Below are 121,766 nucleotides of genomic sequence, written 5' to 3' on the forward strand. Positions count from 1 at the left end.
TATGCAGATTAGGCCATTATCAGTGCTATTACTGTATGATTTTCATTTGCATAGTAACCTTCAGTGGGAGACCTCCAACACATTACAAATGCTGCCAAGAGAACCTTCTGGTATTTCTTGGAGAGCATTACCATGCATAACCCTCATGGGGGATTATATACAAGGACTCATGTCTAGTGTTTTTCCTGGAAGAAAATTCACAAGCCAGAGAAGAGGGCAGTTTTCACAGATTTGCTGACCCTTTCAAGGACTCTTGTCACACAAACTGGAGGGTGGTAGTCCTATTTGGTAGCCCAATACAAGCTAACTGAATTCTATTTTTATTAGTTTTTATATAACAGATAGACCATATTAAGACCAGCAGAAATTGTGTTGGAGACACCTCCCAAAGGTGTCAAATTTCTTTCAAAAGGGAAAACTGATTTCAAAAATTTTCTAGGGAAAACATTTTTCTGCATAATCTGCAGCAGATATGAACTGCTCTGAATCAAACCCAGTTTTAACTTTGACACTGATGCTACCTTCAGAATCTCCAAGTATTTCTCCTACTTTAATGGAAGACCTTGAAAGCTGGGGATACCACTTCAAGCCACTACAGGAAACATATCTCGGTTTCACAGCCAGGCTCTATAAGCCTTGCAAGTTGAAAGGCAATCAAAAGCAATATCTGTAAATTTAAGTATGTCCTTTAAGAGATATCTTCTGCTCTTTTCTTGCTTCTGAGATATCAGCCTAGAAAAATATGTAATTAAAACAGATTGAGACCATAGGAAAGTAAATGGTTTCACGAAGATGAGATGGGTTCCTTTTGTCTCAAGACAGAGCTGAGTCTCTGGAGCTACCAAGACCCCTTGCTGAGAGCATTCCAGTTACATACGGTGTTCTCCTGCCTCAATGTCCTTAGATGACCTGCATGAAACTCAGGGCTTAGAAACAGTGCTAGCAATTACACATCACAGTCAAGTAATCCATAGAAGGGATTTGATGCTCCTAATATTCTCACACCAAGCATGAAACCTCTAGTGAGCTGCTTGTCAAAGCAAGATGCTTCACAGTATCAACACACATCAATAGTCTGCACCAAAATAAATTACTACGTGCTCCTTTATCTCAGGAGATCTCATTGAAGTTTGCATCAAATTGAAAGCTATTTTGGCTAATGCTCATTTGGGCAGTAGCAGACTTAGAACTGTACTCGGAACTACAGCTCCCATGTCTAGGGCGTAACACGGAGCTAACACACAGCTGGAGAAATTTCCCTGGATGGCATGCTACTGAGATACACTTCACCTGTCAGGCAAGCTCTGCAACCCGGAATTATAAAATGAAAACTTCTGTACATGCAGTCAAAAATGCCATGGGCCTTGCTTGCACTACTACAAAGAGACTTTTTATCTATGAATTCCTTACAGGATAAAGTTCAGTTTGGCATTTCAAGCCTAATCTTGTGAGTTGCAGAGTTCTCCCTGGCAAGAGTTAAGCAATTTCCACTCTTATTCGTCTCAATAGCCAGTGAGCATACAAATCAGGGACTTTTTTCTCAGTTCTGCCCTCACACTGGATCTGCATCAAAGTGCACGAATGCTCTGCATGGGTGGAGTGATGGCCCTTCATAGCTGACTACTAATCACAAAATATCAACAATAGTGAGATGTTCTTAGATTAAGCAGAAAGCATGGAATGGGCAGAGAAGACTGAACAATCCCTTTGGATTCATGTCACCACCTATGGTGACCCAGAGATGGACTGAAATACAGCCTTGTGAAAGCTCCTACAGGTCCTTTTTCCTCATTTTATGACACTTCAGCAGCAGGCAGACATGGGAGCCCATCTTAGCCCGAGTGTACTGAGCCAAAAGCCATGTCACAAATACTTGTATGTGCTGCTTGAAAACGGCTGCTGCGGAGAGGTCACAGATAAAGCCAGCAGTCCACATGTTCTCTGGGATATGATTGATCTTCCCTTTGTATTGTACACCTGTAGCTCAAGTGAGTCACTTCTGGGCTTTTAGTGCCTCTTGGAAGTGGGAGTATATGTGTTTCCACCAATTCAATGTAGGCAGTGGCAGGGCTATTTGGGTACATAAACTGCCTACAGCTTTAGCTGCTGAAACTGAAAACAATATATTCCTGATGTTTTTAAATGAAAAGACTGAAGAAACGTTATACAGACTTATCTACATTTACTTTTGTTTCTCATTTGCCAGCATTCTACTACTTTCAGCTCAAACCAACTCAGAGAAGGTAACCTTGAGAGAAAATAATCTAACCTTAGAGAATAACGTAACCATTTTCAAACAAATTCCTTTCAAAATTTTTCTGAATTTTTCTGAAAATATTTTTCACTGGGAGGCATTCTTATGTTATATGTGCCTTGCAGAAGGTGTGTGTTGCTTTGATGTTAGGGAACAGAAGCGCTGTTTTGTATTAAACTTACAACCTTAACTGAGAATACACACACAGATGTGTGGTTCCCAGTTAGTAGCAGGGCAGTTACCGAAATACATTAGAACTGGGTTCAAACTCTTCTTTTGTCTCTGAGAGAGCTGCACTCTCGATGTTTTTAGAGGTGTTTTCCAACCTAAGTGATTCTGTGATTACGTGGCAACCTGCAGCAACTAGAACACCATTTATTCTTCACGTCCATGGTCTTCCTGATGTTCCTGCACTCGCTGATGACTGCCTGCCAGAGCATTTAGAGGCTGACACACTCACTCCGCAGTACTTTCGAAGGCGATGAAGGCCCGTGCATCACCGCGGACGCCACGTCCGTCCCCGCGCCCTCGCCAGCGCGGACCCCGCGGCCCGGCCAGCGCCGCCTCTCGGCCCCGCCGCGCCTGCGCTAGCCGCCGCGCATGCGCGCTGTGCGCGGCCGGTTGCGGGCGGCGGCGCGGCCGTGGCGGAGGCGCAGCGAACCCGGCCCAGCCCGGCCCGGCCGAGGTGAGGGGCCCCGGGGAGCGCGGGGCGGGCGGCGGGAGCGATCCGCGGCGTCAGGACGGCAGCGAAGTAAAGGCAGCTGCTGCTACTTCCTGTGAGAGGCAGTGTTGTTTGTATACGGTTTTGTTTAAAACTGGTCGCTCTGAGACGTTTGACTTTGTCGCACGCAAGCGGTGAGGGTGTGTGCAGGTGTTCTCACTCCTGGCTGGGTAGGAACACCAGTTTGAATCGAGAATCCTTAAAGAGGAGCCAAAGGCTCTCAGACCACTGGCGAGAAATGTGGTCTCAGTGCTCCCTGCAATCAGTTTCTTTTATGTAGCCTAATTTACAAAGTTTCTTTTGGAGAACTGTACCAGATCCGAAAGTGTAATGCAGTGACAGCCTCTCTGTGGTTCACTTGAATTAGCAATGCTTTTCCATCTTAGCATTAGAATGCTTTATTAGATTTGTGTTGCAAGGATATGGTAGCAGAAGGGTTACAGGGGTGGCCTCTGGGAGAAGCTGCCAAAACCTTTCCTCACATCTGACGCAGCCAATGCCAGAGGGCTCCAAATGGACCAGCCACTGGCCAAGGCCAAACCCATCAATTATCCTCAGGGATAACAAATTTAAGAAGGTGAAAAACTGCTACACAACAGCAGCCCAAGGAGAGAAATGAGAACATGAGAGAAACAGCCCTGCAGACACCAAGGTGCAGAAGGCAGGAGATGAGATGCTCCGTGTGCTGGAGCAGAGATTGCTCTCCAGCCCATGGTGAAGACCGTGGTAAAGTAGCCCGTGTGTGTTTTGCAGCCCATGGAAGTCTGTGGTGAAGCAGGTGTCCACCTGCAGCCAGTGGAGAACTCCATGCTAGACTGGTTGGATGCCCAAAGGAGGCTGTGACGCCATGGAGAGGAGGCCATGCTGGCTGCAGTGGGACCATGGAGACAGGAACCCATGCTGAAATAGGTTTTCTGGCGAGACTTAGGATCCACACTTGAGCAGTTTGTTCCTCATCAACTGTACATTCATAGAAGGGACCCACACTGGAGCAGTTAATGAAGAACTGCAGACTGTGGTTGGGATCCCATGCTGGAGCTGGGAAAAGTGTGACTGTGACCTCATTTTCTGACCCCCTACTCCAGTTAGGGGAAAGAGGTAGAGAAGTTGGTAGTGAGTGAAGTTCACCCCAGAAGGAAGGAAAGGTGGGGGGAATGTGTTTCTAAATCTTTTTGTATTTCTTACTATTCTACTCAGTTTTCTTTGGTAAAAATAAATTTCCTTGGCTTGAGTCAGTTTTCCCTATAACAGTAATTGCTGAGTGATCTTCCTGTCATTATGTCATAATCCCTTAATCATATTTTTGCCCCTTTTCCAGTTGAGAGGCAGTGATAGAACAAAATTGTGGCTATCTTGCAGTAAGTCAAGCTTAAGGCTACACGGATGCTTATCACTTACATTGACTAAGTTGGGTAAGCAAGCCAAGGTCCCTTTCCAATACCTTGTTTTTCTTTCTTTTAATCTTGCGTGTCCCTGTGGATGGTTTTGGGGTGGATGGTTTTTTATATGTGTGGTTAACGGTGTATCATAGAATGTCCTGAGGTGGAAGAGACCCACAATCATAGAATCGTGGAGGCTGGAAAAGACCTTCAAGATGATCAAGTCCAGCATTTAACTGAAAACCACAATTTCAGCTAAACAATAGCCCAAAGTGCCACATCCAATCATTTCTTGAATACTTCCAGGGGTGGTGACTCCACCACTTCCATCCTTGTGGGTTTTCAGGACTCCACTGGATTTGGTAGAGAAGAAGATTCAGACCAGTTTTGATAAGAGGATTGGACTAGATGAGCTCTGGAAATCTTTGTTCTAAAACTGTCTGATTCAATGATTCTTACTAGGAGTAACACACATGGGTATGGATTTACCAAGGAAAAATTATGCCTGACCCACGTGATTGCCTTTAATAAATAATAATTGGATTTGCAGTCGAGTGGAGGAGTAGGTGTCATTTACCTCCTCTTGAACAAGACTTTCAACACTATCTCCCACCCTGTTCCTGTATCAAAGATAGGATGTGTTTCTGCTGGTGGGGCTGCCCTCTGCATGGACTAGAGGAACAGGTGATGGAAACCTGAGGAATTTCAGCAATGACAAATGTCCTGTCTTGGCCTACCACTTGTGGATGGGCTGGGGAGCAGTTCTGTGGGGCAGCCATAGGCCCTGGCAGGCATTGCTCTAGGATGTGTGGCAGAACTCTGATAGGGTGAGATTTGTCTGCCCCCGCTCAGCACGCCTTAGATCTCATATTGACATATCTGGTTCTGGATCCTTGTGTAGGCAGAGATAGGGACTGAATTCAGCAGAGATCATGGAGATAATGGGGCTGAGCTCCTTTCCCTGTGAGGAGATGCTGAGGTTTCTAGGACTGTGCAGCTGGGAGGAGGGACAGCTGAACAGTGGTAGCCAGTAGCAGTCCTAGCACCAGTGGGAGGGGATGAAAAGGCATAGCCAGGCGCTTCACAGGAGTTCATGGAAAAAGAGCTAAAGCCTAGTAAGGGAGAGAACGCTTTTGTTGATTAGGAGAGCTCAGTAAAGTGGTGCCTTCCCCAGTCTTGGGAGGTTTTTAAAGCCAAACTGAAGCAAAGTCTTGAGCAACCTGGTCTGACTACATGTCTGAACTTCCTTTGAATGGGAGGTTGAACAAAAAGCATCTTTAGGTCTCTGCCAGCCTTGATTATCCATGTATCCTCTAAATTTTATGGACATTCTGTATGGATACACAGTTACCTTTGCTTAGGGTGAATGCTGAAGACTGAGGAACAGTTTAGGTAGTGTTTAATTTAATTTCATTGATATGGCTGTTGCATTGTAACTATCCTGTGGATATTTAGTTTAGATTGATAGGATTTGTGCCTGATGCAAGGGCAACAGATTTCTTGTCTACTCGGAATAGCTGATTTGTGCTTACATTGAAAGTATGTTCTGTGCTTGTAATGATTGTCTGTAGCAGTTTTTCCTTTTAATGTGGGTAAAAAGTTACCTGATGAGAGATACAATATAATTCTAGTGTGTTCATGTCAAAACTGTCCAGGAAGGAACCTTACCTCATTTTGCTGCTTATTGGGTAGAACTGAGGGGGCTTAGGTTTATATATACAGATGGCTGATACATCTAGATCCACTGGAGTTATTAGCCATGCTCAACAGATCTAGGTACATCTGGAATTGTTTGCTGTAGGAATATTTTTTTTTAAAGCAAGATATCAGCTCTAGTTTAATGAGTGTTCATTTATTATATGGACACCTATTGTCTCAAAGTGCCATAACATCTATTCTAAAACTGTACATACCATACCAGCATCAGTGTTGTTTTTTTCTCCTGCACTTTCAGACATGTAATCCACAAGTGTATGGAAGTACCTCACTGCTTAACTGTCAGGAATTTGTGTTCACTGATCTATTAATGTAGCTATTATTTTTGAGTTTTTCTGCCACAAATGGTGGTTTTTGGGGCACATGCAGCATTGCTTGTATCCAGGCTTTAATTCTGTCTTTTTTTTTAAGTGGCAAGATTCTGAATGTATGACACTGATAGCATGTCTTGAAATTTGAGTATTTTCCATGTATATGTTTCCTCAGTGCTTATTGCAAAGGATTACACTTAGGTTTTCAACAAGTACTAGCTTTTTTGGTTTTTTGAGGAAGCCATTCCAAGGGACTGGAGGTGAGTTTACAGTAAACTTAAATATTTGAGAATTTGCAGTGGCCATCAGTTTCATTGGTGTGCAGTAAACTGACTTCTGATTCCTCTTTAATGTAGGTTCATATGTGCTTGAGAGAACCTGCATATTCCAGCTTACAGGGAAGGTTTTCACTTCAAGTGTTCCAGCCCCTAACTACAATTACCATTTGTTGTCTCACAGGTTGGTCTTCTGTTTTACTTCTGCTTTTGCGTGAAATGATGGAAAGTTTGTGGATAATTTTGCATTTTAAATCATATTTGTGAGACTGTGAACATTCCTTTTGAGCTGCCTCATTTTCAATTCAATGAAATATACTTAAAATACTCCCAAGAATACATGCTCCTAGAGTACACATATGCTGTGCCATATGGAATGGTATATTTGTCGCAGCTTTAAGAAATGCCTGTAACCCATTCTTTGTGCAGGACCAATGACTATTCACCATTTCTTGAGTTCAAGCCCAAAAGACAAAGAAAATACTTTAATGCTTGCATCTGTTGTTAAATACAACATAAATATGGGGGGGATGGAGAGGGTGTAAAAAATAGTATGCTGTCCTTCCTAGTCCTAAGTATATTTTTTTAATCTCTCTTGCAGAGTGAAATTTAGTGTCATATGACAGAGCCAGAATGTTGGATGACATCAAGAAGCGATTTGAATTTCCTAATGCAGTTGTTCAGTCACAGGTAATTTTTGGAAAGCATTAAGACAAATCAAGTTGTTTGTGGAAATGTTTGTTCCAACAGCTGCTGCTTATCTGCCTATCTGGGTTTTTTTTTCAAAGTCAGAAAACCAGAGAAACAGACTATTCCTAAATCACAATAAAATCCTAATTGCCCTCTCTGTGTAATTGAAACACAGGCCATAATTGCTCATCACTTTAAAGTCTCTTCAGGAAAATCAGAAACTTTCCATGACTGGAAGGTTGGAGTGTGGCCAAGTGGTTTTTAGTGACCTTGTGATCTCAAGATGCCAGAAATTACCAGATGCTGTGTGTGGGGCTGAGATACTTTGTAATGTTTCATAGAACTGCTCTGTTTCTTCCTTGGTGGTGAGAACTGATGAATTACTGCAGTCTTGTCTGTCATCAAGGGATAAGTATATGCAGCTCAGCTCAGCCCCCTTTATTTTCTGATCCACGCATTTGTTCCTCGTCATTTTCACCTGAAATTATAATGTACAAAAAGTGTTTATCACAGTATGTTTAATGGACAGGAAAAAGTAATAGCAGTAATAGCCTCTGGTTCTTTACTTGGTAACATACATGTTCTTTACTTTGGTAATTTCTCATTTCAGTGTTAAAAACGTATCTCTTTGGCTGTAAGTTCATTACTAATTTCCCTGTTTTCTTCCTCTCCTGTTTTGTATTTAGGATTAAATATGTACCCATTTGTTTGGTGAAATAAGTTGATCAGAATGCGGTCTGTGCAACCTGGTGCCTCTCTTGCCTCTTCATTTCAGTCAGTTCACTTTGGTTTAACAGTAATTAGGTTTGAAAGAGACATCCAACTCTACTTGTCATCAGCTTGGCATTTGGGAGAGAAAGCCATGTTCCTGAAAGCTGGAGTTCATCTAAGGTCTAGCAAAGAGTCTTGCACTGCAGATGAGTTTATACCATTAGCCTTGATGCGTAGGACTCAGCATCTTCGAAGCAGTCAATTTTTCTTTAGTGCAGAATGTCCCTGTAGTACACTGTTGTATTGCTTAAATGTCTTGGCTCATTATTGCAGCTGCAAATCATTAAGGTCTGCTAATGTGCTTTGGTTGATTTTGTCCTGTTCTTTGGCTGTTTTGATAGTTTCCACTTCTGTGGAAACTATCAAAACAGGGTATTCTGACCCTGGAAAGCATTCTGTAGTCTTCAAAGTATAATCAGGTCAGGATTCAACTTCATGAGAGATGTCTTCTCTTTCTGGGATATCTGCTCTGCATCTACACTGATCAGAAAAGTGAGGAATTTGAACACAGATTTGTAGGTCATGAAGTTTTACTGTTTAATCAAGTTCTAGAAATGCAGGGAGCTAATCTGCATTTTGACTTTTCTGTATAGCTAGGTCACTGCAAAAGCCAAGTTTCTATTAATAAGCCCCTTTTTCTGTGTAACAGGAGTGTCTTAAGGATGTATGTGTGGATTAACTTCTGAAGGTCCTTTTAAGCAGGAAAAAGATGTTGTCTTCCCTTGTAAGCACACTGAAAGACATCTGATCTGCCTGGGGAGCACACTGTTGCTCTTGTGATGGGTTCATTGTAACCAGAGATAAATGGTTACTTTGACTTGGTCCCATTTTCTCCTTCTGTTTCCTCCAGAGTAAGATTTCCAAATAACCTGTGTTTTTAAGTCAAATGTGTTAGAGTACATTTCCTTACTTGTGAAAAGCATAGTCCTTGTAGTCTAGGAGTGCGTCAGGTGCTGTCTTTGCAAGAAATATAAGCTCTTATTTAGGTTTGTTATTACAGGTTAGCAACTAGTGCATGACTGAAGTGGAAATAAATCTTGAAAGGAGAAGGAACCTTGAAACACTGAAAATAGTCTGTTCCTTTCTTTTTGTATACTAACAAAAATGAAATGCTAATTTTTATTTTTATTCTTTGCTGGCCTAGTTTGCTTTTTCCAAAAGTAATGATCTGTTTGTCATTAGCAGAGAAGAGTAGATTCAGCAGCTGTTCTGGGCGCATTGATAGTCTGAAACATTTTTGTGCTGTTACTATGAAAACATGTCTTTCTGTCTTTCACAAAAATAGGTTTTCTGTGTAAGAGTATCAAAAATTATGAAACAAGACAGAGTAAGACATTACAAATGAGTCAGAAAACAAAAGCCTAGGTTGAAACACCTGATGCCTTTGAGGGTATTTCAGTTCACATTTAGATTTTGAAAGACAGTTTGAGGAAATCAGACTTCTACTAAAATAGAATGAGGAACTTAATCTTTACCTCAAAAGAATAAATCTGGGCTGTTTTGGGGAACTGAAACTTTTTGGTTTGAAGACCTTGACTGTTTAAAGCTTGTTAATGATTACTACCGTGGAATAGCTTAATGAGGAATAATGCTAATGTCAAATGCCCTGTTTAAAGTAAATGAAATATTTCTGGCTGGAGCTGTGATAAAGGGATATGCAAAGTGCTTAAGGCAAAACTTGTGGTGCAAAAATTTGGGCAAGTTGCTTAGGTGTGCAGTGTTCTGCTTCTTCTCTTGCTTCTGCTTCCCTATATAGTACAGGATTTATTAATTACTAGTGCTTTTAAGGACATGGAGATCTGTGCAGCAGTGGAGGTATAAAGTTTATTGAAGTTGCTGCATCAAAATATCTGGATTTCCTAAATACCTATGTACTTGTAAAAAGAGGGCTTTGGACCTCTTAGTGGAGCCCTGTGGAAGTTTGTTTTGTGCCTCAGCAAAACAGTAAACGTGAGTATATCAACATTATGGAAATTTTTGACCCTAAACCATATTTCATCTTCAATATCCATAAGGTTGGTATTTCAATCATAATGAAATGATCATATACAACAGCATTATAAAGACTTCTTAATGGAGAACTTAAAAATCTTGCATGTGCTTTTTATTTCTTTTAATTTTATTTCTTTTAATGCACCTTTGTGTGTTTTTTGTTTCTTTTTCTCTTTAGGCAGTGGGCCATCTGATTGCTGCAGTACTGAAAGAAAAAGTTTCTTCAAAGAAGATCAGACAGGCTTCTGACCAGGTCTGTGGCATTTTTTCATTTTCATCTCCTCTTTCATCATTATGTGATTATTCTACGTGTTTTTTCTAGGTTTTCCCATTTTTCACTGTGTAATTTTAATACAATTCTAGAAGTTAAATAAGGTTGTTATCAATATGTATCTGGGCATACAGAAACAGTTAAACTCTGACATCAGAAGAGCAGTTTTACTGCCATTACAAGACTTAATCGCAGAAGCCTTAATCCTATATCTAGCTATAAATACCTATATCTAGCTATGCCCAGTTTAAAAGAGTTTAATTTAGTTATGTTACTGAGATGAAGTACGGAGACTGAGACATTGTCTCTTGAGTTGAAAATTTGTTTACATTGCTATAAAAATTTCTAGTATGGCTTTTTATATATCTGCATTGGTGTTATATTTCATATCAGGTAACTAGACCTTGTATTTCTTCAGGAGGGAGCAGGATGTAAAGGCATACTTAGCGTTTGCATTTTAAATGAGTCAAGTTCACTTAAGTGCATGTCTTGTTAACAGAGAGGTATATGAAATGTTGGCAAATTCAAGTGTCACATTTCCCACAGCAAATGGGAAAGGTGTTAGCTCGAATTTTTTCCTCTGGTTTTTCTCCCAAAAAGCTGACATGTCTAGAAATGAACAGAAGTTGATCTGTGGATTTTTATTCCTTAGTCTGGGGACTTCACTCTAACATACCCAGACCTGGAAAGTGCTAAGTTTTGATGTGAGAGAATATTAGAGGTGTGTAGTTTATCTAACAGAAGCTCTTTCACAGTCATGATCATAATCAAGTTCCCAAATTATGTTCTAGTTTTGAGCTACAAGCTGATATTTTCCCCTTAATGCTTGCTTATGTGAAGGTATTAGACTGAAATACAGCAACACATTCTAATATGCTAGGAGGCAGAAGATTGTGCTGGTTAGACATTGCAGACTCTCTTTATACTCAAGAGCATTTTGCACTGTTGGTTGTTTTAAAACCTTTCTTGTTCTCCACTTGAAAGTCACGAAGTCAGCAAACTAATCTGTGAATACTAATTCACCATGGAAACCAGCATCAGTTTTGATGGTTACTGCCAAATCTTCATGCTTACTAGCAAATAGAACTTTATCTGTTTGGTAAAGGCGACTTACCTTTGGATAGCCCTCTGTAAGCCTGTCTTTAGCTGTCTGTGCTACACCTTGGTGTAGACACAGCTTGTCATGACAGTTTCGGAGTTGTCTCCAATTGCATCCTTATTTTTTAAATCAGGAAACTGATTATAACCTGCCTGTGGGTGTCCTATCCCTGGATGTGTTCAAGGTCAGGTTGGATGGGAACCTGGGCAACCTGACAGTGATGGCATCCATTTCCATGTCCCAGATTTGGAAATAGATAGTCTTTAGGGTCATTTCCAGCACAATCCATGCCATGATTCTATCTGCATAGGAACAGCTGAAAAATTCATCTGCATTACCTTTTTGACAGAGACAGTAAATGTTATGCCGTACCATGGGGAATAACATTTGCCTATCAGAGGGCAAGAAAGTGGGATCTGTCCCCACTTTTCCTGACTTTTCTTTGACTTTTTGTCCTGGCCTTCTCAGGAATAGAATCTGTACCCCAGCTGCCTCTTATGCTCTCTAAGGCTTCAGGAGAAGCGATTGAGCTGTTTTTTATTTCAAAGTGTGTTTGAGATGAACAAAGATAAATCAGTCTGATACTTGTCCCATGCTTTTGCCTTCAGACTCCTGCTCTGAACCTGCTTTGGGAGAAGTGCTGCAGTGAGAATGTTGCCTTGCGAACAGCCTGCTGTGAGGGCTTGGTGGCACTTGTGGTGGAGAAACATGCTGAACTTGACTACGTTCTTCATGGAGCTCTCAACCTAATTCCCTCAGCAAGGTAGTGTTTATTGCTTAATTTTTGTCAGCTGGTTATCAGTCATTGCTTTTCCCTTAAAAGTACAGAGGAAGAAGAAAAGTTCTGTGTCAATATCTTCAGACACATCATGGTATTAAGGACTGCTGCTGCCCTGCCACTCTGCTGAAGGATGTTGCTTTTACCTTTGCTATGTGACAGTGTGGGTCTGACATAAAAACTCTTAGAGTATTCTATGGATGTAAGCTGATATTGTTAGTAGTTCAGGCTAGTGCTCTAAACTTTGAACTGTGGAACCTCAGAAGTCAATGAATTGCTTAGTTTTGTTGCCCCTACCATAGAAAGGGGAAAGAAAATGACAGCAACTTCCATTATGAGGGAGTGTGTTGTGGTTTAACCTCAGGCAGCAGCAAGCCTCACACAGCTGCTCACTCACTTTCCCAGCAGTAGGATTAGGGAGAGGGTAAAAAGTGGAAAACTTGTGGGTTGAAATAAGGAAAATTTAAGAGGGAGAGTGAAAACTGTGCACACAAGCAAAGCAAAACAAGAAATTAATTCACTGCTTCCCATGGGCAAGCAGGTGTTCAGCCATCTCCAGGAGAGCAGGGCCCCATCACACATAATGGTGACTTGGGAAAATAAATGCCATCATTCCAAACACCCCCTCTTCTTTCCCTCAATTTTATATACTGAGCATGATGTCATATGGTCTGTAATGTCTCCTTGGTCAGTTGGGATCACCATCTTGGCTCTGTCTTCTCCCAGCCTGCCAAGCACCCCCAACTTCGTCCCCTGTGTGGCAGCATGAAAAGCAGAAAAGGCTGTGTCTAAGCCCTACTCAGCAATAACAAAAACATCTCTATATAATCAACCTGTGTTCAGCACAAATCTAAAACCATAGCCCCATACCAGCCCCTGTGAAGAGAATTAACCCTATCCCAGCCAAAATCAGCACAGAGGGAAATAACTTCATCAGTCTGTCAAAAAAACTGATTGCTCAAATAAAGTCACCTTAAGAATGTGTATTGAGATTAGGAGTGCTGCAGTCTGTTTCCTTGTTTGCTGAGGAGGAAATCACTTTACTTCGAAGCTATTTCCTCCTACACAATTCTGGAAATGGAATGCTTACATCTTGTAGTGGTCTTTTGACCTAGACTGCCTGTCCAACATACTGAGAAAATGTATTTGTGAGGCAAAGAGGCACTGTATATAACATTTAGGAATAGGAAGTCAAATTGATGACTGGGGAGAAATTTATCGACCTTATTAAGTGCCTTTTTGACTGGTAAGTGGATTTCTGCACCAGTTGTGTAATTCTCTTGCTAGAGACTGGTAGAGTTGTTTTTAGCCAAACTAGCTATTTAGAGCTATGTATATGTTATGCTGGTAGATTCAGCACAGAGGCTGCAAGAGCCATGCTATTCAAGACATGTTCTTCATCGCTTCTCACCTTCACATAATCAGTTTTATGCTAAGGTTTCTCATATTCAGTCTGAGCCAAATGTAAACTTTTTCTAACCTTGGGACTTGCTTGTTTACAGCTAGGGTCTTGCTGTGCTGATGCTAATTCTGTGCTGGGTTTGCTGTAAATAACCACAGTTTCCTAGAAGAAGGTTTGTAAATACATTTTTATAGTATGGGTAATCTCTGCAAACCACTGTCCTCCAAATGACGACGTTTTGGGGCATTTTAGGGTTAAGGGAGGATTCTACATAAGTATAACAAATAAGTAAAAGTACCTGTGATAAGACTGTGACAATCTGAGTCCTGTGGCATAAGGTGGAGTAAAAATTTTATTAGCTGTGATGCCATCATGATTTTTTGCCTTTTCTTTTTATGTAGCTTTTATGTATTCTCAGTATTCTTAGCATACATAGTTGAAATTCTTTGTTATGATATCTTAGCTTAAGTCCTGGTATTCTGCTAGGCCAGAAAACCAAACATGCTAAAGGCCTCACAGCTGGGGGCCAGAAAGTCTCTCGTTATCTTGAAAAAACAAGGCCCTTTCCAGAACATATTCTGTAAACTAGGCTCAAGCCCATCTTGGGGAGAATACTTTAGAATAGGGAGATGTCATACCATTCATTTCAGCTCCTCATTGGGGAACCTTTGTCAAATATGCTAATTTGCAAGGTCTACAAAATTGTACACATGATATACTCTGTGTGTGCATTTTGGTGTATTTCACCTTGATTAATTGTTGCACCTAAGGATACTTATTAAATACCAAGATAAAAACCCTTTTATGCCTTAATCTGGTTCATAATTCTAGGACCAGGGAAAGGGCAGCAGCTGTGACTTGCAGACTAAGAAATTTGAATTTGCTGTTCAGCTGAGGGTTTGCTACAGTATCAATGGTTTATAAGGTTATGAAATATTAATGCAGCTTTGTACTGCAGAAAATAAGAAGTGTAAAATGGGATATTTAGAATTAAGTTAACCTTATAAACAAATTCAGAGTTACATATTGCAGGGACTGCAATCTGCCCCACTTCTACACTGTTTGAAACTTCTTAATTTTTTTTCATGTGTGAAACCAACACACATGACTGATTGCTATACTAACTGCTGGCAAATTATGTAGTAACCTTTTATGTATTTTTGGCTTCTTTCCCACTGCCACCCCCTCCTCCCCAAGCTGCTACAAATGAAACCACATACACTATGGATTGCAAAGCAGCATTTATGTTGCCTAACCACAGAAGTCTGTGGTTTAAAATGTCTGTAGCCTCAGGAGCTCATTAAACTGACAATTTCAAATTGACTGTTTTCAGTGCTAGTACTTTCTTTTGCCTTGCTTTAGAATTCAAGTCTGCAGTCCATCATTCTGTCCCCTGCCAAATTTTCATCTGTGTGGCTTTGCAGTGCTTGGTACACAGTGTTGCTAAAACAAAAACTAGCAGCCAGTGGCAACTAACAGAGAGGCATTTGCAGCCACTGAGCACTATCAATGCTGAATGGAGTTAGGTGTATATTTTGTTGGTAAAGAATACTCACATTGTGTTATTGCTTCTCTTCTTTACAGTGAATTTTGCAGGGGCTAAGTACACCTGCTGGGTTATATTTTGTCAGGTCTATCAAATTATTCACATTAGAAAAGACATTTTGTGTTGACAGAGAGGAAGATGCCATGTTTATCTGAGTTAACTTGTGTGGTTCACAGTACCTTCTCATTGTATGTATCATTGTACTGTAACGGCTCTTAAGTGTTTCCTTTGATGCCCTAAGAGTTTAAGCTTCATGGAACATCATATTTACATGCATGTTTGTGTGTTTATGCATACATAGAAAATATGTTTACATACATCAATACATACATGTGTATTTTCATGTGTTTTTAGGATTGGTTTTCAGCATTCTGTTTAGATGATGGTGGGAAAGCACTGCCTGTGTTCAGTAATGAACAAGGATAAATAATCAATCTACTGAAAATCCTTTGGAACAATTAATTATTGTAATCTTAAAGACCCTGTCAGAAGGATTTCTGTGTAGCATGTTTTCAGAATGTTTTTATTACTGAGCATCCATGCCTGTAGGAGATGGGAAATGGGATGGAAATCCTTGCAATACGACATGCCTTTATGTTGCCTCTGTTCAGGAGATGAGTGCAAAGCCTAAAGCATCTCTTCTCTCCCCATTTCCTGCTTGGGAAATAGGACCAGGGGAGTACTGAAGTTTCAGAACGGGAAAGATGGTTTTCTTACCAAGTATTTTATGGTTCATTTTTTTTCTCCTTGCTGCAGTTACCCAATTGAAGCTGGGAAATGAATTGCAAACTCCCATTTCACTAGCTTTTTCTAGCAGTGAAGAATTTAAAAGGCTTTTCTCTCTCTCCCTCCCCTACACCCATCCAAAAATCTCCTTCCTCCTCTGTGTTTTAGGTTGACTATATTGGGATTTAGAAGACTGTGGCACATCTTCCTGTTAGTTGCTCTGCAGCAGAGTTTTGCCAAACCTCAATGTCTTATTGTATTGTCAGATTTCAGTATTTTGAGAGCCAGTTGTCACAACAGCCAGTCATTTTAAAGATTACAGGCACATCTTATAATTGCTCCACTTTTGAAAGAGAGAGAGAAATACAAGCATATTCTATCACTTTTGATCTGGGTCAATACTTTCCAGCACAGAAGAGAGAATATAGTACTTTGCCTTTATCTAAACTATAAAAGTAAGCATTTAATGGTGGGGAGATCCACTGTGGTACTCTCTAGATGTTCCCTGACATGCCATACTACCTTATAGAAAAGAGTCTGTCTGCAGGTGGTGACAAGTTTGGTAAAGGTTTTACGGTTAAAAGTGCTGTTTGCCTTGTATTCCCATTCTTGTAATATATGGTAGAAGCAACCCGTCAAAAGCTTTAATTGATGGGTGAATATTCTCTTTGCTGTTTTGCTCATTATGTGAACAGAAAATAAAGACACATAAATGCACAACTTGCCCAGAACAATGTGGGAATATGTTAAGAGGTGTCCTCAAGTAGAACTCAGGTCTCAAGCATCAATTTTGTTCCTTCTCTTATGTACTAATCAATTAATGTAGCTGGATACTTGATGGTAACTCACTTATTTTTGTCAACAGGAATGTGCACGGTTTAGTAAAAACTATTTGCAAGTTAATACAAATTCAAGCTGTTCAGCTGGGAAAAGATGGAGATGGGGATGAGTCTGTTTGGAGTCTGTATGGAATCAGGTTTGTTTTACATTCTTTATTTAGAAACAATAATAACTTTCTGTCTGATTTCCAGGAAAAAAAAAAAAAAGAAAATTATGTTAATACTGGATTTTGATCTTACTCTTTTTTGTGTATTTTGCTTTGTTCACACTGCACAGGTAATGAAGTGCTGGCACAGGTTGCCCACAGAGGTTGTGGAATCTGTCCTTAGAGATAACAGAACCTGATTGTATGTGATAATGGGTAGCCTTTACTAACTGACTGCTTGAGCATGTGGGTTGGACTGGATGATCTGAGTAGCTCCCTTTCAACCTAAGTGATGATCTGATTTTGTGGTTTTTGGTTGGTTTTTTTTTGGTTGAAAGTTTTAAGGAGTTTTAATATAACTGTAAGATTGCCACCATAAGCTCAAAAGGAACAGTGGCAGTGGGGCAATGGGCGGAGGAGGAGGGGGGAGAAAACAAGTACTAGTACTTGTTCAAATACTGGATAACTTCTAATATTTCTTTTAATAAGTATTTTATTTTAAAGCTATGAATCACTTCCTTCTCACTTGTTTTTTCTGCTTTGTTCTTATTACAAAAGTCAAGTTCCCAAATGTCTTTGCTGTTAAGGTGATTGACATGTAAAAATAAAATACTTAAAGATATAGAGATACTTACCTAAAACTTCTTGTCATGCAATATCAGACTTTTGAAGAGGACATCCTAGTGACTTCATCTATCTCTTGAGAAACCATGAGTCAGTACTGACATTAAAAGCCTCTGTTGTACCTTTTCTGGAGAACAGAAAAGCTTGGTAGATGTTATGAATGCTTTTCAAGTTACTTTTTATGCAATTAAGAGTTATCATTGTAGGAGGCTGTAGCTATAATGGCTTAAGGATATAAAATTCATTATTTGAGAGACAGGAATCATGTCTTCTCTTGAGCAAAATGAAATAGTGGAGAAAGTGAAACAAGCTTTTTGGTGTGCTGGATGTGTTTGCATTCCTGAAATCCTTCATGTCGCTATATCAGTTCTCTTTACAAAATCCTTACTAGTATAGAGCAGTTTTAAATGAAAGGTAGGTAGAGAAGACAGAATTCTTTTGGAACCTTTTTTAAAAGCTTCTGGTAGAAGAAGCTAAGTTAAAGGAACTTAATTCTGGCTTCGTATGAAAAAGAGGGTGGTAGGATGTGAGTAAAATAAGGAAATAGTCTCTGCCCAATAGAGCAAAGAAAAGTTATTACATTTTTTCACACTCACTGAAGGAGAAGTTACTGGTAACATACAGTGAAGGTGAAATTTGGTAATTCAGAATGATATAAAGTAAAGTAATAGAGAACTAAAAATAAGAAGCAGACTTTTTATTTAGCTGATAGGGTTTTTGTTTTCCCTTTTGGTTACAGTTAACTTTAATAAAGAGAAATGATTGTTTGACATAGGGTCAGAACCCTGAGATTTTGAAACCTGACTTCTGGTTTTTAGTGTATAGAACAACCTATCTTTTCATTGTAATGTAACAATTTTTGTAGTTGTGCTCCATGAAATGCCATTAAAACCTGATTTTTTTGTAAGGAATTGAAGAATGTATACAGTAGCTTACCAACAGTAATCTCCCATTACAATGTTCATATATTATGCTGTCAACTGTGCAAAAGTATTCCATATGGAAATCATCAATGAAAAATCAAAATGCAACAGTACATTCTCAAGTGGTTTGTTATTGTCACCAGTATTACAGGGTAATAAATAAAGGTGGTTTAGGCCAGTGTTGATTCTGGACAATAGAATTAATTTTTTAATACAGCTTCTTGGGATGACACAATATCATGATCAGTTCCTGAAAAGAAATGGAAGAAAATTAATGTATTGTGGATTTGTGCATTTTATTATATAGTGTTTCCCTGGGATGAAGTTAACTTTTTCCAGAGCAGCCATCTGCAACCAGAATAGTGTTGATAACATACCAGTTTTGGCCTCTGCTGAGCAGTGCTATCCCTCCAGCCCATTGCCATCCCTCAAAGGGCCAGTAAGTCCCTTTGGAGGGGGCATAGCCAGGATAGCTTACCCAATCTAACTAAAGGGATATTTCATATTGTATGACACTGTGCTCAGGAGTAAAAGCTAAGAGGAAGGAGCTGGGAGTGGATTTATTGTTAAGGTGTTTGTCTTCCAAATTGCTGTGCATACTGAAGCCCTACTGCACAGAAAGTGGCTACATATTGCCTGCTGATGGGAAGTAAAGACTATTTTTTAATTTTCCTTGCTTTCTTTTCTGGCCTTTGCTTTTCTTTAGTAAACTACCTTTTTTTAACCCAGCAAGGGCTCCTGTTAGCATTCTCAGTGCAGGTGATTTATGAAATATATGTACAAAAAATTGAATATTATTTTTTTCTGAAGGCTATTAGCCTTTTTTAATGAACTAGTATTTTATGATATTATTAATGATTCATCATGCATGATTTTACTCTTTTAAAGTTATAGAGAACTGCTACTTTTCTGAATTCCAGATTCAGAGCAGGTAGCAAAATGCTTTAAAAATATATATTTGATGGAGTGAAGTGCTGTTTCTGAGAGGACCAGCTTTCTGAAAGGGCCAGGGTCACATCTGCATACACAGAAAGGTGTGTTGACTGGACACATTATTTCCTCATACAGAAAAAAGAAGTCTGTCACTGAATTTGTCCTTTCAATCAGATTGGAGCTCACTTCTGTTCAGAGATGTAACAAAAAAGTTCAGATGACCTAAAAGTTAAAAATAATGTATGTTTTATTGTTACCCCTCACAATGATTTATCTTTATTTGCCTGGACATTTCCATATTATGAGTGGGTAACCACTCTGTTTGCTTGTGTGTTTTGTTTTATCCTCAACCCACTAGCAGTAATTTAGGGTAGTGGTGCTGTAATGTCATTTAAAGATGCACATTTTACAGTGCTGTTCTAGTAATTCTTAAGATAGTGTTGACAATAAATTGCATCTACACACCTCAGTTTTCTTTCTGCTAATAGCATTATCAAGTGGAACATTCTTGATTTGCACTTTTTAGTGCTTCATTATTAATCACTGTTTATTGTGGAGCTTAGCTGACTTACTTCATCATCCAGTTCAGTGCAGTTCTATTAGTTTCAGAACATACAAGATCTGTAATAAAAGATTTGCTTTTTTTCCAAAATAGTAAGCCATTTTAATTTGAAACTTGATGTTTCAGATGCTGACTTTAGGAAGGTTCCCCTGGCTTTGGTGTCATTGCAGTATTTAAATGATGAATGGAGACATATTCTCTTGATGAAGAAAGGTGGTTAATTTTTAAAATATGACAAAGTTATTGAAATAAGAAGCTGCTATAACCCTGTATGTCTTTACAAGGCCTGTGTGCTTTCAAGGTCCTGGCATTGCATGTGAACAGTATTTCTAGCTTACTGCCTGATAAGGATCTGGACTATGATGTCGCTGGATTCAGGTGCTAGACAAGCAACAACTTTTTTGCCTCTTGTATGCTGTTGTTTTTGGAAAACTGCAATGAAGCAGTAACCTTAGCTTTTCTAGTCTTTGTGCACAGATTGTAAAAGACTCTTAACTTCATTAAAATATTTACAGGATCTAGGAAGGTGGATGTATGAAGAACATTAAGTAAATTGACACATTTTTGAGAAATGAATGTGAGAAGTGACAGGCTTCTAGTTCCAAATATGAGGGCCAGACCTGTAATATGCATCGTTTGTGTTCTTAGTAGATGGCATCTGTTTTCTGAACATATTTCAGGTAGTCCATAGCATCAGCCTGTTTTCTGAAAGAACTTTTGTCTTCAGATTATTTATTTCCCTGAAAAGAAACACTTATCTTCAGAAGAAAAATTATTTGATGAGCAGAGGGGGAGCCAGTATTAAAAAAAAACCCTGTGTTTTTTGCTGTGTTGTAACCACATAGCAAAGAAAATGAGAGTCATAGGTATGTAAATACTCTTCAACCAGCTTTCATAGTTTGGTGGGCCTTTAATTCAGCTGATGGCTATGTAATTCTTTGATTATCATCACAACTAGTCAGTTGCCCACAACTCAAAAAATGTTAACATTGAGAATGTTAAAAAAACATAATGTGGAGCACCTCTTTTAGTTTAAGAATATTAATTTAAGAATATTAAGAATATGTCTGCTAGATGTTTTTTCATAAACAGTGTTTTGCTAGACATAGCATAACTCCAAAAATTCCTGATTATAGTAGATAAGTATTACCTCTTTAGTTTAGCTAAGGGAAGCCTTAATGTACCATCATATTGTGCATTTCAAATTTGCCAGATAATGGGAAAAATTAGATTTTTATTCTTTTATGGTGTTCTTTCAGATCTCACTCACTTCATTTGTAACTGAGCTGGTTCAGTGCTGCTAATGATGAAGCCCATGTTGTATTGCAGTGGTATTGGATATGAGTGTGCCTCAGTGAATGTTGTCTTCTCTAATAAAAAGACTGTTGAAAATTCTGGCTTTTTGATCCTCAGAAGTTTTTAAAGCAATGGTAGTAAGTGAAATAGCATTGTAAATTGTTCCTAAAAGGCATATCTGACTGTCACTCATGTAGTGTCTGAAACTGAAGCAGTGTCTCTTGAGAGACCACTTCAAGGGATAACTCTGAAATCACTGCTCTGTAGGCAAAACTTCTTTAAGGTCTTGCTGGTGTGTGTAGCACAGATTTGTTGGACCTGTGAGCTGGAAAGATGGTTAACTAAACTGAAAGTGGTGGTTTGCAGCAGATTTATGCTGCCTTTCTCTGTTTGCCTTTCAGCTTACAGCATAGAATGGTATGAGTTGGAAGGATCCCTAAAGATCACCTAGTTGCAGCACCCCAGTCCCAGACAGAGACACCTTCCACTAGACCATGTTGCTTAAAGGCTCATCCAGCCTGTCCTTGATGTGTAGGGATGGGGCATCTAGAACTCTGAGCAGTAAGTTACTCTAGTTAAATGACTTTGGTTTTGTTTCTGACAGAGCAGGTTATGTACTTCAGGCTTCCCACCTTCCCAGGTATTCCTCCACTTGGAGGAAATTTTAATCTCCTTTCTGAAATTTTGAGAAAATATTTTCTTTTGATAGTGTAGTGATCTTAGCAAAGCTCTTAAAGGGAGTTGGTAAAAGGAAGAGGTTGAATTGGCTATTTCAACAGCCATGCTTATAAGTTAGTTGTTTTGCATACTTCCTTCTGTGTTATAGATATAAATGTGATTTCTTTGTTTTTCAGGAGCACTCCTCATCCATTAATCACTGTCCTAGAAAACAGACCTGATTGCTGGCCAGTTCTACTACAGCAAATAACTGCATTTTTCCATCAGTGTCCGGAAAGGTAAATGAATGAAAAAATTTCAAAAGCCTAGCAAATGTAGACAGCTGAATCATATCACTGTAACTGTTTTGTTGAAGGCAAACAAGCTGTAAGAATTCTGTCTTTTGTGAAAGATACTTGTAAAATGTAATTATACATTTACAATGTATATATTTATAATTTAATGTATACAATGTGTACCTATTTATAATTTATAACTCACAATTTAAGATAGTATAAATAATAATTATTAATTAATTATTATTTATTAATAATTTATTAAAATTAATATCATAGCTTTTTATCAACTATGTTGATAAATTTTATATGGGTATGGAATAATTGGTGCAAAACTGATAGCATATTTGGATTTTTTTAAAAATCAGCAATTTGGCTTATCAACTTTGTAAAAATTTTGACTGCTTAGTCATAAAAAGTGAATACAAATGTAACTCATCTATACAAAATGATGGGATGATGAAGGAAAAGTAAAGACGATTAAATCACCAGAAAAGATGAGGTCTTGAAAAACAATGTATCCTTCTGATTAAAAAATATAGAAAAAAAATCAGTGGGACAACCTTATTATCAAGCATCATTAAAATGACCAAATACTTCACAGCCAGCAATCTCAGCCTTTTCTTCATGCTTACCACTAAGGAATTTGTCCAATAAAACTTCTATGTAAGGCAATGAATCTGTGGCATTCTCAAAGAGAACTGTTTTATAGGATTTTACACCTATATATATGCTTTTCAGATAAAAATATCCCTTATTTCCTGTTTTCTGAAAGACTAATAACAGAGTAATAGAGCAGAGAAATTGGCTTCTCTGTTCTCTTGCTTTTTGTCAAGAAACAAGTTAATTAATCTCTTAAATTTCTGGTGGGCTTAGACTACATGATCAATAGTAAGACTTTCAAGCAAAAGTATGTTTTGCTCAATTTAATTGATCACAGTCTTTTTCAAATGTTGTTCATTCTTTCAGCTGCTAAATCTGGGACTCACATAGAGTCCCCTCAGATCTATAAATGGAGTGAACTGTAGATTTTTTTGCTGAGTGGCTTCTTTTGAATTAAAATAGGAGTTTTTCTTAGTGAAAAGGAAAATATAGATGTTCTTTTTGGTGCTCTTTGTTCAAGATTTCTGTAGGTAAAGTGCTAGACTGAGAATGTGGAATCACAGAATAATTTAGGTTTGGAAATGCCCTTCAGAACATGGAGTCCAGCCATTAACCTAATGCTATCAAGTCCCCTACTAAACAGTGTCCCTAAGTGTGATGTAAACAAGCCATGGTAATGTGACCTATTACTGAATTCTTTCTAGAGTTTTGCATCAAAACTGAGTCTCGATGCAAAACTGTAGAAGCTTGTTTAAAACAGAGTTTTGATTTCCTGTTGATGTACTGGATAGTAGGAAGGTTCTGCAGAGGGATTTGGACAGACTGGATTTTTTGGGCTGAGGCCACTGGTGTGAGGTTCGACCCCAAATGCTGGGTCCTGCACTGTGGTCACAACAATTCCATGGAGGGAAGAGCTGAGGGAAGAGTGGCTGGAAAACTGCACAAAGGAAAAGGACCTGAGGGTGCTAGTTGGCAGCATCTGAACATGAGCCAGCATGTGGCTAAGAAGGCCAATGGCATCCTGGCTTGCGTCAGAAAGTGTGGCCAGCAAGTGCTGGACTAGGAAATGTACTTGGCACTGGTGAGGCTGCGCCTCAAACACTTTGTCCAGTTCTGGACCTCTCATGACAAGAAGAACATGGAGGTGCTGGAGCAAGTCCAGAGTAGGGCAGTGGAGCTGGTGAAGGGTCTGGAGCACAGATCTGATGAGGAGCAGCTGGGGGTGTTTAGCACAGAGGAAAGGAGACTGAGGGGTGATGTTATTGTTCTCTGCCTGAAAGGAGGAGCCAGATGGGGGTCATCCTGTTCTCCCAAGTAACAAGTGACAGGATGAGAGTAAATAGGCTCAAGTTGCATCAAGGGAGGTTTAGATTGGCTATTAGGAAAAATTTCATCATGGGCTTGTCATGTAGCAGTCTGCTCAGGGAAGTGGTAGAGTCACCATCACTGGAAGTATTCAAAAAGACCTGTAAATGTGGCACTTGACATGGTTTAGCAGTGGGCATGACACTGCTGATTGGACTTGAGTCTAAACAATTCTATGATTCTATATTTGTTACTGTATTGACCATCATCTTCATTTGATTGTTTTAGTTATGTCAAGGACAGCTTGTATTCCTAACAGGGTCAAGCCAAAATATTTGTTCTGTGATAATATTTTAGTGGGAAGCCATGTTGATCAAAACAGTTCCTGTTTCACTTAATTGTATTAAGACCATTCTGCAAAACTGATAAGTAAAGGATGACTCCTTTTTACTGAAATTATGTTTTATGTGTTTTAAAAAGATAGTACTCAGAATAGCACATTAGTCTGTTATGACATTCAGCAAGAAAAATCACTTTCTTGAATTGATGAGGAAAAAAAGAATAAAATTAGGAGTATTGTAACCTGCAGGTCCATATTGAGTCTTTTAAAAAATTGCACTTTGAGGTATGGTTACAGTATTGGGTGTCATGATAGTACTTAGTTATGGTAAGTCCAAGTTTTTTTTGTGAGATTTAGTAATGTCCTTCTCAGCACCATTCTGTTAAATGGGTCTTGTGAATTTTTGCAGGTAATGTCACATTCCTTAGGTTTCCTTGTAGTTTCAGTAGAAAGCATTCTTGACAAACTTATTTCTTGAACTGCAGGGCAGAGGGTTCATGTGTTGGCATAATGGCTTCATTTCTGAGATTCCTCTATTGTGAACCATCCCAGTTACGGGAATATGCTGAACTGCGAATAGGTTTACTTAAGATCTTACTGCAACCTCATGGGCCAAAGCACAAAGAAGCACCCTCCATGCTGGAATGTGAGATTCTTCGACTTCTGTGTGATTTGATTCCACACTTGCAGGTACAGCTGTTGCCTGACCCTACCTTTTACAAACAGATATTATCAAAAATAGCAATAGTATTATTATTATTATTATTATTGTTGTTGTCTTTCAAGTGTGCAAATATAGCATTCTTTTCCATTTTCTGTAGATGCAATTTGTTGATAATATATAAATCTAACAAACTCTCTCATTCTGGTAGAAGACTTTATTTGTTCAAATCTGATACACCTGCTAAGATAGGAATTGAAACATGTTTACTGTAATGACTTCTGTTTAGTTGCCTCAGTAAACATACAGTAAACTTAGAAAGGCAGTCATGAGAAAATTTTCTTAAATGGCAAGATATTTGTCAAAACGATACAGTTTTCACTTAAAGTGGATAATATTAAAATTAAATAAACTATATGAGAAGCATGATCTAAATACTTCTAGATATTCCTTTCTCACTCTTTATAACAGAGTGATTAGTGGGTCTGAACACAAAATTTAGTTGTTCTGAAATGTGCTGAAGGTTTTGAATGTTTTTTTAAGTTGCACAGTGATACATGGTAGGAGCTAGGGATTTAATCTTACTATCCCCTTTGGTTACAGGCCTATGATGTTGGTTAAACTTAAAAGCTCTGCTTTTCCTCATGCTTTACTGTAATACCAGTTAAGTTTTTTGCACCTATCTTTTCCTTCTTCTTTTGATATTAGGACAAAGCTTCAGATAGATGTAGTCAGCCAAACATGAGGTGCTTTGTCGTTATTGCTATGGAGAGAGGGTTCATTAATATGATAATGTAAAGCTAAGTAGGTTTCTTATAAGGATATTTAGTAGCATCTTTCTGCTATGGCATTTTCCTAGAAAAGTCTTCTTTGTACTCACAGCTACTTTCCACAATCTTTTGGAAGACATATAGCTTCCATTATACATGTTTGTCTTGGTTCAGGTCAGTTCCTTATGATGATGGGCACATGCTGACCTTTTCTAGTCACAGAGAGATTTCTGATTTTGTTTCAATTTTACTCAAGCTTCAGTATAACATTGTGTTTTAAATGTATGACCAAGCTTCAGGCTTGAAAACATTTAGCCATAAAAATGGCACTGAATAAAACTTACAAAATTAGTTATGAATCTTTCTTTCCTTCATACATGTTGGCATTTATTTTTTTAAAAGAAGAAATCAGTTCTTTTTTTAAAATAGAAATCATATTTTCAAACTTCTATTAATACTTAACCTTTTTGTCTTGCCTGAGATACAACTTCCACAATGGAAGGTACTTCCTTCAAGAATCCTGTTTGATAGACTGTTTTGTAATCTGTCAATTCCTTTCTCTTCTTTCTCTGAACCTCAGGTTGTTCTTATACTTTCATTTTAGCATGGCTTAATTTAATTCTCTGTGTAATATAAATGCTGGAATGTTTCCCTGTCATTTTGTCTGACAGTGTCAACCAAGCTGTCAGAAGTACAGCTCTTCACTTGTAGACTTTTCTGCTGATCAGTTCAGTGAGATTTCTGCTTAGAGCAGATTATTTATAGAAAAAAAGGGAATAAAAATCAGGGTGTGATGCTTAATGCTGGCTCCAGAGTTTGGATTGGAACAGTGCATTTTTCTGGAAGTAGAGTTTTCAAGAACAGAAAACACTGTCATCCAATACATGGGGACTTTCTGGAAACAATCTGCTTCTTGAAACCTCTTTAGCAAGCATTTAGATATGGAGATACTGCTTTTGGGTATCACACTTCAGCTTTTAGTTTTTGTGGTAGTTAGATTGCATGGTGTTCTAGAATCAAGTAACACCACTGCCTTTCTCTTTTGAGACAAATGGTAAAATCCTGGTTATTTTGTAAAGGAAGTATTGTAGAGCCAGATGTTTCCGTTATAAGAATGTTTACTTGCTTAATGAAATCCCCACTCACTTTTTTGTGCTGTTGTGGAAGCCCGAATAGCTGAGTTAATTGCTGTTGCTTTTGAGTAAAAAGGGATTTTTCTCATCAGCTACCAAGAAATATTTTAATTCTTTCACATGTTTCTCATTTTACTTCAAAATATCAAACAGCAGTTCATAAGTTGGTTTTTTCAGGGAAGTTGAATAAGGGATTCCTGGCATTAGTTTGTACAGGTGTTGCTTCAAAGATTTGGTACTATGCAATAGAAACATAGCAGAACTAATAGAACTAATTCTAAGTTCTGCGTAGACAGGGAAGGGCACCTAAATCATCATGTGTTTTGCCTTTGTTTTGTTTTAACCACTTTCTGCAGCTTAAAGACTTACTGCAAGTTACAGAAGCCTTGTTTTTCCTGCAAGAGCTGTTCCTCAGCCTACTACGCTACCCTTTGTTTTGGGAAGTTCAATTATCACAACTTAGTCTGCAGCTGTTATGCTTCTGTGAAGTGTGTTTAAATGTGACAGGAGAATGCTCATCTTTGATCTCCCTAATAGAGGACAACTTAGAGCTCCTAAAAGAGGTAAGAGTATATGGTAAAAATGTAAAATAGTTTTGTTAAATTTAAAGATTGTCATGTTTAAGGCAGTAGAGACATTTATCCATGACATTCAGCTGACGGTGACCAGTGTTGATTTCCAAAGTTTCTAATTTTTTTCCCCTTTTTCAGAAGGTAAAAACTGGTTCTGTATATATCAATTCTGTATATATTGATCTTTTAGTACAAAAATTTTTTTAAAGTGAGTTAGAACAGTTTGGACAAAGTAGCTAAATGTTCTAATTACTTAGTTAAAATGCTATTTCTGCACAGCTATATTCTTCATTGCTCTGTCACTGCATGTGCACTTACTATGATTCATGAAGATAATCTTGCAAAGTTTTGGTGGTTTCCTGTTTGTTCTGTTTACTATCACTGAGAAACAGAAGAGACTTGGAACTTTTTTCTTTTTTCCTCATAGGTATTTCCAGTGGACCAGTATATAGTTGGGCTAGCACTTCTACTTCTGCAAACTCCAGAAAGTCAGCAAAAGTCTGTCTTGAGTCTAGGTAAAGCTCATATTGTGAAAGAGGAATCCACAGACACAAAAACTGTGTCTTTGCTTCTTCATATTTATGAAATAAGCACAGCATTCCCCTGGAATTGGATTGGGTGGTAAAATGGGCTTTCTTTATAAACAGAATTTTTCCGGAATTTAAAAAGTAATGGCAGTAAAAATAATTTTTCCTACTACACTGACTTATTCCATTGGTGTTAGTGTATTTTAAGCTCCCTTCTGTCTTGGAGCTTATTGCGTTCATTTTTGAGCCAACAGGATATTCTTAGCTGATGCTCATGCATCCTGAGTGGTTTCTTATTACAGGTATTGAGAGCAGGCGTGACGATCATGGCAATGTTTAGCCAGGCTTTTGACTTAGCAGTTTTGATTAGTGTAGTTATTCCAGTAAAAACAGTTCTGTGCTACATTTAATTTTTGTATTTTTTGCTGCCATCAGGTACTTTGCTATAAACAACAGAAATGTTTGTGTCTCTAAATGAAAAATGGCAAAAAAACTTTTACTCTTTATATACACATACACTAAATCTGGGGACCATTACTTTGCTCAAATGGAGTGTTTCCTAGAAATGCCTATGTCATGCCTAAAGGTACCAATGTTCTTTCCTTTTTTTCCTCCTTGACCTTTGTTTTTCCTCATTTTCTCTTAAATAGCTTACAAGCTCCTTACATGTTCAGAAACCCAGGACATCTCAATCACAGCCCTTACTTTGGTGATGCCTGTGCTACAGATCTTATCTTCTACAACAGTTGGAGATTGCCTATCAGGGGATGTTTCTGGAACTACCAGGCAGCAGCTGGCTGTAAATCTTTTGGGAATACTAAAGGAGAAAGGTGTGAAGGATAAACAGGAATTGGTAAATTGATAAAGTTTCTTTCCTTTTTGGGGGGCAGGTAGGGGAGGCATTAAAATTTTTTTCTGCACAAAGCCTAGCTGCTTGGGAAAGACTCTGCATGTGTGAATTTCTTTGCGTGATACATTCTATGGGAATGCTTGAAAATATGTATAGTCCATAAAACCAGAGCAGTGGCGAAATGAAAGTTTGTTTCTTTGCTGGATATTGGTTTTATTTAGCAAATGAGATTTTTTTACTTTAAGAGACCATATAGATTTAAGAATTCACCTGTAGTACTAAGCAAGTAACAGGATTTAGCAGAAACCAAGGTTACTTATATTTACTCTGTTTCTTTCAGACTTGTTTATTCTCTGCATCTCTTTTTCCTTACTGCTGTGCTGTGACTATTATGTACTATACTTTCTACCTTGGCTGAAGAGAGTTACATAGCACCTAAGTGTCAATTAACAAATTTTGTCTCATTAACCTGAATCTTTTTCTATGTTCTCTTGGGGTTTTTTGGGTTTTAGTTATTTACTTATGTCCCACTTCTCTGCCATCTATTTGTTTATCTGCAGTGTTCCAAGAACAGGTGACAGCAAATCTCTTTGATCAAGATGGTGTCTAGCAGTGAGGTAGCTAAGCTCCCTTACTGCTTTACACCCCTGTTTTGTGTAGAGAGGGTGTGATGTGACAAGTTGGAGCCAGATATAATGCCAGTTCTGAGTCCCACTACTTCTTGAATCCTCCACATACTTCATCTTCTATTTCTTCAAATCTGAAAAGGCCCATTTGTGCTCCTAATAGAAAAAACACTTTTTTAAAGTTCACAAAACCTTACACTTCATAGTCTACTCTTAAAGAATAGACAGTGGGATGACAGTGGTTACAGCTCATTTCCTTCTAATGCGACTTTCTGGGTGCCAGCCTGTACAGATGCCAGTGGAGGTTTGTATCGGTGAAATATCTTTGTTGCATGTCAGTCCTCTATGCTCTGCGTCACTCACACACGTTTTGTTTTCTGTTGTGTTTTAGAAACTATTTTAGTGATTTGTCATAAGACTGCTGTGTTATTGTACAAGATTACAGTGCATTGTGTTATACTGGCTTCCTGTAAGAGGACTTGGTTGTACTAATTCTGGTATTTTCTTTGCTTCAGAAAAGCATGTGAAAATTTTTCTGTTAAAGGCTGAAATAATTTTTGATCACTAACTTTTTCTGTTAGCCATGTTACAAGGGAAAACAGTTGTCTTTGCTGAAAATTCCCTAACAGTTTCTTCACCTGTGTCTCACTAATTCTTGCCAAGTTCATAAGAAGTAGCTTGGCAGATCTTTGGTAATTAATGGTTCTCAATGCAAATGGGGAGAGAATAATTTTGCCTGATTACTGTTTGAAATAATTATGCCAATAACCTTTGGTTCTCAACTAAAAGATTAAAAAATGTAGACTCTCTTTAATGGTCCCATGATAACAGTCAATTTGTGTTGTAGGATCAGATCAGTGCTAAGAGAATAAAATCTTGATTGAATTATCCTTAGACTTGCTTCATATTGAAAATAGACAAGAAAAAAGGTACTAAAAAGAAAGCAAATGCTATGTCCCCAGTGAAGAAGCTTTGAGCAATTGTATATAAGAGCAAACAAACATGGTTAAGTTATGGTATATTTTAATAGAATCACAGAACAGCCCAGGCTGCAAGATCATCTAGTCTAGCCTTTCATAGGAAATGGAGCCTAGATGAGGTTATCTTGTATCCTATCCAATTACATGTTGAAAACATCCAGTGATGGGGACTATACCATGTCCCTGGGGAGGTTGTTTGAGTGAATGATTGTTTTCACTATCAAAAATGTCTTACTTGTAATGTTCTCCCTCACCTTCTCCCAGGCATCTTGTATCCATTGCCCTTTGTATTCTCCAAGTGGCTCTTTGTGAAGGGAGAGCTTCTGTCCTCTTAGTAACTGCCCTTCAAGTACTGGAAAATAATCACATCCCTCCTTGAGCCTTCACTTCTGCAGGGTGAAAAGACCTGACTCATGGCATTCCTTTGACTCATCTTCAGTCCATCCACATCTGTTTTGGAACTGTGGGGGGGCCAGAACTGGGCACACTACTCCATGTGCAGTCTGACAAGCGCTGGTGAAGTGGGATGGTCACATCCCTCTCTGTTAGCAGTGCCCCCATGGATGCATCTCAGGATCCACTTTGCCTCAGTAGCTGCAGCAGTCACTGCTGACCTGGTGTCTGTGTGTTGTCCGCTGGGACCCCCGGTCTCCTCTTGGCAAGGCTGTCCCACAGCTCATGGGACCTGGCCTGGCCAGGCTCTTTGGTTTTGTGCTCCCAGGTGCAGGACTCTGCACTTCCTTGGTTGAACTTTACACAGTTCTTGTGGCCCAATCTTCCAGCCTGTTCATATCTCTGTAAGGTGACTCTCCCTGCTGATGAGTCCCCCTCAGCACCTAGTTTAGTGACACAGCAAACGTGGTGAGGGTGCTTTTGCTCCCACCATCCAGATCATTCATGGAGATGTTACAACTTGGAGCCTGGTACTGATCCTTAGGGGCCCCACTTGGGACAGGCTGCCAACCTCAGAAAAGCGCATTGATCGGGAGAGGAGGTATTGAGAACCAGCATTATCAGTAACTTCTTTCCTGTCCTGTCTAGTAATTGGCCCATTCTCCTTAACTGCTTTTTTATCTGATCAGGCATTTCTTCTTTTTGATATCTCTGATTTATTCCAGTTCCAGCTGAATCCTGACCTTCATGTGTGCCACCATGAAAATCCTAGGAAGGATCTTGTCCCCAGTGGGTATTTGGCCACCTTTCCATTGGGGTTGTGCTTCTTTTTTTGCTTTTAACAGCACTCAGAATTTAAATGTCCTTTTAATGGCTTTTTTTTTCCTTCTGCATTGATGGTAGTGAGGAATATTTCTACCTTTTATGACATGATTTTGAAAGTTAGGATGGGGCTAGGCCTTCATGTATGCTTTGCCATTGAGGGATTTTATTTATGTATATATGTGTGTGTATGTATATACACACAGAACCCCCTACATATATATATTTGTATTGATAGACTGAAATTTTGTGCTTAACTCACTTGACTAGAGTGCAGCAATAAAATAAAATTGTGATCATAACCTCCCAATAAAGGGAGAAGGGAGTGAGTACAATTACATAGCAAAACCTTTTGGGAATGTAATGTGGAGTGGCAAATATCAATATAATATTTCAGGCTCTACCAGTTTTAGCAGTTTTTCTCAGGCACTTAAAAAAATATAAAAAAAAAAAAAAAAAGAGAACATCACTAGCATGAACACAAAAAAATCCCACAAACAAGCAACACCCTCTCAAAGAGAACTCCAAGCAGCAGAAAACCTTTCATAGGGTTCTGCTTTTGATTTCAGGACCTATTATCTTCTACAAGCAGGCAACTAAACAGTGCATGTTATGGATCCCGGAACTCTTACTAGACCTCCATATGTCCTTGGATAAAGTTTAAATACCTTTTTAAATAAATGGAAGTATCACAGCTGTACCCAGAAGACATTTTTGTCTCCAAGTGATCTTTCCAGCCAGAGGAGATAGCACTTAAGACTGCTGATTTTTCACATACAATAGTTGTAATGTGTAAGTAATGGAATAAGCTAATTTTAATGTAATTTTTAAAAAGTAATCTAAAATACAAGGGCATTCTCCCTTCCATTTATCTACATTCTACTTTCCTATTAGCCAAAATAAATTTACATTGAATCAAACAGTGCAATTAAAATGAAACTCTGCAGTTTTAATTAGAACAGCTTTTACCACTCAGAGTCTTTTTTTTCCCCCCTGGTTATTTAAAGCTGAGTGGATACATGCCTTTTGTATGCTGAATTCTGCTTTCAATGTTCATTTGGGGAATCTCTTCTCCAATACTTTCTTCACCTCATCTTTATGTAAATGTTCTTCACCTGATTACTGCCTGCTAACTACTTTCTTGATAATGTAAAGATATTTTTCTAAGGAAGCAAATAATTAGTGGGAAAGAGATGTCATGTCTTGTATTAAGCTTTCCTGTTTAATGAAAAATTTTGAACTTTTATTTTACAGGAGCTTTAAAATATATATACCCTTATATAAAGATTCAACTTAAAATAATTCCTCCTTTGCATTTTACAACTTTCCTGCTGCTAAAGGGTATCTACCATGACTGCAACTGTTACTGAAAAGGCTATATTTCTGTTAGAAGAAATCTATGGAGGAGTGGGGGAAAATGTTGGAAAATTCTTTTGACTTCAGCACAATAGTATATTATCCTTATATTCCTGGTTAATGCCTGGTTTTGTACCCTACACTGCTTAGTACAAATGCCAGAAGTTAGTGTGGCCTTGTCTTAACTTCCTATGAGTGTGATTAATAAGTCATGTTCCGCTAATACTTCCTTCTTTATTTGTGTTAGTGATTAATATTTACTAGTTGATATATTAGCTTTGAGAACAAGGGTCGTGCATCAGACCAAAGAATGATGAGAGAAATACATAATGACTTGATGACATATTTGACGTGTTCTCAAGGAGAGAAGATTCACCAGAAGATCAGGAACCATGTCCAAACAAGTCCATGGAAATAGTTAACATATAGATGTATTCAAATATGGAATGTATATGTATTTGTTTCAGAAATATAACCCAGTCTGTTAGGTTACTGAGCATGAATGCTTTGAGGAGAATTCCCTATGCCTCCAGGAATAAGCTGACATTAAAGTAATATCAGCTTTCTAACCTAACTAATTGGATTGAGAGTTTACTTCCCTGTTTTCAGTGACACGACTGTAGAGTGTTTTGTTCTGAGAAGCAAAGCACTTCTTAAACAAAAAATGTAGAGTCAGGTTAACTTAAACCTGTGGTATTAAGTACTATTAAGAGTTAAGACAGTTTTTAAAAATAATATAGATGATAGTTAAAATTCTGGGATTATCCTGTCATTGTTAGAAATGTAAGTTTTTAACATACTCGAGAATGACAATGCCCATTTTAGTGGGCAAGTAGCACTGCAGAACATCAGTGAACAGAACATCTCATCAAGAACAGGAGTGATGGATGTCAGATAAAATGGGGACTTCTGAACAGGGAGTTATTAACCCATCAAAACATCTATAATGAAAGAATTCCTAGAAAAGATTTTGAAAAAATGTATCACAGTGTATTATTTATATTTATTGCATTGGGACCATAATAAATGTTTTGGATGTTATGATTGTTTTTTCATGGTATCTTATTTGTTTGAGACATTGATTTGTTTCACTTGTTCTCAGGTGCCCTGCAAACTCCTGTGCCCCATAACCAGCTCTTACAGTTCATTGTATACAACCTGGAAGATCATGGAGCTCATGAAAGAGAAGTCTGCAGTTACTAAGTGGCTATCTTCAGTGAAGTCACTACTACCTTTTAGCAATCAAATACCTGCCCATGTTTTTCTTTTGTTGGCTTATCTATTGATCCAAGAAAATGGAGACAGTCTTCACGGTGTACTCCAGGCTACAACAGAAATAGCCAAGGCTGATTGTTCTCAGGTAAAGATTTATTTTTACTGGTTTGGGATTTTTTTCAGGAGTTGGGTTGGATTTTGCAGACTGAGAGGAGCAAGTCTGCCATAGCTTCATGATGCTAGGTCCAGCAAGTGGCAAGGCTGCATCCCCAGTAGGTACAGTATCGATCTCTCCAGCAACAGTGCATAGATGGCCAGTGTGTTGAGAACATGCCCTCTGGATCCCAGTCTCACCAGCTGTTGGCATCTCAACGCTGCAGTTTCTGATGGAGACTGCCCCTCATCCTGCAGAGATGTGCGCACGCCTTGCTCTCCTTTGTGTGTCACTTAGAGCATAATATGTATTATGTCTCTCTTTTGGAGTATTTTGTGGTTGTTTAGACTTAGGAAGGAGGCTGGCTTATTTGTTGATATTATCCAGGAAGCATGAAAATACAACACAAGGAAGCTGAAAAGGGGCTACCAATAATTTCTAACTTCTGGTGACCTTATGAATTATTCTCTATGTTCTTTTATGGTTACTGGAAGACTGCTAAGTTCCTTGTGACACCTTTATTCTTGCTTTTTTGAAATATGTGCGTAGTCTTTGTCTGCTTCAGTACTGAATTCAAGCTAGAATTATACAGGATGCTTAAATTTACCTCCATAATCTGGAAAGATGAAGGGGGTTATATGGAAACAGTAATGTAATGCAAAGGGCATTGTACAGAAACAACCATACCTTATCTGTAAAATAGGCAAGAGAGAAGTGTTGATTCATCTTTAATTTATGCCATAAAGACAGGCTTGATTTTCTTTAGGATTTTAAAAATTGCTTTCTTCAAAGGGTTTGCATGTTCTACAGCACAAAAATTTTAAAAAGTTACAATTTTGACTGTATTATTTAAGTACATGTTGGAAATCTGGTAGCATAAAAATTTTATCTCCAGGAAAAACAAAATCCTTTAAGGAGCAGACAGGTTAGAAGTAGAATGATTTTGCCAGAAAATAACACTTTTTACCTTCTACAAGACATTTAGACCTCTTGTTGAGAGGAAGGGTGCAGAGCTAATCAATGAAAAGGGAAAGAATGTAAAATTTAGAGGTAATGAAAAGTGTGATCTGACTATGACAGTGTGATCCTAAGCCAGGACTCAGAAATGAGTCTTCCAGATACATTTCCTTATGTAACTGAGACAGGTTTTTGAGGGAAGACACTGACACTAAGCTCAAGGAAACTTATAGATGCTTTGTTGGCCTACTTTATTTTTTTCAAAGTAGTTATTAAAACTTCAGTTTCTCACTTAGAAAAAACCTAACTGTGCTCAAAAGTCAGGAGTAAGCAAAATGAGTTGCACTTCTATGTAAAAGCAAAGCTGAACTGATGTAGAACCACCTGGGTATCTCTTCTTTAACTTAGTTTTTTCTTGAAAATGTTTCTGTAAGGTTTCAAAATTATTAGAAGTGGTACACCTCAACTCAACTACAAATAGTTTGACATGTCCACTAAATAGTTTTAACCAGGGATCCAGGTCCCAGTCCTTGTAAATTAATTATTCTCTAGGAAAAAGGTAGGTAAGATGTACATCTGCCCTGTTGTGGGAACCTTTCTTTGTCTTCTGATCCAAGCTGCTGCCAGTAAGACACGTTTCTTCTTGTGCCTAGCTAGATGTGTATAAATTATCTCCAGATGCTCTGGCAGTGGCTTTCGGTTCTTGTGGACTATCTCTAACTTGTTTTGTTGCATTGGGTCTTTGAGTGGGATGATGAATCAGTGGCATATTACAGGAAAGGGAGGAATAATGCTTTGTTTATTAACTATTTTATATAGTTGCTCAAAATGCAGTTTAACAGTCATACAAGAAAACCAATAACTTGCTGAAAAAATACCACTGAAGTAATATGGGACCTGAGCAGAATGGCCTGAAGCCTGACTGTAGGGAATGACTGTTGTGAATTTCATTGGATTGATCTAAAATAGCTCCATTGACTTTAAATGAACAGGTTTAGAGACAAAGCAAAGAACTAGTCAGCAGAATTACAGAAGCTTTAAACAGATACAGGGAGAGTGATTTAACCTGAAGCTATTAATGTTTAGCATTATGTGCGTGGGGTTTTCTGCATTGTTTATTCTTATTTTAAGCCAAAGGTTTTGTTCACTAATACAGCAAGTAAGATTAATGGACAAATTCTGTTGAGCTAACTATTGTGGTCAGACTACCTTAGAATTAAGAAACCTTCCTTAGAATTAAGGACCTTCATGAAAAAGTCCTCCCTGGCACTGGGAAGTATGGCTTGTGCCCAAAGGCAATGAGAAGATGAAGTTCAGACTTCATAATATGTTTTGTTTCCCTAGCAATCAGCAGAAGTCCTTGGGAATGAGAAACTATAGCAAAAATGCAGAACTCAACCTGATTTGTTGATACTTTCTTACTGGCTCACATTTTGTCAGCTGATAAGGCATGTAGATGGAGAGCTTTTAGTTTTTAAAATTACTTACTTTTCTGCAAAATATGTAATGTACTTGCGTATCTTTGTAGTAGTATCACATAAAGCAATCAGTATAACTGGTAATATAGCAGATGTTCTGCTGAATAGTATTTGAAAATTTGGTATGGGAAAAGTAGTGTGCTTCTTTGGGGTGATGTTTCTGTTCCTAGTCCTCAGTTAAGTGCAATCAAGGACACCATATTCTCCAGTTAGCAATATTTAATGCATTTCTAGCTTTTAAATGATGTGTTTTACTCCAAAAGATTTTAATGCTTTGAAACTTGAACTTGCTGTCTGGCTCATTTGAACTTGGCATCACCTGGCATCTGTCTTGCCTCTGACAAGTTATTTTAGTTCTGAGTCTGCTTAATGGCTCCATAGAGATTATTACAGTGTAGCACTGCACTGAAAGATTATCACATTGTTTCTTGTGGGTTCATTGCTCTCTCTAAGGCAGAAGAATTACTGTAGACATATCTCATCTTTCTCTTGCAATAACAGTACAGCTAGAGAGAGCGCTGCATGGAGCATATAACTGATTGCTTTAATAAACTCAGTCAGCGGTGTGATGGCAACTAACATTAACATACTGATGGCAAAGTTATTCTTCAGAAATTGCTATATTTGGTTCTGTGTTTTATTCAGTTCCACAGAAATAAATGGTGCTTTATAAAATATGGTGGAAGTAAGTGGTTGGAATGTAAGTCAAGAAAGTGAAAAACTCATCATAACAAACTTATTAGACATTTTGCATCTTCAGTTCCTTCCTAAGGGTACTTTCTGAAGGATGCTGTGGGAGGTGGTGTGCAGCATAGTAGTTAGAAGGCTGTTCTGAAGAAGTCAGAGGACAGGAATGGAAAGAAGAAAACAAAAAGTGGTTGTTAAGCCCAATCTTATTTTTAGACGGTCACATCTATATTAACTTGAATCTGTTCCTTTGGTGTTAGGGGCACTTCAACACTCAGTTTAAAGCCAGATATTTGTAACAGGTATATTCTGAATACTTTGAATCATGTCCAAATCAAAGTAAACGTGGGCTAGACATTTACTAGCTACTACTTCAGCACTTAATGTTGCAGAAGTTAAACAAATAAAGGGTAAAATTAAGAAGTGTCTACTTTGGAGCCACTGAATCACCTGTACTCCAGCAGAGTATATAAAAATGCTGAGATGTCATGGTGAAAGTCATAGCATAAAAAGAATTGTGTGATGGGGTTTTTTGTTGTTGGTTGTTTGTTTTTTTAGTGATCTAGACAGTCACAGAGTTCTGCTGCTAGTGAAATTCCATTACTTTGTTGTTCACAAAGGGACACAATTGTTGTGGCTGTGGATATTGAATTGAAAAGCCACAGGTGATTCCCTTGCAAAATCCAGTTGAAGAATTGTGTTTCAAAACAAAACAGAGTCAGAAAGAGAGATTGCTTTCATGTTTATTCCAATTTTTCAGAGTTCACAACAGTAGCTCCCATTTTCACACCAAATTGTTGTTTTTATAAGGAGTCTATTATCTAAACTGATGGAGCAGTTAAAATACACCACTGGGTTTAATTATTATACCATAATTACTCTTGCAGACATTGTTCTGGTTCTGCTTTATTTTTGTTTCAGTTCTTTTTTTCCATTATCCTCTCCATGAATGGAGGCTACAGAATGTTTCTCTACATGTATCTCTTCTTTCCCCACTGAGTAAAAGCCTTTTCATGATGCAAGGTAATGGTTTTAGCGGAAACATTTTGGAGTAGTAGTTCTGGACTTTCACTATAGAAGAAAGCCCAGAAGAATTTTCTAAAGGCTGAGGAATGAGGAGTAGTACGTGGGCTGTTAGGCGTTCTGAAGTAAAATTCTCTGCACAGGCTGCAGAGACACATGAAGGACTTAATTGGTCTTTCTAATTGGATGAATTGTCTTGTGCAGAAATTGTTATTACAGTCTATGAAACCCTTGCTGTGCTGCAAGGAGAAGAAATTAAATCATCTGACTGAGGTCACTGGTGGATATAGCACAAGAATTATTACTGTTATTTGAGGATTATGAGTCTATAGAGGACATGCATTCTTTATGGTCTTTCAACTGCTCAAATGAACTATTTTAGTGGTAAATGGCACCTTCTGGGAAGTTCATCTGAAGATGCATTATTTTCTGTTCTTTGGGGTTTGGGAGTGCATTAATATGCAAAAATGTAAAATACATTTTTATTCATGTAGAAAACATGTTTAAGGATATATTAAACAAAATTGGTCTTGTTCAGGTGGTGCCTCATGCTTTTTTTTTTGTTAGATTCATTATGCAAACTTTAGCAAGTAGCAGTAGGGAAAGAATCATGTCATAGTCTGAGCTTGTGGGCAGACTCTTCATGATTGTAACTTATTGATTAGGATCCTGCTAGAGTACATGAAACTTTGAAAACCTAGCTTGTGTTTTCTAAAAAGTGCTTCTCATTTTTGAGATAAATTTATTTTATAGATTTATAAAAAAAACTTAGCTACATTTATGCAGTTATCTGAAAAACTTGTTTCTTCATTTGTCTGAATTGCCCTGTAGTTTTGTCTTGTTCATTGAAGCAAGAAATGCCAAAATACAGTACACTTTCAGAAATCTTCTCATTTCCCCATCTTGCCTACTGGACAGCTAGGTTGATGGTTATCTGACCAAATTCAGCCCAGAAATGGAACCTGCTATTCTCCCTTAGCTTGTGCTTTTTGAAAAAGAGCAGTTGTCCTGTAGCTCAGGAAAGAGAAGTCAAGCCACCAAACGGCAGAGAATGCTTCTAAGGTGTATTTATTATATAATATCCTTTTGTCTCACATGTTTAGTTTTATTTTAAAAGGGAAAATTGTTGAGAAATATCAGCATCATTTTTGTGATGCAAATCAGTTTTAAAACCAAAAAAAGTGATGTCAAAACCCATCTTCAGATTCCTAATGGCAGTTTTGACCTAACTTTTGCATCCTCTGGTACCAGTGTTGAAAGGCAGCATGGCTCCCGTTCTGAAGCTGGTTCCTGCCTACTGGGAGCTAGTGAATTATTATATCAACTTTATGGACCTTGATGCCTTTGATGAAGATGTAGCATAAATTTAATATTGAAATTAATCTCTGCATTGTTTTGTCCATTATATGAGGGAGATGGAGAGAGGAGCAGCTTTGCTGTACCAGAACATTTTGGTGTTTTCCTGATCTTGCTATTGAAATATACAGGACAAAACAAACAGACTGTAAAGGATAATACTTTTCAAGAGGTTTCTGACTGTCTTTACAGTAGCACATGTGTAACATTTCCTGAGAATTTTGTAAATCCAACTTACTATCTGTTTACTAGGTGGTAGTGTAAAAGCAATTGTAGAACTTTGATTTAATATATGTTTACTGCAGAGTAAACTTCACAGCAAGGTAATTAATGTAGACCTGAAATGAGATTTCCCAGCCAGCTGCTTAAGGCTGGGCTTAAGCAGAATGACTTTAGAGGGTCTGAATGCTATTATAACTAAGGATTATGAATGTCATTTCTTTAATATCATTTGGTTTCACTGCTGATGTGTAGTCCAGTGTAGCTACAACTGAAAAAAATTTAGGAAGTAGTCTATTGACTAGAGAACTAGCTTAAGATGAAACTGAGTTGCCCAAGAACCTGCCTCTGCCAAGAAGGAGTAACATGGCAAGAGACGGGAAATAAGCAACTTAGGTAAGGATGTTGATCATTGTAATGTCATCTTTACTGCTGTCTTATATAGCCTATTTGCCCAGCACAGCATTTTAGGGTATGATTTAAAGAATTGACAAAATCCTCTTATACTCTGAGTTGAGAGCCTTCCAGTTAGTCTGCTGCATATGAAACTTTTTGGATAATTTTATTAGAAGACATTTATTCCTATTAAACATGTTAACAGTTGTATGAAAAGCTTATGTATCAGTGAATCGGTGGAGGAGCATGTGTGACCTCCCTGAGAATTTTGAAACTTAACATGGTGATGATGCAGGTTTAATGTTTACCTCTACCCCAAAGATAGCCAATGCCCACTGCTTACTTATCACCCTGAAGTTTACCTTGTATCATTCAAAGATTTAGGTAACAGTAAATCACGTGATAGGTTTTTTTCTTGACACTCAAGGTACAACAGATGCCCAGAAATAAAACTGCTTTCCTCTATCAGGTCTCCTATATTCAAGGAAACTTTTTGTCTACCTGTATTATTTGATTTCTGTGCAACCTTCCCATTACCCTAAGGCTTGATTTAACCAAAACAGGTTCTTGCTGGAAGAATGGTGAGCCTTTGGCACTTAAGTCTTATTTTGAGCTCTCTTTAATCAGGAACTATTTAGTTTTCTTCCTGTATACTTATAGACATAATTTTCTCTCAGGCAGTGCTGTTGTCTCTTTAGCATGAATAAAGCAGGGAAATAAAACAGCAGAGACTAGCTTAAGCAAATCATTACAGTTAGAGAGTGCGAAGAAAAGGTTGGGTAGCAAATTAAATATCATATTTTGAGTGCAGGTTTCACTTCTCTGTGTTTCAATATTAATGCAGACATTAACATTTAATCTTATTGCTGAATTTTACCTGGGACCAGAATTTACAATAATCAATTCTGCCATGTGCTGGAGAAGTGGTATAACTTACTTCCCTCATGCCCTTTTCTGTTTTAAAGAATATAACGCCATCAGTGTTTTCAACACTATTTTGTTGACAAATCATTGCTGACAAGGTACTGTGAAGAAATTTAGTTCTAGCCTAGCCAAAATCAGGACACAACAGAAGCTGCAAAACTGCTCAACTTTTCTTAAATCCAAAAGTTTGAAAGGAAAGGAAAGGAGGTTGCCAGTGGGAAGATGCATTCAGTTTGGGTGTGAAAATCTGTTCAAATGAATACCACCCTAAATTCTCAGCCTCATTTAATTGATTGTGCTTTGAAATATTTTTTTAAAGCCAGTCCTTTTTCTAGGCTGGTGATGATTGATTCTATAGAAGGTAGACAACAATTTTGAGAAATAGAAAAAGAGGAAGACTAGTCAATTCCACAAAAATCCGTTTGGTTGGGTTTTTTTGTTTTGTTGGGGTTTTTTTTTGTTTGGTTTTGGTTTTGTTTGTTTGTTTGTTTATAAAGGGATTTATTCTATTTAAGGATATCAAATCCTATTTGGAAAATGGAAAAAAGTAATGCATTATAGTTTAATCATTAGGTGGTAAATGCAGATTCCAGAACATAGTTTAAGTCTGTGGAAGCACCAGTTCACCATTGCTGAACTGTAAAGATAATGATGACTTGTAGAACAAACATTATTTTTTTGGTCTCTGACTTGGAACCAGAATAGAGCCAAGTATGCAAAATCCCGGAGCAGTTGAATTATTAATTATTATTCTTCCTGTGGATTGAGACATATCTTTTTACAGTGAAAAATGTTATCATCTGCTCATGTAAAAATGCATGTTGAAACAAATGTAGCAGAATTTTCCATTGCTTTTTAACCAGTATCTGTATAAACCACTCATATATATATATTTTTATATATATATATATATAAAATATATAAATAGCATATATATTTGTGTATTTCTGCATGTTTGTGTTTTAAGTAGTAATAAAAAATGGCATCATGAGTAGATTTAATTTAAGATTAAGTTTAATCACACAGTGATAAGAAGATGCACAAGAAAACAACTATAGCACCTGCTTGTGTGAAAATACAGAAAATCTGATTTAAAAGGGAATGGAGATATGTGAGTCTCCTTTATTGTAACTTCAGCAGCAGCTCTCTGGAAGTTTTGTACCATATAGTAAGAATACAATAAATTATATTGTATTATGTGACAGGTTTCTCATATATGCAGGCAGAAAAAAATACATAAAAGTTGTGATTTTCTAATATATAGGGACAAGTTCATTGTCTTTTCTAAGGTGTCATGTTGGCAAATTTGGCAAATTTCAATTTATTTCCTGTATTTGTTCTATTTTAGGTCCCAAATCTGATCCCTGTTCTGATATTTAAATTGGGAAGACCTTTGGAGCCTGCACTTTACAGGGAGATATTGTATACTTTGCCTACACTTGGTGTACATAAGGTCAGAATGAAAGATTTTTAGTAAAATGAAAACTGTATCAATAAAATGTCATTAATTTATAAAAACTATTTAGACTGAGCAGTGTATATCTTGCTTAACTGATTTTTAAGCTTTTGTATGACTTTGTAGTATTTTGGATGGGATATGATATTTGTTTTAAAGTTAAACATACATTACACTTTACTGTCTACACCATATGATCATTATATATGTCATGAGAGTATGCTCTTGGACTTGTTATTTGCTAAAGTTTTTTGGAAAATGGCTTTCAGTTTATTTCTGATATTGCATTTAGATGTTTTTTCCTGATTGTACTTGACTGTAAAATAATGATTTGTACATTACTCTTTGTTCTTGGACATATAAATAACAAAAACACTTGGTTAAAAATTTCTTTCAGATTTGTGTAGCTCAGATTCTACGTGCCATATACATGCTGGGGAGCACAGCTAAGCTCAGAGCAATTGCCTCACGGCTGATGACATCATTATGGGAAAGACAGGTTAGAAACTTCTTGTAGTGTCACTATAATAAGTTCAGTTGAAAAACTTTATTACCATTAACCAAGGAAGAAAATAATTGTGGAACATTGCTTCTACTAGTATGTTGCTATCAGCACTATGAAGTAAATGGTGTTAATGGTGTCTGCAGTGATCCTCTAGTAGAATATTTAAATAGTATGTCTTTCATGAAACTTTATTTTCATTTCATGACATCTCAAACTGCGATTAGAAAAAAAAAATTGTTTGAAGGATGACTTTCTGCTTTTCATTATATGCAGTAAGAATAAGGTCTTAGTATTGTGGTTTAACCCCAGCCAGCAACTGAGTACCACACAGCCACTCACTCACACCCCTACCCACCAGTAAGACTGGGGAGAAATATCAGAAGCGTGAAAGAAAGAAAACTGTTCGTTGAGATAGACAGTTTAATAGGGAAAACAAAAGCTGTGCAAACAAGCAAAACAAAACAAGGAATTCACTTTGCATGGGGAGACAGGTGTTCAGCCATCTCCAGGAGAGAGATCATGTGTAGTGGTGGCTAGGGAAGACAAATGTCATCAATCCAAATATCTCCCCCTTCCTCCTTCTTCTCTCCACTTTATATCCTGAGCATGATGTCATATGGTCTGGAATATCCCTTTGGATCAGTTTGGGTCACCCATTCTGTCTGTGTCTCCTCCCAGCCTCGCTAGCATCCAACTTCTTTCTCAGCATGAAAAGCAGAAAAGGCCTTGGCTGTGTGTAAGCCCTGCTCAACAACAGCAAAAACATCTCTGTATTATCACCGCTGTGTTCAGCACAAATCCAAAACACAGCCCTATACCAGCCATTGCAAAGAGAATTAACTCTATCTCAGACAAAATCAGCACAATAATTTGCTTCTGATTTTTTTAAAGATGCAATAGAGACTTGGTCTACAAAAGCCAGTTCGATCTCAATGAAGCATTAGAGATGAATAGTGAAAAAAATCAAAATATGGTATGCAATAATAAAAATGAAAGTGGTATGCAGAAGTCCTTTAGAAGTGCTACCAATTGAAAATCCGGTCGTGCTTTTAAAGGTGTGATGATCATTTGAAATGAAATCTTTTCTAGGATCGAATTTATCCAGAACTGCAGAAGTTCTTGGCAATGTCTGATATGTCCTCTGTGTCTGTTGACAAAGATGCTCAATGGGAAAAGCTGATTGCTAAAGCTGCTTGTATAAGAGATATATGTAGGCTGAGGTAAGTGCAAGTATTACCTATCTTATATCTTTGTAAGGGAAAAGAGTTGTTTTCAGAAAAGCTGCATCATTATTTTTCTTACTCTGTTACATTAATTGTGAGTAATATTTCTCAAGTTGAGGCACTGACTCAGGCATTGCTGATCTGAGCAGCTACTAAGTTTGGGGTTTTGTATTATGACTAATAGAACACACATAAAATACTGTTAAAATTAAGTGATCTTTATCCTGGAACAGAAGATGCATCTTATACTGGTCCTAGATAGAGACTTCAGGCATAACACTTCCAGATTAGAAAAAGGGATAGATGACAAATAGAAGAAAGAACTAATTGTCTCTCTTTTGATCTATTCAAAGAAAGATAGAATTTTTTTTCTGAAAACTGTATTTTGTCTCATGTACATTTTTGGTCTTTATTCGGGTATAGTACCACAGAGCACTGTTGTGCAGGTCTAACTGGATAATATATTGAACCTTTCCAGCTCTAACAATCCATGAATATCAGTACTTGATAATAATTTAGAGTTCCTGTAAAGAGTATTTTTAAATGCATTAGTATTTACTACCTGGTTTTATGTGCACCATATCATCTTTTCTGTTTGTCACCTATCTTGAGTTCCAGTTTTTGCTTTCTTTCTTGAAAGTCAGCTACTAACAGCTGAGCAGATTCAAATCACTTTTAAGTATCAACTAAAAACAAGTTCCTAAAGAAAATACCTTTTCTTTTACCTGTTCAACCTTCTTCCATTATGCCAGACAATGTTTTTCAATAAGTTTTTTTAAAGTGAAAAGAGAGAAATTTCTTTTTTTAAAGTGAAAAGAGAGAAATCTCAATGCACCCATAGAATTCTTTTTGCGAGTTAAGTGGTATAGCTGGAGTTCACGTGTATGCACATTTTTTATGCATTTAGAAATTATTTTGAAGAAAGTGTGAACAAATAGATAAGTCACAGTTTACCATGCATATAAATCACCTACCTGATACCATTTACCAGAATCTCTTACAGAGGTAGTATGAGGAACTGTTGAGCACCTTGCCACCCACAACCCAATAAAACTGAATGGATAGTTAAAAGACTGGAAAGCTAAAGCAGCCCATACAGTCACCGAGGGAGAGACAATTGGCATTGCAGCAGAAAAAAAAAAAAAAAAAAAAGAAAAGGGAAAACATAGCTATCTGATGTAAAAAGGACAGAAAATATTTGGTGCCAGAATCTCCACCAATACACAGTAGGGACTACTTGCAGGAGACTGCAACAAAGAATCATAAAATAATGCATTTGGACTTTCATTCTCTGTCCCTTCTTGAATGATGTAATCTTTTACTGAACACAACCTACTTAGACAAAACCTTCTACAACTTAACCACTCAATGATCTTTTATTTGGAACTTGATGGCTGCTGATTTAATTCCCGATGTCACTCAGCCTTTAGAGCACTCTGTCATATCCTCCTTGTATGGTTTTTTTGTGTGTGTGAACTCCCAGTTCTAGGCAGTTTTAGTTGTTGCTTAAATAAAACCAGCAATTAATAAATTTTTGTGTATAAATTATTACGTGTATGTATGTGTGAATATTGCCTTCTATTTTTTTTTTTTTTTTTACTTTAGACCATACCAGCATGGAGCAGACATGTTGGCTGCAATTTCCCAGGTATTAAATGAATGCACAAAACCTGATCAAGCTTCACCCGCTGCCATAGTATTACAGGGTCTACGGGCGCTTTGTGAGGCTGAGGTAAGATTAAATTGGCTTGTCCATGTGTTTTGAGTTTTCCTTATGGTCCATGAACATTTTTCCCGGTTGGTTCTTTTTTTAAGAGTGCATTGAGTTGCTGCAGAATTTCTTTTTCTTCTGACAAATTTAATTCCTCTCTTCCAACATAAGTTAATAGTTCCTGGGAAATTGTACCATGACTTCCTACAACAGCAGATCAGCCCTTCAGTGCATGAGCTGAAATTTTAAATCAGCTTTGTAGTTTACTGCAAAGACATCATTCTGTGCATCTTTCCTTGAGATTTGAAAAGGAAGTCTGTTTGGTACATAATTTTGATTGGCTGAAAGACAATTAAATAATGTAATTTTTGTATCTTCTTACTGGTCTGTCCTGCTGTGTCTTGTTCATAGATTGTACCAGATAGACAGTAAAATCACTAGCAGCTGGGAGATTTACCATAATGTGTTCATTGCTTACTGATGAAGAGGGCAAATAAGCTTTGGGACAAGCTGCCCAGAGAGATTGTGCTGTGTCCTTCCCTGGAGATTTTCCCATTCCTTTTGGACACAACCCTAAGCAACTGGATCTGATCTCATTGTAACCCTGCTTTGAGCAGGAGGCTGGGCTGGAAATATCCTGAGGTCCCTTTGAACCGAAATAGTGATGCTACAATATCTCTAAGCTAGGAGACAAGGCTCTTTGTTTCCACATCACAGACGGTGATATCCTGGTATTGTGATGCAGGCACAGACATGCTGTGAATTTGCTACTGACAAACTGTACTATACAGGCCATCAGAGTAGTGAACTAATTATATCCTGCAGGAATATTTGATTACCCATTCTCTGCCAAACAGCAATTTTATGTTTGTCCGCTGCTACACTTCCACTGCAGTGTTTACTGCAGTAACGCCAGCTATTGCCACATTATTTGAAATCACTGAGCAGTTAAAGAACAATATAGCGAATCATCCATAGATATTTGTATTCAGTATAATTAAAACCCGTCATACAATGGCTGCTAAGAAACAATTTATTTAGGGTAGTTTTTTGTTTGCCTTTGGTGTGAAGTTTGGCACTTCTTAAGGTCACATAGATTCTTTGAATGCTGGCCTTGGTATTGAATGTATTTTCCCAGGCTGGATTATATTTAGACTTTGTCTTACAAAGAGGTAGGGTTAGATATATGATAAATTTCACATCCTACTATAATAGCCTCATTTGAGAACAGATGTATACTGTACCACTGTTGAAGACTGGAAGACTAAGACTGCTCAAGATGGAAGAAAGAAAGGAAGGAGGGATGGATAGACTTAGTGGATGTTACCAATTTTTCCTGTCCAAATTCGATTCGCCTTATTTCCCCAACTACAGTGTAATGTTCTGGGAGACCTAATCTACCACCTAGCTATTCTGAAATTTTAACAGGGAATTCTCTTGTGGTTTGGCAAGCTGGGTAACCATTTGGGTTAAGTAATTTAATCTGTCTCTTATTTATTGTTTAGACTGTAGTGCGCAATGCAGAAAGGACGTAATCGTAGACATTGGTTTTGTTTTGGTGTTTTCTCTCTCTGCGACTGACTTAAGGGAAAGAGATATAGTCTCCAAGCTTTTCCACTCGCAGCTGCTTAGATGTAGGATTTTAGACAGCACCAAACTTTCACTCAGCTTCTCAGCTTCTGAACCAGAATAATAAATTATGTTTTCATATGTATAGTGTTGATTCGGTTGATGATGGAACCCTATACACCATGTGGCTTTGCCAGGGTTGAGTTCTGAGAGTCTCAGAAAGGTTCCTTTGTTAAAGTAATGTGATAACAAAATGTGCTATAACATTGATTTCTTTTTTGGTTGACTCTTGTGTAAGAATAGTTATCCATTCTGCTGACTGCAGTAATTATTTTGTGTAAAGACAGTGACCATTCAAAGGGCATCCTACATGAATAGTGTTAAGAGTATAACAGCTTTTGCAGGACTTGCAAGAAGGGCTAGCTGCTTCCTACCCCCTCTTTTTTTTGGCAGGTGTAATATAAGGTCATTAATGAATAATGCACAATGACTTGCACATCAAAAATGGAAAAAAATCACACAGTTCTTGCCAGATCACATTTCCTCTTTTTCAGCATGTAATTTTTTTTCCCCACAGTGATTTCATCAGAAGCTAGTATACTTCATTTGAAGATATCCTGGCATCTAATCGATTTCATGTATTAAGTACAGTATTCAAGCCAAGAAACATTCAAGAATAAAATTTCTAACATAGTGTTTAAATCCCCTTTCCATTGAAATGTTGTTGTTCTCTATTTTTCTCCTAAGATTTCTCACCCTTTTAGGGCCGTAGGATACTTGAAGCAGATGTTCTTTGTCTCTCCTCAGCATCCGTAAAATTTAGCTTTTAGTTTTTTCCCATCTAGCATTCAGTGTTTTGTGGAATGGCAAGCTTGCTATTTTAAAATCAGTTTTTTGAAAATACAAGAAAACATAAACATAAATCAAAATGTATTGTATGAAAAGCACTGTGTGATTGTTGATATCTCCAGATGACAATGATATGTTAATTTGAACAAACCAGAATGAAAAAACCCCACACAACAAAAAATGAAAAAAGACTTAAGAACTTGTACCAAAGTATGACACTAGCATGTCTAGATCTCTAAACACACATTTTCTGCATAGCACATATGCTTTTTTTTCAGACAGTAATTGGCATACCAGTGTTGTAAAGTTATCTTATCTTGCTAGTTTTCTAGAGTATTTTGCATTTTTAGAGGACAGCTTTGTGGAGCTGAACAGTGTCTATGGAATCACAGGACTTTTCCTTGGGGATTCATAACTAGCAGATAAATTTCATCACAAGATATTTATCACAGTTGCCCGTTCCTCCAGGAAGACACCATGTCAAGGTTATTACTGCTTTTATAACCTTTCTTTATTTACTGTGGTTTTTATGGGGGTAAAGTACCAGTTTCCCACTGTTCCCATCCCCCTGTTCCATCATTTTACAGTACATCATTTGGTAGGAGTTTTCTGTAGGACAGCTGTTAAGTTGCAAGTCTAGAAAATACCATCTGAGAAGTAATTGTACAGTCTTAGGCTAAATCTGAAACTTCTGATAGGATGCTGGCTATTTTTAAGGTCTCTTTTCACCTCTTAGATGAAGAGTATGGAGAGTATGTGTGTTATTATGGAAAAGAATGAAATTAAACATGCTTGGCTAGCTAATGATTTGTTAGTCTTCCTAAATTGCAGTATCAAATCCCACAAATGCACAACTTCTTTTCTCTACATATTAATACATGTTGTTTCCAGACAACTAACTCATTACAAATTTAACATTTCTAGATAGTTAAGGAGGAACTTCCAGTGTTAATAGACATGTCTGTCTTTCTGAACACTGGAAGACCTTTTTTCTTATTCTTAAAAACAGTCTGTTTTGAAAGAATGGAAAGAGAGGTATCATTTTCCTTTGGAATGTTACCAGATGAGGTCTTTCTAGCCATCAGTGGTTGTTACCATAGAAACACATTCATGGGTTTGCTGTTCCTGAAATGAGTTCAACTTGAAATGCATCTTTGGTTTTTTAAACTGCACCCTGAAATGTGTTTTGGACTTACTGTAGTGATTGCTTAATTTGGCAATTACCTGCATTCAGAGATACAAAACAGTCTGTTTTGAGCAGAATAATACTATAACTACCTTTCTCAATGCCTTTATGGAATATCTTCATAAACATACCTTTATTTGATTTCATTGTGTAGATCAGTTTGTATTTCTCAATGTCTTTGTCTTCTGTTGCTTTGTTGTAATTTTCCATGCTGGAAAGACATTTTCATGGTATTTGCTCAGACTTTTAAGTCTTGATTTGCAATTTTTCACTTTGGAAGGCTGAAAATTATACTTTGCTTTGCCATTGCTATTTTAAAATTTTTGTCTAGACTTTGGTTCTAAGCATACATGGTTTGGGGTTTTTCTTTGTGTTGTGGTTCTGTGGAGTGGGTGGGGTAGAGTGAACAGAATTACAGTTTCTTGGGGTTTTTGGTTCTATTTGTTGATTTTTTTTTTTTTTTTTGTTATTTATTTGGTGGTATTTTTTCCCATTTTATACTCTTTTTGTTGCAGTGGAGCCTGAAATCTGAAAGACAAGTAGTAACAATAGATAAATTACAGAATTAATTTTAGATACAGTGGCAAAATTCTGTAATGTTAAGTTCTCCGCGGGTAACAACATTAAGGTTTGATGAAACAGTCCATGAAAATTACTTAAGTTTTCAGGAAAATACACAGCTTGTTACCAAGAGAAAGCCTGGGTGACTGAAAACATCTCACAAGGAAAAAGGAGGAACTTTCAGTATCAATATTGCTGTCTAGCCAATATTGCTGAGAAACTTGACTACTACTTTTTATGACTTATGCATAGTTCTTCAGCTAGAACTGTACCATTGACTGAGCATCTTACTGACTTTTTTAGTGCCTGAAATGCAAAATGTTGTTCTGACTGCTTGTTGAGCTGTCATGCAGATCTTTGAAGGTAAAAAGAAGCTTGGTGAGATGTTTGTTGTTTCCAGGAAGGAAATTATGTATCCCAGAAGACCAATTATGTATCCTGTTGTGTTCTAGTTACAGCATAAATGGGTTCAGTATTAGGTACTAATGTTTAGTATTTATTGTAGTTTGACAGTTTCCAACAGTTTCTGGATTCATGAACTTTTGTGTTTTGCATTTGTTCTGCAAATTTTGTTGCTTTTATTGTTTTTAAAGATTAAAGGCATTTTGTTTTGGAGGGCTCCCAGCAAAAAGAGATTCCTTGGTGGCTTTCTATTGTCCCAGAGACAGTTTGCTTTTCAGCTAATTTGACCAAGTTAAGTAGACCACTAATGTGGTATGAAGATACATGTAGAGCTCTGTGTATTGCTTACAGTGTGTTATTTATTCCAACAGGTAGTTGCTTTCCCTGGTGAAGTACTGTGCAATATTACTATGTTATGTCAGTTGATCTACAAGTGAATTTTTAACATGCTTGCTTTTTTACTTTTTATGAATCATATATTAATTCCTGTTCTCAAGAAGGAAGAGCAAAGACAAGGACTGGGAAGAAATGTTATTTAAGTGAAGTTGGGATAGCTGTTAGTAATGGTGCCTCCCTCTTTGCTTGCAGGTTGTTTGCATCCGTTCTACATGGAATGCTCTGTCACCAAAGCTGAGTTGTGATACAAGACCACTCATTTTAAAAGCACTGAATGAATTGTTTTCCCTGGTTCCCTCATTAACAGTGAATACAAATGAATTTGAGGTATGTACTTATGGACTAAGATGAGTCTTTCTTTTAGTAAATCTATGTATGTAACTTTTACATAAGCCTGCTTGATCTTGATAAAATTGCGCCCACTGCCCAGTTCAGATTAATCAAATTCATGCTTCATACAATTTCACAGTTTTCACTTGCATTGGTGAGCCCTGAGAGATAGATGGGAAATTCCAGGGCGAGGTTAATCCATGGTTTCCCTCTCACAGAATGTGAGGACATGTGAATATGTCTGGAGTTCAGAGCTGCACTCCTTTCACTTTCCTAGCTCAATCTATGTTGATGTGGCAGTAATTTGTTTCAGGTAACTGTCTCTATTTCAGCTATTTATTTGGTCCAAGAAAAACACATATTTCCTTTGCTTTTGTAGAAATTCAAAGCTCAAGTTCTCAGCTTCCTTTGGAACAATACACAGAACGAGGTAAGTGATATAATTGAAAACATTAATTTCTGATATCAGCAGCAAGTACTTTTCTGTCAAGACAGTGTCAGTAATCTCATTTTCTAATAGGGTTTTGTTCCTGTTGCTTAACACTGTTTCTGAAGCAATGTACTACATGTAAAAGGTGGTAACTGAAGGTTCTAACTTCTGCCATTTCCAAGGAGCATTACAAACTAACTCTGCACTACTATGTCCTCACCTCGAGTGCTGGGGGCAGTTTTGGGCACCACAATATAAGAAATACAATAAATTATCAAAGAGCACCCAAAGAATGTCCACAAAGATGATAAAGGGCCTTGAAGAGAAGCCGTATGAGGAATGGCTGAGGTCACTTCATCTGTTGAGCCTGGAGGTGACTAAGGACAGACCTCATTGTAGTCTGCAACTTCTTCACAAGGGGAAGAGGAGGGGCAGACGCTAATCTCTACTTTCTGGTGACCAGTGACAGGACCTTAGGGAATGGCCTGAAGCAGTGTCAAGGGAGGTTTAGGATGGATATTAGGAAAAGGTTCTTCCACCAGAGCCTGACACAGTTCAAGTCTTTGAATAATGTTCTCAGGCACAAGGTGTGACTTTTGGGGATGTTCTGTACAGGGCCAGGAGTTGGATGCAATGATCCTTGTGGGTGCCTTCCAACTCAGCATTGGATTCTGTGATTCTGTGAAACTAGTTTGACTTTTGGAAAATTTCAGCCTTAACATGGTGAAGCATTCTTGACAAAGGTGTTGCTATGACAGCTAACTCAATTCACTTGTGGAGTATTGTAATGTGGGAATGTTGCACTATCATCACCATGGTGCTGGTGGAAGTAGTGTATTTAAATTTAAGACTAAAACTTTTGTCAGCCTATTTCAGTGAATTTTTCAGCCCCATGGTTAATCCCAGATGACAACTAAGTACCATACAGCCGCTTGTTCACTCCCCTTCCTTGCAGTGGGATGGGGAGAACTGGAAAAAGGTAAACCCCATGGAATGAGACAAGAACAGGTTCCTAAGTGAAATAAAGTAGCTGTGTAATAATAACAACAAAATAACAGTAACAATAATAATAGAAAGGGGATATAAAAGGTGATATAAAAGAAAGAGGATATAAAAAAAGACAAAGAGGAATAAAACTCAATTACAACCAAGTGTTGCACAATACAATTGCTCACCACCCACTGAGGGATGCCCAGTCCATCCCTGAACAGTAATGGGTACTCTCTGGCCAACTTCCCTGAGTTTATATACTAGGCATAAAGTTCTCTCATATGGAATATCCGTTTGGTCAGTTCAGGTCATCTGTCTTGGCCTTGCTCCCTCTGAGCATCTTGTGCACCTGCACACTGGCACAGGAAGCTGAAAAGTCTTTGATTTAGAGTAAGCACTTCTTAGCAACAGCTAAAACATCAATATGCTATCAACATTATTCTCATAGCTTTTTTTTCAGATATTTCTATCTGAAGTAGAATGCTCAGACTGGATGTTATCAAGACTAGATAATTGGTCTTGCTACTTTGCATTGTGTATATCAAAAGTAAGCAATTGAGAGTGTGCCTCGGGAAAATATTATTGAACTCTTTTTCAGCATTCAGTGGTTACTTGATAAACTCTTTGCATGTGGAGTTTCCAGTAGGTAGCAATACTATTTGCTGTGTTTGTCATTTTCTTTCTCTTTCTGTTAATTTTATAGGATGCCCTTGTAGCCATTTCAGCCTATAAATCACTCTCATCATTTGACTCTGAAGAGCATACAATTCTTCATCTTCCTGGACAGGTAACCATTGTTATATGTTTGATAATAAGCACATCTGACACTTCCATCTGACATGGATTCTATCCTCTTGAAAGGGAAACCAGTCCTTGTGCCTTCTCTGCCAGAAATTCAGGAGAGCCTCCTGAAGAAATACAAGCTCCTGCTGGTAACATGAGATGATGTCATGTATGACTGGAATAGCTAAGTCTTATAAGCAGGGAAAAGCAGGAATGAAACTTAAGGCTAAGCAGTCAGAAGTTAGTTTTTCTTATTTTGTTATTAAATTAGTGGCTTTTTTTTGGGCAGCTGATTTGCATTTTATGCTCCTCCGTTTGTGCTTGCATTTGAGTCTTGGCACTAAGCAACTCTTGTGATTGCTGTTTCTTCCATTGCAGTCACAGTCATGCATGAATAGGACTTTTGTTCACAAGACACAAGTCAGTTTGAAAAGTAGGTGCAATTTTTGGAGCTAAGCTGAAAAGTTTTCCCGTTTTTGTTGTGAACATTTTCAGCATAACATTTTACTTTTTTGTCAGTAAAGGCAGTCAGAAAAGAGTTGAGGTACTTTCTAAAAGGCTTTTTAAGTGTGCAGAGGGCTATTAAACTCTGAAACTTCTGATTAGGTGATTCAGTAACCTAACAGAATGAAAGAGTATAAGGAGATGAGCATTAGGTCATCTCCTAGATGAGCATTAGTCATTAGGTGACTCTTTTTTACATTGTATGAGGCAGTACTCAGTAGTCATTGGTACTTCATGGAATAGTGAATCCTATGGCTTTATAGTAAAGGTTTTATTTACTGCTTCATTATATGATAGGTTCCAAACTTTAAAAAACATACTTTATATAAATCAGAGAGAAGAGTTCAGCATAAACCTTACAAATGAAAAATGTGTTTTACATAGAAGACTGCAGGATGGAAAAAGGGAAATATATAAACTCTGCTGCAAGACTAAATCTTTCACAGTAGTATATAGTTCTGTATTACTAGTGCAGTTACTTTACAATTGTATTACTGGTGCAGTACTTTACAGAAAGTGAGTGAATATGTTTTAATTGAAAGAAATGTAAATATGTTGCAGTTTTTCAAATTCCAAAAACTGACATGAAAAGTAGTGTCTAACAAAAATATTTTGTTTATATTAAAGTGCCAATATAAAACATTGTTAAACTGAAGAAGAATCAGGGTGAAAGTAAAGTTTTTTTGAATATTAGTTCAGCTGTAAGTGTCAAGATTAATTTTGAAGAAGATTAAAGATACGTATTTACACACCCTGTGATTTTTACCAACCAGTGTTGCCTTTCAGTCCGGTAGAAGAAAAGCTTTTATTCATTAGGCTTCATATTTATGAAATGGAGTGAAAATAATGAAATGGGGAACTTTTCATATTTGGTTGGTATTTTTGACACTTGGAATCATGAATGGTAATGAGGACTTGGGATTTTTTTATGGACATTTAATTTTTTTTTTTTTTAATCTTCCAGGCACGACCAGAAGTTGACTCACTGGAAGAGATAGACATGAATGAAGATGAAGAGGATCAGGAGGCAAATCTGTTTGTTCCGGGTTCTTCATATATCAAGCTGTTGTCTCTAACACCAGCTGCTGTTTTAGGAGGTATAATATATCCAGTGTTTGAGGTCACTTTGCAGGGAATCACAGTGACTGTACAGACCTGCAGCTCTTTTAGAATGGAGTGTCACATTAAAGTACAGCCTTTCTTTTTTTTGTTAACAAATGACGCGAAAAAACGTAAAGTAAAAAATAAAGCCCACAACCCACTTCTAGGAAGATCATGTGACAGAGGTCCTGATGGTGGGGAAAAATTATTTATAATTAAAATTCTTTACCTGTCCTAAAGGGAAAGCCAGTTCCTTATTATATACTTGAAGCACTCATTCTTTCATGAGAGTGACCTCATTAGGGAGGACTAAACAGATCTTTCTAAGGGCAAATTTGTATTTCAGCCTGGAACAGATGGAAGTAAAATGAATTTTATATGTATTGTTTTGTAAACAAAGTATTAATAGTATGAAAACAATGCTGTACACAAAGTCTGCTTAATTGATTAAGATATCAGTGCTATGCTTAATGCATAATTGTAGTGATGCATATTGATACTGAAGTATGCTTCAACAGATGGTCTCTGACACTTGTTCTGAAACCTGTGCAGTTGAATTACCAGAAATGGCCATTGTTTTACATATTTTTGTAAGATTTGAGATACTGTGCCAGGACATAGACATTGTTATTTCATTCTATGTAGAATACATGGGATCTTCATGTGTGATTGCAGGCTTTAAACATTGCCATGAGATACAGGTGGTGTTTTGTAATATTTTCCCCCCATGGAGGTTTCTAAAAGAATCCATTTGTCAAACTCTGAATGCATTGGCCTCTGGAGTGTGGGCAGCCTAACCTAGAGAGTCCTAACTACTAAATCCTGGAAGCTTTGTGGGGGAGAATGACATAACCTAGTTCAATGAAAGAGAGTGATGTATCTTGACAGAAAACTCAATCTGTAATGAATGCTGAAATAGCCAATTTTCTAGGAAGACGGGAAACCAAAATGGAATTTAAAGTGAATAGGTTGGATTCAGAGTTGCAGCAACCACAGACTGGTATCAAAAGGGTTGAATCGAAACATTCACTAAGCGGTTTCTCCCTCAGAGGTGTTTTCTAACATTGTTAGTTAATACAGAGTCCAGAACACTTCAGCAAAAGCTTTAGTGACTGGCTGGAGTGGCTGTTGAGAGTGAATTGTTTCACCAAAAGAGTATGAAACTGGATTAATGAGGCAATGTCCAAGACAGGCCAAAAGCCTGTTCTATGGGAGCTGAATCTCTGTCATCTCATTTGCTGGAACTCTAGTGGTGCATATAATTGGGATTAATAACATGAAACTACTTATATGAAGCATTGGAAAGTGGAGCTTTAGGTAGTATTTTGTCTCAAACTCCTTTAAAACTGGTTTCTCAAATCAGTTTTCATATTGTTTCTACATACTAGAGTCCCAGGATATCAGGAGGGGACAGCTGTATTTTTTTTATTTTGATAATTTTCATTCTGGGTGCCTAAGACTTTTCTCAAATCTGGTAGTCAGAGAATTAAAAATAATTCATAGAAAGAGCTATAAGCTTGATATCGATGTTGTTATTAGTAACAGGAGTAGTATCCTTACTGCAAAAGAGATGATGCTAATGATAATAACAATAGTAACAACACCACCAATAATAATAATAATAATAAAAATATTATTCGTGTGATGCTAGTTATCTTTGTTTACTGTCAGATTGTTTTCAATCATTGAAATACTGTATTTCTAGTAATTGCTGCACATCTAGTTGTTTCACTAAATTTATCCAGATTTTGGTTTTAGTTTGAGTTATATTTGTCAGTCTAGAGCCTTGGCATGTCCCCTGCCTGAAGAATTGCTTCTGAATGGCTTATATTTATGTCCTTTGGCATAACCAGTGAATGCAGTAATATGGCAGCAGTGATAAGGAGTCTCTATCAATGTGAATGGTTTCCAGAAGTGAAATAGCTCCCTCTCTTAGCAAATTTCTTCTCTATTGTTGTAGCCATCTTAAACAAATAAGTCTAGGGCAGGTAGGTGGATAGTGTTTTCATGTCAACAAATATCTCTTCCTCCAACAAAACTGAAGGCTGGGGGTTGAAGAGAAAGACTTAACAGTTTCTGTCTATATCACTGCAGAGAAAATTGTTGACTGCATTCTGTGGGGTTTGTTTGAAGGATATTGGCATTACAGGCAGAGGAAAAAAATCCCAAGATGCAGGTGCCCTTCCTGACATGCTACAAAAACACTATTTAGACTCTGCTATGTGTCCTTCTGTCAACCATGTGCTGTCGTTACTGTTACTTTTGTAGCAATCAAAGAAGGCAGTCAACAGCTCAGAGAATAGTTAAGGTATTTCCTTCCGACCTTCAATATACCTGTGTCAGTTTTGAATAAAGGAGCTTTGTTCTGGAACTTCCTCACATTTCTTGTTTTTACCGAGTTCTCATGATTTTCAGCAATGCTTTTTCCAATGCTTCATAGACACTACGGCTCAAGGAAAAAAAATCTCCAGATGTAGATGTCCCTCCTTCCCATGCTACAACATCAGATTTAGACTGATGCTCCACTATGAAATGGAAAACAAGTACTAGTGTCATTCTGAGCTTTCCAGGGTTAGTTTGGTCTCTCAATTGTCAACCTCTCACATTCCTTTCCTCTCATGTCATTGCATTCCACTTCATCCAGCATTTGAAGAGTTTGCAACATCACTTGTGAAACAGGAGATGACCAACATGCCACGTGCTGTGTATCATTCTGCATTAAGAGGAGGGACAACACGCTCAGACCAGGGGAAGACAGTGGCAGGTGTTCCAAATTTCTTGCTGAAAATGTATGAGAGGAACAAGCAACCAGGCATGACACCAGGCCTTGCAGGTAAGCTGTCACTTTCTTGAAGTAGACAAGTATGCATATTTTGAACCAAAGATTTCTATTAATCTGAGGGTGCATCAATTTAAGAAACTATGTTTTATAACCCTTAAATATGCTTGCATATTCTTTTGAATTGAATCTTTATTAAGTTAACCTTATTTTGCTTTGGGTTTCTGCCTTGACTCTGAATCAACCTTTCTGTTCCCCTTCCCTCCCTCTTTCAGCTGGCATGTTGCTGTGTTTCGACCTCCCAGTCCACATGGGCAAGGATGGCAAGCCTATTAATCGATTTCTGGCCAGCAGGGGCCGCAATTTCCAGCAAATGTTGGTTGCCCTCATTCATGAGGTAAGTTGTTGCTGGTTCCGCTTTGCTTTTTTGGAACTATTACACCTCCTTCCCTACTTCGCTATCTCTTTTGTTTATGTGCATTGGGTGTTGGTATCAGCTAGTGATGGCATGTATGAATGTATCATAATTAACTGAAGTTATTGTGAGGGACAGCTAGAATCATAGAATCATCAAGTCTGATCCTCAGCCTACTGATGTGGTCACCCACCATCACTAACTTGAACTTAACATGTAAATACTTTTTTTTTTAAGTGTTCACTGCTGAAATGCCTCTTCTGAAAATCAGAACAACAAACAGGAGCTTTGCCTTTTTCTGCCTCGTGGACTGCTATACATATATGCCTGATACCTGTCACATGTAACCAGTTGTAGATGAATAGCAGTCCTGAACAATGATGGGGCTCCTTGGGGAAACAATATCTACACCTTGCTAAGACTTGGCATTTTTTCCTCTCTCTTAAACGTTTCAGCTCCCTGACCTATTAGGCTTGTGGCACCAAAACCATGCAGTTACCTTTGGTGTGGTTTTAGAAAAATGGCATGAAATAAGCCCTCAATTATTACGGAAAATAAAGTGTGTGTAATGAAGTCTGACAGAGCATTTTGAATTATGGTACTTTTGAATATCAAAGTTCATCCTTGAAAATTTTGGACAACAGTAAAAAAAACCCAAACAGTCCAGCTGGATCTAGGGAAATTAGTGTTCATTTCCCAACTTTATGCCAATGGGAGCAGCTTTTAACACAAGTGGAAGTGTGTTAAACTCTTAAGAGTTTGTAAAATAATTCTGTTAATATAGTCATTTTATATTTCTGTAGGAGCTTCTTGCATGCATCTAGGGGGTGATCTGGGTCCTGATTTTGTTTTGTGACTGTCACCCAGATGTGAGGCATATCTGTTGGGAAGTTTTTCTATGATAGTACTAAGATCACTGATATCAAACACTCAGTTTTGAAATAAGTATGGCACAAGGTTTGAGTGGGAAGGTTGTCTGTGCAGAGAGAGTTTTCTGTGTATAAGCTGAAAGTCTGACAGTAGAACACAGGCATGTGCCATGTGTAATTCATGTGGACTACATTCTGATCCTGTGGCACACCCACATGGCTCCCTCTGGGCTTTGCTCTCAGGTCCTGCTTCAGCATGTTCACATTGGTTTGTCCTGGGTAACTCTCTCAGTCTTTCTGGAGCAAGCAAGCCGGTTCTGACAAAGCTGTCTGCAGCCTAGTTTGCCTGAAGTTCCCAGTCAAATGTGTGCCATGGTGAAGTTGTCTGCTTCTGGCTAGTACAGTCTTCTGGCTCTGTACCATCTCTCAAACTCTTCTGCTTTGCTAGCATATGCATATATGTTATCCATATAACATCTTAACAATTTTGGTCCTTCACAACTGAAAAGACACGAAAAATAATAATCATGTTTTATGGCCACAGTAACACCAGTGTTGGATCCCAGTGGAATTTAGGCCAAGTGTACAAGGAAAAAAGCCAGTCTGCACCAGTTGGACTGCAGTATAGAAATCCATCCCTTGCTCTGTATCGTGAAGTCAGTGCCAATAGGATTATGAAGTACTTCAGATGTAAAGTTCTTGTTTCAAACTAGAAAAATTTAGAAAACCCAGCCTTGATTACTTATCTCAAGATATCTAACCATGTATGCAAATTTAATAGATGTTTTCCTTCTTGACATCTTTGCTGCTAAAGAATGAAAGTAGAAACTGGAAATAATGCTCCTCATTATCACAGGAGTGTAAATTAGTGAATGTTTTCTAACTATTTGGAAGCTCCAGTGGAGAGCACCAGGGAAAGTCCACAGGGATGTTTCATATGTCAGAGGAACAGATTCAGATTAATGAATTATCAATGAAGCATCAGCTTCCATAGTATCCAGAAAGAAAAGCTCCTCACTGCATGTAATTACTTCATTCAGAGAGACTTAAGTTCTGTGACAGTGGTTCTGAAGAAAAACATATTTAATTACATTTTCATAGAAGGCGTGTATGAAAGTTTTATATAAGTCATATTACAGTGGGATGCAGATCAGTTCTGAAATTTGTTTTAAACACTTGCCTGTTGCCCCAAAGCATCAAATAAAATCCTGGTAAAAAAAAATTGTGTGTAATAGCAGTGATTATAAAATCCAGCAGCATATCCAAAATTTACTTTCTTGTGTGATCAAGTTATCTTCATAGAAACAGAACCTTAAAATGGTTTGCTGGACAAAACATGGCAGTTTTGTTGTGGAGAATGTGGTGAACTGGATCAAGTTAATGAATACATTGAATGACTGGAGACAGAAATATTTTACCTAGTTTCTCAGTACTTTACCAAGTTGATTGATTCAAGATGTAGTAAAAGTAAAAATAAATCCAAATATGTTTATATTTTAAACCTAAACACAAAATATCTTCAGACAATGCTAACTGCACCATCTTAGTGAAAATCTGCAGTAACTATAAAATTTTGATTAAAAAATCAGTATTTCTATTTTCAGTTTACACTGCTTTAAGAATCAAAGTTTTTTCTTGCTCTTTCCCTTTATACATAGAGACAGGGTGGTCAGAAAAGAGTTCTTCGGGCCTTTGGCTAGATGAGAAGCAAGTCCCTGGGTTCATCAAACTAAATTCCATGCTTTAATATTTGTTTGGTCCTCAATGTTGTTCTGAGGAACAGAGAGAGTTTAACAGTAAAGACAGGCAGTCTAAGCTATAAAACTGCCAAATGGGCCCAAAAAAATTGCATTAGCAGGACCTAGGCCCTTCTTATACTTCCAGTCCTACAGGAATCAATGTGTTTTTGCAAAGTCATCACAGTTCAACACATCACACTAAGCCCTGTGTTTTAGGGGTTTAAATTACCAGAATGACATTTTTTTTGCTACCACTTTGACTCATTATTTTGGGAGAGGGAAGAAGTTGTAGGGGTTAATACTTATAGTGACATTTTAAGTAAGGAGTGTTCTATTAATAAGAAGTCTTAAAGTTGCCTTTGAAGCATTGAGGTCTGTGTAAAGCTCTGAATAAATTCTGAGGTTGATGTAAACGTTAAGAAAATGCAATTAATTTGAGATAGTAGGCATCTACTTATTTTACCTCAAAAAATCTCCAGCAGTTTGCATTTTCTTAGTTAGTCAGCCAGCACCATACTGGAATGATAATGTTTTTATGTCTTCAGTGGTTTGATTTGTGTTCACAGCTATAAAATAGGAACCTACAGGTTGTGTATCTGTCTGTATCTGTGTATGCATAGTTGCCATTATTGCACTTGGATTTTGGCAACTGGAGCAAGGTGAGGGGCTCAAAAATACCTGTTTGATTTTGATGAGATTATTTATGTGTAAAACTGTGATGCCTGGTATTCTGCTGCCAAAAAAAAGTTATATGATGTTTGTGTGCAGAGGAAAGATTTTCTTCTTGTATGTTGTAAAGTCTTTTAAGACATAAAAATAACAAATACCTGGGTTTAGCTGCCATTCAATCGAACAAAGTAGCAGCAGCAAAAAGATAATTTACTATTCAACCTTAATGGGCCATGCTTATTCTATCACCTAGGTGCTATTCTAGCTGAGGAATTGGATGCATCTGTGATGTCTGTCAGCAGGACAGATTAAGATGCAGAAGGGTTTTTTTGATGCTACTTGAACAAGGGTTTTTTTGATGATACTTTTGATGCTATTTCACAGGAAGAAGAAAATAGGATCAGTAAACTGTGGTATGTCTCAAATGCTGGCTCTATGGGTCTTTAGTGGCCACTGGTGAGTTGAAAGAGGAAGATCATCATTCCCCTAGAAATGGGGATCTGCTTTTTGATTATTAAACAGAGCTTATCAACCTCTCTCTGAGAGGTTACTGTAGTGACAGTGGTCAGAAGTATAGACCATGGGTTTTCTTTATTCCTATGGCTGTCCTGGAGCACACTGTACAAGAAGTCTCCAAATATTGCCTGTGATTGTTTCAGGTTTTGCAAGTAATGCTTCATAGAAATTCTTATTTCTTATCAGATTCACTTAATCTGTTGTGAAAACAATTGGTAATAAATAGTCACATATGTTCACATCATGTACCATATATTTTGATGGTTCTGTTCATGAGTGTTTTGGTTTGGAGTTACTAGGCTTTCAGCTAGCTGTCCGTCTTCTTGTTCTTTAGTGGAGTTGAAGAGGACAGTCCATCCTGCATGAAAAAGCACAGAGGCAGACTGCTATTGGCAAATCAGTGTGGTAGATAGAGGCTTTGGCACTCTGACTTGGTTTAGGGTTTTTTTAAAAGGAAAATGGTCTTGCCTTTGCATGTTTCTCTATCTAAGTGCTTTCAATCTGTTGGAAATAGCACAAGTTACTTTTTCCTATTTATGAGTCATATTTGCAGGCACAATTGCAATGATAATTTGCAGAGGTGAGTTATGAAGGATTGGCTACTTCCCTACAAGTAATAACCATATTAGGCACTCTGTATACTCGTAGAAGACCCATTCCCTGCATATTTTTAAATTGTGTTCAATTAGACGTGCTGTGATCATACGCATCTTTGAAAAGTGAAAAGCTCCTTCTGTGCTTTTCTTTCCTGGTTTGGTTTTGATGTAATCAAGATACTGAAGAGTTTATTCAAACCTCATATGTGAAGTACCTTAAGATGACAATTGGATTTTCTGGAGTAGAATTCATTGTACTGTATTGTTCTGTGCCTAGATGGATGTAGTTATGAATATGAACTAGTTTGTGCTGGTTTCTACTACTGAATTTACTTAGCATATTTCATTCAGTGATAAAACAATATTCAGAAATCAAGTTTCTGACAGATTTTTGTGTTTCTTTTCTTCAGTCTACTGTGCTTTAGAGAAAGACAGGTTTTTTTCTCACAAAGAAATGTTGGGGGTGCATTTGGAAGTATATGCATTCAAGTACGTTAAAAAGAGCCTCAAAGCAAAATTCAAAATTAAAAGAAAGGCTGTTTCACTATTTCTTTGATACAGATACATAATGCTAGCCTTGTTTATGAAATCACTGAGGTGGCACTTTATTTATCTCATATGCAAGCAGGGATATATGTCCAAATACATGTCTAAACATTTCAGTGGCATAAAGGTGTTATCCCAAACACATACAGGAGAAGTATCTCCTGTGGTTTGTCGGCATTACCTGTCTTGCATTTTAACAACCCAGTCTATGATTTTGTGCCTTTTCAGGCAGACATGTTCTTCTGAAGCATCATTTGACAGGCGCAGGTTACTAGCTCCAAGTTTGTGCCATTTCTTACTGCCTCAGATATCATGTTGGAGCTCTTCCTTAAAAACTGCTTGGCTGCTTGGTCTGGCCAAGTGATGTTCCTAAGAAAAACCCCACATCAATGTGGCAGTGTTCCACAAGCACTTGTCCTTAGTTCTCAGTTCCCTTGAGCCTCACTCCCCACCCAGCCAATTTTTTCTTAGACATAAATTGTGCAGTTAAAAAAACAATCTGAACTTCACTTGTCACCTTTGCCTGTGGTTGCTAGTATTAATTACTCAACACTTAGTCTAGTTGTTGTTGCCCTTCATATCCAGCAATAGATGACAAATAAAGGCTACTGGTTTCCTATACTGACATAGCAGGTTGCAGCACTGCTTATATGAAAATCTTCAGCACTATGTCCTGTCATTTTCAGTTGTAGATGAATTTTGAATGTTCTTTGTTATATGAAGGTGTTCAGTTCTCTCTTTCCTTCCTCATATTCCACATACATGCAAAATGCTTACTGCCATGAAGAGAGTTAATTAATGAAAAGCACCTCAGCAGTTCTATTGTCATCAAACACATACACAAATTTTAGGTGTTCCTGGTAGACCATATTGTTTTAGATGTTTGAAATGCCACAAAATGCCTAAAGCTTTGTAATTAATTCCTGCATGAATATTGTATATTCATACAGTATTTTGCAGGCCTGCTTTTGTTGGCTTTCACAAGTGTGGATTACATGGGTAACTTCACAAATCACTACAAGACCAGTTAAACCTGATACACAGACTCATTTAGGTTGGAGAAGACCTCATTGGGACCAATCTTTGACCAGTCACCACCTTCTCATCTAGACTATAGCACTATGTGCCACATTCAGACATTTGTTGAACACCTTCAGGGACGGTGAATACTCCTCCTCCCTGGACAGTCCATTCCAATGCTTAACAGATCTTTACATTAAGAAATTCCTCCTGATATCCAGCCTGAGTCTTCCCTGTATTTTCAGGGAAGTTTCAGCTATGTACTCTTGTCTTATCCATTATTGTCTGAGAGAAAAGACCAATCCCCACCTGGCTACACCCTCCTTTTAGGTGATTGTAGAGAGCAGTAAGGTCCCAATGATCCTCTTTTCTCCAGGCTACATAACCCCAGCTCCCTCAGGCAGTCCCAACAAACAGGACTTGTGCTCCAGATGATTCACTGTCTGCTGTCTTTCTCTGGACATGCTCCAGCACCTCGGCATTCTTCCTGAAGTGAGGGGCTCAGAAATTAAGACAGGATTCAAGCTGTGGTCTCCCCAGTTCCAAGGACACAGATATAATCACTGCCCTGGCCCTGCTGGTCACACAATTGTTGATCCAGCCCTTCTTGGCCACCTGGGCACAATGCTGACTCATGTTTAGATGTCTGTTGACTTGCAGAATTAGACTATATAGTCTAATGCACAAGTCTAAAATAGTTTCAGAGTAGAGGCCAAGGGGAAGACTGGACTTGCTGCAGGTTCCTCAGGAACCCAAGGAAAGCAATTCTAATTGGAACCTTGACTGCTCATAAACTTTTGGAGGAATTGATGAGCAGACATGAGCAGGAGGTGTGAATATAATTTTAACTAAAAGGAAGGACTAGTGTTCATTAGTCATTATTAGGATGAGATTTCCTGTTTTTTTACTACAGATCATATTTGTATTGTCTACAAGATGGAGTATGTTATCTTTTTTGATTGACTTTTAAAATGTTTTTATTTTTATAGATGTATTAGTACTTATTCACAAGTCTTTCAGGTTCACTGAAAGCAGTGAGCAAAGAGCTTTAGGATGGTCTTTTGTTTTTTGTTAAAAAGTCCAAGTGAAGAAAGAAAACTGACTACTTTACGTAGATAATTAGGGTCATAAAATAGAGATGAATAAGCAGGAAGACTCCAGAAAATAATGATACAGGGGGAGGTCAGTTAGTTATCTTGGTTAACAATTCTGCTTTTAGAAACTTCTAAGATCTTCACAAACCGTGAAGAAACATTTGCCAGTGCTGCTAAGTGTTGTGCTTATTGCCTCATACAGTTTCACTGTCTCTCTGGGATCAATTACTTGTGGCACTGCCTCAAGCAACCACTTTTAACTGGGCTGGGTAATGAAGTTGAAAGTAACTTGGTGTGGGTAAAATCAGAAAGGAGAATAAAGTACATGATCATTTTAATTTCCTACAGCCTTGTGTAATGGGCCGTGGAAATGAGTGACTGTTTGTCTGCAAATCATAGACTGGAGAACATAGATTCTGCATATATTGGACTTAATGTAACTGCTTCTAACCTTTCTGGTGTGTTGCACAGGTTAATATTCAGCCTTCTGAATGGCACCACTCCATACTGCTGCCACAGACCTGGTTAGGATTTATGAGTCGAACCTACAGTGCAGTCCTGCAGGTAATTTTGAGGTATATATTATTGTGGACATTCATGCTTATTCAAGTGGTATGGGTTTTAATTTGACCAGCAAGAGCTGGTAACTCATACAAGTTACAAAAAAAAATAAAGCTTGAGGTGATTGATTATAACATTTATAAAAAAGAAATAAAAATGACTCTTCAGCTACTGACAGCACAATCTGGGATGCTTTATAGAAGTGCAGTTTCTATTTACAGTTCAGGTTCATGCAGGTTTGTTCATGTGTCAGCTTACAGAAAGTGTCAATTTTTAGAATTTTTAGAAGATGAAATGTTAGCTAGAGCTCTAACCTATTGCTTGCTTATAAATTTTGAAATAGTAATACCATAAAGGAGACAGAAGCTATCGAGAGATGATTCATTAAAAAGAACTTCCCCTTAATCAGCATGTCATTCTGCTGCATTGTAAGAGACTCCTCTTTGAATTTTTTCAACATTATCTAATGATTAAGAAATGTCTTAAATTCTCTCATTAGGTTAGCTGACCTGGTATCTAGACCAATGTAGTATAATTTGATTTTCAACAGGAAAATTATCTAAAAAAAGTTTAGCAAATAGCTTCCTTCCAGAATGCTCTCTTTGTGCTACTAGAAGGGTTTATTTGTCTGTATTTCCAGGCCACATCAGCTGTTTTCAGCACGAGCAGCTCAGGTTGCCGAACAAATTCTAGAAGCTTTGCTCCTTGTTTTGCTGTGCAACAAAACATATGCTTCCCTCACATTTTCAAAACAATTTTTATCTTGACCATCAACAAAATGCAAGATCCTCTAGCAAGCCAACCCCATTACAAAATAAGCAGCAACTATTCAAATTGCAGGTTTAGGTCTTGGGGGACATTGTCTCTTGCATTTAATTACTTTCCTATTTTTCTTCCCTTCTAAGGCAAGATTTCACAGAGAGCTTAGCATGTACCAGATTTTTTCTAAAGGATCAGTAGGATTTCTTGCCATTTTACAGGACAGTAGAGCCTGTGTTTGTTGCTTCTTACTTAATCCTCACACTTTTTTAGTACATTTCCTCAGAGGTGGCCAAAAGAGACTGCAGTATAAGATGAGTAGTCTGGATAGTACATAATTCAGTGTTTCTGAGCTGCTATACTGCCTTCTTTTTAGTCAGTGTGTTGATGTACTCCTTTAATCTCTGTGAAGGGTCACTTTTTGAGTGAGACCTGGATTGTCAAGATTCACTGTGTTGTATTTTCAGGTTGGTATGTACATCCAAACTACAAGCATTCGATACCAAAAAATACAGCATATGTGCCTGTATTTTTTCATTTAAGGCTTAATAATCTGCTAAGGAGCAGTAATTCACAACCTAAACAAGTGAAGTTATAGTTCTCTTGATTTGAGACAGAATGTTAAAACAAAGCTGCTTTAGATATTTTTAGATAACATATGTTACAACATGTTAGAGGGCAGAATCTATATCACCTCTTTAAATGTACAGAAAAAATGGTGTAGGAAATCACAGGGAGGTCAGAGTTATGTAAAGTAAAAGAATGAGGAATTCTGCCTTAAGTAGAGCATCAAGAAAACAGTATTTTACTTTTAGAATCCATTTTAGCTATCAGGCTTCTAAAGCTCAGTCCCTGCTTGTTGTAGCCTTTCCCAAGGGCACTTGGCTCTGCATGTACTATATAGATGCCTCAGTATTTGTGGTTGTTTATGCCATCTGCAGTTTGTTTTTCTTACTCAGAACAAAAAATTATGGATTCTTCTCCTTAATATATTGTATATTACAGTGGGATCCCCTATGCAAAGCAGTCAAGGTCACTTATGAACTAGCCCTTAGGTTAGGCTACCTGTGTTACCTGAGTGTTCTCTGAAGAAATATTATGTCAGTAAAGCTTATAAGATCCATTTTTTACTTTTTTTTTGCAATTCTGCAGGGGAGGCAGGCAGAGCTGGAGATGCAGTTAAAACGTGGAAAAGAGGATCCTGAAGAGGTGCAGTACAAACAATTTACAGCCTGGCTATGGTAAGGAAGTGCCTGTGTGCTCCTGACCACTTGTAATGGCAAGTAAGGGGATAGAGGAGGACAAGGTTTTAAAGCCTTCAATTTTGCAAGTTTAAAGACTGTATGAGCACTAATGAAAAAGAAAACCTGAAACTCAGCAACAACCAACCACCAGATACAGTGACCATAGTGGGAGAAGCGAGTGGAAAGGAGGAATATTGGGTAATTGTAAGGGTTTCCGTATGCATGAGTTCCCCTCTGCAGAGCCTGAAAACTTTGTAGGGTGAGCAGTTGGAAAGAGTGAAGTAATGCTGTGGTTTTATAGGATGCTAAAAGAGAAAGGTTATGCAAAGATAAAAATTTCTTTCTTGAGAGTGTAATGAGCTATTTCACTGAAAATACCTTGATGAAAGAAATGCAAGTCACAATCTGACATATGTCATGGTGTACTGATGCTAAGTTACCATTACTGAGTGTGAGAATATTGTTTAAAGCAAACACATGATGCACACCCTGATCCATATTCTGCACTAATTCTGTTATTGTCAGGTGAGAAGTGTCTCTCAGTCAGGATTTAGCCATGTACGTGCATGGCCAGGAGAAGAAGGTGCGAAGTGGGAGGATTTACAAGAGAAAAAACTATCTATCCATGGACAGTATAAATATCTGGGTTTGTGCTTGTTCATAAGTGTATTGGAATCAAAATATGTACAAAGCCAAAATGCTTTTTGTGTGTTTCAATCTAAAAGGTGTGTTATTGAATCCCACTCAAGAGGAATTCAGAATTTGTTATGAATTCTAGCTAATTCTGGAATAGAGGCTTGCTTTGTAAGATCCAGAATGCTACAGTGTTGTAGAAAAGTACTTTATTGGTGACTGATCCTTCTCTTGATAGGGTATAAAAAGGCCGGTAGCAATGCTGCTTTCATAGATTTCTCCTGAAAGAATTTCTGTTCTTTATTTCCTAAATGGTAATAATGTAAGCTATGTCAAAAGTGAACAGAATTCCCTTTATCAGGAAAAAAATCAAAGCAGGAAATTAACTGGAGCCCAGTAGTAGCTTTAGTTTCTTTTCCAGTTCACAATTATTTGCTTGGTTCCTCGGGGCCCTAACTTCAGCAGCTGTTAAGCATTTTTGTTGCTCACTAGGGTTAACCTAATTGTGGACAATGTGGTATAAACTTTAGTGTTAATCCTTTATTATGTAAATTTTGCAAATTTTTTTGGTGCAATTTTGCATTGGTATTTACCAAGTTGTAAATGCTTCTGGTGTGGTGGCTTTGAACTGTGCAAAAGCAGTGTGATTGTGAAGAAAGATCTGGGTAGATTTCGTTGAAAGCTTGAGTGTAACTCAGTCTTATAACATACAGCTCTGTTTTAGGGGACATGCATTTTCAGTCTAAAGTTGTTTTTTTATGTAGAATGACATTCATGGCGATGACAGAATTGTATGTTTTAGAATAGAGGATCTCTCTCCTCATCCACACCTTTCAGTGTAGGAGATTGATTGTGTCTCTGCTTCAGTCTTGATATGAATGCAAAATGAAACAATTGAAAACAAGTAGCCTGTTATAACTCAACTATAATAATGTGTAAGAAATTGTAACCCCTCCCATGGCTTTAATTTAAATTGATTCAAGTTTATATACCATGTTATAGCATAACTGCCTGTAGTGGTTTCCAGAAATAAAGTGTAGAATAAATTGTAATGGTTGTCCTTTATAAAGCACTCAGATTTCATTATGCTAGAACATAGCACAATGATCTGGAAACTTATGCGTTTGATGTGCTCCAAAAGCATATTTATGGCTATTGCATGAACCAGCAATTTACAAAGAGTGGTATTAAGTCAAATAAGAGCCCTTTATAAAACACTGGGAGTGCGCATGAGCCTGAAGAAACTTGGGGTGGTGCAAAAATTTCTTACCGATTAAATGCTTGTAATTATTTTGCACTGTCTTCTCATCAGCTGATACAGTTGTTAACCTGTAGATCACAGACCTCATGTAAGACAGAAGAGGAATTTAGCTGAGTTCACGCTATACAGTAATGAACATGGTGTAAATTCTTTCTGTTCTCTTGCAGGGTCAGAGATATGTTGACTGATGTCATCAAAGGTGCCTCCAAGTAAGGACTGCTAAATTACTACAGATGATGTTTTTTCCCGTATTTTGAATAAAGAGTGGGACACTGCTCCTTTTCTTCCTAGATCTTTTTAAAATGATTTTTTCCTGATGATTTAAGATTAAATTTAAAGCATCCAGATTTCATGAGTGTGTGGATTTAGAAGTTTCTCTCTGAGGTACATAATAAAATGTTGCCTTTTAGAAGCTTAGGAAATTGTTTAAGGCAAAAGATACTGAGAGACTTCAAAGAACTTAACTAAGTACCTTGTAATTATTTGCAAGTACCTCTTATCTGAGAGGAGGTAATTTTCACTGTTCCAAATGATGACATTCCACTAAGACTCATGTTTCTTGTTTTAAAAAGCAAAATAGAACTTCAGAAAATACTTTTACTGTGATAATGACATCTTTGGATCTGGAATAAACACCAGGTTGGCAGTGTAAATATATTTTCACAGCAGCAGTCAAGGAAGTTTTTAGAAATTGAAGACTGGTGCAAAAAGTCTACTGGCCTGTAAGTGGTCTTATACAGTCATGTTGTTCAGGTGCTTTTGTAAAATGATGTAAGAGAGTTCCATCAGGATTATATTGCAGTTTGTTTTTCTGGGAATGACTAGAATATCAACATACTTCCTTATACAAAACTGAACACAGTTATGTTTTCTCTGGTTTTTGTCAGATTTTCTTACTTGATTTCCTTAAAGGTTTGCACTGTCATAGAAGTGATGAATCCTATCATTTTCTATGATGGTAGTGTTTTTGTAGTGTAAGGACATAATCAAAAACTTTTTTTTAAGTTGAGAAGAATGGCGGTTCTGCTAAAACTTCTCATGCTGTGAAGCGGCATCTTGCAATGAAGTGGCATCTGCCTCTCCAGCATTCTCCATTTGAAGATGTTTTTGTTTTGTCCTCTATGGAAATTGTACTAGCTAAGGCCAACTGCTGCATTTCTGTGAGTGCTACTTGGTAGCATTCCTTATTATAGTGGAAAAAAGCTTCCGTTTTTATACAACTTTGTGTGTAGTAGCCTTTATATAAAAGACAGACAAGAAAAAAAAAAGACTGAAACACTTCTTCCCTCCATTCTTTCTCTAATTCCTGAAGATGAAATATAACAGATTGCTGCTGAGCTAGAAGAGAGCCTGATGAAGTTGCCAGGGGCAAAGACCTTCCCTCCGGGATCATCTGTAGCATAACTTTTCTGCTTTGATAAATATGTTCTGTTGCCAGCATCTCTACCATGTTTCTTAACTGTTTTCTTTTTTCTGTTCAGAGACAGCCCAGTGGTGAAAGGAAACTCTATTTTTGCTTTAACTGGCCTTGCAGTTGCTGTAGCCAAATACGAAAGCAGCCTTTCTTCAGACACTGAAGGGGTGCCTGAGGTGAGTGAATCTGGGAGAGGGTCCCTTCTCTTTGTGGAATACAGAGAAGTAATATGACCAGGTGTTTGGGGGGGCTGGTAAGTGCATGTGAAGTACTTTACATTTCCAAGTTCAAATTTCATCATACTCAGTGAATGCCATCTGTCAGATTCTGTGGTATTGAAGCAGGTAGAGTATGCATGTTCCTTGTCACAAGAAGCATAATGTCTAAATGGTCATTTATTTGGCCATTTTGACAGATGAGACAGAGGTCACTCTATGGAACTGAGCCAGCCAAACTCTTTTTCATAATTTCATAATTTTTGGCTCTATTGAATAGTACTTGTTCAAAAGTAGTGTCTGGAGAGCCAGCACTGACAAATAAATGATGCTACTTACACTACATAGGAATGACAAAATAATCTCATTCATGATGGATCACAGCTGGAACATCATCAGCTGAGCTTCTATTTAGGCAGAACTTGCTTTAAGAAAAAATAATGATGACTATTTGGGTTTGATTTTTATAGACGGAACCTGATTTTATTCCTGTGAAACAATGGATTTCCATGGTCACAGAGACCCTCTTGAGTATTGTGAATAGCCGCTACCAGCCTAAAGGTCAGGTCTTCCCATGGTTCTACCAGGTATGTGCTGTGGTACTAAAGGCAAGGCAATATATCTGTATTTCATACCTGGAGTTCTAATAATGAAGTTTCCTGGTTCTGTTTGAGCTATAGTAGTTGGAATAGGGGAAAATCAAGACTCTTCTTGCTCTTGTTAATTTTCTTTCATTTTACTTTCTGTTTATATTTGTGTTTGCTTTAAGTTTTTGTCTTTATTATCAAAACAGTAAAAGCCACATGCAGGGAATGTTGGATTGCAATGTATCTGTGCTGCTGTTTGCTCTGTAGGTGTTTATTTTAAATTCCTCAAATGCTGAGTGTTGTTGCCGTGAAAAGAGAAAAGAGAAAAGAGAAAAAAAATGCTCTCTTTTGTGTTTTTTTGTGTTTTTCTAGAAATCTTACTCAGGTGAAAATACTGCTAGTATTATAGCTCGAACCTGTGCAGCCACAGCTTTGTCTCTCCTGGTGCCAATTTTCATTGTATCATGCAAGGAAAAGATTGAGGAGGTCCTGAGTATGCTGACTGACAGGTTACCTGGGAAACCAAATGCTGACGAGTCTCAAGCTGTTCAAATCCACATGGGTCTCGGTTTGGGGATGTTCATCTCACGTTTATATGAAGAAAAAGTCAGGTGAGAATTGCCATATTTAATGTAGTTGCATAGGTAACTTCCTTTTTCTTCATGTGGCCTTAAGATCTGAGGAATTAAAGTATTTACAAGTCATAGGCAAATGATTCTTGAAGGGCTTTGTGAAGTTTCTTAAATGGTGCCTCTTATTATCAGTCTTCCCCCACCCTCCCCCCACAATTTAGCCCCCTTCAGAGCTATCCTAGGTATTTTGTCATTCCTTCAGGATAAGTGACTAATTTTCATAATATCCTAAGGTACAAAGTACAAAGCAGTCAACTAGAAGAAAAACAGACATTCTTTTAAATGGGACTAGTTACTCTGGAAGACATAGTTGTAAAATAACTCACAGCCCTCATTGGTTCCTTTGTAAGTGGTGCTCTGGACATGTGATAGTGTTCACTTACATCATGTGAGTTACAAATGCAAGGATGGAAGTAGTGTAATGAGCTGTCTTTAAAGCATGCTGTTACAGCTGTGTTGGCAGCACACAGGTATTCTGAAGTTGTTAGAAAATGCTTCCTTTCAGAAAGGTTGGCCTCAGTTACAAATTTCTGGTGATTCCTGAGAAATTAAAAAGTAGGTTTGACTTTATAGTCCTCCAGAGTTTTGACTACTAGGGATTTTTTTCTTCTTGTATACCCATTAAATTTTTTTTAATTAGTATACAAGCACAGGTACCAAACAGATTTGATTGTCGTTGTTAATTTGCTCAGTGAAACTAATGTTTCTAAGGCATCTGATTTTGTTAAAACTGAAGCATTGCTGAATTCTAATCTTCATGTTTTGGTGTCTTGATGCCTTGCTGCCACTGACCCAGTCACATAATTTGGGAATGGACTACCTTTGGATGTTTAGTCAGTGGGACAACTGAGGTACATACAAGCATTAAAGGACTCTTAAAGAGAATGAAGTACATCAGCCCAGTATTTTGGAGTATGTGAATCAATATTTTGGGGGTTTGTGTTTGTTTCATTTCTGGGTATTAAGTGAATACATTTTTCTAACCATTTCTTGCAGACTAGTTTTATTCTTTCACTGCACTGCATGGTTTGAAAGCTTACTCTTACACATTCTTCAAAGCATTGTATTGCAACAAATCAAAACTCATAGGAATGTAGCTATAGCTTATATCAGATTATAGGTCTAGTTTCCATTAAAGATGTCCAGTTCATTATGAAAATTGAGTATATGTTTTATAAGAGGGGTATACGTATGACATCTTTGGAGTGAGATATAAATGCGTCTTTTTTATCAGTAAGTTAGGCAATGAGGTGGAGAGAGATTGAGAGAGCTAATAGTGTGAAATGTCATGAATTTTCAGCTTATGAATAGTTACACATCTAGCTGAGGTGATGTTTATCAAGTTCCTCCTCCTACTGTCAGGCATTGGATCTTTTTTTTTGTTCCTGTTTTGGTTTGGTTTCGTAGTGATTTACCTGGTCAACAGATGAACTTCGTTCTGATGAAATCCCTGGATGTGTTGGAGAACTGTTGCTTTGACACCAGTCTGGAGTACAAGTGAGTTTCCTTTATTACTGGTGATACTTTATTTTGAACTATACTTTTTAAATTCACACTTTCTTCCTTAATTCTACACAGAAAAGTATAAGGATAGGACAAGGAGACAGCAAGTTCTGAGTACTTGCATATAATCACCAGCTCAGGCAGGCTGGAAAGGCCCTTTGGAGATATGCTCCCTAAAACAGAGTCAGTCACACATTGCTTAAGTTTTTACAGTTAGAACTTGAATCTCCTTAGACAATAAAACACATGTCAGTTGCCATGAGACAGCTAACTTAGCATGGCAGGATGTTTCTTCCACAGTAATCATTTCTCTTTCAAATCAGGGAAGGAACTGCAGTATCTTGAGTGGCTCAGTGTGGGTGCATAAGGTTTTCTTTCAGTTTGAGCATTTCTCTGCCCAGCTCTTCACTGTTCAAAAGAAATAGCAATAATTCCCATTTTCCTTTGCCCTCCTTTCTCCAGTGCACTTTCTGAAAAGCTCTGAGGAGTCATAGCTGTGCACCATTGGGCTGTGAACCTGCACAGCTTAGTGAGGATTTCTGTTGCCTTTTGAGTGGCACAGGGTGAGGCACACAGTACACAGAGACTCTACCAGCTGCACCCCTTTGTCATGCCTATTGCTGCTGGTTTGTGCAGCCTGTTAGCTGGAGATCAAAGCCTCAGAGAAGAGCCAAGCCAGACTTTTCCAGCTGCAAGAGGTTGCCAGAAGAATATGAAACAATGGCAAGCAGGAGAGGGAAGATTGAAGAGAGAGTTTTTTGAGCTGTCTGTGGGTTTTAAAGGTTTTTAAAGGTGTCTAGTACAAGTTCTCTCTGTGAGCGAAGAAGTAATGTAGAGCTGTAAATGTTGCAGAGTTGTCCAGGTTTTGCATTTCTACTTGTAAACTGCTGTTCCAAAGGAAGGTCCTTTCCAGCCTTTTCATCCAGTGTGACAAAGGCATGATCAGCTGTGAGGCATGAGCATTTTCACCAGTGTTTCACTCCTGCTAAATCAGTGATTTTCTTTTACACAAAAAACAAGCTGACATTTTGAGCATAGGTCTGCTGAGCAGTGCAGGTGTGGTAATCAGTGCTGTCCAGTCTCAGGCTGCACCCAGTGGAAGGCAGGACTCCCTGCAACCTGATGCTTTGGCAGTAAAACACTTAAAATGTACTAGGAAATCTGAGATATCATGTAGATGAAATGTACCTAATACTCATTTTATGTAGCTCACAAATAAGGTAGCCAAATGAGAGCAATTGTTAGTTACAAAAAGTGGAGCAGAGAAGGTGAAGTTTCATTCTTGTTTTAGTGTCAAATTATGTTTTAAGTCTTTATTAACAGTGAATAACATAAAATACTATAGCTCTAATGAGAAACTCTATTTTCTTTCTATGTAGTTTTGTCAACAAGCAGTAGTCTAAACTTGAATTTAGAACTCTTGTATATAAGCCATGCCCTTGTTTTATTGGCTAGTCATTAATTCAGATATACCAGTTGCTTAAAAAGGTTTGTTTGGTCTTTGCTGAAAAAAATATCACTCCCAAGACACCCCTCTGTGTCTTCTAGCCATGCTCAATCGTCTTTAATCCCTTACTGCAAAACATTATCTTAAAAATATGACTGAAGTTATTCTCAGATGTCTGTTTTTTACCTACCTGAGTAAAAGCAGCAACTTTTTTTTTCCTTGCCATTTTTAAGTTGGGTAGGAGAATGCCTAAGATCCTAGCCATGTTCATTTGACTGCTTGATGCTTGCTACAAGCAGTGTCAGGGAGATGTGCACAGGGGAAAAAAAATCATCTGCAAATAAGAGCAACTGGGGATGTGTGCCAGTGAGAGATCGTGTTGAGAATGAAAACTGATGAAGTAAGTGTCTGCTATGTTTTAGTATCTCATGATGGAAGCCAGAATTGTTTGGAAGTTTTCTGACAAACCTGATGGCTTAGAACTTGTTATGGGAGTACATATGCAGAATTTAGTAAAAGATCTTTGGTCCAGAATGGAATTTCTGAACAAAAATCTGAAAGAGAGGTGGAGACTGTAGAGATGTATGTGCCAGCTGCCCTATTAAATTATGTCCTTTGAAACTATGTTCTTGTTGCAATTTTAAGTATCCTCAACATCAAACAGTTAGTTGTGCTGGATATGTCTGCCCTGATGAAGCTGCTCCATGCAAATTTTAGTACAAGTTAGAATGCACACCTGACCGTTCCTGTTAAGAAATGCAGGTGAATACCTTAATTTCTTACCTGACTAAGAAAGCCATCTTAGCAGTTCTCTGGCTTAATGACTAATTTTATTACTTTTGCAAGTGAAACAGCTCTTGAAGGAGTCTGACAGCAGCAGATGCTAATACACTCATTGAACCTGCAATTAGTATGTTTAATTGGGATTTCCTAGTTTATACTATCAGGACACACAAAATTTGGATCAATACTTCCTTTATACTAGTTTATGGCATTTGTTGTTGGGGCTACTGGTTCTTCAGAGACAGAAGGAATAGTGAGGCTGTATGTGTAGGGCTTACTTATTATTTAAATAAACACTTTCTTCTTATGCGCTTCTTTTGTCTGGTGTTTCTTGAAAATGATGTGTGAAATAAAAACCATTTGCAAAATTGACTGTGGTAATAAATTATCTACAGGGCTAGTTATCAGGCAAGGCCAAGAGGTCTTCTTACCCACAAACTTTATTAGGGTCTAAAGGGAGTTTAGAGCAGCCAAAGCATACTTAATCTTTTCTCTTTTGTTTTCTCTTAAAGCACTGGATGTATTTTAGGAGTAGGACTTGTTCTTTCATTTATGAGTCACAGTAGCCAAACAGAATCACGAGTGCATGTTTCTGCTTCATTGCGAAAACTCTACAAATACCTGGAGAGCAGTGAGGACCAAAGCAGAGGAGTCCAAGAGGTATGACCTATTTTATCACAAATTTTAAGTCTTCCTTTTATTTTGTTTCTTCTCTTTAATAATTACAGTCTTTTTGCTGAAACTTTTTTTATCTGTGATACTGGAAGGCTTAATTTCTGCTTTTTCTTTCACAATATATGGGTTTATGTCTGCTGGGAAAAAAAGTGATAATAACAGCAATAATAAGAATAGAATAATGTGTAATCTTGAAAAGACATTAAGAAACTGCCTGAAAAGATAACAGACATGATCCTTTAAAGGTCTTCTTTAATTTCTTAACCCCAAATAAAACTGTTGAAAGTTGGATCATGAGTAACTATGAATATGGGTCTCTTACATACAGTTGTTTACTGCCCATCTGATCTACTAAAAGCAGACAACAAGTTACTCTCAGAGAGAACTTAAATGCTAATACTTCGTCCTTCAATATGCCTTCTGTATATTTCTTTGAAATTTTGTGTCACTAGCTAATGTGAATTCTGTACTTGTGCATGCTGCTATGGTCCCATTTATGTTTTCTTTATGTTTTGAACTCTTAAACTGAGCCCTGCATTTCAGGGAGTTTTTTCCCAGGATACGTCCTGTAAGTTTTGACATGGTCCATGTACTTAGCCTATAACTCTGCTGAGGTAAAACTCGAGAATGAAAACTGATGAAATTCAAATAGTTTGCCACAGAAAACAAAAATCAGAACAAGCAGATGTTTTGCACGAGAAAAGCAACGCTGTCTGTACATGATATATGTAAGACTGGAGCAGCTGAGCAGTTGAGTTGCATAATCCTCTGTTTTTCCTACAGGAGTCAATAGAGATTGATAGGATTATACTTTTCCCCCTGTTGGTAGTGTTCTGAAAGCTCTTTATTAAACATCTTCATAGATGGAGTTTTATTTTTTTGGCAGTACATGTGTGTTGAGGATTAGCCATTTGAAACTTACAGTTCATGCATTAAAATTACTTACAGCTATGAAATAATTTATGTGTCCCCAGAGATCTTCAAGTGCATTATTGAAATTAAACTGAGTTCAATACAGCAACTTCTGAGATGAAAGGCAGCAACTGTTTAACATCATGAGACAGTTTGGGAAGAAAAAGAAAACCTACCCTTAACAATTAAAACCTCTGTAAGGATTTGTAGAGATGAGTAAAATTTGGGCAGCACTCTAGGATGAATGCTACTATATGAAATGCACAGGAGGCTCTTTCAGAACTGTAGGTGATTTGCATATAACCCATTGACCTGCAGCAGCAAAAGGTACAGTCTGCACATTACTTGCTAGAGGTCAAATTGATGTAAATCCTGCACAGTAGGTAGGTGCTCTCTGCTTCCCTCAGAGTCATGTGCTGTTCTGCTGCTTAACTTTGGTACAGAGGAGGTTGCAACAAAGCACACTTGCTTTGTTGGTAGTTCAGACTTCACTTATTATTCCATGGCAGAAGAACAGAAAAGCAATGTTGCTGGTGATTCCTTCTGCAAGGATAGGAGGCTGGTGTTGTGGGATGTGTGTGAGAGACAGTTCTACGTGCTCATTTTCTGGCCTGGCGGACCTGCGTGATGGGAGCACAGCATGCTGAGTATGCTTACATAAATAGTGATCAGATACTTGTATTTAGAGAATAGCTACATTTGTGTGGAAGGTCAGGAGTTTGACCTCTGTAAAACCAGAGGTACTTCAAAGCTTTAGTTGTGTTTGTTTAACATTATTAGCGTCAATGAAGAGTGTTTCAGAGAGGGAATAAATATCTGAAAGTATAAACTGAAAATGTTACATCTTTTCTGTCATGCTGGCACATTATTCAGTGTGACCATTGTTACAGTGAGCTTGATTAGAGACTAGTTAATGGAAAAAAAATTTTTTCAGGTACTTGCCTATTCTGTGGCCTGTTCCTGTGTCTCTGCTTTCAGTGTTGGAATCATAGAAGCAGCTGAGGCTGAAAAGGCTATGAGCAAGCTACGGACCTTAGCAGAAAATAATCAGCAGGTAATAATTCTGTATTTGGGGTTTGCTTTAGTTTTCTTTCTCTCTTTATCTATTTAATATTGGATGCTGCTTTTCCCGAACTGTAATTCAAGACAATTATGTTGCTCCACTTTCATCATTAACTAATACTGATGAATGTATTTTGCATACCACACAATTACTAAGATTACCACTTGATTCATTAATGCATATAGCAATTACCAGACAGTGAAATAAAAGCAAGTTGCATGTGTTTGCATTTAGAAGAGAAATTGTTACATTTCATGTCTTTAGTACCTGTATCTTGCCATTTTTTGTCTCTTTTATAGCATATTTCTATAATTTCTTTTTCTTGGTGGGAAAATACATCAACTGTGTGTTCTGAATTTTTGCTGTGCCTGAACCACTGACAGTGCATAACCATAAACATAGCCACAGCTTCCTACAGGTGTGTGTTTCATCCCTAGTGTCCTAGGGTACCCCTCAAATTGCCAAAAATAATATCAATATTTTAGTGCAAGTTCTTTTCTGGTTAATGTTTGCCAGGAAATAAAGGAGCTAGGGGAGGCAACCATTTTGAATCAAAGCCTGCTGTTATGTTAATCAATTGTTCAGAATGTTTATCTGAAAAATAGGAAGTCAGTGCTAGAGCACTAGTCTGTGCTAGAGCTTTTTATCTTCATGTCAGAAAATCTGCTCTAAAACCAAAGCTCTATGTGTCAAAGATTTAATCTTAGAAAATCCCATGTCACTTGAAATAAAGTATCTGGTATTCTAGGCAAAGATTGTTGGGAAATAATAAATATGTGAGTAATGTTTCAATAATAAATGTATAAAAATACAGATTCCTTTGTAAAATCTGTTTTAATGAGTTCTTTTTCACCTTACAGACCTACAGTTTTGCTTTAGCTTTAGGTGCAATAGTACATGGATTGTCAGCTTGTGGTCATGGGAAAGCTGAAGACCTGAGTAACAGACTAATGCCAGCCTGGATAAAAATTGTGCTTGCAGAGGTAAAGGAGTTTCTATGCATATCCTGCTTTTTGTACTTGTTTTGTTGGTTTAGGGTTTTTTTGCATAGGTGAGGGTAGAGGAGGTGGGGAAGGGATGGTGTACAGTTTAAAATTAACAGTAAAAACATAATTTTCTTTGCTTCTTGCAAGGAGTGATGTTAGGAAAAGTTAGGACTATCTGAATATGCTGTTTGATATTTGGAAGCAAGAGGATAATTTTGGGCTGTTTGCTAAAGAGAAAAAATCCCTGTTTCTCTTCAATTTGGAAAATTTATGAGAAATGCTTATCTCAATGAGGTCTTAATTTGGACATGTTCACTAATTTGGAACAATGCCCAAGGATAAAGTCTAGGTTATTAAGTGAAAATGTCTTGTGAAATCAGGTGCTGCTTGTCAAAAAAGAAAGAAAGAAAAAGAAGTGTGATTATAGTGCCTTAGTCATTAAAATTATTTCAATTTATCTGGAAAAGTTAGGTGTTCCAAATCAAACTCTAATATTACATATTAAGATTGCAGCTAAAGGTAATTATCAGTAAAGAAACTGGTTTTGAGTTGAATTGCACTGGTATATTTTGTGGAATACAGATTGTGCTAGGAAAAGAAATGATTTGTCAATCCATGATGATTTCAGATTTGGAGGAGTGAGGAGGAAGCTCATTCCTTAATTGATAAAGCTTTCATTCATCAAGAGAGGGATTAGTATTATCTACCATGCTGGAATCTGATCTGAAAAGGCTATTGGGATTAGAGGTGTGCTAGTGATAGTAGTCATTTTTTTTAAGTTGGAAGAACAAGCATTTAGTCCTAAAGTAGTGTTGTGTCATCACATTGGCTCACTGGTCCTGAATTATGCTTCCAGGGTTCTCCAACAATGGAGCGTCTGGCTGCTGTCAGTGGGCTGGTTGCACTGGTGGGCTCTGAAGGAGCCATGATACAGGTCAGAATATGCAAGCAAATGGTACCTTAATCTCATGGAGAAATAGAAGGCAAGATGGGATGCATGCTTCCCATTCCTACAGCAATGGCTGTAAACCAGGACATCACATTTTTGCAATAATTCGTGTTTGGTACAAACCAAGCAACATTGAATTGCAGTGCGTAAAATGGGACTTGTTCCTTTGCCTTCATATGGCCCATGTGCAATGCCACTGGGGAAAAGTTTTCAGCCCATGTAAGCTTTCTCCTTTTCTCTCTCCCACTCCCAGAGAAAGGCATGAGTGCAAATGTAATCTGTTTTCAGAAATTTTTCTATTTGTTGCTTCTTTTTTGTCTCTTACAAAATTAACCTCTTTTTCTCTTGCAGCTGAAATCTGAGAGCATTCAGTCCTCACAGTTTCAAAGTAAGCTGAATGAAGTGATCAGAACCCTTACACAGGTAAGAAGGTAGCCTCTATTTCCTCCTTTGGATAATGCACTAGCATACCTTCACACCTTGCACAAGCAAGACAAGTCTGTTTGAAAGGAGCTATGTAATGTTTGTGTCCAGCTTGAATGAGGCAGTGTAGGGAAATTTGTCTAACTAGTGCTTTATTGTCTCAACAGATAATTAGTTTCTCTGAGCAGATTGGTCTTCAGACAAATGCAGCAAGACTTCTGGGACGTCTTCACATGTCCTGTTTGTCTTCTACCCAGAACAGAGCATCTGGTAAGATGCTTTATTACTGCTTCTTAAAGAACATGTAGAAATAGTGCATCACTAAAAAGACAGTGAGGAACACATGAGATAATGCTAACATTTTAGAAGTATTTTCCTAGAACAGATCTTCTCTGGTTAGCTGTGCCCTTTCCGGGTGGCCGATACATTGCTAACTTTAAGTGTTGTTTCAATATCCATTGGTAAAGGCTGGATAATTAATAATTAATGAAATACCAGTAACAATCAAAAGCTAATGAAGTTGAAGCTGTTTGCTTTGGTGTAAACTAATCTGGGAACCAAAAATACAAAATGTAGATGAACATCACAGAGAAAAGTCTTTCAAAGTTTCTGCTCTTATGTATGCCTGCATGCACACATTCCTGCCTAAGGTTAGATAGATATGAAATGTCTCTGCTCCATTAGACTTCTTAAAATTTTGAAGCACTCCCTTTCAAAGCCCAGCTTGCAGTGCCCAATGTATTTTTAAGGAAGTTCGTATCCCTGGCTTTTCAGTTGATCTGTGAATTTGTTTTTTCAGATCTGGCACCTCTCACCACCAGAAATGTTTAGCTTGCCTTAAAGGTAAAAAGGCCAATATGTCCATCAGTCTTGTGGTCTAAATACTCTGAGTCACCTACAGAATCAGTTAGCTCAAACACAGCTCAGTTTGGCCTTTAAATTTACCTGGGAGCAGAAGGTTATAATTTTGCTGATGATGTTTTAGAATATAAGCAGTCTTTTTATCTTCACAGTTCCTCCAGATTTTGGCTACTTACCTGTAAACAGCTTTATCAGGGCAGCCATTGACTTTGCTATTGAAGGCGGAAAGAAAGGTAAGGATCAAACTACAGTATTACTCTGGGAAAATTGTTTTGGCTATAAAAGATGACCTTAAACACTTGTTTTTATTTGCTAAGAGAACTTTTCTAAGTACAAATTTGAACTTCGCTAATGTGAGGTATTTAAAAAAGAAATTTAATTACAATCATAAAGATAAGTTAATATTGTGTAGTTAGGACTTTAGTTTTCTCCACCTGATTTTTGACTTTTAAAACCCTTTTCTCTCTATTGGTGAGATGATGTTTCTTCCCTATGAGAAGGAAAGTCTAATAATTTTTAAGTGTTAGCCTGTATGCTCAGTTAATACTCCATCATCAGACCAACTTTATGCTGCCCCTTGTTTAAATCATGCTGGATTAAGATTCTCTGTAACAGAATGGTATTAAACAGATTACTGCTGGGATAGATGCAAAGAGGCCTGAAGAAAGTATGGTCTTACATGAGGAAGCCTGGTAAAAGCGATGTCTCAGAGTAGTCTTAAGTAGGATAGAGAGGATTGCTTCTATGTGGAGTTAAGTGAGCTCACTGCTGTCCTATGAAGCAAGCTTTGCTTTAAATGGTGGTTAAAATGCCTATGTTTTGATTCCAGGAGGACTGCGTTAACTTATGTTGACATAAGTTAACATGATATGTAGCAAAGGTTAGCACTTATCTGACTGTTCTTTTGGCCTGCATCTACAAGATGAGAAACGAAAGCATTATCAGAAAACTGCTGTTCTTCCATTAAGAAATGCAAAAATACTACCTTACTAGATGAGGAATATCTATAATTAACTTGTAAATTTACTCAAGAACAAGGGACCAGAAAGTTTCTGTTTTTTACTAACAAAAAACAGTTTGACAGGACATTAAAAATGTATCTGTTCATTATAAATGAAATGACTAATTCTCAGATGCAAAAGGAAGTAACAGTGATTTTGTAACACTTTTCAGTTCTTTACTAGAGCTTGAACTTCAGTGTAGTGTTCACATTCTTTGCTAAGCTGTTCAGGCAAATATGTATGTATACAATTCAGACTCTGAATCTTCTGTTCTAGGCCCTGAATCTGTCCCAGCTGAACTGGTGAAAGTAGCACTGGCACCCATTGCATTAGTTGGAGAAAGCCATCAATATCCCCCTGTAAACTGGGCATCCATTCTTTCTCCTTTGATGAGGCTGGACTTTGGTGAGAGTAGTAGTTTTCTATTAAGACTTTTGTATTTGTCACAAGAGTTCTTTACTAATGCTTTTACAAACTTTGGAGCCCTCTTCAGGTCTTGAAGTTAGTGCAGTGGCTAGTTTTATTATGCTTTCAAGACTGACTTTTTAGTGTTTGCAAGTATATATTTGTCATCACCATGTGGATACTGTTTAACTGAAGAACAACTAAAGATCAGAGCTGAGAAGTCCCCTAAAATGTTGGTGAAAGTGGCCTGAACTTTTCATTTGAACTATTTATATAAGAGTGCATCATAAAACTCAACTACTTGTATCCTGTTATCAGTAACTGGTAAATGCTTGGTCCAATGCCCGTGTTAGAGCCTGCATGCCACTTTTTCACATATTTGAACTGTTTGGTAGTTCATCTAGCTGTCACTAATTTGAAATGCACTTTCTCCTAAATTACACAGGGTAATAATTTTCAAAATAGTCAAAAAAGATTCCTATAGTGAGGTCTGCCATTCTTATGAAGAGCTGAAACTTGTTAAATGTCTGGAGAGTTTTTTTTATTCCTGCTTTTCACTTAGGAGTCTTACTTTTGTAAATCAAGGAATTTTCAGAGGAAACAGTACATCTGTTTTGTGGCTGTTTTATATTTCAGACAGCATCATAGTCCAGGAATATTGACTCATTTTCCCTTCTGTGGATTAAATATCGACTTTATTTGGAAAGGAGGAGTTTTTGGTTTTTTTTTAATTTTTACTTTTCTTAGCATTCCCATATTTTTGTTCCTGAGTGAATTGAAATAACTTGAACAAATGCTGATACTTCTTGCTGAAAGTACATGAATGTAAAGAAGAGTATTCTATTATGTATGTGTTAAAAAATGTATGTGTTATGTGTATGATAAAATCCTTTAAGTAGGATTTTTAGAAAAATAAGTTGTAATGCTCTAGTAGAAAAATAGCTCTCCTTTATTTTATGAGTTGAGAACAAATTTAAAGGGAAAATATTTCTTTATAACTTAGTTTGTTTTCTTCTGTTTTAGGTGATGAGGTAAAACATCTCTGCCTTGAACTGGCAGTGACACAGGCCCAGTCATCTCAAAATGCAGCTATGCTTTTAGGGATGTGGGTGGCACCTCCCCTTATCTACAGTCTCAGTGTACGTATGTCAGAAAACTTGTGGGAGCTCAGCACCTCTTTCATATAAAATTCCTCAGTGACAATGTTTAGGTGTCTCACCAGAAAAGGATTACTGGGTTCATAATTCTTCAGAAATACCATTTAGTGAGTATTTATAGTGAGAGAGAGGTTATTATGGGGCTTTGAAATTCAAGGCAGACTTAAGACCTGCTACACTCGTTTTACTTTACTGCTTAAGACTTATAGTGCTGATAAACGGGAGACATAAAGCATGGCATGTAGGGAGAAAAAGTATCTTTATTTTTACCAGCTAAATGTCTTTAAAAAAAGGTCCGCCCTAATCTGTCCAAAAGCTTACCTACTTTTTCTAGCAAGGTCTCTTGATCTAGCTAACTAGTAAAAAAAGCTATGTCTTGAGAACCTTGCCTTAATTTTGTAGATACCCAACAGACTAACCTACAGTATAATCAGATTTGGTCTTATCCTTCATTGCTTTTCTGTTCTTCTGGAATTGAAAGGTGGATTCCATGGTGCAGTATGTTAAACTCCCTGAATCCCACAGAATACTTGACTGCACATTTCTGTTACTTTATCCAAGTTCAGGAGCAGATTCATGACAATTCTCAGAAAATTAGTTGCTTGTTTCTGTGATCTCTTCAAGGAATGTTTTTTGTTTTAATTCATTAGTCTTAGATATGCAAATATTTGCTGGTAGTTTTAAGGTACATAATTGGTAAAGTACCAAAAAAAGAGATTTTATTTCTGACTACCACTTTTCCAGCTGCAGTGGGAATTTGAGGTCACAAAATAAGATGAGCCACGGAGAACTAAGCTCTGCATTTCGTACAGGTTATTAATTCTTCTTCACTAGCTAGCAATATTCATGTTTCTATGGCTATCATACTTCTGTCACTGACTGTCTAGACAGTCTGTGTGCTTTATGTAGGAATGCAGTGGGTGCCATGTAAAAATATTGCCCTGTCCATATGGGGATGTGATGTCTAAGGTTCATTGAAAGTAAGTTCTTCAGTTTTTAATGAAAACAGAATATTGACATGTTTGAACTCTTTTTAATTCAAAAAATTCATGACAAAAAGGGAAGAAGAAAAGACCTGAGAAATATCTATGACTTTAAGTGCTTTTATAAGTCGTGTTTGAGCCACTCTTTTTATAATTTTATCCAACAATAGTTCAAGGTCAATGAAGAGCTAGATTTTGAAATGGAGCAAAAATTTTTCCTTTTCAGATGAAAACTCAGAAATATCTTTTCATGTCCCTGTCCCTGTGGATGCAACATGTTGCAGAAGACAAACTGCAGTCTTTTACAGAAGTGCTTCTGATACAACAATTTGAAGTGAAGAACCGCACAAAAAACCCAGAAATTTGCCAGTGTGTTCTACAGGGGCTCATCCAGGCAATGAAACTTCCCAACCCTGCCCAGTTCTGCTGGAGCTTTTTGTGTCAGGCTGTGGAGAAGATATATGAGCTTCTTCCAAATGAGGTTCAGGTGAGGAGTATGAATGAGGTGTGTGAACACTGCACTAGGTATTTTTTTAATGGTGGTAAGGCCCATCTTTTTGCACTGATGCATCAGATTCAAAACATTAATTAGATGTACAATTTTTAATTATATTAGTTAAAATAACAGCATAATTTCAGTTTAACTTATTTTTGGTTATTTTAGAATATGATGTTGTGAAACCAATCTAACGTGCACTCCTCCCTCATAAACGATTCAGTAATGGAAAATTACAGTATTAGTACCGAAATAAATTTTAATGAAAGAGAAGTGAACAATGAGAAGGCTTTCTTTTTCCCCACAGAGGATTCAGTTTCTCACAGTGATTTAAAGAAGCTATTTAGCTACAGAAAATACTTCCAAGGAATGGCACTTTGCCATTAAAAATAAAATAAATTCTTTAAAAGTATTCAAATACCATTGTTTTTGTATATTGATGTACATCAAATTCCTCAGCAAGTACAGAATTTCTAAAATAGATTAGGTGAGGCTAGAAGATAGATTAATTATTCATCATTATCATTAACAAGTTCCTAAACTCACCAATTTTTATAATGAAGAAAGCCAGAAATAGACATGCATTTAATTTTCTGTTTGCAGAGAGGTGAACTGGAGATGTATATCGACGTAGCCAGATGTATTTCAGAAATGGGTGATTCAGAGATCAATCGCATTGTCCAGATCTCCAAGGTAATTATGTTTAATTATGCTCTTTTATCACCAGATCATGTGAAACAAGCAACCTTGTAATTTCTATTGTCACCAGACTATTTTAGCTCACTGGGAGCATTTAATTGTTTTACTTGACATGTTGGTAAGAGTGTTTTGGATTTAATCTGCAGGCAGTAGAGAGTAGCAGAAGTGATAAGAATCCATATCCCAAACTTTCTCAAAGAGACTGAAATACTCATGATTTCACCTGGCACATTTGAACCAGAGAGTCTTAACTAATTTGGTGAGGTGGGGGGTGGGGGTTGGCCCCTTCTCTCAGGCAACCAGTCCCAGACAGGATGAGAAGATGCAAAGCTGCACTCCTGTCTCTCCTAAGCTGCACCAGGAGAGGTTTAGGCTGGACATAAGGAACAACTTCTTCACAGATAGTGTGATTAGACCTTAGAATGGGAGTGCCACACTAGAGAGATGGTGGAGACAGTGTCCCTAGAGGTGTTCAAGGAAAGACTGAATGTGACACTCAGTGCTGAAGTCTTGTTGACATAGTATTGTTGAATCATATGTTGGACTTAATAATCTCATAGGTCTTTTCCAATCTAACTGATTCTCTGATTCTGGGAATTACTTCTCAGAACAGGAACAGGAATGGTGTGAACCAGAGTGGTGTTATATCTTCTAAATCTCAGACCAATGATGCAAACAGCAGACCACTTGGTTAATATTAGCAGTCCTCTTTGGTTAATATACCCACCTGCTTGAAACTGGACTGTAAATGGATCCTGGTGACTAGCTGTCCTGGAACTGGTGTATCTGTGCTTCTGTTAAAAATGTGAAATAATTGACTGAAAAACCTTTCATTCTTGACTTTATGTTCTGTATTTACATTCACATGCAGAATGTTTCCTGGTGGACAAGATGACTGAGGATGATAATGGAATAAAAAAAGTTTTTGTCTTGTAGCTCACCAGTGGAATCAATTAGCAGTGGAATTCTTAGCAGCTGAAATGCTAAGGAAGTGACCTGTGTGGAAGAACTTGATGTTTTCAGATCAAGCTTTTAAAAACAAACATCTTTGACTGAAGCCTTCTGTTCTGTTTGCTATGAAATTCACTAGAGCATCAAGCATTCAAATAGGTTGTGGAAGCTGAACTGTCATTTCCTTGTATTTTTCACTTCTTATTTCACACTGGAAGACATAATTTAAGAAAACCTCTTTTTGTCACTACAGTGTATCTGTCTTGCAAGAAGACTTGAGTGTCCAGAACTGTTAAGCTGGCTCATTCCATTTCAAAGGGGAATGTAAAATTTAAAGCATACGAAAACAAGCTGTACTGAGTTACTTTGCTGGCCTATTTTGAACAGTGTAAAGTTCAAGTAGCATGTACAGTCTTCTGTGTAATAATATGTCTTGAGGAAAATGAAGCCTCCTAGTTATTCAGAGTTTCTTAATTTTTTTACAAAGAAGAATGCAGAATTTACTGTTCCCACAAGAAATGTACCTTTAAATTTAACTTTTCTTTTTATTGCATTTGCAGAACAATATGGAGAAGGCCACGTTTGTGAAAGTGTATTTAGTTTCTCAAGGCAGATTGCCTCTGACGAACTTGAGTGCCGTGATTCATATTGTGGCAGGATATCACCAGAAGAAAAATATTTTATGGATGTTCTTGCATAGTTTCTATCATGCTCGCATTGTGAGACATGAAAATACAGGTAAAATTAGACTTAAAGAAGAATCAACAATGCAATCAACAGATATTTATGAATCTACATTGGTTCCTTTAAAATAATTTTAAGATAATTTTACCAAAGTGTTTCCAAATTTTTCCATATTAGAAACTACTGTCTTCAGAATTCTTTTATTATTCAAGTACTTGTATCAAACTTTGCATTTATGTTTTACTCCAGTTACTTCTTTTTCTGTGGTCCAACTACAAGTCATTTGTCTCATCAATGTGGTTTACAGACCAGAATTTTAACTAGATCTGTATCTCCCACTCTTTTTAGGATAGTGTTACAGATGTACATAGTACATCTGTACATCTCAATACTGCAACTCTGCTAATCTTCTGACCTAAAATCTGACTTACCAGTATGTGACACAGAAGGTGGGGGATGTTCCCATGAGACTGGTTGAACTAGGGACATAACTTTCTTTCCTGAACTCCTTGCACTGATTTAACACAGGAAATAAATTTCCTTTTTTTTCCTCCTCATAACTATACCAGATAGTCATCTGGTGGGTTAATGATTTGGGCTGGCTCAGCTATGGGTCTGACAAAGTATAGGGGCTGATGCAAGAGAAGTAGGAGAAACACACAGGAAGATATGGAAGAAACAAGAACAGAAAGATACAAGAATGAGGTCTCATTTTCATGACAGAAAGGTTTTTGTCTGCCTGTGTTCACTGAACAACTTCAAAGCATTATATTGCCAGGTGCTTTAGCTGCCAACTGTGTTTGAAGAACTTCAAGCAGTAGTAAGTTTTACTTGAGTGAAGTGAGGATTCTTTGGGTAAAAGAGGAGACAGCATGAAAGGAGGCACTTGTATGTGGTCTTGGTGGTGAGCTTCTAGGTGGTAGAACAGATTATGGATAGCAGAATCTGAATCAATGAAATGTCTTCCATCCTTGAGATGAATTAAGGGCTGATTTTATTTTCATGCTTTGACCACAGTTTACTGACTCTCTCAACACTGTAGGACCATTTTCACAGTAATTTGCACATTGAGGGAGGCTTTAGGATTCTGTAGCAGTCATATGTGCATACTTGGTCCTACAGGCTGTCATTATGTGAAATAATTCTCATTCAGTCTTTTGTTTGTGGTTTTGTGTTTTGGTTTTTTTTTTTCTCGCTTCTTTTTTGTGTGTGTGTGTGTGCATGTGTTCAATGTGTTGCCTGCATTATAAGCAGCATTTCTGTACTATTTAAGGGCTTGTATGTTTTCTGTCAGTGGCAGAATTAATCAGATGTGGTAGTGGTGTTGATGATCTTTGTTCTTCTACAGTTGGTACTTTTCTGCTATAGTGATTTTCTGTGCTTGCTTTTTAATGAAAAGCAATGTGTTCTAGTATTTGACATGAGTCAGTCTTCTTTTTCTTTTTCTAGGAGTTCTGAAAAGAATGGACTGGCTGTTAGACCTGATGGGCTACATCAGAAATGTAGCATGCAAGTCAATACCCTTACAAAATGGTGATCTGAAAGAGGTTGATCTGAAAGAGGTAATGGCTGTGAAAATTATTTGGTGCAAGGACAGAAGGAGGTTCTGATATATTTCACATTTTTCTGCAGTAATAAGCATCATTCCCCATGCTTTTGTATTTTAGAAGACTGTGATCTCACCACCACAGAGAAGATCTTCACAATTTTTGTGAATGAATGTGTATTTAAAACTCTTACTTTAAAATAACTTTTATGTTTAAGTTATGATGGAAACTTAAGGCAACTAAAGGAAATAATTCCTTAAAATTTACTGTATTTAGAACAATTGAAGGAAAATTTTGAATTCACTAATAGAACTGTCTAGGCAGGTCAGAACTGTGTAGTTTCTGGTTCTGAGAGGGCTTGGACAGTTTTAAAGAAATCATGTTGTTCACCAATTTTAGAGCTTCTGTTTGGGGACATAAAATAAGCTGCTGCTTAGATCAGGAGGGCATTAATTATATTGCTGCAATATTTCCCAACCATTTATAGCAAGGATCACAAAGGTGGCCATCTCTGATTTCCCTCAACAGTCAGGTTGCTGTGAAAAAGTTATTTCCCCATTTTAAGTGAGTTGTAGATCAGCTTTAATCTAAAAGATGATTTTAGAAGAGTGTGATTTTACTTTTCTTTATGTGGACATTTTAGTTTGAATTTATAAAGAGGTTTATGCTCTTGAAAGCATAGAAGGATATTAAAAACTTTTTAGTTCTTGCATTTTGAATTTTGCCTGATTTTTTAGATGATTGTTTTTAAGAGCAAGTCATCATCTGGATTTTGGTCTTGGGTTTCTTTAGTTGGTTTCTTTTTTGGATGAGTTTTTTGTGGTTTTTTGTTGGTGGGTTTTTTTGGGTTTGGTTTGGTTTTTTTTTTTTGGTGAGGTTTTAAATTTTTTTTCTCCTTCTGTATTATTCATTTAATGAAGTGCATTTTTGTCTTTTCCCTGTTTAGTGCATAGATTTCCTCATGTGGTTGTTTGCAGCTTCTGTTTTGGCCTGGGCTGACCATGGTGCACCATTACTGCTTGGCCTCAGTGCTGACTGGTCACTGTGGAAACACCACATGGTATCACCAGAATTATATGAGGAGCACATTGGCAAGCACCCCACTGACAAGTTTGCTGTGCAAGAGACTCTCACTCTCCTTCCAAGTAGTCTTTCCCTTTTGCTGGCTAAAGAACCATGGAAAGAACAAACACAGAAGGTAAAATTGCATGTAGTGCAATTTGAGTAGCATCTCACTTTACATGAGAAAGCACCCCATTTTTGGTAGTCACCTTGGATCGTAGATAGAGCAGTTATTTCCTCTATATTTTATTGCATCTCAGTTGTGATCTCACTTTATTGTTAATCAGATATGAAAGTAGTTTCTTAAGTAAAATTTGAGAGTTGCAAAAAAATATAAAATTCCAAAGCTGGGAGTCAAACTCTTAAGAAAATACAGCCAGGAGAAGAGAATTGGGAGCTGCTGGTAGCAAGTCTGTGTTTTAAACACTGAAAGGATCCTCTGCAGCTGGACACACCAAACTGTAAATTCAGAGCAATCAAAGATCTTCTTCACAGTTTGCAGTATGTGTCATTTATTTTGAAGTATGAGTTGAAAATAAATGTGGAAAATTGGGCCTAATTTGGCAAACCTTCTGTGCAATTCATGTAGTTGCTATATGTGGAAGTACTGTTATTGATCTATAGATTAGTAGTTAGCTGTCTTGTGCAAACTGGAATCTCTTGAGAACTCTCTGAGCATGCTTCTGTGCTCAGAGTTACCCCTGAAGTCAGAATTCAGAATGTCAAAGGAATGCAGGGGTGAGCTGTTAGTATGCAAGTGCCTAATTAGGTTTTAAGGAAGAATGTGAGGCCTTGCCCTGAAAATCATCCTTATGAGTTTAAATACCATATTGTCATCCAGGCACCCTGCACTGCCAGAAAAAAATAACAAAAAATGAGAGAGGTCAAAAGAGGTCAAAAGAGGAACAAAGGCAATAAGAGTTCTGAAGTAAAACATTTGGACAAGAGACTGATAAGAAAGAATTATATTAATAGGTTAAAGGTATGAACAGGCAAGATGGAGGGAAGCTGTTTAATGTGCCTTCTTCTTACAAAGAATTATTGCTGACATAATGAGAAGGAACAAAGGGAGTTTCAGATCCAGCTATGGGAAGAATTGCGTTGACAGGGAGATGTACTCAAGGGTGTTTTGTTTACTTTGGGCAGAAGCTTCATTGGCCACTGTCTCTGATTAGATAACTGAATTTAGCAGAAATCAAATGTTGTCTGTCAAACTGAAAATAATTCATCATGTTCTGATACAGAAGCTTTTTTAATTCAGATTTTTTTTTTGTATTTCTATCTTCAGTTTATTGAATGGCTGATCAATATGATGGAATGTCCTAAGGAAGCATTATCAAAATCTACCATGGACCTGCTGAAAGGTAATATATTTTTAATTGGGCCTCATTTTTCTATAACAGACAGAATAGATCAAAATTCAGTTGTTATAAGGAGTGAGATTTTGCCTTTGAGGTAATTATCACAGGTAAGTTGACATTATTGTCTGTAACACTTTACATTTGCTGTTTCATCTTCCGATGCTTATGATGTAGCACTTAGGGTCCAAAGGACTTAGAGGTACATCTAGTACACAAGCTTATTTCATTGATAGATCTGTCTGTTGTTTTTGAAGTTACCCTTAAAAAAAAGATGCAGGATACTATTGGGAAGTCCTCTAGTGCTAGAATACAAATCACATAACTTAGGTGCAAGTAAGGACTGCGCTGTGTGGAAGGGGTAGGAGGTGAACTAGGACAGCCTAGTAAAGGGGTCTGAGAAAAAAGGAAAGAGAAATAAGGATTGCTGAAAAGATGCATGAAAAGAAAGATGGAAAGTAGACAATATGTTGAATTATGGTAGGACTTGCAGCCCTAGCATGCATCCTATTGCTTATTTACATGTGTAGGATCTGTGCAAGTAATTTTAAGAGGACACCACAAATATTTGCAAGTGAGGTAAGTGCATTTGTGCTTCTCTCCATGAACACAATGCACTTCCTTTGTACCAGCTGATTTGTTAGACCTAAACAAGGCTTCTTGAAATCCGGTTATTGAGTTATTTGCATTAATAGGGTAATTACCCTTGTTTTGATGTCTGCAGTTTTAGTCACTCTGATAAATTCCCCTGTAATGTCTGCTAATCTCCAGCAGAAGCAATGCTAAGGGCTGTTGGAGAACCTCTTCTGTACATCAGAGAGTTCTGATACTCACCATATATTGTCAGTATGCCCAGACTTATCTCTATAAGTCACTGTTCCCTCTGAGCTTCCCATTTTTTTCCTTTTGCATACTAGAACATGAAACTTCCTTCTGAATAACTAGACTGTGACTAGGTTGGTTACTGGATTTTGTCTAAACACATGATTCTTTCAAATTGAATTAAGAAATCAGTGAGTTGCATTTCCAATCAGTGAATTGAGCAGAGGACTTAAGATTTTGTGCTTCTATTGTTCCCAGTGCCTCCTATGTCCTGGCTTGCATTATTGCTCATTGAATTTGAGCTTTCTGCAGTGTTGGTTGATCTGTGTGCCTAAGTGATAGACTAATTAGAAGATGATGTGATATGATTTCAGTAGGAGATGTGCTACAAAGCAGAGGAAGGGCTAGTATATCACCACAAGTGAAGGAATTATTAAAAGAGTCAGTAAAAGGAGAACTAAACCTATACCTGTGCTAGTAAAATTACTAGGAAGAATACTGTCACATCTTTTCATTTGGACTGCACAATTTAATGCAATTTGTCCCTGTCTTCACAGTTACACTTCTGGCCTTGAGGTCTCTTGCAGAGTTCAAGAAGAAAGCAGTATGGACTAAAGCTTATGGGTGGTAGCTGCACACCATACCTTATCCAAGGAAGAAAACTGTCTGTACTTGAAAACATATTATTATTACTCAGGCATCAAGAAGCTGTATTTCCAAGACAATTCCTATCACAAGATTTTTAATTGGGTTTGGATTTTTTTTACCCTTTTGCTTCATCACAAAAATTCCTATGAAAAACAATATTTTGTCTTTAAGTGATGTGTTACTGTTTTGCAAATGTGCTGAATCTAAATGAAAAGTACGCATTCAGTTTCAATTGAATTGTTTCAGTGACATCTGGGAACCTCAAGAGCTGGAACGAATATTCCTTTAATTCGTGGGAGCTTTGAAGGAATGGCTGAGAATAAAACAAACTAGTAAAATTTGATGGATATAGCGTATTTATTAAAGTATGCTTTAGTGTAACAGACTTGGAATGAGCATTATTTTTGAACTGATAATCCTTCCTTTAGTAATAACACAATGTTCTTGTGCAGTAATGACAATGCATTATGACTATATAGTGTGAGCAGGGTTTCTGAAGAGGGGTGGTATGCATGTCTAGGTTGCAATGGCTTTATAAAGATTGCTGAAATGAGTCAATAATCCTGATGGCTGTTGTATTTGCAGCTCCAGGACAGTTGCCATTTTCTTTCCACTTGTAACTGTTCTTGTCTCCTTGACACTTCTCTGCACATAATGAGAATTTTTCCTCTGCCTCCAGGGAAAAGGGACAATATAGTGACTCTTTTCCACATTTATCATCTTAAACAGATTAGCCCCTGCTATTTTCCTTATTTATTACCTTTTTTTCTGAAGGAATAGAGACTTTTTCAGTTTGCAATCTTGCCAAGACAAGTATTACAAGAGATTTTATATTTAGCAATCCTCCTTGCTGAAGTAGACAAAAATTAACTGAATATAATTGGGCACTGGTCCCTAGTGTCTTTCAAAACAGTACTGGTAAGAGCATTGTTGATTTTTGATCAGGAAATTATATTTCCATACATCTAGAAGACACACCCCCCCCGGAGGAGTTATCATATTTTCAGGACTGATAACATTTCCTCTGTTAAAGAAATTCTCCTCTGACTTCTTGGTCACTTGGTCTGTTCAGCCTGGAGAAGAGGAGGCAGAGGAGAGCCCTCACTGCCATTACAATTTCCTTGTGAGGGGAAGAGGAGGGGCAGGCACTGAGCTCTTCTCTGTGGTGACAGTGACAGCACCTGAGGGAATGGCCTGAAGCTGTGTCAGGGGAGGTTTAGGTTGGATATTCAGAAAAAGTTCTTCACCCTGAGGGTGGCTGGGCACAGGAACAGCTCCCCAGGGAACTCACAGCACCAGCCTGACAGAGTTCAAGAAGCATTAGGACAGTGCTCTCAGGCGCACAGTGTGACTCTTGGGGTTGTCCAGATCCAGGAGCTGGACTTTGATGATCCTTATAGCCCCCTTTCTAAATCTATGATTCCATGACTCTTTCTAGGATTTTCTCATCCAAAGGGGTACTGTGTGAAGGCTGAGCATTTCTTCACTGATTGGGTGTGTAAAGGATTAATGCAGTACTTGTTTGCCTTTCCAAAATAGTGTATAATTAGTGGTAGTTTTCTGCTGCATACGCAACTCTATACTGAGAAAACTGTCTGAAAGGTGAATGTGCAGAAGGACTTACTGAAAGTCCTTGTCAGTGAGTGTGCGTCTCAGTTCACGACTTTCCATTTGTGTGCACTTCTTAGTAATCTGTAACAATGCCAAATATGTCACATTGTAATGGTTCCATCTCTAATGTACTGTTTCAAACTAACTTACACCTTTAATCATCTCAGTTTGCATGTCAACTAGCAGTTTAATTCAGATGAAATTTTGTCTTTTTTAAAGGAAATTGCTGTGTGATGCTTACTTGCTGTATTTCAGTTTGCATAGAGGAGCAATATGTAAACATCTGAATTAACTAAATTCCTACTGATGTGTAGTAGAACATGGAAGCCAAGGGATGGCATAGCATGGCCTGAGGGTGGCAATGTTAACAGAACTGTATAGAGCACTGAGAGCTTAAGAGAGTATTTGAAATGTTTGAACCCCAATGCACATGATACAAGAAACAAACAGGATTAACTGGAAGCATTTGACAGCTCCCAAAACTATGAGATTGGGATAAGTGAGACTTGGTAGAATGAGTTCCATGACTGGAATGCTGGCATGCAGAGCTACAGGCTGCAGGGCTGTAGGAGGGATAGGCAAGGCAAAAGAGTTGCCATTGGAAGGCACAGTTTTCACTATCATTCCTTGCAGTTAGGAATAATGTGGTTGAAAGCCCCCGAGTGAGAATTAGAGAGATGGAAAACAAAGCAGGTGTCACTGTAGGTGTCTACTGCTGTTCAGTCAGTCACAATGCTAGCAGTGATTATTTAATCTATGGGCAATGAGGAGAAATCTCTGGACCAGTAGCCCTTGTTCTTACGGAAAATTTCAGTTTCCTGGACATCAACTGGAAATGCCAGACAACTGTGACAAGGAAGTCTCAGAAATTCCAGAAGTATATTGAAAATAATTTCTTGCCACAAGTATTCATTGAGACAACTAGCAAAGATGTCCCCCTCAACTTTCCCCCTGCCCTCACCCATCCCTAACTTGCTGTTTGTGAATAGTGAAGGAGAAGATGGGATTTTTAGATGGCTGTTTTGGCCACAGTAATCATGAGTTTAAATGATGAGTTTAAATTTTTTGGTGTAAAGGAGAAACAAGTCATCAGAGTTGCTATCCTAGATTTCAGAATAGCAAACCTTAAACTGCTCAGGAAGCTAGTTAGCAGTGTCCTCTGGGAATCTGATTTTCAGGGCTTAGAGATCCATGAGTGCTGGTCCATTTTTAAGAGCAACCTTTTAGAAGCACAGGAGCAAGCAAATCACACTATGCCGAAAGTCAGGCGAGAAGGGCAGAAGAGCAGCTTGGCTAAACAGGGAACTCCTCTTGGAACTCATAAAGAAAAGAATGATGGCTGTAAGAAAGGTCAGGCCTCACAGGATGATTATAGAGCTGTGGTTCCCGTGTGTAGGGAGAAAACACAAAAGTCCAAAGCTCAGAGTTGAAACTGGCCAGTGTTGGGTCAGATTAAAAAAAAAAGAAATTCTGAGTATGTTTAGAGCAAGAGGAAATCTAAGGAAAATATTCAACCAGTTCTTGATGAAGGTAGTCAACCCGAAAAAAGGATGAGGAAAAGGCAGAGGTATTACAATGCTTTTGTATCAGTCATTAATAACATTGATACACACTGGTCTGGCCTGTTCTCTCAGTTAGAGAACATACAGCAGCAGTGACTTTCCATTTCTGGACACTGAAACTGTAAATGAGCAGTTATATCACTCTCATCTTTGTTAAGTCTGTGAGGCCTGATGGGATTCATCCCAGAGAACTGGAGGAGCTACCTCTTGGGAGTCTGGGGAAATCCCTGCTGACCAGAAGCTGGCCAACATTAATACAGTTTACCAGAAGGGCTTGAGGAAAGACACAGACAACTGCAGGTCTGTTAACTTCATTACCAGGGAAAATTTACCAAGATCATACTGGATACTATTGAAACGCATTTAAAGAACAATACGCAAGCGCAGTCAACATGAGTTCACGACAGGAAAGTAACTCATCTGAGTAACTCATCTGATACCCTTCTATGATATAGCCACCCACCTAGTGGGGCTTTTGATACTGTCCCTTACAAGATCTGTCTGAACAAGCTGTCCAACGGTGAAATGAGTGGGTTCATGGTGCATGGTTCTGGTTAAAGAACTGGCAGAAGGGTGGAGTTCAAAGAGTTGTAGTGCAGGGAGCTGACAAACAGTCATCTGCAGTGTTCCTCAGGTTTCAAATCTAGGGCCAGTTCAGTTCAATGTATTTATCCATGATTAGGAGACAGGAGTTGAATACACAATTATGTATGCAGATAATACTAAACTTGAAAGTTGCTGTTGACTCTTGAGGGACAAGAGACCTTGCAGAAAGATGTGGATAGTCGAGGATTTGGCTATGATTAATGGCATGAAATTTAACAAGTTAAAATGGTGGATTCTGCATCTGGTACAGAGGCACCAGTTATCAGGTTCCTGATACAAGTCTAAATGGGTAGAAAAGTCACTGGAGAGCACCCCTGTATAAAGAGATCTGGGCATGCTGTTACCTTAATGATTCTACCACAAAGATTTAAGTTCAGAGAATCACAGAATTACTGGAGTGGGAAGGGTCCTCTGGAGAGCAACACACCTCTCCTCATTGGCTCCTCCACCACTTGCATTAATAAGTTATCTTCCTGTATCTACAGGAACTTCCTGGACTGTGTGCCGAGCCATGCTGTGCCTCCCAACAATTATCAGGATTGTTGAATTCTCAGAGGAGAGAGTTCAAGGACCAGGGCCCATGATCTCAAGGCTACTTCCAGTTGCCCACATAGAAAGCCTCATCAACTTCCTTGTTTGAGTCAGGTGGCCTGTAGTAAACACCCACAACACTGTCACCCATTTTAGGCTGTCCCTTAATTTTTACCCAGAAGCTCTCAACTCCTTGTCTGTCCCTGGGCAGAGCTTGCTGCTCTTTCACGTGAAGACCAGCTCCACCACCTCACCTCACTCACCTGTCCTTTCTTAAAAGTACACAGGAATCCATGACAACATACCAGTGGTGACCTATCCCATGTCTCTGAAATTGCAGTGAGAACATGACTCATTGCCAGTTTTTCTTGTTTATTTTCTGTGCTATGTGCATTTGTGTACAGGCACTTCAGGGAGGCATTGAGCATCCAGGTTCCCTGGGAGGAGTGTAAGAGGATTCCCCATTGCTATACACACCCTTGATGTGGTTAGCTCTAAGACTCTCGTCTTGAGGCAGGCAAGCTTGCCCTTGTTGGCATGGCCCACTCCCCAGAAGGAATCAATGGCATGAGAATTGCCACTTTGGACCTCAGCCAAGTCATTCAGTTTAAAGCCCATCTCACCAAATTGGCCAGTCTGCTGCCAGAACTTCTCATGCCCTTTTTAGACAGGTGGATCCCATCCCTCCCTAACAGGCTACAATCATTGAAGTACAACTCACTGTCATAAAAGCCATTATTTCAAACATATTTTTGCCTGCTCAGTTCTGAGTTTTTCCAGGAACTTAGGTGAGGCATTGGAGGTGAAGTAAGAGTGGTCTTTTGTGGTCGCACATGGAAGGCTGACTGCCTCAATCTCCCAACTGCCTGCTCCAAGTTACCTCTGTACCAGAAGAAGGTGAAGCCTTCTCCCATGAGCTCCATACCTTTTTCATGCAGATTACACTTGGGGAACCTCTCCATAGTGAATTTTAAAGAATCCTTTTCCTATTCCAGCCTTTTACCCAGCTATAAGACTCAAGATGTAACATTTTTAACATATAACAATAAACATGGCTTTATCTGTGATAGGTTTGACCTCAGCTGCCTTCCAGATGTCCATTCAGCCCCATCTCCTCAACAGGGAGGGACATTCAATCTCCCTTCTCCTCCTCAACAGGACAGGGAGAAAATAGGATGAGAAAGTTCATGGGTCAAGATAAAGACAGATTGACCATTTACTATTCACTGTCACAAAAACAACTTCAACTTGTGGAAGAAAAATTTATTGCCAATTAAAAATAGAGTAGGATGGAAAGAAAAAAGGCAAAACTAGAACTACCTCCCGCCTATGCCTCCCCTCTTCCTAGGTTCACTTTACTCCTTCAGTCCTGCATTTTCTACCTCCTCCCTCCCCAGGCAGTATAAGGTGGGTGTGGGGATTGCACTTAGGTAATAAACCTTAATCTCTGCTGCTTGTTTGTTTTCTCATTGTTGCTCTGATCCAGCATGGGGATCCCTCCCATGAGGCACAGTCCTTCATGGTTTCTTCTCACAAGCTGCAGCTCTTCAAGCACTGCTCTAGCATAATGGGTTACAGTCCATTAGGAAAAAGCTACCTCAATAGGGGTCCCAAATGGGCCACAGTTCCTGTTTTGCTTGTGTGGGCTCTCCATGGCCTGCAGCTTCCCTCAGGGCACAGCCACCTGCTCCTGCCTGGCATCCTCCACAGGCTGCCATGTGATAATCCTGTCTGGTCTGTTTCTCCTTGGGTTGCAGAGGGACAACCTGTTCCACCATGGTCTTCTTCATGGCCTGCAGAGGAATCTGCCGCAGTGCCTAGAATAGCTCTTCCTCTCCTTTTCCATTGACCTTGGTGTCAATGTACCTTGGTGTCAAGAGCTGTTTCTCTTACATTTTTCTTACTCTTCTTTCTTGCAACTGTGTAACATGTAACATTTCCTACCTTTTCCTAAGTTTTCAGAGAAACGCCAGAGCATCATCTTTGCTGTTTGGCACAGCAGTGTCCTGCAGTGGCTCCATTTTGGAACTGGCTGGAACCAGCTGTTTCTGGCATGTTGGGTTGAATTTCCAAGGAAAAAATGTTCATGTTTCAACTTTAGCAAGCTATATAGTAGTTTAATGTGGACTTACTCTGGCTGTCTTCAAAACTGTCACCTTATTCAGCTGCTCTATGTTTCTTAACACTGTTCACACTTGAATCAGTTTGGGTCAGACAGGAGCCCAAAGTGAAAGCACTCCTGTTGCTCTACAAAGTTCCAAATTCTGTTTGCAGTGGTTTGAAAAAAACAAATCCAGGGTTGACACTATACTATTCTAAGCTAATCTTCTTCCTTGTGGTCTGTAAATATTCAGTGGTCAAAACAGTCTGCAGGCATTGTCTGCCACATGTATTAAATAAATAGAAATTATAGTAGGTGACCTTTCATAACAAATTAATTTAGCTTCACTGTTTCCTTATATAACCTCTTAGGCTGCATGGTTTGAAAAGTCACACAGGCAAAAGCCTCTTCATATTTTAACAGTATTTAGTTTCCCTTTAAATATTACCGTCTCTCCTACTCCTACTATCTAGGCTCCCTTCTCACAGTTTTCAGTCAGCTAAAAAAAAAATAGCCTCACTTTTCTCCCCCATATGCTTGAATTGAAACATAGGTGATAATCAATACAGATGAAACATCAGAAAAGCTCCTGCCAGCCTCTAAGGAATTATTTGGCTATTTTTGCCTGTTTAATCCATTGGGTTGCTGTGTATATTCTTCATTGCCAACCTTTGAAAAGCCTATGTTCTACTTGCATTCTCACAGTTTATCCTAGAGAAGCATGAGGAGCAATACAATTGAGTCAAATGCCAAGAATTTTGCACATGGCTTTTGACAGTCATTCAGTTCCCTTTTAGGAACAACATATTATTTGACCTGACTACATCACACTTCTTTTGCACATATCCATCTGCTGTTCAGCATGGAAGGAAATTACTGTAGGGTAAGAGAGTGACAAGCCAAACACATGATAACAAGTGTTTATTTCTGACCCTTAAACATCCCCTTGAATATATAGTAGATGAGTACCATAACACTTGCCTTTCTGATTTAGCTGCATTTTCTGGAACCGTCTTTTGATAACTGAAGGATGAGACCCGAACATGAAGGATCCCTAGTGAACACCTGGGTTAATCAGCATGTTAATCAGCACGTTAGTCTCTGGGCTGCAAAGGTTCCGACTTCTGCTGCTTGAGAGATTCCAGTTCCAGACAACTGAGCATTTATATGTGAGGTACATATACGTTGGCCTAGTATAAAGTAATCTTACAGACTAAATGCTATTGTCATTATAGATTATCTGTAGCTATAGATAAGAACTAACACTGAAATAAGGGTGGCTGTGAGTTGTGGCATGCTTCAATTTTTTCGGAATTCTGTAACATTTATTAGAAAAAAACCCTTAATTTAAAAAACGCTGGTCATTTGAAGTCAAAACATTTAAAATTTTTCAAAAGCTGCTGTATTTTTGAGGTGAATTCAAGAGATCTGCCTTTTCTGAAAATTCTACATAGCCAGATAATGTTCATGCAAAGAGGAGTTTTGCATTGAGAAACCTTTCCAGTTTGTTTTTAACTACTATGTGCAGCAATCCCCTAGGAATGTATTTTGTCCTTCCAAACAAAATATGAACTTAGCTTCTTTTATTTTTGATGCTGCCTGTCCCTAAGTGTGCCATTCTCTCAGAGAAGAGGTTCCGGATGATAAAGCACATACCTGAATCAAAACACAAAACAGTGTAAGAACAAAGGAGTAGAATTCAAACTATCTACAATTAATTTAGAAGGAACTGTAAGAGCCTTCATCTGGCAACCTTGCACAGTTCCTTCCATGTACTTAGGAGCAGAACACTCCATCATAAAGATGAGATCCTTCAAATCCTAAAGCCAATGACAGACCAAAGACTTCTGTATGATGCAGCTAGATTTGGTAGAAATTTTTCCAAAGTGTTTTGATGAGAAGGAGAAGGTATCTGTTTACATGCAAGTTTTGGAGTGGCCTTGTTTTTTCATCCCTTTCAATAATCATGCTGTTAAAGTCTTAATTTAGATATAATTTTTCATCCCAGCTAGGAGTTATGAGTGAGGAACAGTTACACAGAACCAGCGTATGATCAAATGGGAATTGATTAAAAAAAAACACAAACAAAAAAGCAAGTTTCACTAAATAGCTGTAAGGCAAGCATCACTGAAACAACTTCTATAGGTGTTTTTTTATGCACCATAGGCATGGTGTATCTTGCATATTTAACTATTTGTATTTGAAAGATACTAGAAATCAAAACAGGTAGTGATGCACTTTCCTGCAGTGGTCTGCAGGAGATGTAGCAGAGAGGGTTAGAGTTTGTGAAAGGCCCAGTAAAGATTTGATTTTTTGTTGCAAGGGCATCCCAGTTGTGTTGAGACCCAGCTCTCTGGAAGGTGAGATACTTACCTGCAAAGAGCACTATCAGGTACATTTTCAGAACATAGGGGAAGTAGATTGAGAAGCTAAATGGAAATGGTAGCTTGATGGAGTATGTGCCAAAGGATTCAAAATAAGGCAGTGATACACAAATTGCAAATCCTGTAAAAACATGGTAAATTCTTAGTCGAAAGGAAGCAGGAGATCGTCAAAAGCTTAATGAGCAAGTCAGTTACCTTTCATATTTTATATACCTATACATATATATATATATGCATTTATATACATATGCATGTTTTCTCCTTGAGTTCAGTTTTGTAGGTTAGAGGTGCTAATTGCTCTAAATACTAGAATTAATAAATATATCCTATTCACTAACAAGTTCTGTCAGAAACTTTCAGTGTGTTCTCAGTGGGCAGATGTAAGTATGATAACCTGCTAAGTATGGCCTGAGCCAGTAAGGTCAGCCTCAGGGGGGGAGAAGCTTTTGAACTTGCTGTCTAGTACACTCAGTCTGGAAGGGAGGAATCCATATGTCTTTTATGAGGGTATCTTTCTGCTTTACTTAGACAAAAAGAACATTCTCCCAGATTTTTAAAAACTTAACACCAAGCAAACAAAAAACCCCTAAAACGTACCAGACACACAACCCCAAGCCCCAGATAGTCCCTATTAAAGAAAAAATAACAGAAAAGAGAGACAGAGGTGACATAGAGGTTAATATGAAGGTACACGAACATTTATGACAGCTTTGGCAGCACATGAGGAGCTATGTTAAACAGAAATGGCAATTGAAGTGATCACATTTTACTGAAGAATATTAAGGAAGCAAGTGGTTGGTACCCTCCCCAACTCCTTACCTTTAGCCAGAACTGAAAGGGGATAAAGTGGGATGCAGAGTGAGAAGTTGAGCCATGTTAGTGGTAGGTAGTATATGTCCATCCTTGCCAACATATTGTAAGTGTACCTGCAATAAGAGGAAAGCAGATGGTCTCAGAGGAAATGATGATGTCTTTAGAAGAAAGATACACTAGTGGAAAATTCAAAGGACTTGCAGAAGAGCTTGGAGCTGTCTAAGTAAATTTCAGAGCCAGCAACAGTTTTTGTTCAGACTCCAATGCCTGAAAGTAGATGGCTCAATTTTTCAGAAGAGTTACCTGTGGTGCTACCCTGGAGCAGGCAGACAGCAATAAAACCCTCCAGACAAAAAGCTCTACCAGAAACCAGCATGATTTCATACTGCTCCATCAGAAAATGGATTTCAGATGGGGGTGTTGCAACTGAGAGGAGCAGGCAGAATATCACTGTTGCTTGGGACTGAGACAAACCTGATTTATGACTGCTGAGCTAGCTGAATCACTGCTGGAGAAGTTAAAGAAGAAGACAATTGCAGGTACATAACTGGTAGTACATCTGTCCCCCTCCTGGACCTCAGCAGGGGTAGTAGGTCCAAAAAAAGCAGTTGCTCACAGTGTACTGCAGCATTTTATTTTTACTGTGGCTGCTACTGTTGCTTATAGGGAGAACAGAATGCGTAGTACTTCAGTCTCCAAAGGTGACCTGATCTTGGTTTGATCTTAAAGTGGTACAGTAGCTCTCCAAACACTGGAGAAACAGGTCTGATTACATTTTTGGTCAGCTGAAAGACTTTATGCACTGTGAGCTTGCTAGACTTTCTGACAGATAAAACTAGTGTTAAACACACCTGTATTCCCTTTTTATTGATTAATTTGATTAATTTTGCATCATACCTGGACTCTAGAAGAGTGGACCATTGAAAATGGACCATTGTCTCTCAAGGCTGCCCTCTGCAACTTCAGGATTGTCTCTATTTTTCTATTATTGTTGCTTCTTAAGACTGAATCTCAACACAATACAAAAGAAACAGCTACTCCCTCTCTATACAATGCCTTGGGCTGTTATGGTGTAAGCAGGAAAAATCAGACCTTGCTGTCAGTATATCACTTGCCATGATGCCTAATAAATAGTCCTTCAGAGAAATTTATGTCCCTGAAACTTTATGTGGTAAAACTTGTAATACTTCAAGAGTAGTTGGCTAAGGGACGGGAAAGATGCCTATGCACTTTTAGACATGAATACTTCTTTGAGATACTAGGACATCGTCATGGATGCTGTAAGATAAATCAGGTAAGAATTCTAAATTTGTATGAGTTATATTATGGTTTATTTGAATTGGTAATTTGCTGCTATAGACCACAGGAGCTTTCCTGTTAAACAACTGCTGTTACTGCTGTGGTGTTTAACTCTGTTCTTTAGCAAGGGCAGAAAATAATGATGCATCAATGGTGCTATTATGCACTTATGAAACTTCACAGCCAACATTGTTTATACTGTTGGCATTTCTCCAGCTGCACTGAACCCCTTCTTTTCAGATTAGGTTCTACTGTTTTAGTTTTACAAACTTCAAGAAGAAATGGGAGGGAAGTATAATCAATTCATACAAGCAGCAGCCTATTAGAATGTATTTTGAAATACTCTGAAGCTGACTTAAAATCTTTATTAATTCTTTCTGACACTTTCCTGTTTCTTATCTCTTTTATAACATAAGTTTCCTTTGCTGCCTAAAACTATATTCTTCAGTCAGTGCCCTAAGCAATATATTTAAATTAGCAGAAAGGCATTTTATCAAGAAAAAAAAGTTTTGCTGCAATACATGAGTTGCTGTGAGAGCTGTCTTCTTAAAATTTTGTATTTACATGTTACAAGCCTACAAACTGAGGTGCATAGAGGCTTACATTACATATGAGAAGTATGTGTTGTTCTTGTGGTGTGATATATGCCCTACTACACCAAAACTCAGTCTCCTCCATCAGGAGTAGGAGCTCTTGGCTTTTTGGAAAGCACAGTGCAATCAACCAGAATAGTCTTCCTGCTTTTGCAAGAAGTTCTGCTGGTGCTGCCTTATGGTGCCATCAATCTTGGATCAAAAAATAAATAAAAAAATAAAATATAAATATATATTAAAAATAAATAAAAAATAAAAAATAAAATAATGTATAATAAATAATATATAATAAATAATATAAATATGATATGAATATGATATAAATATAATATAAATAATGTAAATATATAATAAATAATATATAATAAAGCAACAGGGTTGTAATGGCAACCAGGATGGTTTCAGGAATTGCTGTTCTCCAGAAGGTAGTTGTGATTTCCTTCTAAATTTTTCTTTAAAATGTCAAAGCCTTTGAACTACAAATATTAATGCAGTCTGCTAATGCATTATTCTATCTTACATCTGTATATTACTCTGCATCTTAACCATGTGGATTTTTGTAAAAATCATTAGGTAACTTAAAATGTTCAAGCTTTTATTTAAAAATGGATAATATGCTTTGCCAATTCTGAAACAATTAAATGAGCCTGCTGCACAATGGGGGTAGAGTTCAGCTGGCAAGAATAACCCATTTTTTCCGTGTGGTTTTGATGTTGACCCCTTACCTGACCACATCTAATAAATTCCAAAGGAAAAATAAAACACAGACGACATATTTCCCTTGAACTTCTTCCTGACTGTTGATCACGACAAATAAAATAATTATTCTCTCAGTGATCTGAAAAGAAAAGAAAACTATGAATTCAGTTAGCACCTTCTCTGTTATTTCTGTGGCATTTTGGCAAAATAGGAAGCCGCAAATGGATAGTTTTCTTTACACAAAATTAGCAGTGAATATTTTGTTCCATGGCCTGCTTTTGTTCAAGGTCCTTCAGCAAAGAGAAGTGGACATGGCTGGCTCTAGCATCAAAGACCTGTTATGGTACATGTGGAAGTTGGCTTGCCAGAGGGGATGACTGCGTTTGTAGCCAAGGAAACCTGTGGGTGAGCCCAGGGAGGCTGTGGAAGCAAGAACTACTCCTGCTGCACCTGCCTACCTGGAGGGCTGGCAGGGATAAGCTCCCTTTCTTGCAGGCTGTGTGGGAGGCAGTAGGATACAGGGGGCCCTTCTTGAGGGGTGTCATATGCCAGAAAGTACTGATCTTACACTCCCAGACCTGCTCCTCATATCTTGGAAATCTGTGTCCCAAGGAATCTCTTTCAAGTAAGATTTACAGAAAAAGGAGGAAAAGTAGAATTACTTATCTTGCTTTCCATCTTATTCTTGGTTATGGGAAGTGGGTTTAAGCTTGTCACTTACGTGAATGATTGCCATAGTATTTATGTCCTAGCATTTTTCTAGTGGCTGAACTTTATCCAACCCACAAACGAAAAGATAAAGTGGATTAAACAGGCAGTGTCTCCAGCTTAAAATAAATACTTTGGTAATATTAAAACTCAAGCAATTTTTTAAAAGTGTGTCTTTTTTGCAGCTTTCCTGACAATTTTCTAATAGTATCCATGCCCTGCCCTTCATCAGTACTCCAAGAGTTGTCAAGCTGTCCTAGAACAGTAACAATTCACTCTGATTTACAAATAGAGTATTTGAAAGTGTTGAAGGAGAAAACAGGCAGTTGGCATGAATTGATGTAGTTTTATTAGGCTGGATTTTTTTACCCAATGCCATGTCTTCCATAAGGTACATTAGTTGTAATGATTTCACAAGTTGTGATGTCAAGTCAGTTAAAAGTTACAAAATTAAAGTGGATTACCAAGGTTGTTTTTTTAAGTATTGTTATTCTTCATTCCCCAGACCCCTACCTTAAACAAAGAATTTTGGCTCTCAGCAAGTTTGTCTGGTAGTTTTGCTACGTAATATTTACAGGTTCCTGCATGGACCATTCTGGCCACAAGCTCTCTTTTTTCACAAACCACATCTGTCAGATAAAGCAGCCTTCACTATTCAGCAAAATTACGTCAGAGCAATTTTTCATACAGAAAGAGAGCCTGTCTATCCCCCAGGGATCTGGTTCCTCACCTTGGAAAGCACTGAGGGGCCACAACAGCTTAAAGTGGTTTTCCTGTTTCTCACCCTCCTGTGACTATCATCTTTTGCTGCTGATCCCATAGGTCCCTAATTGAGGAACTGATTTTTAAAAAGGTCAGATGTTGGCAGACTTCTGTATAGATGGGTCAGGAAACAGAAAGTGAGAGCTAATATGCTTGTGTTTGTACACTGATGCTGAGGTACATGGCAAAAACATGGGGGAACTGGAAGTATTGATACAGATCTGAAACCAGATAGAACAGAGGTACAAGAAACACGGCAAGGCAACCATCACAAGAAGGAAATCAAAACAAAGGTAAAAGCAGTGTGAGCACTGGGTGGGATTGTGTGCTGGAGAGAACAGATAAAACAGGATCTGAGTTAAAATTGTTAGATGTAGAGTGGTAAAGAATGCAGCATTGGTGGTGTGGTTATTTTGTCACTGACCCTAAAATCAGACTTGAGATGTATAGAGAGATTTCTGCATTATTTTTAATACAAGAGCAATTTCAGGGAATTGCCACAGGTAGTTGTGCTAGAGACCAAGGCTTCATCATGACAGTGAAAAGATGGACATGTTCTTAGAAGTCAGAGCTGGAAGATTTTCCAAATGGTCACTCACTTTTCACAAAATGGCTAGGAGGAAATGTGATAGAAAACAGCATGGGGTAAATGGTTGGGATCCAATCCCATTTCAGTGAGAGAAAGGACAAGCAGTAGAAAGGTAGTTACCATTTCAAACTCCAGTTTGAAACTCCATTTTCAAATGGATGTGTGCTGGCCAGTGACAGAACAACTATGGAGACCCAAAATTCAGCCTTATAATCTGGAAGTGGAAGAAACTGTGGATTTTCTTCTGTCCCCAGGATACAAGCAGAAACATGAGGCAGTGAGAACCACCTCCCTGGGGTTCAGCAGATTTCCTCCATCAGAGATTCATATTGGGGAAGGGGAGCAATGGAGGAACGCAGCTTTGCTAATTATACATGAAGGGACCCAGTAATCAAACTATAAAGTATGTTAAGCACCTGCAAGAACAGGAAATTTGACATGGCACAAACTGGTCGTCTTGAGGTATTTTGTTCCTGTTAGACTGTGGTCTCAACTGGCAAGCAATGGGCTGCACAAAGCAGCCACCAGACACTAAGACTAGAAGGATGTGGCCTTGGTCAGGAGCACATTTGTGGGGCAGGACACACAGCTGGCTGCTCAGGACAATTTTGATATCCCTGTGAGGACAGATAGCAGCATCCTACCTCTTTCTCTGCATAAATCAGCAGGTTGCCTGTCTGCTTGCCTTTATTCTCTTTCCTTTCATAGCACTCCTGGCATTAGGTAACCCACACAGATCAAAAGCAAATGCAGAGGTTAGTCAAAGGCTGAGGATATTTTCTGCAAGAGGCAGGGTGCTTCTTAGAGAAGAGTAGTATGTTTTGATATTGTGTTGATATATGTACACACATATCTGTATGCATACATACATACATGGAGTCATGTACATTTATAAATACACACACATATACACACGTAGATAAAATGCATGTGCTGCTGCTCAGCTGTGGATCATTTCCTGTATGGATCATCTGTCCTTGCATGAATGAAGATGTGATATTCTCTGTGACTATTCTCGTGCTTTAAATAAAAAAATAAAGCACAAAACTACAAGTCCTATATTTTCACATTCATAAAAAGGAAGTATGAGCTGACATATCACAAAGCATAAGTGTAGTGTTTTCACTTTTCATTCCTCCTTTAAAATCAAATTGGAATTTCCTTCCTTTTCTGACACTGATCTCTCACAGGATACAGCAGGTTCTGTAGGGTGATAGAAGTTTTTGCAAGGCAGACTGAGTTTGTTAATCAAGTAAGCAAAACAGAGCAAATTTGGCTAGAGAAAATAGCACATTCAGTTCCATTTTTTAATAACATGACTGTGCAATTTCATACTCAGTACCTGAAATGCTTACATAGTTCTTCAATTTAGCGTATATTAACAAAAAAAAACAGCAGAAGAAATGAGAAAAGGGCCACTAAGTATTTAAAGTTAAAAATATTTTTTTTATCACAAAACTATAGTATGTTGCTTTTGGTTTGGTAAATCCAATTTGTTTGCACAGAATGAAGAACTGCTCTTTGTTTCACAAAAGCACCAGTCTTTTCTTAGACCTTTCCTCTCTCCTCGCTATGGTACAAGTCCTTTCAGCCTTTACTCTCTAGCCAGACTAACACATTTCATTACCTTCTGTTATGGTGGTGGCAATGACATGTGACATGTTCTCCTGCCCTCCTCCAATTATTTAAGGTGTAAATGCCCTGAGAGACATCTCTTTGCACCAGCTTTGTGACCATCCCCTGCCTCACCTTACCCCAGCACATCCATCACACAGGACTCATCTTTCTCTCATGGTGAGTTGGCCTTGACCTACCTTGCTCTTTTCAGGTGGCCTGAGACTTTGTCCCTCAATGAGTTTTTCCAGAAGACTCCTCTGAGTTTGTTTTTCCACTAATTGTATCATGTATCTCAAAGTGTTTTTCTTAAAGGCTACTAAACTACAACAAATGCAATAGGCAGAAATCTTTCACTCAAGGATTCATTTACGTCTTGTGTTTGCTATAATGCCTACAAAACAACCTGCCACCACGAGGCCCTTTCCCAGCTTGTTTTATTCAATGTTAATTTATGCCTCCACCCATGCACTTCCCTGACATTGCCTGACCCACCTGTTCTCTCATCCTAGTGATCACCCCAAGTGAACTTCACTGTTGATGTGCATGCATATGCCTGTTAATGATGGATGCATACAGGGGTATGTTTTAAGCTCTGAGTTGGAATAGGTGATGGGAGCACAGAACCAGACAGCCCCTCTCAAATTCGTGCACCTTTATCAGTGCCCTGACTGCGCAAGAGTCTAGAAAGCTGTAGTAAGGTAAACATCTCTTAGCCAACTGCCCTTCCCTTGTTCATTGTGAAAAATATACCTTTTTTCTTCCTAAGAGGCAGTGAATAAAGTGTTACGAGGCATGTGGGAGTAGTGGTGGCACATAGCTGCTTAACCTACACTCGCAGCACAACTGGTAACCCACGGGACAGCAGAGTCTCCACCAATGAGCTCACGTATCTTGTTTGGACAGCATGAGGCTGCTGCTAACATCAAGGGAAGAGAGTTGTTTATGGTGAGAGTGCAGATGGGGAAAGAACCAAGTAAGGATCCAAAACTGTATTTGGTGTGAGGCAAACACTGAGAGCCACAGTGCCACATGGTTCCCTGAGCCGCCTCTCCCTGTTTTCCAAGAGAGCAACTGCACAAACCACACTGCCCAAGAAAGGTCACTGTTTTCTTGCTCAGAATATCCGTTTAATACTAATGTCATTTGTGGCAACAATGAATAGTGTTTGTGCAGGCCTCCCTGATCTCTGCCTTGTATAAGCCTGGATAGGAAAGAAACAGACTATGTCAGGGCTGGGGAATGTGTAAACTCTGTCAGGGCAAGGCTTGCTTTAATGACTAAGAGCAGGGTGCTCTTCTTTCCAAGACATGTGAGATTTGTTACAGGTCATACTAGATAGGAGTCTTCTTTCTCTCCTAGATTAGCATCAAAGCCTGTGGATTTAGGCAAGGAAAGGCACTTCTTTACATTTTGATGGATTTGCTACCATACTTGGGGAGCATTGTAAAGAACAGAGATCTGTATCAGTCAATTAGTTAATTAGTTATTTAGACAGTTAATGAAGACTTGAGAAGAGGAACATCTTCACCCATGAACATGTCATTTGACAAAAATGGACTATCCAGAAAACGAAAAACATAACTAACCACCCTTGGTCTTCTGCCTTCTGACTGCTGAGAGAAATAGGAGTTTCACCATTACTCAAATACTAAGGATTGAAAAGGTTTGAAGGTAAATTCAAGTAGTCATTTTCCTTTTCCATTAAGAAAAAAATAACAAAACCTGATATTAGCACCCAAAAGGAAAAATAAAAAATAGCGTGGTAAGGAAATTGTCAGACTATCATCATGCTTTCTGCTATAGCATCATGTGATGTTTTGGCTGGTTTTCTGCCTTCAGCTGAGCATATGACAAACTACTAGGGGAAAAGACCAGCTTGGTTAAACAGAGAACTTACTGGAAGTCAGGGAAAAAGAGGAGAGTGCATCCCCTCTGGAAGGAGGGGAAGATAACTTGCGGGGACAATAGGGATGCTGGGAGAAACTTAGAAGGACCAAGCCCCTGGAGTTTGATTACTGCAATTGGCCACTGACCCACATCTGCTGGTGGCCACTCATCTGGACATTTTCTGGGTCCATGCTGGGGACCAAGCATGGAGTACCCACTATTCATTTTTACTCAAAAAGAAAAAAGTTGACAGGAGAGTTCTTTCTCAATCAGCCCAGTTCTGAGGAAGCAATTCCTGCAGATAGGAAACTACCAGGAAACCAGGCTGTCTAAGGAAGGGTGCAGGAGCAACATTCAGGGTAGGTCAGCCTGGGCTTGTCCCCAGGGGCAGCCATGGCTGATGTGTGTTGATCATGAAAGGAGAGCTTTGAAAACCAACTTACCTGCAAAAACCTGGGGAGGAGATGGCCTTTGTCAATGCCAATGAGAATGTGCAGGATCTCCAATACAGATAACAATTGGCAAAGGCGCATTACAAGTCCTATGGAGTGAAACGTGTCAGCCAGTGAATCTAAAGGCAAAATTAAGAGGAAGATTAGAGGATGGTTATACAGTTAAAGTCTGGAGCAACCACTGGGTTTGCTTTTACACTATCATCACTGGAGATGACAAGAAATAAATGTCACACAGTACGAAACTTCTGGGTAGCAGAAGAAATGCTTCAGGGAGTGGAGGAGGCAATCCACTCTGTGTGTGTGGCTCTGACACAGAGGCAGGAAGCTGAGAAAAGAATTAAATTCCCTGTACTTAAAGCATGGGCAAACACTGTGTGGGATGTGTTGGTTTAGAGATACTGCTTTAGGGTATTTCTAAATAGGAGAAAATGTTGAGGAAATGCATAAGGAATTTCTAAACACTAAAAATTGTTGAGTTCCTGCCTGTATCTGCACTGCTGAAAAAAAGTAGTCCAGAAAGTACGCATTTTATATGCCTACAACTGTCCACCATCATAAGTAATTTTAAATTTCCAGTCACTAGTTTTCTATTTTTGTGTCTTAACCCCAGGCAACAGAAAGAGAAATATATGGTAATGTTTTTGGAGATAGAGAGTCATGTGTAATAACCACAAAGATATTCTCTCCTGGTGGCTTCAGTAAGTTTAATATTTGCCATAATGACTGGACCTAGTCATTAAGATTTATGCCTAATTCAAATGTTACTAGCATGCCACTGAATATTAAAGTTCATTAGCAAAACAAGAGCTTCATTTCCAGTGTGACAAGGGTAGAAGACAGGCACAAGTAATTTGTTCAGCCTTTTTAATTGAGTGCCTTTCTGATTGAATTACAGTCCCTGGTATTGGACATACACATGTTCATAATCTTAACTTTATCTCTAATTTGATATCTCTGTGTGTCTGTCATACCGCTTAAAATGTCCAAGGAAAATAGAGGAGGAGCCTTACCTTTTCCAAATGTCATGAACCTGATGATCATATTTGTAAATATCCAAGAATGTCCACAGAATTGCATTAAGTCATACACAAACAGGTACATGTTCATGGTAAAGCTGTGGAAAGTGAAAATAATAAACTATATGACTTAAAACAATATTGTAAGAAATTGCACCCTCTCTGGACTTGTCAATAAATCAAAGGAAAAGAGCTGAAATTGAGAGCAGCCCTGAGGAGAAGGACTTGGGGGTGCTGGTGGATGAGAGGCTGGACATGACCCAGCCATGAGCACTCACAGCCCAGAGAGCCAAACGTGTCCTGGGCTGCATCCAAAGCAGCATGGGCAGCAGGGCCAGGGAGGGGATTCTGCCCCTCTGCTCTGCTCTGCTCTGCTGAGAGCCCACCTGGAACCCTGCATCCAGCTCTGGGGTCCCAGCACAGGAAGGACATGGAACTGATGGAGAGAGTCCAGGGGAGGATCAGAGCAAAAGAGAACAAGATGATCAGAGGGATGGAGGACTTCTCCTGTCAGGAAAGGCTGAGAGAATTGGGACTGTTCAGCCTGGAGTAGGTTTCAGGATGACCTAATTGTGGTTCTTCAGTACCTGAAGGAAACTTAACAAGATGGAGACTTTTTACAAGAGCATAAAGTGACAGGACAAGGGAGAATGGCTTTAGACTGAAAGAGGTCAGGGTAAGATTAGATATTAAGGAAAGAGTCTTTAGTGTGAAGGTGGTGAGGCACTGGCACAGGTTCCCCAGAGAAGCTGTGGATGCCCCATTCCCAGAAGTGTTCACGGCCAAAAAAAGGATGGTGTTCTGAGCAACCTGGACTAGTGGAAGGTGTCCCTGCTCATGGCAAGGGCGTTGGAACTAGAGGGAGCTGAATGGATATTAAAAATTCTCAATGTCTCTTCCTTTGTATTTTCCAAATTCCTCCTGCATTGGCTGGCTAGAAAATTGTTGTTTTTGCAGTTCTTAAGGTACTTAATCTTGACTAAACAGGGAGTAACATTTGTAAACACAGCCTCACATTAGTGTTTTGGCAGTGTGGCAGCTGTTGCACATTAGAACACATCATCTTTAAAATGTACCAGTGACTGCTGAAATGTGTACAGACTGCTGACATTAATGGAGGGCCCCATATTCCCCAGGGGGTGTAGGGATGTGGTGCTGGGCAGCAGACAGACCCTGGCCCAGAGCTGCAAGTGGCACAGCTCCCTCCCCTGCTGAAACTCTCCACTGTGAAGAAACAGCCCTGATGTGAGACTGCATCACCCTTTTCAGCTTACTTTGATAATCCCCACACAAAAGGTACCTAAGACCAAACAAAAGCTTTTCACAGAAGCAAAGAAATCTAAAGAAACTGAAAGGTGATTTCAGTGTGATAAAAGGAAGTTGAAATGTAACTTTTCACCTAGGTCCTTCTCATCCAAAGGCTGACCTCTTTACCTACAGAAACAGAAGCGGGCTGAAGATAACCTATTTCCCTGTCCCAACAGCTCTGTGTCACAACACAAAATTCAGGCATCTGCTTCTATGTGAAATGTGAAGGGCAGAAGAGATGGTCTTTATTTAGATCCTGTGCTCCCATCGGTTCACAGCAGGGATGACTCCACATTTCACTCCCAGAACCTGCTTCTGCAGCACTGTTGCAGACAAAACACGGACTATACATCAGGTAGGGGTTCAGTCTCTGAGCCTGCCTCAGACTTGCTGCTAATCTTCCAAACCTCCCTTTGCCACCCTGGTGCCTGACCTGCTGCCACATCTCTCCCTTGTAGTGTGATTTGCTTTAAGGTGTTCAAGTTTCTGTCATTTGAAGGCATTGTGGGGAGGGAGGGTGGTCACAGCACGTTTCATTACTCTGCCTGCACTGATGACAGGCGAAAGAAACAAACACAGCTCTTGCAGGAGACACAGACCCAGAAGGCTGCACTTGCTGTCTGCTGTTTTAATTGTTACTTTCACCTTATTTACTGTGGCTGATTTCATGCCAAATACATTGAGATGCTAGGGATGCACTTATCATATGTAATATCAACCTTGCTTAGCAGAAAACTTATCTGCTTTCTCTGTGGGCTCAAAACCCGGAAAACTAGATGAAATGTAAGAAATATCAGAACTAGCACACACAGCAAAGATTTTATCATTTTAGTTGCAAAGCCTGATGCATTTCCTTGGGCAGAAATTTCACAAAGTGTAACTGTTGCATTTTATTATTTTTATCACAAAGGTCTTCAGTGTGTCTCTTTGGTAGCTACCATCCAAGGCAAGCACGGAGGTAGGTGCCCTCAGTGTCTGAAGGGTGCTCAGGACCATGCTCCCCCACGAGCTAAGGTGACAGCACAGCAGCGGCACCCAGATCAGGTCAGCCCTTGCCCGATCTGTGTGTCCCTTGCAGGGTGACAGGACGAAGGCCACACTCAGGTTGCTCTCAGGGCTATCCCACATGGAGGATCCCACCCAGGCCTGCGTGCACAGAGCACTTTCCTGCCCCTCAGGACTCCTGCGCTCTGCTGCTTTCCCGTGTGCCTGTGCTGGCTGGCCACACATGAGGAACCAGCCCCCACGCTGAAACCAGAGGGCAATGTTCCCTTTTTTTTTTTTTTTTCCCTCAGCAGACAAGATCTGCTAGAAAATTCCCTCAGCTGACATAGTTTCCTTCTAAGTCACATTAAGTCATGTTGGTCTGAACTTCTGTGTCTTCCCCTTCCTACCCCTGACAAGCTGCAAGCCCTGTAGTTCAGGAAGAAGAGAGCTGCTGAGTACAGCTGCTGTCCTTTTCACCCACATGCCACCCACTGTTTTTTCCCCTCTCCTGTTTGCATTTGAGCGGTCTGTGTCACCAGCACTCAAGAAGTATTACCTGTTGCAGGGTCGGATTGCTGCTGCTGCTCCTGAGTTTTCTCCTTTTTCCTCTCTGCAGCTGCAACAGCTGTTTGTTAGGAGATCACCCCTCCTCTTCCCTCTTACCCCACCCCACGACGTCACCACATGTAGCACTAAGCAGGAACAGCACTGCACTTCCCGAGAAAGAAATTTTTATGCCCAAATACTTCCACTGCATTTGCCCGTACCATCAGTCAGCCCAGCCCAGCCCAGCCCAGCCCAGCCTAGCGCAACCTAAACCTACTTTACCCTAACCTAACCTAGCTTAATCTAATCTAAATTGGTTTCTTGCTGTTGTACCAATAAGCTAGTCTGTGAATCCCACTAACTTTATTTCTTAACCCAGAGCAATGTTTTGAAATATTACTGGTGAGAAGAAATGCAAAATTATAATGCTTCTTGTATGCTTAAATCATCAACACTACAACAGTGCTATTGACTCCATCAAATAATAAGGAAGGATGGGAGCACACCCATCCTTTACATTATTTCAGATAGAGGAAAGAATTTTCCACTTATTATATAGAAATGTGTGGGTTTTCATGCCCCTGTGAAATTTGGACACTACTTGCGGAGTGAAAATATGTGTTCATCCTAGTTTACTTCTGCCCAAGGTGTCTGGGATATCTCAGCATAAATCATATGAATACCCTAACTTGTTTATAAAGTCCCTTCTGCCAATAAGTAAGTTTCACCACAGGCATTCATGTTGAAATCACACCCCATCCTCCAGTGAGATTTGAAATCTGATGCTGTAAGTGCAGAGCACACTGAAGATATAATAAGCATGGGATGTTGTGTGTAGGCACAAAATGCTGGAGGGTAAAATGTCCCTTACTGGGTCTCATCCCTGTTGCAAGTGGCACTGAGCTCCTGGCAGGACCATGCCTGTGGTGTCCTGGAGAGGTGTGAAATGCTTCCCTGGCTAGTGAATTCTTTCCTGGCAGGCACAGTGGGGTACTGTGTTTTCCATGGTTATGTCTCCCATCTAAGACCTGAGCACAAGAGTCGTACAGCTACGACTGGCTTTCTTGCCCTATGGCAGCTTACTTTTGCTGATCCAGAATCATCTTTTTCTAGGCCAAAGAATTCCTTTCTTTCTCAGGAGGAAATAATATATCAGTGTTAAATAGAGGGTCAAGCAATCAAGCATACCACTGTTGAAAGGCCCACCCATGAACTGCTTACTCACTCCCCTCTGCAGCTGGACAGAGGAGAGAAAATTTAGCAAACGATTCATGGGTTGAGATAAGGACTGGGAGAGATCCCTCAACAAATACCATCATGGGCAAAACAGGCACCGCTTAGAGATATGAAGTGAACTTACTACTAACAAATCAGTGCAGGATAAAGAGAAGTAAAATAAGTCCTTAAAAAACCACCTACCCTCCACCCATCCTTCCTTGCCAGCTGTACCTCCTACCCAGCTGGCACAAGGAGACAGGGAATGGGTGTTATGTCTGTTCATCACCTGTGGCTTCTCCTGCTGCTCAGGGAGAGGGAGTCCTTCCCCTGCTGCACTGCAGGGTCCCTCCCACAGCAAACAGTTCACTGAGAGCTTCTCCAACGTGGCTCCATCTCATCAGCAACAGCTCCCTCCAAACTGCGGCAACATGTGTCCATCCCACAGGCAATAGTTCTCCCAAAAGTGCTGCAGCCTGGGTCACTCTTCCATGGGGTGCAGTGCTCCAAGGACAGGCTGCTCCAGCCTGGCAGCAGGAGCCCTCTCTCCACAGGCCTCCCACAGGATCACAGCCTCCTCCAAGGTATCTGCCTGCTCCAGTGTGGGGCTCCTCCACGGGCTGTGGGTGGATCTCTGCATCCCTGTGGCCCTGCATGGTCACAGCTGCTTCCCCATGGGCTGCACCACAGCCTGCAGAGGAATGTGGGCTCCAGTGCCTGGAGCACCTCCTCTCCCTTCTTCTGCATTGACCCTGGTGTCTGCAGTGTTCTTCTCACACGTTTCCACTCCTCTCTTCTCTGGTCACAGTTACAACTCCACAACAACTTTTGTTTGATTTCTTCTTAAACCTGTTACCACAGAATCACCATTTCTAAGTGGCTCAGCCTTGGTCAGGGGTGCGCCTATCTTTGGATCCACCAGGGATTGGCTCTGCCGGACATGGGAAAAGCTTCTGGCAGCTCCTCACAGAAGCTGTCCATACAGCCCCTTCTGCTACCAAAACCCCAGGCCATGCAAACCCAATATAAGGCCACCAGCGAGGGCTTGCAGGCTGGATTCCACTTTGGATCCATGGTGGTGAGCACCCCTGGCACAGCCTGGTGAGAGGCAGGGGCAGCTGGGGCAGCTGCATTTGACTGGTGCTGGGGAGGTGCTGCCCAGGAGAAGCCACAGGTGATTTTGAGGGCTTTCCTTTGGCAGCAGTGTGGCTCTATAGAGTCAATGCTCATTTGCTGCTGAGAAAAATATCTCCTGAGATGGTGGCATGTGAAAAGAGTGATGTTGTCCTCCAAAGGGAATGATGTTGGTGCCTGCTTCATGATGAGGAATGAAGGGCAATGAGTAGAGAATCCATTTCAAAGGTGTACTTCTGACCTGAACTATAATGCTCTTATTAACCCACACATTTGAGCGGCAACGCACTGTGGGGATGGAGCCAAGGTACAGGGCTCATCAATCAATCATTGCATAGATATTCAAGTTCTCTTTGGGAAATGTAGAATACAATTCTGCCGGTAGCTTGTAGTTGATCTGGCCAATCAGAACCTAATGCTAGGCCTTAGTACAAAGAATCCCTCTCTAAATTCAAGAGTTTTTCCTGCATACAACTTTCACTTGAAGACACGTGTGAGGTCTTTTTAGCTGTGTGATTTGCAGTGGTGTTTTTGTAGTGTGATGAATACAAGAAAGTAACAGGTAAGAGCTTTTATTAGACTAGATAGAGTGGGAGGGACAGTTGGAGACACTTCTAGGCACACAGATTTTGACAAAGGCTTTTATGCTTAAAACATTTAACACTTTTGTATGCTGCAAAGACATTAAGAGGAAAGGAAATACCAAATAACACTGTTTGAACACATATTAACTGCATATGGGAACAAGAAGGTAAGTCATGGCAAAAAACCCTACCTTTTAATTTGTGGAAAATGAACTTTCTTCTCCACTCCAGTTATTCTCTTGCAGACTAACTTCTGTCTAGAAACCCAGCATCAAAAAACTATTTGTATTGCTGCTGCCATCTCTTAAAACAAGCTTTATGACTGCTCCTCTTATGATAAGACCAAGTCCCACAGGTTTTTAAAAATATAAACAGTTTTTAACTGCATTTGGTTTCCCTGAGTTTTAAAACACATGCAGTTTTTAACTGATTTCATGAGGTAGGGAAAACACATTCTATCTGGGCATGGTGCTTGTGCCAGGAATCTTTGCAAGGGGGTGCTTTATGTAGAAAGTTAATGGCAATCCTGAAATGCTTCATGTGATGTGGAAAGAATTTCACTCTCTTCAAACAGGAAACATCACCAGGCTAAAACATCTGTTCCTTTTATGCACAGCTTTTGTTTCCAAATCCTTGCTATAAAACCAATATGCAAATGTGTTTTTAAGAAAAGAAAACATGTGTCTCAAAATTAATTTTCAATGTTCCTGTTAACATTATATGTCCCTTCCTCCATTATTAGATTTTTTGGCTCTGAGAATTCAAGCCTGCGTTGGCCAGTGGATTATGCTATTTAAAGCACTGGTAAATCACATTTCTGAAATGTGTGCTTAGCTGTAAACACACGCTCCCATGCTATTCATCTCAGTTAAAGTAAACCCTGGGCTGCCTGGGGGCCATGGGGCTGATATGGTGCTGCACCAGCCACTCTTACTTCTCACTAGCCAGTGGAGGTATTTGCACAGTGCTGTAGCATGCTTGTGTTGTGTGACCGTGACTGCTATGGAGGAAAGGAAGGCTGTGTGGAGGCAGCAGAGAAGCAAAGCCATCTTCACTGCAAGCCAGTAATAGGGAAAAGTGTCAGTGCTTTTGTCTGTACTCTCAAGCTGGGCAAAAGAGGAAGCAGCAGCCGTGCCATCTTCATGCCTCTCACACCCAGGAGATTTTATAAACTCAGCAGAGACCCTGGCTTGCAAACAGGTCCTACCTCACCAGAGCTGACTTGCTGGCATCATCTAACAGAGTGAGTCACATCGAAGTTCCTGGCTGCTTTAGGATGAGAAGTGCTGTACTGGGGGAGGCACCCATTGTGCCACAAGGGTCCACGAAACAGATACACACCAGGCAGGGAAGTTAGCTTATCAGGTGAAAATGACGTTTGGAAATGCTTTTGGGGAAAAAAGATGATCCCAGCCAGCCTGTTCAGCTCTGTGCATCCTTTTGCATTTTGCCACCTTGTCCAGACATCCCAAAATTTCACTTGGAGAAGATGTCACAGTCTTACCCTCCTTACTTGTCAATTCCTGTGAGTCCCTGAGGGAGCAGGTCAAATGGCCTCTAGATTGACCCGTGTACTCATAACCAGCTCCTCAATTCTATAGGAATATGCTGATTCAGGGGATTCATTTTCAAGCACTGATTTCAAGCATTGAGCCTACAATATTACCCTAATCCCCAGGCTAAGGTAAACAGCAGAAAGCTACTGACTATCTTCTCTGCATAGGATAAAAATGCAAACCATTGTGTTTCTGTAGCACAGCTTAATCCTGTTTTTCGTTAAAACCTTTCCACACGGAAGCAACTTATTTTTATGATGCAAAGGATGACTTTTTAGGCTGATTATTATAACCTGGTTTTACCGTTCTTAGGGGATCTGAATCTGCATATTCAGGGACATATAATCTGGTTTTTTAGGGTAATAATTTTCTACAATTTATTTTTCTTCAGGGAGCTGTGTAAATAGCATCTCTCATTTTCCATTAAAAAAACCTGGCCTTTATCCTTCATCACGTCCTTCCTTCTCATTCCCAATTAACATCTTTCCAGCAGCATGGGAAATTCACAGGTTTTGCTTTGGAGGCAGTGAAAATATTAACTAAATATCAAAGACATACCCGATTTTGACATGATTCGTGTTTCTGCAGTATCTGCAGCCTCCTAATATATTAGCCTCCTATATATATTAGCCTCCTAATCCACTGCTCTCAGTTTCGTTGCTGGATGAGGCCCACAACCCCATCAAATA

The 121,766-nt window shown here is 38.5% G+C and overlaps 2 protein-coding genes across 2 annotated transcripts; one reads left to right on the plus strand and one right to left on the minus strand.

The window, feature by feature from the left end:
• Positions 1 to 2,880: 2,880 nt before the first annotated feature.
• On the plus strand, positions 2,881 to 94,895 carry FOCAD (focadhesin). The gene is made up of 45 exons (XM_036403461.2): positions 2,881 to 2,939; positions 6,738 to 6,840; positions 7,258 to 7,346; positions 10,288 to 10,362; positions 12,088 to 12,242; positions 16,797 to 16,907; positions 22,109 to 22,210; positions 24,941 to 25,145; positions 27,376 to 27,582; positions 28,019 to 28,106; positions 28,769 to 28,971; positions 34,248 to 34,505; positions 42,903 to 43,007; positions 43,408 to 43,509; positions 44,605 to 44,735; positions 46,344 to 46,470; positions 51,605 to 51,739; positions 52,122 to 52,172; positions 53,866 to 53,949; positions 55,414 to 55,546; positions 58,195 to 58,383; positions 58,605 to 58,726; positions 66,265 to 66,357; positions 68,266 to 68,354; positions 70,419 to 70,460; positions 71,733 to 71,841; positions 72,351 to 72,467; positions 72,840 to 73,078; positions 74,507 to 74,596; positions 77,345 to 77,492; positions 79,354 to 79,473; positions 80,343 to 80,465; positions 81,325 to 81,402; positions 81,769 to 81,840; positions 82,008 to 82,110; positions 82,854 to 82,934; positions 83,979 to 84,107; positions 85,131 to 85,246; positions 86,474 to 86,734; positions 87,347 to 87,436; positions 88,954 to 89,131; positions 90,527 to 90,639; positions 91,571 to 91,822; positions 92,975 to 93,050; positions 94,424 to 94,895. Exons 3-45 carry the CDS (start codon positions 7,290 to 7,292, stop codon positions 94,495 to 94,497), a joined length of 5,433 nt encoding a protein of 1,810 aa, XP_036259354.1. The 5' UTR covers positions 2,881 to 2,939; positions 6,738 to 6,840; positions 7,258 to 7,289; the 3' UTR covers positions 94,498 to 94,895.
• Positions 94,896 to 101,744: 6,849 nt separating this feature from the next.
• HACD4 (3-hydroxyacyl-CoA dehydratase 4) lies at positions 101,745 to 116,650 on the minus strand. Its single transcript, XM_036402564.2, has 7 exons — positions 116,599 to 116,650; positions 113,742 to 113,845; positions 112,720 to 112,847; positions 106,740 to 106,852; positions 104,129 to 104,235; positions 103,299 to 103,430; positions 101,745 to 102,581 (listed from the first exon to the last, which is right to left on the minus strand). The coding sequence occupies exons 2-7, from the start codon at positions 113,836 to 113,838 to the stop codon at positions 102,499 to 102,501; spliced, it is 660 nt and encodes a 219-aa protein (XP_036258457.1). The 5' UTR covers positions 113,839 to 113,845; positions 116,599 to 116,650; the 3' UTR covers positions 101,745 to 102,498.
• Between the last annotated feature and the right edge of the window lie 5,116 nt (positions 116,651 to 121,766).

The sequence above is a fragment of the Molothrus ater genome, chromosome Z, assembly GCF_012460135.2.
Source record: "Molothrus ater isolate BHLD 08-10-18 breed brown headed cowbird chromosome Z, BPBGC_Mater_1.1, whole genome shotgun sequence".
Lineage (NCBI taxonomy): Eukaryota > Metazoa > Chordata > Aves > Passeriformes > Icteridae > Molothrus > Molothrus ater.

Coding starts and splice junctions, on each gene's coding strand:
- HACD4 (XM_036402564.2), bottom strand. CDS start 113,838: ATGAACATGTACCTGTTTGTGTATGACTTAATGCAATTCTGTGGACAT. Junction 106,853..112,719: donor TCCTCCCCAGGTTTTTGCAG/GTAAGTTGGTTT, acceptor TTTTCTTTTCAG/ATCACTGAGAGAATAATTAT. Junction 102,582..103,298: donor CCTGATAGTGCTCTTTGCAG/GTAAGTATCTCA, acceptor GTTTTGATTCAG/GTATGTGCTTTATCATCCGG.
- FOCAD (XM_036403461.2), top strand. CDS start 7,290: ATGTTGGATGACATCAAGAAGCGATTTGAATTTCCTAATGCAGTTGTT. Junction 22,211..24,940: donor TTCCATCAGTGTCCGGAAAG/GTAAATGAATGA, acceptor CTTGAACTGCAG/GGCAGAGGGTTCATGTGTTG. Junction 80,466..81,324: donor TAAAAATTGTGCTTGCAGAG/GTAAAGGAGTTT, acceptor TTATGCTTCCAG/GGTTCTCCAACAATGGAGCG.